The sequence below is a fragment of the Ranitomeya imitator genome, chromosome 1 (genome assembly GCF_032444005.1).
Source record: "Ranitomeya imitator isolate aRanImi1 chromosome 1, aRanImi1.pri, whole genome shotgun sequence".
NCBI lineage: Eukaryota > Metazoa > Chordata > Amphibia > Anura > Dendrobatidae > Ranitomeya > Ranitomeya imitator.
This window is the reverse complement of record NC_091282.1, coordinates 1,213,472,699-1,213,588,577: the sequence shown is the minus strand read 5'-3', so window position 1 is coordinate 1,213,588,577 and position 115,879 is coordinate 1,213,472,699. Positions and strand designations below refer to the sequence as shown.

Below are 115,879 nucleotides of genomic sequence, written 5' to 3'. Positions count from 1 at the left end.
GGAGCGCAGGAAACCACAAGCAGCGGTACGGGGAGCGCAGGAAACCACAAGCAGCGGTACGGGGAGCGCAGGAAACCACAAGCAGCGGTACAGGGAGCGCAGGAAACCACAAGCAGCAGTACGGGGAGCGCAGGAAACCACAAGCAGCGGTACGGGGAGCGCAGGAAACCACAAGCAGCGGTACGGGGAGCGCAGGAAACCACAAGCAGCTGTACGGGGAGCGCAGGAAACCACAAGCAGCGGTACAGGGAGCGCAGGAAACCACAAGCAGCGGTACGGGGAGCGCAGGATACCACAAGCAGCAGTACGGGGAGCGCAGGAAACCACAAGCAGCGGTACGGGGAGCGCAGGAAACCACAAGCAGCGGTACGGGGAGCGCAGGAAACCACAAGCAGCGGTACGGGGAGCGCAGGAAACCACAAACAGCGGTACGGGGAGCGCAGGAAACCACAAGCAGCGGTACGGGGAGGGCAGGAAACTACAAGCAGCGGTAGAGGGAGGGCAGGAAACACAAGCAGCGGAACGGGGAGCGCAGGATACCATAAGCAGCAGTACGGGGAGGGCAGGAAACTACAAGCAGCGGTAGAGGGACGGCAGGAAACACAAGCAGCAGTACGGGGAGCACAGGATACCACCAGCAGCGGTATGGGGAGCGCAGGAAACCACAAGCAGCGGTACGGGGAGCGCAGGAAACCACAAGCAGCGGTACGGGGAGCGCAAGAAACCACAAGCAGCGGTACGGGGAGTGCAGGAAACCAAAAGCAGCGGTACGGGGAGCGCAGGAAACCACAAGCAGCGGTACGGGGAGTGCAGGAAACCACAAGCAGCTGTACGGGGAGCGCAGGAAACCACAAGCAGCGGTACAGGGAGCGCAGGAAACCACAAGCAGCGGTACGGGGAGCGCAGGAAACCACAAGCAGCGGTACGGGGAGCGCAGGAAACCACAAGCAGCTGTACGGGGAGCGCAGGAAACCACAAGCAGCGGTACAGGGAGCGCAGGAAACCACAAGCAGCGGTACGGGGAGCGCAGGATACCACAAGCAGCAGTACGGGGAGCGCAGGAAACCACAAGCAGCAGTACGGGGAGCGCAGGAAACCACAAGCAGCGGTACGGGGAGCGCAGGAAACCACAAGCAGCGGTACGGGGAGCGCAGGAAACCACAAACAGCGGTACGGGGAGCGCAGGAAACCACAAGCAGCGGTACGGGGAGGGCAGGAAACTACAAGCAGCGGTAGAGGGAGGGCAGGAAACACAAGCAGCGGAACGGGGAGCGCAGGATACCATAAGCAGCAGTACGGGGAGGGCAGGAAACTACAAGCAGCGGTAGAGGGACGGCAGGAAACACAAGCAGCAGTACGGGGAGCACAGGATACCACCAGCAGCGGTATGGGGAGCGCAGGAAACCACAAGCAGCGGTACGGGGAGCGCAGGAAACCACAAGCAGCGGTACGGGGAGCGCAAGAAACCACAAGCAGCGGTACGGGGAGTGCAGGAAACCAAAAGCAGCGGTACGGGGAGCGCAGGAAACCACAAGCAGCGGTACGGGGAGTGCAGGAAACCACAAGCAGCAGTACGGGGAGCGCAGGAAACCACAAGCAGCGGTACGGGGAGCGCAGGAAACCACAAGCAGCGGTATGGGGAGGGCAGGAAACTACAAGCAGCGGTAGAGGGAGGGCAGGAAACACAAGCAGCGGTACGGGGAGCGAAGGATACCACAAGCAGCGGTACGGGGAGCGCAGGAAACCACAAGCAGCGGTACGGGGAGCGCAGGAAACCACAAGCAGCAGTACGGGGAGCGCAGGAAACCACAAGCAGCGGTACGGGGAGTGCCGGAAACCACAAGCAGCAGTACGGGGAGTGCAGGAAACCACAAGCAGCAGTACGGGGAGTGCAGGATACCACAAGCAGCGGTACGGGGAGCGCAGGAAACCACAAGCAGCGGTAGAGGGAGGGCAGGAAACAAGCAGCGGTACGGGGAGCGCAGGAAACCACAAGCAGCGGTACGGGGAGGGCAGGAAACTACAAGCAGCGGTAGAGGGAGGGCAGGAAACACAAGCAGCGGTACGGGGAGCGCAGGAAACCACAAGCAGAGGTAGAGGGAGGGGAGGAAACACAAGCAGCGGTAGAGGGAGGGCAGGAAACCACAAGCAGCGGTAGGGGGAGGGCAGGAAACCACAAGCAGCGGTACGGGGAGCGCAGGAAACCACAAGCAGAGGTAGAGGGAGGGGAGGAAACACAAGCAGCGGTACGGGGAGTGCAGGATACCACAAGCAGCGGTACGGGGAGAGCAGGAAACCACAAGCAGCGGTACGGGGAGCGCAGGAAACCACAAGCAGCGGTACGGTGAGCGCAGGAAACCATAAGCAGCGGTACGGGGAGCGCAGGAAACCACAAGCAGCGGTACGGGGAGCGCAGGAAACCACAAGTAGCGGTACGGGGAGCGCAGGAAACCACAAGCAGCTGTACGGGGAGCGCAGGAAACCACAAGCAGAGGTAGAAGGAGGGCAGGAAACACAAGCAGCCGTACGGAGAGTGCAGGAAACCACAAGCAGCTGTAGGGGGAGGGCAGGAAACACAAGCAGTGGTACGAGGAGCGCAGGAAACCACAAGCAGCGGTACCGGGAGGGCAGGAAACTACAAGCAGCGGTAGAGGGAGGGCAGGAAACACAAGCAGCGGTACGGGGAGCACAGGATACCACAAGCAGCGGTACGGGGAGCGCAGGATACCACAAGCAGCGGTAGGGGGAGGGCAGGAAACCACAAGCAGCGGTACGGGGAGCGCAGGAAACCACAAGCAGAGGTAGAGGGAGGGGAGGAAACACAAGCAGCGGTACGGGGAGTGCAGGATACCACAAGCAGCGGTACGGGGAGAGCAGGAAACCACAAGCAACGGTACGGGGAGCGCAGGAAACCACAAACAGCGGTACGGTGAGCGCAGGAAACAACAAGCAGCGGTAAGGGGGACCGCAGGAAACCACAAGCAGCGGTGCGGGGAGCGCAGGAAACCACAAGTAGCGGTACGGGGAGCGCAGGAAACCACAAGCAGCGGCACGGGGAGCACAGGAAACTACAAGCAGCGGTACGGGGAGCGCAGGAAACCACAAGCAGAGGTAGAAGGAGGGCAGGAAACACAAGCAGAGGTACGGTGAGCGCAGGAAACCACAAGCAGCGGTAGTGGGAGGGCAGGTAACCACAAGCAGCAGTACGGGGAGCGCAGGAAACCACAAGCAGAGGTAGGGGGAGCGCAGGAAACCACAAGCAATGGCAGGGGGAGGGCAGGAAACCACAAGCAGCGGTAGGGGGAGGGCAGGAAACCACAAGCAGCGGTAGGGGGAGGGCAGGAAACCACAAGCAGCGGTAGGGGGAGCGCAGGAAACCACAAGCAGTGGAACGGTGAACACAGGAAACCACAAGCAGCGGTAGGGGGAGGGCAGGAAACCACAAGCAGCGGTACAGGGAGCGCAGGAAACCACTAGCAGCGGTAGGGGGAGGGCAGGAAACCACAAGCAGCGGTACGGGGAGCGCAGGAAACCACAAGCAGAGGTAGAGGGAGGGGAGGAAACACAAGCAGCGGTACGGGGAGTGCAGGATACCACAAGCAGCGGTACGGGAGCGCAGGAAACCACAAGCAGCGGTACAGGGAGCGCAGGAAACCACAAGCAGCGGTACGGGGAGCGCAGGAAACCACAAGCAGTGGTACGGGGAGCGCAGGAAACCACAAGCAGAGGTACGGGGAGCGCAGGAAACCACAAGCAGCGGTACGGGGAGCGCAGGATACCACAAGCAGCGGTACGGGGAGCGCAGGAAACCACAAGCAGAGGTAGAGGGAGGGGAGGAAACACAAGCAGCGGTACGGGGAGGGCAGGAAACCACAAGCAGCGGTACGGGGAGGGCAGGAAACTACAAGCAGCGGTAGAGGTTGGGGAGGAAACACAAGCAGCGGTACGGGGAGCGCAGGATACCACAAGCAGTGGTACGGTTAGCGCAGGAAACCACAAGCAGCGGTACGGGGAGCGCAGGAAACCACAAGCAGCGGTACGGGGAGCGCAGGAAACCACAAGCAGCGGTACGGGGAGCGCAGGAAACCACAAGCAGCAGTACGGGGAGCGCAGGAAACAACAAGCAGCGGAACGGGGAGCTCAGAAAACCACAAGCAGCGGTACGGTGAGCGCAGGAAACCACAAGCAGCAGTAGGGGGAGGGCAGGTAACCACAAGCAGCGGTACGGGGAGCGCAGGAAACCACAAGCAGAGGTAGGAGGAGCGCAGAAAACCACAAGCAATGGTAGGGGGAGGGCAGGAAACCACAAGCAGCGGTAGGGGGAGGGCAGTAAACCACAAGCAGCGGTAGGGGGAGGGCAGGAAACCACAAGCAGAGGTAGGAGGAGCGCAGAAAACCACAAGCAATGGTAGGGGGAGGGCAGGAAACCACAAGCAGCGGTAGGGGGAGGGCAGTAAACCACAAGCAGCGGTAGGGGGAGGGCAGGAAACCACAAGCAGCGGTAGGGGGAGGGCAGGAAACCACAAGCAGCGGTAGGGGAAGGGCAGGAAACTGTTGTGAATTCTGTGGTCAAGCTCCCTCCTGTGGTCATGAGTGGTACTTCGGCTGGTTCTGTCTATGAGCTTCCTCTGGTGGATGTGAGTGGGGCTGCGGCTTCTGAGTTTCCTTCCTCAGGTGACGAGGTTAAGTCGTTAGGTGCTGCTCTATTTAACTCCACCTAGTTCTTTGTTCCTGGCCTCCAGTCAATGTTCCAGTATTGGTCTTGCTCTCTCCTGGATCGTTCTTGTGGCCTGTCTGCCCTGCATAAGCTAAGTTTTGCTTGTGTTACTTTTGTTTGCTATATTTTCTGTCCAGCTTGCTATATTGGTTTTTCTTGCTTGCTGGAAGCTCTGAGACGCAGAGGGAGCACCTCCGTACCGTTAGTCGGTGCGGAGGGTCTTTTTGCGCCCTCTGCGTGGTTTGTAGGTTTTTGTGCTGACCGCAAAGCTATCTTTCCTATCCTCGGTCTATTCAGTAAGTCGGGCCTCACTTTGCTAAAATCTATTTCATCTCTATGTTTGTATTTTCATCTTTACTCACAGTCATTACATGTGGGGGGCTGCCTTTTCCTTTGGGGAATTTCTCTGAGGCAAGGTAGGCTTATTTTCCTATCTTCAGGGCTAGCTAGTTTCTCAGGCTGTGCCCGAGGCGCCTAGGTCTGGTCAGGAGCGCTCCACGGCTACCTCTAGTGTGGCATGATAGGATTAGGGATTGCGGTCAGCAGAGTTCCCACGTCTCAGAGCTCGTCCTATGTTATAGTAACTATCAGGTCACTTTGTGTGCTCTTAACCACTAGGTCCATTGTGGTTCTGAATCACCAGTTCATAACAGGAAACCACAAGCAGCGGAACGGTGAGCACAAGAAACCACAAGCAGCGGTAGGGGGAGGGCAGGAAACCACAAGCAGCGGTATGGGGAGCGCAGGAAACCACAAGCAGCGGTACGGGGAGCGCAGGAAACCACAAGCAGAGGTAGAGGGAGGGGAGGAAACACAAGCAGCGGTACAGGGAGCGCAGGATACCACAAGCAGCAGTACGGGGAGGGCAGGAAACCACAAGCAGCGGTATGGGGAGCGCAGGAAACCACAATCAGCGGTACGGGGAGCGCAGAAAACCACAAGCAGCGGTATGGGGAGGGTAGGAAACCACAAGCAGCGGTATGGGGAGCGCAGGAAACCACAAGCAGCGGTACGGGGAGCGCAGGAAACCACAAGCAGAGGTAGAGGGAGGGGAGGAAACACAAGCAGCGGTACAGGGAGCGCAGGATACCACAAGCAGCGGTACGGGGAGCGCAGGAAACCACAAGCAGCGGTACGAGGAGCGCAGGAAACCACAAGCAGCGGTACGGGGAGAGCAGGAAACCACAAGCAGCAGTACGGGGAGCTCAGGAAACCACAAGCAGTGGTACGGTGAGCGCAGGAAACCACAAGCAGCGGTACGGGGAGCGCAGGAAACCACAAGCAGCGGTAGGGGGAGGGCAGGAAACCACAAGCAACGGAACGGTGAGCACAAGAAACCGCAAGCAGCGGTAGGGGGAGGGCAGGAAACCACAAGCAGCGGTACGGGGAGCGCAGGAAACCACAAGCAGCGGTAGGGGGAGGGCAGGAAACCACAAGCAGCGGTACCGGGAGCGCAGGAAACCACAAGCAGCGGTACGGGGAGCGCAGGAAACCACAAGCAGCGGTACGGGGAGCGCAGGATACCACAAGCAGAGGTAGAGGGAGCGCAGGAAACCACAAGCAGCGGTACGGTGAGCGCAGGAAACCACAAGCAGCGGTACGGGGAGCGCAGGAAACCACAAGCAGCGGTAGGGGGAGGGCAGGAAACCACAAGCAGCGGTACGGGGAGTGCAGGAAACCACAAGCAGAGGTAGGGGGAAGGTAGGAAACCACAAGCAGCGGTAGGGGAGGGCAGGAAACCACAAGCAGCGGTACGGGGAGCGCAGGAAACCACAAGCAGCGGTAGGGGGAGGGCAGGAAACCACAAGCACCGGTACGGGGAGCGCAGGAAACCACAAGCAGCGGTACGGGGAGGGCAGGAAACCACAAGCAGCGGTAGGGGGAGGGCAGGATACCCCAAGCAGAGGTAGGGGGAGGGGAGGAAACACAAGCAGCGGTACGGGGAGGGCCGGATACCACAAGCAGAGGTAGGGGGAGGGGAGGAAACACAAGCAGCGGTACGGGGAGCGCAGGATACCCCAAGCAGCAGTACGGGGAGCGCAGGAAACCACGAGCAGCGGTAGGGGGAGGGCAGGAAACCACAAGCAGTGGTACGGGGAGCGCAGGAAACCACAAGCAGAGGTAGGGGGAGCGCAGGAAACCACAAGCAACGGTAGGTGGAGGGCAGCAAACCACAAGCAGCGGTACGGGGAGCGCAGGAAACTACAAGCAGCGGTAGGGGGAGGGCAAGAAACCACAGGTAGCAGTAGGGGGAGGGCAGCAAACCACAAGCAGCGGTAGGGGGAGGGCAGGAAACCACAAGCAGTGGTACGGGGAGCGCAGGAAACCACAAGCAGCGGTACGGGGAGCACAGGAAACCACAAGCAGCGGTACGGGGAGCGCAGGAAACCACATGCAGAGGTAGGGGGAGCGCAGGAAACCACAAGCAGAGGTAGGGGGAGCACAGGAAACCACAAGCAGCGGTACGGGGAGTGCAGGAAACCACAAGCAGATGTAGAGGGAGGGCAAGAAACCACAAGCAGCGGTACGGGGAGCGCAGGATACCACAAGCAGTGGAACGGGGAGCGCAGGAAACCACAAGCAGCGGTACGGGGAGCGCGGGAAACCACAAGCAGAGGTAGGGGGAGCGCAGGATACCACAAGCAGTGGAACGGGGAGCTCAGGAAACCATAAGCAGCGGTACGGGGAGCGCAGGAAACTAGGCGGGCGGAGGAAGTTAATAAACCACATGCAGGCAGGTGGAGTGCAGGAATCTGCAGACAGGCGGAGGACGTCCAGAAACGGATACGAATACTGTACAGATAAGGAGATGGACAGCAGCCGCAGTCCAGTAGAGGTGACATGATGGCCAGTACGCAGGTGTCTGCAGTCCTTCACAGGCGGCAGCGCTGATCCACGCCCGAGTCATCCTGACAAGTGTTGGCTTTTCCACAGCTGTGGCGGATAACCTGGTCCTCTGTGCTGGGACAAATCTACGGGCCACACTGGACGCCCGCACCGATATTAACTGCTTAACAACCAGAGAGCCATCCCTTTTTATGTATCCGTCATTATGGCTGACCATGTCGTGTAACAGAAAACGGGAAAAAAAATCCAAGTGCGGTGAAATTGCAGCAAAAAAAGTGCACCTTGGGTCCACCAGAGAAGATCATTCTTGGGGCCCACTATGTAGCTACATAGAAATAAATACAAGACTATCAATTGTGTGGTAAAACACGCTAATATCAGGGTATAATATAAGGTAGTACATGTCATAATTATGTAGCAGGGGTTGGGGTAGCCCCCTCTTAGAATATAAAGTAGCCCCCTCAGGGCTGCCACTAGATATTTCGGGGACCCCATACTGGCAAAATTTCAGGGGGACCCCTTGAGACTCTGCCCAGGCTCCACCCCAGCCCCGCCTCCACACCTCGAACTGTCCACAGTCCCACCGCTCTCTCTTGGAAAAACTCCACTTCTCACCAATCACACATTAACAGTTCCCATCACCTGATCACATATAACCAGCAGCCTTTGTTTTGGCTAAAAGATTTTTTAAGCCACCACCACGACACGATAGACTCTTTTGGCTGGACCGGTAGAAGCGTCTTTGACGCAAAACGGCCATTGTCCTTCCCAGCATTCCTCCTGCACCTGCCTGTCCCATGAACTTTACCCACAGATCCAAAATGGTTTAATAAAGGACTTTGTTGAAACAGCTCATGGGTGAGTGCTGCATCTTTTCTGCTCTTGCCTACTCTACTTTAACCTATTAAACATTTGGTAAAATATGCAATACAATTTAGGTGTATTTTTATTTATTTTTAAATTTTTAAAATGACCAATAACATCACACACAAGGGACAAATACCACCGTACCTTGACCAGACACCATATTACCACCACATAGTGACCAATAATACCACATACAAAGAACAAATACCACCACACCATGTCCAGACCACATATTACCACCACATGGTGACCAATAATACCGCATACAAGGGACAAATACCACCACATCATGTCCAGGCCACACAATAAAACCACAGTGCCCGAGTAATATCACATACAAGGGACAAATACCACCACATCATGACCTGACCTCATATCACCGCTATATGGTGACCAATAATACCACATACAAGGAACAAATACCACCACACCATGGCCAGACAACATATTACCATCACATAGTAACTTAATACTACAATACTGATCATTAATAAAAAGAAACACAATACTAATATCATCATACTGTATGTGCCATTATACACAGGAGATCTGTACTTAGAATCCAGTGTCAGTGTAAAAGTAATACAGTGATCACTGGTGACTTTGTACACAGGACCGCTGTATATACTATACAGTATATAGTATCAGTGTATAGGTAACACACTGACTTACCAGTGATGCCTCTAGGTGAAGTCTTTCATCTTCATCCAGCACAGACCGCCATCACTTCTTCCAGCCAGGGCTCTTCTCTGCAGAAAATAACACAGTTATCTTGAGCTCCACTTCCAGAACACATTACTTAATTTTTTCCCAACTTCTACACTATATCAAATAAAGAAAAAAGGCGACATAGTGTCGCTCTGCACAGTAACAGGACTGCCCCCCCCATTTAAAACAGTATCCTCAAAAAATAAAATAAATACATCACTGCAGTAATAATAGCACTTAATTAGCCCCTATGGTAATAATATTCCCCATCCTGGCCCCTGTGTGTCTCATTCCTAGCTGCAGCCACATGTTCTTCCATCCTGCCCTCATGAGTATCCATTCAGCCCCCATGTGATGTCCCCATCCTGCCCCATCTGTCCCATGATCCTTCCACAACTGTCCCATTATCCTGCTTCATCTGTCTCCATCCTGCCCCATGATCCTGCCCCATCTGTCTCCTTCCTGCCCCATCTGTCTCCATCCCACACCAAGTCTCCAATCATGCCCTGTGTCTCTAATCCTGCCCCCATATCTTACATTCTGTCCCTTTGTCTCCAATCATGCCCCCTGTGTCTCCATTCTTGCCCCGTGCCTCCATTCTTGCCCCATGCCTCCATTCTTGCCGTGTCTCCATTCTTGCCCTGTGTCTCCATTCTTGCCCTGTGTCTCCATTCTGCCCCTGTGTCTCCATTCTTGCCCTGTGTCTCCATTCTGCCCCTGTGTCTCCATTCTTGCCCTGTGTCTCCATTCTGCCCCTGTGTCTCCATTCTTGCCACGTGTCTCCATTCTGCCCGCGATTCCATTCTTCCCCTGTGTCTCCATTCTGCCCCGTGTCTCCAATCCTGCCCTGTGTCTCACCTTGAAATCTTTCACCCTGCCCTTTGTCTCCATTCTGCCCCCAGCAGGATGGACACTTCCCTCCATCCTACCGGCTTGCTGCTTTCAATAAATAAAAAAAAACCTTTCCTCCTACCTTGCCGCGCTCCTGCAGCGAGCGATTTTCCTTCCAGGCTGAAAGCGCGCACTCGCCGGCGAATGACGATGAGGTCAGTGTTGTGAATTCTGCTCTTGGGCTCCCTCCGGTGGTTATGAGTGGTAGTGCTGCTGTCTTTGGATCGCAGCATATATCAGGTGTATCCATTTTTTGCAATTTGGGCTGGGCTATTTAGTCCTGCTTTACCCTTTAGTCAGTGCCAGTTGTCCATTGTTTTTGGAGGATTCACATCCATTCCTGGTCTCTCCTGTTTGCTGTTCATTTCAACAAAGATAAGTTCTGGCTTTGTTTTTGCTGTCCACAGGCTGTGGACCTTATAGTTCTGTGCATTTTCATGTTTTGTCTTGTCCAGCTTAGTCTGTGAAGGATTTTTTGCAGCCAAGCTGTGTCTCTGGAGATGCAGATATACCCCCCATGTCTTTAGTCAGATGTGGAGATTTGTATTTTCTGTGGTGGATATTTTCTAGTGTTTTAATACTGACCGCATAGTACTCTGTCCTATTCTTTCTTTTTAGCTAGAATGGCCTCCTATGCTAAATCCTGATTTCATGTCTGCGTATGTTATTTCCCTCTCCTCTCACAGTCAATATTTGTGGGGGGCTGTCTATCCTTTGGGGATTTTCTCTGAGGCAAGATAGTTTTCCCGTTTCTGTCTTTAGGGGAAGTTAGTTCTTAGGCTGTGTCGAGGGGTCTAGGGAGTGTTAGGTACCCCCCACGGCTACTTCTAGTTGCGCTGCTAAGTTCAGGGTTTGCGGTCAGTACAGGTACCACCTTCTCCAGAGTACGTCTCATGCTGCTCCTAGGCCACCACATCATAACAGTACAACTGGCCCACAATGAGTTAATTACATATCAGAAGAAAGGAGGAAAGGTTTTGAGCCATTTTTTTTTCCTTAGCCTGTTTTGTCTTTTCCTCCCTCTTAATCTCTGGGTGGCTACGGACCCTAGTAATAACATGAATGTTCAGGAGTTAGTTTCTCGGGTGGATCAGCTTGCTGCTAGGGTACAGGGTATTTCAGATTATATTATTCGGACTCCTGCCTTAGAACCTAAGATTCCCACTCCTGATTTATTTTTTGGTGACAGATCCAAATTTTTGAGTTTCAAAAATAATTGTAAACTGTTTTTTTTGCATTGAGACCCCGGTCCTCTGGTGATCCCATTCAGCAGGTTAAAATCATCATATCCCTGCTCCGTGGTGACCCACAGGATTGGGCATTTTCCCTGGAATCTGGCAATCCTGCTTTGCTTAATGTTGATTCGTTCTTTCAGGCATTGGGGTTGTTGTATGATGAGCCTAATTCTGTGGATCAAGCTGAGAAGATCTTGTTGGCCCTGTGTCAGGGTCAAGAAGCGGCAGAATCGTATTGCCAGAAATTTAGAAAATGGTCTGTACTGAATAAATGGAATGAGGATGCCTTGGCGGCAATTTTCAGAAAGGGTCTTTCTGAATCCGTTAAAGATGCTATGGTGGGGTTCCCCACGCCTGCTGGTCTGAGTGATTCTATGTCTCTGGCCATTCAGATTGATCGGCGCTTGCGCGAGCGCAGAGTTGTGCACACTGTGGCATTGTCTTCCGAGCGGAGCCCAGAGCCTATGCAGTGTGATAGGACTTGGTCTAGAGCTGAACGACAAGGATTTAGGCGTCAGAATAGGTTGTGTTTTTACTGCGGCGATTCTGCTCATGTTATTTCTGATTGCCCTAAGCGTACAAAGAGAATCGCTAGTTCTGTTACCATCAGTACTATACAACCTAAATTTCTGTTATCTGTGACCTTGATCTGCTCATTATCGTCATTTTCTGTCATGGCATTTGTGGATTCAGGCGCCGCTCTGAACTTAATGGACTTAGAATTTGCCAGACGTTGTGGTTTTCCCTTGCAGCCTTTGCAGAACCCTATTCCTTTAAGGGGCATTGATGCTACACCGTTGGCTAAAAATAAACCTCAGTTTTGGACACAGCTGACCATGCGCATGGCACCAGCCCATCAGGAGGATTGTCGTTTTCTGGCGTTGCATAATTTGCATGATGATATTGTACTGGGTTTTCCATGGTTACAGCTACATAATCCGGTGTTAGATTGGAAATCTATGTCTGTGACTAGTTGGGGTTGTCAGGGGGTTCATGGTCACGTTCCTTTGATGTCAATTTCCTCTTCCCCCTCTTCTGAAATTCCTGAGTTTTCGTCAGATTTCCAGGATGTATTCGATGAGCCCAAATTCAGTTCCCTTCCACCGCATAGGGACTGTGATTGTGCTATTGACTTGATTCCAGGTTGTAAGTTCCCTAAGGGCCGACTTTTCAACCTGTCTGTGCCAGAACATGCCGCCATGCGGAGCTATATTAAGGAGTCTTTGGAGAAGGGGCATATTCGGCCATCTTCTTCACCATTGGGTGGCTCCTTGAGACCGTGTATTGATTATTGCCTCTTGAATAAGATCACGGTCAAATTTCAATACCCTTTGCATTTGCTTACTGATTTGTTTGCTAGGATTAAGGGGGCTAGCTGGTTTACTAAGATTGACCTTCGAAGGGCATATAATCTTATTCGTATTAAGCAGGGTGACGAATGGAAAACTGCATTTAATACACCCGAAGGCCATTTTGAATACCTTGTGATGCCATTCGGACTCTCTAATGCCCCATCTGTGTTCCAATCCTTCATGCATGATATCTTTCGGACTTATCTTGATAAATTCATGGTTGTATATTTGGATGATATTTTGATTTTTTCCGATGATTGGGAGTCTCATGTGAAAAAGGTCAGGATGGTATTTCAGATCCTCCGTATTAATGCTTTATTTGTGAAGGGGTCGAAGTGCCTCTTTGGAGTGCAGAAGGTTTCTTTTTTGGGCTTCATTTTTTCTCCCTCATCTATAGAAATGGATCCGGTTAAGGTTCAGGCCATTCATGATTGGATTCAGCCCACATCTGTGAAGAGCCTTCAGAAATTCTTGGGCTTTGCTAATTTTTATCGTCGTTTCATTGCCAACTTCTCCAGTGTGGTTAAACCTCTGACCAATTTGACGAAGAAAGGCGCTGATGTGACGAATTGGTCCTCTGCGGCTGTTTCTGCCTTTCAGGAGCTTAAACGCTGTTTTACTTCTGCCCCTGTGTTGCGTCAGCCGGATGTTTCTCTTCCATTTCAGGTTGAGGTTGACGCATCTGAGATTGGGGCAGGGGCCGTTTTGTCTCAGAGGAATTCTGATGGTTCCTTGATGAAACCGTGTGCCTTCTTTTCTCCGAAGTTTTCGCCTGCGGAACGCAATTATGATGTCGGCAATCAGGAGTTGTTGGCTATGAAGTGGGCATTTGAGGAGTGGCGACATTGGCTTGAGGGGGCCAAGCACCGTATTGTGGTCCTGACCGATCATAAGAATCTGATTTACCTCGAGTCTGCCAAACAGCTGAATCCTAGACAGGCTCGATGGTCCCCGTTTTTCTCCCATTTTGATTTTGTGGTCTTGTACCTTCCTGGTACTAAGAATGTTAAGGCGGATGCCCTCTCTAGGAGTTTTTTTCCTGATTCCCCTGGGGTTCTTGAGCCGGTCGGCATTCTGAAGGAAGGGGTGATTCTTTCTGCCATCTCCCCTGATTTACGACGGGTTCTTCAGGAATTTCAGGTTAATAAACCTGACCGCTGTCCAGTGGGGAAACTGTTTGTTCCTGATAGATGGACTAGTAAAGTGATTTCTGAGGTTCATTGTTCTGTGTTGGCTGGCCATCCTGGGATTTTTGGTACCAGAGATTTGGTTGGTAGGTCCTTTTGGTGGCCTTCTTTGTCGCGGGATGTGCGTTCTTTTGTGCAGTCCTGTGGGATTTGTGCGCGGGCTAAGCCTTGCTGTTCCCGCGCTAGTGGGTTGCTTCTGCCTTTGCCGGTCCCTGAGAGACCTTTGACGCATATTTCTATGGATTTTATTTCAGATCTTCCGGTTTCCCAGAGGATGTCGGTTATCTGAGTGGTTTGTGACCGGTTTTCTAAGATGGTTCATTTGGTACCTTTGCCTAAATTGCCTTCCTCTTCTGATTTGGTTCCGTTGTTTTTTCAGCATGTGGTTCGTTTGCATGGTATTCCGGAGAATATTGTGTCCGATAGAGGTTCCCAGTTTGTTTCTAGGTTTTGGCGGGCCTTTTGTGCTAGGCTGGGCATTGATTTGTCTTTTTCTTCCGCATTTCATCCTCAGACAAATGGCCAAACCGAGCGAACTAATCAGACTTTCGAAACTTATTTTAGATGCTTTGTGTCTGCTGATCAGGATTATTGGGTGGCTTTCTTGCCATTGGCCGTTTTTGCCCTTAATAATCGGGCTAGTTCTGCTACCTTGGTTTCACCTTTTTTTTGTAATTTTGGTTTTCATCCTCGTTTTTCTTCAGGGCAGGTTGAGCCTTCTGATTGTCCTGGTGTGGATTCTGTGGTTGACAGGCTGCAGCAGATTTGGGCTCATGTGGTGGACAATTTGGTGTTGTCTCAGGACGTTTTGCTAACCGTTGTCGGTGTGTTGGTTCCCGGCTTCGGGTTGAGGATTTGGTCTGGTTGTCTTCCCATCATGTTCCTATGAAGGTTTCTTCCCCTAAGTTCAAGCCTCGGTTTATTGGTGCTTATAGGATTTCTGAGATTATCAATCCAGTGTCTTTTCGTTTGGCCCTTCCAGTCTCTTTTTCCATCCATAATGTCTTCCATAGATCTTTGTTGCGGAAGTATGTGGTGCCCGTTGTTCCCTCTGTTGATCCTTCGGCCCCGGTGTTGATTGATGGGGAGTTGGAGTATGTGGTTGAGAAGATTTTGGATTCTCGTTTTTTGAGGCGGAAGCTTCTGGTCAAATGGAAGGGTTATGGTCAGGAGGATAATTCTTGGGTTGTTGCCTCCGATGTTCATGCTGATGATTTGGTTCGTGCCTTTCATTTGGCTCGTCCTGATCGGCCTGGGAGCTCTGGTGAGGGTTCGGTGACCCCTCCTCAAGGGGGGGGGGTACTGTTGTTAATTCTGCTCTTGGGCTCCCTCCTATGTGGTAGTGCTGCTGTCTTTGGATCGCAGCATTTATCAGGTGTATCCATTTTTTGCAATTTGGGCTGGGCTATTTAGTCCTGCTTTACCCTTTAGTCAGTGCCAGTTGTCCATTGTTTTTGGAGGATTCACATCCATTCCTGGTCTCTCCTGTTTGCTGTTCATTTCAACAAAGATAAGTTCTGGCTTTGTTTTTGCTGTCCACCTGCTGTGGACCTTATAGTTCTGTGCATTTTCATGTTTTGTCCTGCCCAGCTTTGTCTGTGAAGGATTTTTTGCAGCCAAGCTGTGTCTCTGGAGATGCAGATATACCCTCCATGTCTTTAGTCAGATGTGGTGATTTGTATTTTTTGTGGTGGATATTTTTTAGTGTTTTAATACTGACCGCATAGTACTCTGTCCTATTCTTTCTTTTTAGCTAGAATGGCCTCCTATGCTAAATCCTGATTTCATGTCTGCGTATGTTATTTCCCTCTCCTCTCACAGTCAATATTTGTGAGGGGCTGTCTATCCTTTGGGGATTTTCTCTGAGGCAAGATAGTTTTCCCGTTTCTGTCTTTAGGGGAAGTTAGTTCTTAGGCTGTGTCGAGGGGTCTAGGGAGTGTTAGGTACCCCCCATGGCTACTTCTAGTTGCGCTGCTAAGTTCAGGGTTTGCGGTCAGTACAGGTACCACCTTCTCCAGAGTATGTCTCATACTGCTCCTAGGCCACCAGATCATAACAGGTCAGCTCCCAGCCTCCTATTGGCTGGCGGCATTAACTATTGCCATGCGGTAAATTCTCCCGCTGGGGCCCGATCAGAAGACACGGCCCCCTCTGCTGACCAGGCCCCATACACCAGTCAGGGCAGTAATGCCCTGATGGCAGCCCTGAGCCCCCTCATAGAATATAATCTACCCTCTGTTATGGAGTATAATGCAGCCCCTCTCATACGGTATAATGCAGCACCCCACAAAATCACTGCTTCTCCACGTATTTCCAGTCTGACACTTTACTCACAGGACACAGAATATATCACACAGATACACAGGGCAGGCCAATAGAAAAGCAGCAGGCCAGACATACATTACAATAGCCGCAGGTGGCCAGAGCCTGCCGATATTTACTGTGGGAATTACAAAGGTGGGGGCAGACAAAGGGGAATATCGTGTCCCCTCTGCCCAGGGGCGCAGCCTGTGGACTGATGCATTAGGGACATGCATCTCACATGGAATCTATTATACATACATATAACTGCACAACATATTCTGGGTGCTGAGTGGTTCCGTAACACGCTCCTCCTGTCCTGTATATATACACTGCACAGTACCACTCCTCCTGTCCTGTATATATACACTGCACAGTACCACTCCTTCTATATATATACACTGCACAGTACCACTCCTCCTGTCCTGTATATATACACTGCACAGTACCACTCCTCCTGTCCTGTATATATACACTGCACAGTACCACTCCTCCTGTCCTGTATATATACACTGCACAGTACCACTCCTTCTATATATATACACTGCACAGTACCACTCCTCCTGTCCTGTATATATTCACTGCACAGTACCACTCCTCCTGTCCTGTATATATACACTGCACAGTACCACTCCTCCTGTTTATATACACTGCACAGTACCACTCCTCCTGTCTTGTATATATACACTGCACTGTACCACTCCTCCTGCCCTGTATATATACACTGCACAGTACCACTCCTCCTGTATATATACACTGCACAGTACCACTCCTCCTGTATATATACACTGCACAGTACCACTCCTCCTGTATATATACACTGCACAGTACCACTCCTCCTGTATATATATACTGCACAGTACCACTCCTCCTGTATATATACACTGCACAGTACCACTCCTCCTGTATATATACACTGCACAGTACCACTCCTCCTGTATATATACACTGCACAGTACCATTCCTCCTGTCCTGTATATATACACTGCACAGTAACACTCTCCCTGTCCTGTATATATACACTGCACAGTACCACTCCTCCTGTATATATACACTGCACAGCACCACTCCTCCTGTATATCTACACTGCACAGTACCGCTCCTCCTGTCCTGTATATATACACTGCACAGTAACACTCTTCCTGTCCTGTATATATACACTGCACAGTACCGCTCCTCCTGTCCTGTATATATATATATACACTGCATAGTACCACTCTTCCTGTCCTGTATATATATACTGCACAGTACCACTCCTCCTGTATATATACACTGCACTGTACCACTCCTCCTGTCCTGTATATACACTGCACAGTACCACTCCTCCTGTATATATACACTGCACAGCACCGCTCCTCCTGTCCTGTATATATACACTGCACAGTACCACTCCTCCTGTATATATACACTGCACAGTACCACTCCTCCTGTATATATATACACTGCACAGTACCACTCCTCCTGTATATATACACTGCACAGTACCACTCCTCCTGTATATATACACTGCACAGTACCACTCCTCCTGTCCTGTATACTGTATATATATATACACTGCACAGCACCGCTCCTCCTGTCCTGTATATATACACTGCACAGTACCACTCCTCCTGTATATATACACTGCACAGTACCACTCCTCCTGTCCTGTATACTGTATATATATATACACTGCACAGCACCGCTCCTCCTGTCCTGTATATATACACTGCACAGCACCACTCCTCCTGTATATATACACTGCACAGTACCACTCCTCCTGTCCTGTATATATACACTGCACAATACCACTCCTCCTGTATATATCCACTGCACAGTATTCCTCCTGTATAGATACACACTGCACAGTACCATTTTTCCCACGCTGTAATATGTCATTGGTGTATATACCGTGTGTATACCAACGACATATTGTGGTGACTGCAGTTTCCTACACAGCAGGGCCATCTTCTCTGTATATAAGCTCTTTCGTTCCATTCTTTTCTTCTTCATGGCTCTTTTCCCGTTCATCCTTGCCCTCCTTCCTACTTTTCCCATCCTGTCTGTCATCCACCCTCCCTTTCCTTTCTTCTTCATGTGCAGTCTTTAGCATACTAGCTCCTCTTCCTCCATCTTCTCCAGTTTTTTAGTCGTTTACCTCAATCTCTTCATCTGAGAATTCATTGATGATGTGCTCCATGGAGGAACATTGTGACGACTGGAAGAACAATCCTTGTGATGTTGGGGAGCACAGACCTATGTCCTCCTCCTCCTCCTCTGGCTTGTCATCAGGCATGGACACCAGCTTCTCCAGTGCATGTGGTGGAAGTTTCTTCAAGGACTCCACATCGGCCTTCATCTCCTCCAGATCCCTCTTCAGCTTGGCTCTTCGGTTCTGGAACCAGGTGATGACTTGGGCATTGCTGAGTCCCAGCTGCAGGGCGATGTGGTCACGGTCAGCAGGGGATAAGTATTTCTGGTAGATGAAACGTTTCTCCAGCTCGTGGATTTGGTGATTGGTGAAAGCAGTTCGAGATTTGCGTCTCTTTTTAGAACTAGGTCGATGTCCAAATGACTCCAGGGGCTCACGACCTTTCAGTGTGAGAAGAGAAGACAATGAGAATGAATTCTGGAAGTAGACACAAAAGTCTAAAGCCATCCCAAATATATCTGCTCATGAACAATAGATATATCCACATGCATGCAATCATCTCCCCAGTCCTCTAACCACCACCTGTCTTTATTTCCATATATTCACCCTCCACATTGGACCAGGGGAGAAGACTCTTATTCATCCCATAATTCATAATCCTAGTACATGGTGATACCAAGACAGATGCACTCTCAGGCTGAGGTGGATAAGGTCTTGTGCAGTGCTGGAGTAGGATGCTTTGCAGTGTGTTGGTGTGTCACTATGGAGTAGATGTCTGGACCAGGTGGAACTACAGGGCTGGGCTGGAGTGAATTACTGAAATGGAGTTTGGTGTTGCAGGGTGTCACGACTCACAGGGAGGATATCTTTATCAGCCCCACCGCTCACGCTAATATGTCGACAATCAGGGTTGTTTGGTTGCCCCTAGTTCTTTTCTGAAGGGGATTTATCTATATCCCACTTCCCAGTTCCGGTTTGGAACTTGCAGCTCTCTGGCGCCCCCTTACCCTCAGGTCAGGCTGGGTACTGCACCTAGGATAATTTGTCGCTAGAAAAGCTGCCTTACTTTGTACTGGCTAATGGGCACACTGCAGCGAGAGCAATATAACTACTCCCACTCAAGCGGGAACAATAATTATCAACGCCGTCCGTCGCTACCAGGTTTCCAAAACTTGCAGGACAAACTCTGATTTCATAATTAATAACGGTTCCGGAGCCAACCCAAATTAGTAGCGTAATTCACTTCAGAGGACCTGACCGTACGTTATAGAGCAAGGAGAAACTAAGCTAGTAATTTCATATATTTTACTCCAAAAAGGTAGGCACTGTTTACAAAAGTATAGAAAGATCTTAGAAAAGTAGACAAATATCGCATGTACAAACAATTACAAATAAAAAGGGATTAACAGAAGAAAATCGACTTACGGTTCTTTCATATCATGGCTGACTATGCGGCTCGGGGGAAGGGCATATATCCCAGTGCATGACAGATGCGACTCTCAGCTAGACCCGGGACAAAAGACTAGTGAAGACTAATGTCTCACTCACTTATCTCTGTGCCCAAAACCAAGGCACTTCCCCTGTGGCGACTTCACTCAGAGGCGGAATACTCCCATTTTACACATATTTTGGCGTATGACAAAATTATCACTTTGCTCAGCAAGTCCTGAAGGTTAATTTAGGTGGAAACACATCTTGGCTAGGAGCCCCAGTTAAGCAGTAATGCATGTGTCACTTTCGGCTAAGCGCTGGGCTCCACATACCCACCAGTTAGGAGCCCTGTCCCTGCGATTTATGGAAATATGAACAGTCTATTTCTGTGACTATCCGGTTTGGATATATTTGGTCTTAAAGGACCACTGTAGCTACACAAAGGAATTGCCATTCGCTGCTACTCTTTACGTTCGGTTTCACAGTTGCAAACAAAAACATTCTTGAGGGAGAGGGAAAAGAGTGGCTTAGCATTTCAGCCTGTGCTGGCAGGCAGAGATTTGAGGGGGGGTCAGAGAGCCCACAGCATGTGTCTGGAACCATGGCACCCTCTGAAAAATTACTCCGAACATGGCATTTTTTACATTATAGTGACACAGGGAAATTGTGAGCTGGAGTAAATACTGTTGTGGCATACAGTATGTTGGCATTGGAGTGTGCTGACGTGGTGAATGGTGGTGGAGAGGTCCTAGAACTGAGCCTTGGGGAACACCGACAGACAGGGGGCCAGATGAGGAGGTGGTGTGTTGTGAGAGGCAATTCAGTATCACAATGGACATGGAGGTCAGAGCACATACAGTGATCTGACAATAACCCAAAATAATAGAACGAGCTCTGAGACGTGGGAACTCTGCAGACCGCAATCCCTGATCCTCTCCAAACACAACTAGAGGCAGCCGTGGATTGCGCCTAACGCTACCTATGCAACTCGGCACAGCCTGAGAAACTAACTAGCCTGAAGATAGAAAAAATAAGCCTACCTTGCCTCAGAGAAATACCCCAAAGGAAAAGGCAGCCCCCCACATATAATGACTGTGAGTAAGATGAAAAGACAAACGTAGGGATGAAATAGATTGAGCAAAGCGAGGCCCGATATTCTAGACAGAACGAGGATAGGAAAGATAACTTTGCGGTCTACACAAAACCCTAAAGAAAACCATGCAAAGGGGCAAAAAGACCCTCCGTACCGAACTAACGGCACGGAGGTACACCCTTTGCGTCCCAGAGCTTCCAGCAAAACAAATAGACATGCTGGACAGAAAAAATAGCAACAAATAGCAAAGAAGCACTTAGCTATGCAGAGCAGCAGGCCACAGGAATGATCCAGAGAAACACAAGTCCAACACTGGAACATTGACAAGAAGCATGAATCAAAGCATTAGGTGGGGTTAAGTAGAGAAGCACCTAACGACCTCACCAGATCACCTGAGGGAGGAAACTCAGAAGCAGCAGTACCAGTTTCCTCCACAAACGGAAGCTCCCAGAGAGAATCAGCCGAAGTACCACTTGTGACCACAGGAGGGAGCTCTGCCACAGAATTCACAACAGTGGTGTGGGAGAGGGAGACACTGAATGTCCGGTCTGTTAGATATGATAAGATCCAGGATAGGTTCATGTCTGTGATGCCAAGAGATGAGAGAATCTGTAACAGGAGGGAATGGTCCACAGTGTCAAAGGCATTAGGTGGTGCTGGGGAAGATTCAGCGATCGCTGATGGTTCTGCATACGGCTGGAGTGTACAGGCGACCAGCGGATGTGCAAGTCTTCGCACCTTCAGGAGCAGGGCTGATAACCCCGGATAATTTTTCAGGAAGCACTTCAAGGTGTGAGCCAGGCAAGGTATGTGTTTCAGTTCTGAAAGGGCTATGGCAGCCATAAAATTCCTTCCGTTATCACTGACTACCTTGCCTGCCTCAAGATATACACTGCCCAGCCATGACTGAGTTTGTTGCTGCAAGAACTCGGCCAGTACTTCCGCGGTGTGTCTGTTGTCGCCCAAACACTTCATTTCTAACACAGCCTGCTGACGCTTACCACTAGCTGTTCGATAATGGGACACCTCGTGTGCAACACTGGCAGCTGCGGATGGAGTGGTCATGCGACTGTGCTCTGTGGATGAGCTTTCACTTCTGGAGGAGGACGAGGAGGAGGAGGAGGGGTGGCAAATGCCTACACCCAACTGTTTCCTAGACCGTGGGCTAGGCAGAACTGTCCCCCTATGGCTGTCCCCTGTTGACCCTGCATCCACCACATTACCCAATGTGCCGTGATGGACACGTAACGTCCCTGGCCATGCCTACTGGTCCATGCATCTGTTGTGAGGTGCACCTTTCTACTGACTGATTGCCTCAGTGCATGGACAATGTGGTCTTTGACATGCTGGTGGAGGGCTGGGATGGCTTTTCTCACAAAGAAGTGCCGACTGGGTAGGTCATAGCGTGGTACTGCATAGGCCATCAGGTCTTTGAAAGCTTCGCTTTCAACCAACCGGTAGGGCATCATCTCTAACGAGATTAGTCTAGCAATGTGGGCGTTCAAACCCTGTGTACGCGGATGAGAGGATGTGTACTTTCTTTTCCTAACGAGAGTCTCTTGTAGGGTGAGCTGGACTGGAGAGCTGCATATGGTGGAACTAGCGGGGGTGGTGGTGGACATGGCGGATTGAGAGAGGGTTGGTGATGGTATTCTTGATGTTGGCCTACATACAATGTTTCCTACCAATAACCTTGTGATTCCCTGACTGCTTTGGCCTTGCGATGATACCTCCACATTTGCTGCTGGTGGTGTCCTAACCGGTGGGCTTACAGTGAGGGAAGCAATGTAGCGTTGCTGACTACCTTCATTCTGAGCAGGTGCACCAACGGTACGGGACGTTTGGTACTTAGGCCAGGCTTGCAAGTGCATGCTGGTTATATGTCTACGCATGCACGTTGTATTTAAATTTTGAAGATTCTTCCCTCTGCTAAAGGTCTTTGAGCATTTCTTACAGATAACTTTACGTGGATCATTCAGATCTTGGTTAACAAATTCCCACACTACACTCTTCCTACTATGGAATACCTTTTCAGGCATTGCACACTGTGCTACTTTCACCAGATGGCCACGCTGTCCTACAACTGTTTTTGTTTTTGACAAACGTTTTTGGGCTGATACGGGCCTGCCAGATGACAGCTTTTGCGATGTAGATGGCTGCTGCGGATCATCCTCCTGCGCTTCTGAGCTACTGGCAGAGGCAGCCTCTTCCCCCAATGGCTGCCAATCTGGGCCAACAACTGGGTCATCTATCACCTCCTCTTCAATGTCCTGTGCACCTTCCTCTGTGTCACCGTGTAAGGTGCTATAGCGTTCGGGACGGGGCTCCATAGCCTCAGCAGGGTCAGATTCTGGCTCAGTACACAGCGAGGGCAATGTAGTGATCTGAGTCAATGGAACAGCATAATAATCTAGCTGTGGCTGTGCATCTGTGCACTCCATGTCCGATTCATCTTGTAATGTGCTTTTAACAATTTCCCTTTCTAACCCAGGCACGGTGTGTGAAAAGAGCTCCATGGAGTAACCTGTTGTGTCGCCTGCCGCATCCTTCACTTTTGGTTTGGGTGAAGGACACAAGGAAACGTCTTGTTCCTGACCGGGAGCATCCACTGACGACTCGCTGCTTTTATATTTGGAACTTTCTGAAGAGGAGGCGAAAGAGCTAGAGGCAGAGTCACCAAGGAAAGCCAAAACTTTTTCCTGCTGCTCCGGCTTTAAAAGCTGTTTTCCTACTCCCAGATAAGGGAGCCTTCGAGGCCTTGTGTAGCCAGACGATGACGCTGGCTCAACACCTCCAGCCTCAGGTGCTATTGTGCTTTTGCCACTACCACCAGATGCTCCACCACCACCACCATCAGTACTAGCTGGCAACCACCGCCCACGGCCTCTTCCACCAGACTGCCTCATTTTTTGGAAAATCTAACAAAAATAACAACCGTTATATGGTACTGTAAAACAAGGTAGAAGGTGTATATAAACTTGCTGAGAATTTAAATCTCCCTTTTTTTTGGGAGACTGAACCAAAACTCAGGCCCTGTGCCTAAAACAACACAATGTAAGTGGCAGAAAGTGGCTGGCTGACATACGACAAACTAACAGGACTGCAGTATATACACTTTGTGAGAATTTGAATCTCACTTTTTTGGGGGGAGACTGAACCAAAACTCAGGCCCAGTGTATAAAACAACACAATGTAAGTGGTAGAAAGTGGCTGGAAGATATATGAAAAAATACAAGGACTGTAGTACAATTTCAATCTCCCTACAATGATCTCAGGACAAGTATGGCAGCAATAAAAAGGACTGCTGCACACAAAAGTGTGGACAAATAAACAAGATAACTGTGCAGAAAGCAGCAACAGGATTTTTGCTTTTAAAAAAGCAGTTGGTTTGCACAGCGGCGTACACACAGCAATGCAGCTATCAGGGAGCCTTCTAGGGCAGCCTAATAAGCTACAGAGCTGATGCACAAAAACATAAACTCCACTGTCCCTGCAAACAAAAGGTGGTGCTGGACAGTGGAAATCGCTACAGCACAAGCGGTTTGGGGGTTAATCTTCCCTCCATAACTATATCCCTTCTTCTGATGAAGCTGCAGCAACCTCTCCCTATGCTCAGATCGGCAGAAGTAAGATGGCGGTCGGCGTGCACGCCCCTTTATAGCCCCTGTGATGCCGCAGAAAGCAAGCCAATCACTGTCATGCCCTTCTCTAAGATGGTGGGGACCGAGACCTATGTCATCACACTGCCCACACTCTGCGTCCTCCTTCATTACATAGTTACATAGTTATTAAGGTTGAAGGAAGACTATATGTCCATCTAGTTCAACCCATAGCCTAACCTAACATGCCCTAACATGTTGATCCAGAGGAAGGCAAAAAAAACCCATGTGCAAAGAGTAAGCTCCACATTGGGGAAAAAAATTCCTTCCCGACTCCACATACGGCAATCAGACTAGTTCCCTGGATCAACGCCCTATCGAGGAATCTAGTGTATATACCCTGTAACATTATACTTTTCCAGAAAGGTATCCAGTCCCCTCTTAAATTTAAGTAATGAATCACTCATTACAACACCATACGGCAGAGAGTTCCATAGTCTCACTGCTCTTACAGTAAAGAATCCGCGTCTGTTATTATGCTTAAACCTTCTTTCCTCCAGACGTAGAGGATGCCCCCTTGTCCCTGTTTCAGGTCTATGATTAAAAAGATCATCAGAAAGGTCTTTGTACTGTCCCCTCATATATTTATATATTAACATAAGATCACCCCTTAGTCTTCGTTTTTCCAAACTAAATAGCCCCAAGTGTAATAACCTATCTTGGTATTGCAGACCCCCCAGTCCTCTAATAACCTTGGTCGCTCTTCTCTGCACCCGCTCCAGTTCAGCTATGTCTTTCTTATACACCGGAGACCAGAACTGTGCACAGTATTCTAAGTGTGGTCGAACTAGTGACTTGTATAGAGGTAAAATTATATTCTCCTCATGAGCATCTATGCCTCTTTTAATGCATCCCATTATTTTATTTGCCTTTGTAGCAGCTGCCTGACACTGGCCCCTGAATATGAGTTTGTCATCCACCCATACACCCAGGTCTTTTTCATTGACGGTTTTGCCCAGAGTTTTAGAATTAAGCACATAATTATACATCTTATTACTTCTACCCAAGTGCATGACCTTACATTTATCCCCATTAAAGCTCATTTGCCATTTGTCAGCCCAAGCTTCTAGTTTACATAAATCATCCTGTAATATAAAATTGTCCTCCCCTGTATTGATTACCCTGCAGAGTTTAGTGTCATCTGCAAATATTGAAATTCTACTCTGAATGCCCCCTACAAGGTCATTAATAAATATGTTAAAAAGAAGAGGGCCCAATACTGACCCCTGTGGTACCCCACTGCTAACCGCTACCCAGTCCGAGTGTGCTCCATTAATAACCACCCTTTGTTTCCTATCCCTGAGCCAGCTCTCAACCCACTTGCACATATTTTCCCCTATCCCCATTATTCTCATTTTATGTATCAACCTTTTGTGTGGCACCGTATCAAAAGCTTTTGAAAAGTCCATATACACTACATCCACTGGGTTCCCTTGGTCCAATCCGGAACTTACCTCTTCATAGAAACTGATCAGATTAGTCTGACATGAACGGTCCCTAGTAAACCCGTGCTGATCCTGGGTCATGAGGTTCTTCCTCTTCAGATACTCCAGTATAGCGTCCCTTAGAATGCCCTCCAGTATTTTACCCACAGTAGAGGTTAAGCTTACTGGCCTATAATTTCCGAGTTCAGTTTTTGTTCCCTTTTTGAATATTGGCACCACATTTGCTATACGCCAGTCCTGTGGCACAGACCCTGTTATTATGGAGTCTTTAAAGATTAAAAATAATGGTCTATCAATGACTTACTTACTTCCTGCAGTACTCGGGGGATGTATCCCATCCGGGCCCGGAGATTTGTCAATTTTAGTGATTTTTAGACGCCGCCGCACTTCCTGCTGGGTTAAGCAGGTGACATTTAATGGGGAATTTTTATCACTGATCATATTGTCGCCATGGGATTTTCTTGTGTAAATACTGATGAAAAAAAGTCATTTAGCATATTGGCTTTTTCCTCATCCTCATCCACCATTTCACCCAGACTATTTTTAAGGGGGCCAACACTATCATTTTTTAGTTTCTTACTATTTATGTAGTTAAAGAATATTTTAGGATTATTTTTACTCTCTCTGGCAATGAGTCTCTCTGTCTCAATCTTTGCTGCCTTGATTTGCTTTTTACAGAATTTATTTAATTTTCTGTATTTATTTAATGCCTCCTCACTACCTACTTCCTTTAATTCTCTAAATGCTTTCTTTTTGTCACTTATTGCGCCCCTTACAGCTCTATTTAGCCATATTGGTTTCATTGGCTGAAAAATGGCGCTGAAAGCGTCATACGAAATGCGACTTTGGTGCAAAGATCGCCGACCTCATGGCTGATCCCACACTGGGATCGGGTCAGGTTTCATGAAACCAGACTTTGCCGAAAGTCGGCGATTTTTGAATTTGTCTGATCCGTTTCGCTCAACCCTACTCCCAAGACCTCCTTCTCTCCTCCACACTTATTCGCTCCTCATCCAATTGCCTCCAAGACTTCTCCTGAATATCCCCCATCCTTTGGAATTCTTTGCCCCAACACGTCCGACTATCAACCACATTCGGATCCTTCAGACGGAACCTGAAAACCCACCTCTTCAGGAAAGCTACAGCCTGCACTGACACCGCTGCCTCCTCATCACTACCGGAGCTCCTGCAACCCCCGACCTACTGTCTCCTTCCCCACCATCCTGTAGAATGTAAGCCCGCGGGGGCCGGGTCCTCGCCCCTCTGTATCAGTCTGTAATTGTTAGTTTACTATAAGTGATATCTGTAACTTGTATGTAACCCCTTCTCATGTACAGCACCATGGAATCAATGGTGCTATATAAATAAATAATAAAAATAATAATAATAATATTGGTGGCAGCACGGCAGGATCCGTGACATATTGGTGGCAGCACGGTGGGATCCGTGACAGTCTGCCCTTTTCATCGATGTACCATCCTGAGACCAACGGTTAGACTGAAAGGAGCAATCAGTCTTTGGTGCAGATATTTCGGTGTCTTGCCAAGTCTAGACAGGATGATTGGTGCTCTGCGGTACCCATGGCAGAATTTGCTTCCAATCATCGTGTCAATCAATGTACTTTCTGTCCTTTTGCAACTATGGGTTTCACCCCCACTTTGGTCAGTTTTTATCAGCTGGATTCGGGGGGTCCAGGGGCGCATTTAGCCTTTCAGTGGTTGGGGAAGGTCTGGAGGGAGGTTCAGAGAAACATTGGGGAGGTTCAGGTCTAGTAAATCGTTGAAATCATTGAATTTCAAGATACTCATCTGAAAAGGTATGCCACCCGCCTTTGCCTTCGCGGCAATATTGCTATATATCTCCACCTTTGCTAGAATCACAGCTAAAAAGCTCAGTACTGATACTCATTCTAGTAACTGTTTTATCTCATCCACTGCTGGAATCACATCTATACTGCATTGTACAAGGTAACTAAGTTTTCTCGCTTCTAGTAACTCTTCTATCTCAGAACTAGGTTCACAGCTACAAAGCTCAGTACTGTTAAAGTTCTCCACGCTATTGGTTTTACTAGGAATTCTACTGACTCTCACCAGTGATGGATTGAGATCTACGCTACTCATTACTCGAATATAGCATCCTGAAATTATTCTAGGGTCTCCCCTGAGTGCTCAATTTATGATATCACTTGTAAACCCTGCAGTATAACACTCTCTATGCCTCTGCTGCATGTATGTTATGTGGTGTCACTACGGCACTGCTTATTTTTACTGCATAACGTTCTTCATACTACTGCTGCCTCTAGTACGTTTTTTATTGTAACACAAGGGGAATACCATACATAGTGGCAGCTGCTGGCCACTTTGGGACCCACGAGTCAGAGGTGGGGGGCAGGTGCAGCTTAGCACCGGGCCCCCTCTACCACTCGTCATCACATTTAAAGTGGTATCTGTAAATACCATTGACTAGAATGTTGGTTCAGTCTCAAAATGCCTGGAAGACTCTAAAACGATATTGTTGTGGCCTATGGATGAAAATTCGGCATATCCCTAAATCAGACGAGATCTTTTGGCCAATAACAATTTCTTCTGGACGTTTTTCATGAGTTCTGGTACAGTTGTACTGGGAGAAGACTGAGAAAAAACCCTGTAATGTGGGACACAAGGAGCAGGACAGGTGAATTACCGAAATAAATGATCCATCTCACCCCATAACTGGATTCACAGCTATACTGCATTGTACTTTAGTAAATTAAGCGCAATGCTGCTGAAGCTTCTAGTAATATTTTATACAGTGCTAGTTCAACGCCCAGATGAAGATCTTTCAGAAGCTTCATTCGACTGCTACTCCGCAAAATCCTCTTTCCTCTCCTGTCCCAAAGGAGTCAGGCACAGAAAGAATTAGAGGGGAGAGTTCCACAGATTGTTTGAATCCAGGGTATTGGTCTCACAGAGCAGTAGTTGAAAGGATCTACTAAAGGAGCTTGAAAGAGCATTGAACTGGAACTGCTGTATAGTGTTAGCGAGAGAAGGAAAAAGGTTAAAGTAATAATGATTCTTACCAAAATGCTGGACTCACAGCTTCACTTGTATATTCTTCCATGCTGCTGCTTTTGCTATGTGTTTTATTCAACTGCAAGTCCTGGATGTATTGCTACATTGTTCAGTTACTGCTGTGTGGTGTCCTCTGTTACACAGAAGTAATGCTGTGCAATGTAGTCCATGCTGCTTCTACTGTTTCATCTCACCACATTGCTGGATTCATGTGGTCCATGATGCCGCTGTTTCAAGAGGGTGTTTCATATCATCCCAGTGCAGGATTCCCAGATACACTACTCAGTACATCTGTACAGTATAATTTCCATCATGCTGCAGCTGCCTCTACTAATTGTTTAAAGGGAACCTGACAGCATCTCCAGGCCCTCTAAACTGCCACCATGTCTTTAATCTACTTTTAATACAATTTCAAACAACCCCCTTTTGGTGGCTCCACTTCCATATTGTAAATCTTGCACCTGTCAGTGCGCAATGAAGCCGGGTATACGCTTCACCATCACACTGCAAGTAGGCACCCGCGGTGTCAATATTTTCCAATCCACTGCAAAGTTAAATCAATGTAAGGTGTCACGATATGGTATGAAATATCATATAAGTAGTTTCTCTTGCTAGCAGGCTGTGGGCTAAAAAGCCCCCCTTCCCTTTCCCTCAGCCAAGAGCTTCCTTTCCAAGGGATGGGGGAAGAAGAGTTTATTACCTCTAGCTTGGAGAGCAAAGGTATTTACGACATCCCTGCAGTGGAAAGTGACAGGCTAGAACTGGATTCTAAGTCTCTAGAATTCATGGAAGTTCATTGTTTTGTTTTTGTAAGATATTACGCAAACCGTTTACGTTAAGAACACGAAAATATAGATTCTTAATCTCCTTCGGTGGATCTACCCATCCCTCGAAACACGGGCTTCTAACTCCATCTGGTAAAAAAGTAGGGATTTCTCTGTAAATATGTATCCCAGATAGGACATATTTGATCTCATTAGAATGCCCACGTTAATCCGAGATGAATGCTGGGTTTGTTATGACTATGACATGTTTTGCAGCGGAGTTATAGAAATCAGATATAGGTTAGGGTAAAATTAGTTAACTGAAGAGGTAGGAGGGACGAGGTGATCCAACCCCTTGCTGGGATGTTACAGGCTGAAGCTATAACTGTCTGCCCAGATCCCTAGCTCAGTCTTTTCTTGACTTTTCTCTTCTTGTCTTTTTTCCTGGAGAGCCCTGAGCACGTCCAATGAGCTGGGATATATGGAAATTCCACTAGCCGGGTTGCCTGCAATGCAATGAACTGAGTGTTATCTTTTCTCCTTTTATCCCCTTTATGTTATAATTACCTTGTACATATTTGCAATTGTCTCATTTGTAACATCTTTGTAAAATATTTTGATAAAGCACTGCCTAAATTTTGTGGGGTATATTACTTCATGCCAGTTCTTTCTCCATGCTCTAAAAACGTACCCTAAGTCTTCTGAAGGGAATTACGCTACTGTGTTGGGTTAGCTTCGGACCCGTTTAATCGAAGCTGGTGGCAGTGATACCGTGCAGAATTTTGGGTGATGCTGTAGCGACTGCGGCGTTGATAATTATTGTTCCTGCCTGAGTGGGAGTAGTTTATCGCGTCACTGCAGCGTGCCCAATAGCCAGTACATAGCAGGCAGCCTTTCTGGCGACTAATTACCCAGGGTGCAGTACCACATCTGACATGAGAGTAAGGGGGGCGCCAGAGAGCTGCAAGTTTTAAGTGGAACTGTAAGCGGGATATACATAAATCCCTGCAGTTCGTGGTATATTGCAGGGCAGTGGGATACCTAGAATAAGCCCCTGCTGTAAACTAAGAGGTCAATAGCCTTGTGTGTGTTTTTTCATCACATTGTGAAGTGGAGGGATAACTAAGATAAGCCCCCTGCACATGTGATAGCCGTCTGTTGGCCTAAAGTCACCCCGACCCGTGACGTAGGGGTGACGGTCACGGTGTGAATCGTGACAAATTGGTGGCAGCGGTCAGGGAATCCTGACATAAGGAAAACAACATAAGAATGGTGGTTCTTACAGTGCCCTGTACCACAACTGAAAATGAAAACCCTAATAATGTGAACACTATGCATTTTTAAAATAAAAAATTTCAATATTTTGCCTTTTTGCACTTATAAGGTATTTTTAATGTTATGTTTTACCTTTGACTACTGCTATTGAGTATGTTTCATAATTTACATATTTATTTCTGCTGCTTTGTATAAGAAGATGTGCATTGTTTATCACAGGGAAAGCGAAGTACCCTGTTTGGCCCACTAGATGGGGATATAGTGATGCTCAGAGTGCAAATAGTTAAAGTAGGAGGAACCAATGGCTATTAACTGGGGGAGCATCTGGGATTTGAATCAGTTGCGCGGGAGCCCTCTGACAGGGCTGATAGCTCCGTAATGTTAAAGATAAGAGCCCAGTCATACAGGATTCGGGGTCAGGGCCTCATAGGGGACTAACACCGGAGAAATGCTGACAGTGCAGCATAAGTGGGTTTACAGTTGCCAGAAGAAGACTAAGCAGTACGGGCAGGTCACTCAGAATGTGACGGCTTGTTATGTGGGTGGATGTTCTCCAAACAGGGGCGAAACGGTTTAGAGGTTCCCCTACTGGAGGACTGAGCAGAGATGATGCTGAGAGTCCGGTGAGCATGTTCTAACCCAGAAGTGAGCTTAGCGACAGAGAAGGAAAGACAGGGACAGAGGAGAAATTGTCCAATGTTAACCCTGATGATGATGAGAGTACGTATACGCTGTGTACCAGAAGCAATAAAGTTAATAGTTCAAGCGTTGAACTGGATTGTGACTGTTTATTCTTCCTCATCTGAGGAGTATGTGCAGCGTAGTGCAGGAAGTCCTGAGGGGCAGCTGGAGAACATGACAGCTAACGGAACGGAGACCTGTGATTTGTATGTGATGGGAGACTGGTGATAGGCGATTCCGCCCGATGTTTGGGATCAGCGGGTTATCCCAAGTTTTTTGTTAAGTTGAGTTCGGGCCGGACATGACACAAACTTGCTTCCGAACCCCAAACTCAGACTTTACATATATGGCATGGGAAGGGAGAGCTGTTAAAAAAAGCAGAAAATAATAAACATTATAATTATACTTACCTGTCCAGCTACACGTCCTCCTGTCCCGCTGTCTCCTGGTCGCATCTGCTTCCGGGGCCACTCATTAACTACTCCTTTGTCTTTGATGCCCATGTGAGGAAGCACCAGGGCGTAGTCGTGGCTGAGGTAAAGGTCTCTAGAAGGGATGGATGAACTGTAAAGTTCGGGACTGTACCGGACGTTCGGTCACAAGTCCCAAACATGGGTTTCCATGGGACCGCTCATTACCTTCTGCCGGCATTCAATTTACAGTTCGGGTTCGCCCATCCCTACTAGAGACTTTTACCTCAGCCACGAATACCACCATGGCGCTTCCTCACATGGGCATCAAAGACAAAGGAGCACATGTGGTGCTGGAAAAATTAGGTCCTGGGTGAAGGCAACCCCGGCGGTTAAAGCATGATCTGAAGTCATAGAGGAGCTGATCAAGCAGCTGGTGCAGGCCAACCAGCGCACAACCTATAGTAACCCTTGTTCCACCATACAGCTCTACTCTCGCCTACTGTATCCTCACCCATCCCTTGTAGATTGTGAGCCCTCGCGGGCAGGGTCCTCTCTCCTCCTGTATCCTCACCCATCCCTTGTAGATTGTGAACCCTCGCGGGCAGGGTCCTCTCTCCTCCTGTATCCTCACCCATCCCTTGTAGATTGTGAGCCTTCACGGGCAGGGTCCTCTCTCCTCCTGTATCCTCACCCATCCCTTGTAGATTGTGAGCCCTCGCGGGCAGGGTCCTCTCTCCTCCTGTATCCTCACCCATCCCTTGTAGATTGTGAGCCCTCGCGGGCAGGGTCCTCTCTCCTCCTGTATCCTCACCCATCCCTTGTAGAATGTGAGCCTTCGCGGGCAGGGTCCTCTCTCCTCCTGTATGCTCACCCATCCCTTGTAGATTGTGAGCCCTCGCGGGCAGGGTCCTCTCTCCTCCTGTATCCTCACCCATCCCTTGTAGATTGTGAGCCCTCGCGGGCAGGGTCCTCTCTCCTCCTGTATTCTCACCCATCCCTTGTAGATTGTGAGCCCTCGCGGGCAGGGTCCTCTCTCCTCCTGTATCCTCACCCATCCCTTGTAGAATGTGAGCCTTCGCGGGCAGGGTCCTCTCTCCTCCTGTATGCTCACCCATCCCTTGTAGATTGTGAGCCCTCGCGGGCAGGGTCCTCTCTCCTCCTGTATCCTCACCCATCCCTTGTAGATTGTGAGCCCTCGCGGGCAGGGTCCTCTCTCCTCCTGTATTCTCACCCATCCCTTGTAGAATGTGAGCCCTCGCGGGCAGGGTCCTCTCTCCTCCTGTATGCTCACCCATCCCTTGTAGATTGTGAGCCCTCGCGGGCAGGGTCCTCTCTCCTCCTGTATCCTCACCCATCCCTTGTAGATTGTGAGCCCTCGCGGGCAGGGTCCTCTCGCCTACTGTATCCTCACCCATCCCTTGTAGATTGTGAGCCCTTGCGGACAGGGTCCTCTCTCCTCCTGTATCCTCACCCATCCCTTGTAGAATGTGAGCCTTCGCGGGCAGGGTCCTCTCTCCTCCTGTATCCTCACCCATCCCTTGTAGATTGTGAGCCCTCGCGGGCAGGGTCCTCTCTCCTCCTGTATTCTCACCCATCCCTTGTAGAATGTGAGCCCTCGCGGGCAGGGTCCTCTCTCCTCCTGTATGCTCACCCATCCCTTGTAGATTGTGAGCCCTCGCGGGCAGGGTCCTCTCTCCTCCTGTATCCTCACCCATCCCTTGTAGATTGTGAGCCCTCGCGGGCAGGGTCCTCTCGCCTACTGTATCCTCACCCATCCCTTGTAGATTGTGAGCCCTCGCAGTCAGGATCCTCTCTCCTCCTGTACCAGTCGTGACTTGAGTTGTTCATGATTATTGTACTTTTTTATTATATATACACCCATCCTCACATGTAAAGCGCCATGGAATAAATGGCGCTATAATAATAATAAATAACAATAATAACATGCAGCAATAACAAGCCCAGCAGGAATCTAAAAAACTGTTGATAAAGCAGTTTCATCTACAGCAGCAATAAATACAGCAGCAGCAGATGACTCATTGGTCAGAAGATGTCATTGTTAGGGAAGCCACATCAACCTAATCGAAAGCAACGAAACCCAGATGAGGAAAACAGTAAGAGATGTGTTGCAAAAGAGGTCTCCGGGTGATGACGTAGAGGCATTCTTGACTATGTTTGAGAGGCCAGTAGACCTTGAGAGACTGCTTCCAGTACAGTGGGAAGAGAAGAGCGACCAAGGTTATTAGAGGACTGGGGGGTCTGTAATACCAAGATAGGTTATTACACTTGGGGCTATTTAGTTTGGAAAAACGAAGACTAAGGGGTGATCTTATTTTAATGTATAAATATATGAGGGGACAGTACAAAGACCTTTCTGATGATCTTTTTAATCATAGACCTGAAACAGGGACAAGGGGGCATCCTCTGCGGTTGGAGGAAAAAAGGTTTAAGCATAATAACAGACGCGGATTCTTTACTGTAAGAGCAGTGAGACTATGGAACTCTCTGCCGTATGATGTTGTAATGAGTGATTCATTACTTAAATTTAAGAGGGGACTGGATACCTTTCTGGAAAAGTATAATGTTACAGGGTATATACACTAGATTCCTTGATAGGGCGTTGATCCAGGGAACTAGTCTGATTGCCATATGTGGAGTCGGGAAGGAATTTTTTTCCCCAATGTGGAGCTTACTCTTTGCCACATGGGTTTTTTTTGCCTTCCTCTGGATCAACATGTTAGGGCATGTTAGGTTAGGCTATGGGTTGAACTAGATGGACATATAGTCTTCCTTCAACCTTAATAACTATGTAACTATGTAACTATGTAACAGTGCTAGGAGGTTCTGACACCATATCTGACTGGGAACCACAGAAGGCATACATTGATCTGACCTTTCAGGACACCAAGGAATATGAAAAACGTAAGGTGGCATAACCCTAGTAGAGGGCAACTGTGGGACTATCACAGGGACAAACCTCCCCAGTCACAGATGATTGACTTGCTGCGCTTGGTGCAGAACTGGCTGCAGCCACAGACATGATCCCTAGCCCAGATGGTGGAGAGATTGGTAATGGATTGGTTTTATGAAGCCAGTTCAGTCCTGTGTTACCCAGGGAGATCCCTAAAATGCAGACGACCTGGTGGGACTAGTGAAAAGGTACGAGGCTGTCACGATAATGTAAAAATACCATGGTCTAAGGGAATTTTGCACGTGACCATGGTCCTGGACATACCACGTGGAACCTTCCCTGGCTTGCCTGTAACCTTAGGCTAGGGTCACATTGCGTTAGGGCAGTCTGTTTAGCACATAGCGCTACGGACTGCACTAACACAATGTCCCAAAAGGGATCGCATTTGCCGATCCCACTAGCGCAGATGCCCGATCTGCGCTAGCGAGGAACGGACCGCGAACACTGCAAGCAGCGTTCGGGGTCTGTCACTCAAATGACGGCACAATGTGGGCGTGCGCTAGCGATGTGTTCGCCATTACAAGCAATGGCGGCGTTAACGGACTACGTTACACCACGGTGTAACGTAGTCCGTTTAACGGGTTCACATAACGCAATGTGACCCTAGCCTTACACCCTCTCCTCACTCCTTTCTTCCCCCCTCCTGTAGCAATGTTAATTAGCAAGGAGTGTGTACAAGTCTCTTTGTCTGAAATCCATGTGCTTACTGGATATTACAAAAGCTGTAATACGATGCCAGTGTGTGATAGAAATATGAGTTACATATTTGAAACGTGCTTCAATTGAGTTACACTACAGTGACTCTTGCTACATTCTAACTCCCAAGGAAACAGAGAAATGAATTTCTCCTGAACCAAGTGGAATAGCTAGTCCGAGTGTGGTATCATTAGAAAGCTAATTTCAATATAAGATGAATGATGTGTGTGCCGTTACTCTACTAGGTTCACCAGGCAAGTTAGGAAAAGTGTTGCTAGCAAATCTGTAACTTTGAGAAAAGGGGAGGGCGATGGTAACTCAATCCCCTTAAGTGATGTCATACCCTACAAGTATAAGTTACTGCCAGGCAGCCCAGCCTTGAGTTTTTATTGAGAATCTGTTGCACCAAGACCTTCTGATGCATTGGGATGTCTGGCTCCTCCCACCAGCATGGTTAGACTGAAACAATCTAAGCAACATGTGAGTGTTTATCTTCTTTAATCCCTTTTTTTGTAATTGATTGTGCATACCTTAATTGTCTCATATTGCAAAATCTTTATATACCTTTTGTAAACACTGCCTACCTTTTCGGAGTAAAATATAAAATTTATTAGTTCATCTTCTCCATGTTCTATAGGGAATTTTCATGTGCCTGAAGTTAATTACGCTACTAATTTGGGTTGGCTTTGGACCCCCCTATTGAGGAATCAGAGCTAGTGGTGGCGAAGTGTGTTCTGGGCTAGGTGGGTAAAGCTGGCAGCGACGGAATGGGTTTTATAAGCTTTTGTCTGGCTGCAGCCTGAGCATTTATAATTCCCTCGCTGCAGCGTGCCTGTTAGCCAGTCCACAGTGAAGTGGCCCATCCGGCGACTAATTATCCTAAGTGTAGTTCCCTGACTGACCTGAGGGTAAAGGGGCGCCGGAGAGCTGCAAGTTCCGAAGCGGAACTGGAAAGTCGGATATACATACATCCCTGTAGTTCGTGACATATTGTAGCAGCAGTGGGATAACTAAAATAAGCCCCTGTGGTAAATTGATAGGTCAATAGCCTTGTGTGTGTTTTCATCATATATTAGCAGTTGTGGAATAACTATATAAGCCCCCTGCACATGTGATAGCCGTGTGCTGGCCAAAGGTCACCCCCCTTTTCGTGACATATTGGTGGCAGTGGTGGGATCATAGAGCATTAATGATCTGGTTTGAGCAATCATTCCTCTCACTAAAACTTGCACGGTTCTTCCAAGGACCCTGCGCACTAGTTTGGAGAACGAACTCAGTGTTTATTAGTCCTGAGACAATTGTGTGTACTGCTAATTATCCCTTCCCTTCCTCTTTGTTTTTCTATCCTATCTTTTATGTCATATTTCTATCACACACTGGCGTCACATTACAGCTTCTGTAATATCTCCCCCCCATACAAGCACATGGATTTCAGACAAAGACTTGTACACACTCCTTGCTAATTAACATTCCTACAGGAGGGGGGAAGATTCCAGGTGGTGTGTCCAGGACCATGGTCACATGTGCAAAAATCCCTCAGACTATGGTATTTTTACATTATCGTGACACAGGCATTTGAGGGTTCCCCGAGAAGTCAATGGGGATAAAGTCACCTTTCTGGACCTGTCCTGTGCCATTACTTATTTATAAACAGACAAATCGGAGTTCCATACACATATATTAAGTAAAAAATATAAATTTTATTATTAATACCATCACATGATATATCACAAATTTAACGTAATCAAAGAAAACAAACAAGAGACCCTAGTAACAAGACAAATAACACCCGGGCATAAAAAATAATTATGAATGTCACCATGGTGCCATCAATGTATCACGGCTAATCATGCAAGCCATAGATGCATGCAATATCACATATAAATATACTTCACGTAACCAAAGTGTTACACCTGAAGCTGGATGTCCAGGATATACTCAGAAGCCCCTCAGGCTATTCCATAGACTAGTGCTATCATTGAGGAGAAACAACAGTGCATCTAATGGAAGCAAAACTTAGCCATGGTGAATGTAACACAATGCCCGGGGACCGGATCCACCCCTGACGCGCGTTTCGCGTAAGCTTTATCAAAAGGGAGTGTGCCATTACTTGTTGGAGGTGTCATGCTCGGGGCCATATAGCTGTCTATTAACCCAGTGTTGCTCGTACTTTGGTTACTGTGCCTGCAGTGCAGTTCCTCATCCTGGCGAGGGGCTTCAGGCTTGCCAACTAACTGTTAAAAGGGCACAAGTGACTGGACTTCTGGACTCTGGAAGTTTGGTGACCCTGATAAGTGCCACACTTCCACATATGCTGGTCCCAGGGAAGGCGGTACGTGAGTGGTGTATACATGGACATGCCAAAAACTATCCTATAGCCTGTGTCAACATAAGCACGGACTGTGGAAGCGGTCAAGGTCTTACTGCACCCAATAATTGAAGGAAGTGATTTTCCGTTGTTTTGAAACCTGTGGAGAAAGCTTTATCAACTGGTTGTTTGACTGACAACCAGATCACAACCAAAGAAACCTTGACGCATGTTGCACACGATAGGTTTCCATTTTGTGGGCTCGTTTGCGATGAAGATGATACAAAATCCCCTGAAGCCAACATTCCAGAGATGGAGGTTTCCGACGGAATCTTCGGAACAGCACAACTCTGGGACTTAACTGTGAAAGGTGCTGTCAGTTCTGGTTTGGAACTTGCAGCTCTATGACACCCCCTTACCCTCAGGTCAGACAGGGTACTGCACCTAGGATACTTGGTCGCCAGAAAGGCTGCCTTACTTTGTACTGGCTAATGGGGACACTGCAGCGAGGGTGATATAACTATTCCCACTCAGGCGTGAACAATAATTATCAATGCCACCAGTCGCTACAAAGCCTCACAAATGCACAGGACAAATCCACTGCCACCAGCTCCGATTTCTTAAGTAATAACGGGTCCGGAGCCCACCCATATTAGTAGCGTAATTCACTTCAGAGGACGTGGCAGTTCTTTATAGAGCAAGGAGAGACACGCTAGTAATTGTATATATTTTACTCCAAAAAAGGTAGGCAGTGTTTACATAAGTATAAAAAGATATTATAAAGAAGACAAGTATTGTATGTACAGTACAATTACAAATAAAAAGGGATTAATGTTGGAAAAACACTATTTCATTCAGTTGATTTCATTTCATGGCTGATCATGTGCTCAGGAGACACATCAAGATGCATTACACCCATCTCGCAGCTAGACCCTGGAAAAACACTGACTCACAACTCAGCAGGGTTAAGATATGCCCTCTGCTCATGACATCACTGAGTGGGCTGAGTTATGAAATGCACTCCTCTTTTCTCAGAGGGACTCAGAGTTATGGAACATTCATATCCACCATAGCTCCAGGATGCCACCTCATATAGCAACAAAGGAATTATCATTGATCTTGTTTTGCGACTAGAATTCTATTAAAACCACACATGCCCTGGCTAGGCACAGCGAATAAACAGTAATTTGTTTCTCAGATACAAAGGGTACAGGAAATTGGGAAACGCACTGGGTGATTGCTCGGCCAATGCTCATACCAAATATATAACTTCCATATCTCTGTCACTAATTGGGGTCAAGTTATGCCTTACTATTAAGGTTGTACATGAGCATGAGAGCACATAGTTTTCAAAGGATTTCTACACACTCCTGTCTTCGAGAGGCAAGCTGTATTCAGGGGGGAGGGAATTGCCTGCAGGCCAAGACAGAAAAGGGGAGCTTTCTAGGCAGAGTGAAGAGGGGGGGGGGGGGGGGGGGCAGAAAAACCCGAAAGTATGAAAGCCATGGACCTTTTAGGTATATACTCAAAACATGGCATATTCATATTATCGTGACACCTCCCATTTTGGATCGTGCTACGGTGGCAGAACCTCACGGTACTCTTCTATGTGCAGCTTGGCAGGTTCGCCCTGGTGGGACAACCCGTCTTCATTGCCATGGAAGCACATGACATACTCCACTACGGACACTGCAGAAGGGTTCGGCTCCTCTTCCCAGGATTCCCTTCCAACCCAAGGGGTCCCCGGGACTCGCCTGCCATACAGGAGCTCGAAGGGGAAAAACCCCATCGAGGCCTGCGGAACCTCTCAGTAAGCGAATAGTAGGTGTAGGAGGTACCGCTCCCAGTCACATCCTTGGGTCCCAACCAGCATGCGTAGCATCTGTTTGAGGGTACCGTTGAAGCGCTCACAAACCATTGGTCTGGGGGTGATACGCGATCGATACCAGGTGCTTCACCTGCATTCTCTTATAGAGAGTCTCCATTAGGCGAGACATAAATTGGGTCCCTTGATCGGTAAGCATCTCCTTGGGAAATCATACCCGAGAAAAGATGGCACACAGTACATTCATCACCTTATCCGCCCTAGTTGAGGACAGAGCCACTGCATCTGGGTACCGGGTAGCGTAGACTACCACAGTAAGAATATGTCGCTTTCCAGAGCTGCTGGAGACGGCCAGCGGGCCCACAATGTCCACCGCGATCCTCTGGAAAGGCTCCTCTATCACTGGCAAAGGGATCAGGGGAGCCTTAAGAGCAGGCCCCGACTTCCCCACTATTTGACAGGTGATGCAGGAGAGGCAGTAGTTTGTCACATCTGTCCCCATATTTGGCCAATAGAAGTGTTGAGACAGCCGGGCCTTAGTTTTGCTGATCCCCAAGTGTCCAGCGAGTGGGATCTCATGGGCAATCCGCAACTCCTGAATTGGTACAGGACGACCAGCTGTCTTTCCCTCAACCACTCCTTTTGGGATTGACAGGGAACTGTCTCCTGGTATAACCTTCCTCATTCCCAGAACACCCTCTCCTTATCAGTCACGGAGGTGGGCATCTCAGCAAGGCGTCTCAAGTTCTCCAGGCTTGCATATGAGCGCAGAGCGGCCTGGAACTCCTGGCTGGAGGCAGCCAGAAGCGACGTCGGGGTCCCTTCCCCACTGAAACCCTCTGGGACCTGCTCTGGGTCCATCTCTTGTTGTCACCCCTGTGACTGAGGAGGGTCCGGATGGCAGGGCGTTATTCCAGAGTGTCTATCAGCCATATCCGCCTTCTCCTCTCGCTTTCTCAAACTCAAAGTAGACAAAACCGAACTAATTATTTTTCCTCCATTTCGCACATCTTCCCTACCTGATCTATCTATCACAATAAATGAATTCACCCTTTGCCCCGTCCAGGTAATCTGCTGCCTGGGAGTAACCCTGGACTCTGTCCTATCCTTTAAACCAGGGGTGTCAAACTGCATTCCTCGAGGGCTGCAAACAGGTCATGTTTTCAGGATTTCCTTGTACTGCACAGGTGATAATTTAATCACCTACACAGATAATGAGTTCGTGATTAAATTATCACCTGTGCAGTACAAGGAAATCCTGAAAACATGACCTGTTTGCAGCCCTCGAGGAATGCAGTTTGACACCCCTGCTTTAAACTGCACATCCAAGCTCTCGCCACCTCCTGTCGCCTCCAGCTCAAAAATATTTTCAGAATCCGTCCTTTCCTCAACCCTCACTCTACCAAAATGCTTGTGCATGTCCTAATCATCTTTCGCCTCGACTACTGCAACATCCTCCTTTGTGGGCTACCCTCTAACACTCTCGCACTCCTCTAGTCCGTGCTTAACTCTGCTGCCCGACTAATCTCTCTCCTGGCTACACTCCTGCTTCCCCTCTTTCAAATCCCTCCACTGGCTCCCAATTCCCCAACGAATCCAGATCAAACTACTAACACTGATCTACAAAGCCATCCACAACCTGTCCCCTCCCTATATCTCTGAACTAATCTCCCAATATCTTCCCTCACGTAATCTCTGGTCCTCCCAAGACCTCCTACTCTCCTCCACACTTATTCGTTCCTCACACAATCGCCTCCAAGATTTCTCACGAATATCCCCCATCCTCTGGAATTCTTTGCCCCAACACATCCGACTATCAACCACATTCGGTTCCTTCAGACGGAACCTGAAAACTCACCTCTTCAAAGAAGCTTACAGCCTGTAATGATCCCGCTGCCTCCTCAACACCATCGGAGCTACTGCAACCCCCGACCCACTGTCTCCTTCCCCATAATCCTGTAGAATGTAAGCCCACAAGGACAGGGTCCTCTTCCCTCTGTATCAGTCTGTCAGTTAGCTTACTGTAAGCGATATTTATATTTTGACTAGATTGTGGCCTGATTCTAACGCATCGGGTATTCTAGAATATGCATGTCCCCGTAGTATATGGACAATGATGATTCCAGAATTCGCAGCAGACTGTGCCCGTCGCTGATTGGTCGAGGCAACCTTTATGACATCATCGTCGCCATGGCAACCATTATGACATTACGTCGATACTGTGCCTGTCGCTGAATCAGAAACGTGGGATTTCTACATCCTTTATGATATCATCGTCGCTGTGCCAGTTGCTGATTGGTCGAGGCCTGGCGGCCTTGACCAATCACAGACGCGGGATATCTACGTCCTTTATGACATCGTCGCTGTGCCGGTCGCTGATTGGTCGAGGCCTGGCGGCCTTGACCAATCAGAGTCGCGGGATTTCTACGTCGATACTGTGCTCGTCGCTGATTGGTCGAGGCCTAGCGGCCCCGACCAATCAGAGACGCGGGATTTCCAGGACAGAGAGAAAGACAGACAGACGGAAAAACCCTTAGACAATTATATATATAGATGTAACCCTGTCTCATGTACAGCACCATGGAATTAATGGTGCTATATAAATAAATATTAATAATATATGCGTTCCGGGCAATCTGACTGCGGGTGACAGCAGCTACGTAGGCTGTCTCCCCGGGGATTTCCACAGACCCATCAGCCGGCGCTGCTATGGGTACTACCTCCCCATCCACCACCAACACCTCAGGAGCATTGCTACCTATGGGGCCGTTACCTTCCTCTGTGGCACTGGCCAGTTGCACGGCATCACCTTTCTCACGGTTCTTATGCATCTACCCACTTCCAGACCTAATGGATGTAGCAGAGCTCAGTGTTCATGATAATATGGAATCAAATACATCCTATTCCTGACACGTCAATTCAGCTTTCCCTGTCTCTTTCTTTCCTCCTCACATGGCTCGATCTCGGGTCTTATCATCTCATACGGCATTTCAGTGTCATCCCTCACCAGATTCCTTGACTCATGTCAGATTCCTTGCCTCATGTGGGTGTTCCCTCAACAGCTGTTTTGCCCCAGCTCTGAGGGCATCAGCCCACGCAATCATCTGCCACATGGTGAGCAACCTCTCCGTTTTTGCAGCCATGTCCACTGTTAAATATAGCCTTCGTCCAGTAGCTGCTGACCCCAACATGTTTCTGACCAATCTGGTATTGAGGGTGCTGGATGGCTGGGCATTAAGCTTAAGCACCAACGTTGCGGGGTATTCAACTGGCTTCTGGGCATTTAAGTCCTTCTGCGCATTATGGGTGCCCAGGCCCTACTTACAAAAACCAGGAAGATCCCTTCCTCTAACCACAGTGACCCCACCTTCATTAACTATAAACAGGGTGACTAGACTAAGAACTGTACCCCATCTAGTGGCTTTAGCACTAACCGCACTGTCCCTAAAATATACATGTGCAGCAAAGACATGTAGCACAAATACAGTCATGGCCAAAAGTATTAACACCCCTGCAATTCTGTCAGATAATACTCAGTTTCTTCCTGAAAATGATTGCAATCACAAATTCTTTGGTATTATTATCTTCATTTAATTTGTATTAAATTAAAAAACACAAAAAGAATTGTCCTAAAGCCAAATTGGACATAATTCCACACCAAACATAAAAAGGGGGTGGACAAAAGTATTGGCACTGTTGGAAAAATCATGTGATGCTTCTGTAATTAGTGTAATTAACAGCACCTGCAACTTACCTGTGGCACCTAACAGGTGTTGGCAATAACTAAATCACACTTGCAGCCAGTTGACATGGATTAAAGTTGACTCAACCTCTGTCCTGTGTCCTTGTGTGACCACATTGAGCATGGAGAAAAGAAAGAAGACCAAAGAACTGTCTGAGGACTTGAGAAACCAAATTGTGAGGAAGCATGAGCAATCTCAAGGCTACAAGTCCATCTCCAAAGACCTGAATGTTCCTGTGTCTACCGTGCGCAGTGTCATCAAGAAGTGTAAAGCCCATGGCACTGTGGCTAACCTCCCTAGATGTGGACGGAAAAGAAAAATTGACAAGAGATTTCAACGCAAGATTGTGCGGTTGTTGGATAAAGAACCTCGACTAACATCCAAACAAGTTCAAGCTGCCCTGCAGTCCGAGGGTACAACAGTGTCAACCCGTACTATCCGTCGGCGTCTGAAAGAAAAGGGGCTGTATGGTAGGAGACTCAGGAAGACCCCACTTCTTACCCCGAGATATAAAAAAGCCAGGCTGCAGTTTGCCAAAACTTACCTGAAAAAGCCTAAAACGTTTTGGAAGAATGTTCTCTGGTCAGATGAGACAAAAGTAGAGCTTTTTGGGCAAAGGCATCAACATAGAGTTTACAGGAGAAAAAAAGAGGCATTCAAAGAAAAGAACACTGTCCCTACAGTCAAACATGGCGGAGGTTCCCTGCTGTTTTGGGGTTGCTTTGCTGCCTCTGGCACTGGACTGCTTGACCGTGTGCATGGCATTATGAAGTCTGAAGACTACCAACAAATTTTGCAGCATAATGTACGGCCCAGTGTGAGAAAGCTGGGTCTCCCTCATGGGTCATGGGTCTTCCAGCAGGACAATGACCCAAAACACACTTCAAAAAGCACTAGAAAATGGTTTGAGAGAAAGCACTGGAGACTTCTAAGGTGGCCAGCAATGAGTCCAGACCTGAATCCCATAGATCACCTGTGGAGAGATCTAAAAATGGCAGTTTGGAGAAGGCACCCTTCAAATATCAGGGACCTGGAGCAGTTTGCCAAAGAAGAATGGTCTAAAATTCCAGCAGAGCATTGTAAGAAACTCATTGATGGTTACCGGAAGCGGTTGGTCGCAGTTATTTTGGCTAAAGGTTGTGCAACCAAGTATTAGGCTGAGGGTGCCAATTTTTTTGTCTGGCCCATTTTTGGAGTTTTGTGTGAAATGATCAATGTTTTGCTTTTTGATTAATTCTCTTTTGTGTTTTTTCATTTAAGACAAATTAAATGAAGATAATAATACCAAAGAATTTGTGTTTGCAATCATTTTCAGGAAGAAACTGAGTATTATCTGACAGAATTGCAGGGGTGTCAATACTTTTGGCCATGACTGTACATATATACACAGCAGCATACATTATTATATTACAAAGAAGGACATGCTTTAAGGGGTTAGGGGTCTAGCTTAGTGACTGTAACCCCACACAAGCCTACTGGGCAGATCTAACGACACCCTATCTGCCCTATTGTCCCTATATAGGTTCTGCACCTATCGCCGAGCTGGATATCTAATACCTGCCTGACCCTGGTGATGAGGCCAGCACCGGGAAGGACAGGATGATGCGCTAATCAATCCGCACGAACACTAAAGACAGATGGCATACACAAACAAGCGGAACACTTAGCTTGAGCAGACTCAGAGGGAAACCCGGATGTCCTCCAAAAAGCAGAGAGGAAGAAAGCCGACTGCTATAGTTCCAACCCTCAATAATCAAAATGGAAACATCATCCACAACTTCCAGCAGTAACCTGGAAGTTATAAACACCCCGGTCCAGGTGTGTCAACTAGAGCCGTGGGAAGGTTGCCACTGGGTCCTAGAGTCAGAAGACCCAGGAAGAAGTCTGCAAAGCAAATTGCTGAGACATTCTGCAGTCAGATGCAGAGCGACAGTCTGACACACCTGTGACACTCCCTGACTCTGCTCCTGGTGCTGCTGGCCATCCTTGAATTCTTTGGTCATTGATGCAGAGTTGCAACCTCATGCACCCACACTCCTTACACTATTTGCACATGAAGTGTCTAGTGCTGATCTGATCTTAAGACCCCAAAGGCAAAAAGCTACTGCGGGTAACAAAGTAACATAGTTAGTAAGGCCGAAAAAAGCCATTTGTCCATCCAGATCAGCCTATATTCCGTCAGAACCTAATAACGGTAAGATACAATATTGTTACCCTCCAGGAAGACTTTAACATCTGGGAGTAGGGTCGCACACTATTATTTTGATCCCACAGCACTGCCACATGTGATGTACCCACACTTTGCCACTCTGCCTGATGTCAGCAGTGGGATCCACAGAGTGTAACCCAATGGAGAACCACCCACAGAATGAGTACAGAAATTGGACTGTATCCAGTTCACAGGAGAGAGCCAGAGGCCTGGGCCTGAACTACCAGGGACTGACTAAAGAGGCCTTAATTGACCTACTGGTGGGTGCTAGCCCAGCCACCTCCTCCAAGATATCTGAAGGACAAGCACTGGAGACAGGGTTCCCCACCCCAAAAAAGCCAGTGGTTGGTGTGGTACGAAGAAGAGATGGCGGTTCTGGGTCCAGGCATCTCTCAGGAGCATAAGGAGGAGGATGCCCACTGGGCACAGTGGAGAGAAGAAGCAATTGAGCTTAATAGAGGGAGTAATGCTATGTGGAGTATAAACCCAATGATCCGGGAGCCTGTACGGATCACCCAGACAGAGTTTAAGCCATTTGATGAGACTTCCGGAGATGTGGAGGGGTTCTTCAAGGACTTTGAGCAGCAGTGTGCTGTGATGGAGGTGCCCCACTCTGGTTGGATGCGTTTGTTAGAGGGACTCCTGAATGCTAGCATGGCAGAGGCATACCAAATCATTGACTCACAGCAGAATCGGGATTATAACATTGTAAAGCGGACTATCCTGGATTACCATGCTATCACCCCAGACTCATATAGGGCCAGGTTCCAAGACCTCCCATGCACAACGGGGGAGGGGGGATCATTTAGGATGTATGCACATAAGATGTCTGTTACGCAGCCTAATACGCCGCCTAATACTTATCTTTCCGGCCGGCGCGCTCCCGATGCTCCTCCTCGCTCCTCTCCATCTGGATTCTCTAGTGCTTGTCCCTTCGGCGGTCTGCGCATGTGCATACGCGCTCCTCTCACTGCTGGGGCTTCTGGGAGGTCGTAACCCAGTGGCTCCACCCCCAATATGGTGGTGCCTGTTGGCTATTGCGCCTTCCCAGGTAAGATGCCTTAGTGTCTATGGTCGTTGCTAGTTTTTGCTGGAGCTTCTTTAGGTTCCTTGGCTCCCTGTCTGTTCTCTCCGCTGTGACTCTGCTTAGGATTCAGGTCATCCCTGCCAGTCCTGTGTCTCTGCCGTCCCTGCCAGTCATGTGTCTCTGCCATACCAGCCAGTCCTGTGTCTCTGCCATCCCTGTCTCTGCCGTCCCTGCCGGTCCTGTGTCTCTGCCGAAACTGCCAGTCCTGTGTCTCGGCCGTCCCTGCCAGTCCTGTGTCTCTGCCGTCCCTGCAAGTCCTGTGTCTCTGCTGACCCAGCCAGTCCTGTGTCTCTGCCGACCCAGCCAGTCCTGGGTCTCTGCTGCCCTGCCACTCCAGTGTCTCTGTCATCCTAGTCACTCCTGTGTCTCTGCTGTTTCTGTCCCCTCTGAGGTCCTGATTTCATCTCGTCTTCTCCTCTTTCTTAGTCCAGTCCTTGGTCACCCCTTTGGCTCTGGCAGTTGCGACTTCATCCTCCTTGGGCCTGTTCCAAACACTCCCTTTATTGGGGGGTGGCTCTATCTAGTCTACTCATCCTAGGAGGCTCTGTAGCCATGACCCAGAGGGTCCACTTCTTGGGTTTCTCTCACCAAATCCTAATAGTACACTAAGGCCATGGATCCCGCTGGTGCTTCGGCTGCCCAGAAAGAACTTGTTTTATTGCGAGAATCAGACTCGAATGATGTCGTTTCTGAAATCTATGTACTCTAGTCCCTCCACTCTTAAGTCCTCTGATCGGGGAATGCCTCCCAGCTGGCCAGTTTACAACAAGAACTGGCACAGCAGCGGGATACCCAGTCCCATATCTTGGGTTATATGGCTTCTGTCGACAGCCGACTTCTTTCTTTACAGTCAGCTGCCTCTGGTCCTCCTCCTGTCTCTGCTCCTCATCCTCCCGTTTGGCTAAGCCTCCTCGATTTAATGGAGATCCCAAACTTTGTTGGGGTTTCCTTAATCAATGCCATCTTCATTTCGAGCTCCTTCCTCTGCAATACCCTACTGATCGGCCAAAGTGGCCTTTATTATTTCGTACCTAGAGGGTGATGCCTTAGCATGGGTTAATCCTCTTTGGGAGTGGGATGACCCTGTGGTTACTCAGTTGACCCCATTTTTGGAGACGTTTCGTCGCGTTTTCGATGATCCGGGTCGCTTGGCCTCTACTACTGAGGCTTTGTTTATTTTACAGCAAGGATCCTTAACTGTTGGGCAATACGCTATTCAGTTTTGGACCTTATCCTCTGACTTAGGTTGGAATAATGAAGCATTAGTAGGGGCTTTCTGGCGGGGGCTATCCGTACGTATCAAAGACGAATTAGCTGGTCAAGATACTTCAACCACCTTGGCCACTCGTATTGACCTTTGCTTTCTGGAGCGAGCTCGGGAGAGATTTCCTCGTTCTTCTGCATCTTCTCGTAGACCTCCCAGTCCACATCTCAGAGCTTCTGCTTTTATATCAGTGCCAGAGCTGATGCAAGTTGATCGTCTAAAGCTTTCTGAATAACCTTGCAAGGAGAGACACTCCCAGGGTTTTTGCTTTTACTGTGGAAGCTCCTCTCATCTCCTCCGAGCCTGTCCTAAGTGTTCGGAAAAATCCTCCACCTAGGACAGGTAAGAGAGGCCTCCCTGGATGCATGTGAAACCTCTCTACCCCTCACTTTGTCTGTTTTGTTGCATGTTCTTGATAAGCGTTTTTCTCTGGAGGCCTATGTAGACCCGGGGGCTGCGGGAAATTTTACTAGGCTAGAGGAGGTTATTAAATTTTCTGTCACTGTTAGGACCATAGAGAACCCTCTCTTTCTCGCTTCCGTCGACGGAAAGCCTCTGCAAGAGACCGTAACTCAAGTTACGCAGTTGGCTGAGCTTCAAGTAGGGGCTCTTCATAGGGAAATAATTTTTTTTTTGTCTTGTCTAATATCTCTCATCCTATTCTTCTTGGTCTTCCATGGCTGCGGGTTCATGAACCCTTCTTAGATTGGCATAAAGGCAATATTCTACGTTGGGGAAATTTCTGTCGGACTCGTTGTCTGCTGCCGGTGCGTCCTGTTGGTGTCCCCTGTTCTCCTTCCGTTCCTTCCGGGTTGCCCTCTGTTTATTCCTCCTACGCGGATGTTTTTGACAAGAAAGAGGCTGAGAGTCTTCCACCACATCGTCCCATACGACTGTCTTATAGACCTCATTCCTGGTACCACTCCTTCATGAGGAAGAATCTATCCTCTCTCCTGCAGAGACTCAAGCTATGTCGGAGTATGTTCAGGAGAACCTCACCAGAGGTTTCATCCGTAAATCTTAATCTTCTCTTGGGGCGGGTTTCTTTTTCGTTAAGAAGAAGGATGGTACTCTTCATCCATGCATTGACTACAGAGGGTTAAACAGTATCACTGTCAAGAATAAATACCCATTGCCTCTCATTCCAGAACTTTTTGACCGCCTGAGGGGAGCATTAATTTTTACCAAGCTTGATCTTCGAGGGGCCTATAACTTGGTCCGAATCCGCACAGGAGACGAGTGGAAGACCGCATTCAACACCCGGGTCACTACCAGGGCTGTGGAGTCGGTAAGCCACAGTTGCGACTCCGACTCCTGGATTTTATCAGGTTCCGACTCCGACTCCGGCTCCGACTCCTTCATAAATGGCCAATTCGTAACAATAAATTTACTGTCCTCAGAAAAAGTATTGCCTCTGTCAGATCCTCTCTACACTAACTTGGGTTGGTGGCAAAGCAGTAACCACTCGGGCAACATCTCTGACAATGTCAGGATACAGAGGAATCGCTTGTTGCACTGTTATTTTTGATGAACGGTCAAATTTCTCAATTTCTTTTAGTGCACATGAACAATCCTGCTGAAATGTCCTGGCCGTGTTCTTTGATGGGGATGACTCTTCTATGCGGGAACGCTTTGCACGGTCCTTGTGATCCAAATATTTTTCGAAATTAAATTCTTCATCAGTTGATGAGGGTGAAGATGTGGCAGGACGACCAAATTCTTCTTGTTCCTCCGGACTGTTCTGCAACCCTTTCATCCTTACTGCTATTTCAAACAGAGCTTCTTTTCCTTTAGTTAGCTGTTGATCATCTAGAAGACTCCGATGCATTGGGTCTACATAAACAGCTGCCAAAAGAATGTTATTTTGTAATAGTGGCTCCTCTCTCCGTTTCATTGATGTAGCAATGCCACTTGCAATTAACCCTCCTCTTTGGGACAGGCGAAACATCAGGTTCTTCCGCTCCTGTAAGAAAATACCTGGAGTTAAGTCCTCTGCTTGTCATTTTTTAGTCACTGTAAATGGGGCCTCTAGCAATTTTTCCAGCTCAGTCACCTGATTCCACTGACTTTCATTTAGCATCAGTTGAGGGTTGGCCATGTCTACAAGAAAGGTTTTCAGTTCAACCAAGCGCTGAATCATTAAGTACTGCCCCATCGTGTGGCTTGATCAATAATTGCCCCTTTTCCAGCACGTCTCTTCAAAATTGAGTCAACTTTAGGGGTTCTGGCAACAGCAGCCAATGTTCTCACCTTGCCAATCAGTGCAGCAGCATGTCCTTGCTGACTGTCTCCTATAGCCGGCTGTAGCGTATGCACAACACAGCGCATTTGATGAATGAAAGAACGTATTGACAGTTTCAACAAGATCATCTAAACTATCATGCTGCTGTTCATCTGAAGCAACTTCAGTTTGCTCCTCAGTTACAATACTGTGTTTCTCTATGTCAAACATTTCTGTGTCTGTGGACCCAGAATGTTCTTCTAGCTGCTGGTCACCATCATTACCCTCATTCATTAGCTTAATAGTACTTATCATATTTGCAGCATTGTCAGTTACGATAGAAAGAACTTGCTCTTTTTTAAGTTCATAGTCTTGCAGAACCTTTTCCACCAAGACCTGGAGAAACTCACTGGTGTGATGAGTAGGCTTGAGCGACTTTTACTTTTTTAGGATCGAGTCGGGTTTCGCGAAATCCGACTATCTCAAAAGTCGAGTCGAGTGAAATCGGCGAAAAGTCGGAGATCGACCGAAACACGAAACCCAATGCAAGTCAATGGGGAAGCATAGTCGGCAGTGAGTGGGGGCCAGGAAAACACCTACAGTGCCCATTTTAATGCCAAAACATCCATTCTTGGTACTGAAGCTTGTCAATCTTAATTTACCTTATAATAATAGTAAGGCATTGGAAATTGAGGGTCATTTGGCTAAAGTTGTGGGGGGTAGGGCTGGTTCAAGTATTTAGTGAGCCCAGGAAATCTGGAACACGTCACAGCAGTGGAGCAGGGAGAGGTAAGTATTTCAACTTTGCAAGTGCTGTGATCCTGAGCAAGCAGGGGGGGCCCACTCGTTCGCATTGGCACTGGCACAGGGCCCCTCAAAGTACGGCGGTGTGTTTGCACGGCGGGGGCGCCTCCCACCGGCAGCGACACTTTTGCGTACTATGAGGGGCCCTGTGCCAGTGACGTCGCCAACGAGTATTCCTCCCCCCACCTCATGAAGGAACCTGCACCTTCATCTGCACCTTCCTCTTTGTCCCCGTGTAAGGTGGTATGGTATGCGGGAAGAGGAACCTGACTTTCAGCAGGGTCAGATTCTGGCTGTGTAGAGTGCAAGGGGAATGTAGTGGTCTGGGTCAATGTACCAGCAGACTCATCTATCACTGGCTGGGCAATGGGCAGGATGAGGAGAAAACACAGATATAGGCCCAAATAATAAAGTGGGCTAAATGCATTTCAAAATTGGTAACACAGGACTAACCAGGGGGCATTGCTTTGTTCAGTGGAGTACAACTGGAATGAGAGGCTGACACAGAGAGTAGGCCCAAATCAGTAAGTATTCTAAATGCAGTTCAAAATTGGCAACAGTAGTAAACAGGCGGCACAGCTTTGTTCACTGGAGGAGAACAGCAAGGAGCGACAGACACAGATAGAAGGCCCCAACCTAACTAGTAGGCCAAATGCAGTGTTATATTAACAACTACTTAATGAGAGCCTGAAGATTGAAGCTCAGGAAAGGAAACCAGGAGAAAACCTTGGAGCGGCAGACACCATTAGTAGGCCCCAACCAAACTAGTAGGCCAAATGCCGTTTTCAAATTCCGATAGGCTGAAAACCTGACAATTGAAGCTCAGCTTTTTTAAGAGGAGGACAGCTGTATTGAGTGGCACAGACAGACACAGGTAGTAGGCCTTACACCACAAAGTTGGCTCAAAGCAGTTTAAAATAGGTTCCAGGGGTACACAGGCAGCATTGGTGTGGTCAGCGGAGGACAATTGGAAGGAGGGACCGCAGACTTATTAGGCCTAAAATAAAAAAGTAGGCTCAATGCACTTTTAAATAGGTTCCAGGGGTACACGGGCAGCATTGGTGTGGTCAGCGGAGGACAATTGGAAGGAGTGTCTGACACAGTTAGTAGGACAAAATAATAAATTGAGGTTAATGTCTGGAAATAAAAAATTTAACAAATAAACAGGTGGCATACCTAGGTACAGGGGTGGGCTCCTCTGCTGACTTGCAGTGGTATTTGGCGCAAAGTATTAGCTGCTGTAAATGTAGGACAGGGCCCCTGAATATTTTTACTAGCATCATATACGTCAACACATTGGTATTGTCAGTGCCAGGCATTGAAGGATTTAACCGCATAGACTAAACGGTGGTGGAGCAGTGAGCAATAATTTTGCAAGTGGTAGAGCACTGTTTGAGCTTGGGGGGGGAACACTCTCTCGTGGCCGGCGGTACAACGGTGTGTCTGACGTTGGGTGTGCACCACCACCACCAGAGACACTTCATTGCACTATGAGGGACCCAGTGCCAGTGCCGTCGCCCAAAAGCGGGCACACCCACCTCTTCAGACAAACGGCACTCTCACGGGTGCTTGCACCAAGTGGTGACCAGGGCCCTATGGGGGGAGTCAGCCTATTTAGGGAGGTGTAAACATGTCGTATGCTGGACAAACAGCAGCTGCAAATGGAGAAATTGGAGAAGTCAGTCAGAGCAGTCCACAAGCAAGACCTTTTTACAGGAAAGCTAGGTGTAAGCCGGGAAAGGTGGGGCAAAATAATAAGAAATCCATGAGTGGTTCATTTTAATGAAGGTTAGATCATCAACATTCTGGGTAGCCAGACGTGTCCTTTTTTCGGTCAGTATTGAACCAGCAGCGCTGAAGACTCTGATAGGACACTAGCTGCAGGGCAAGCAAGCTCCTGTAATGCATATTCAGCCAATTCGGGCCAGGTGTCTATTTTGGATGCCCAGTAATCAAATGGGAATGATGGGTGAGGGAGAACATCGATAAGGGAGGAAAAATAGTAACCATACTGGACAAATGTTGTCTCCTGTCACTTTGAATCGATGCAGCAGTACCTGTCGTGTCTGCGGTCATTGCAAAATCATTCCACAACCTGGTCAGAAAACCCCTCTGTCCAACGCCACTTCTGATTTGTGCACCTCTAACACCTCTGCCATGTTGCCCCCTGCAGCTCGTGTGAGAACCATCACCGCTGCTGTGTGCTGGGAATGCCTGAACCAAATGGTCTACAAGATTTGCTTGTTTGGTTGCTAATATTTGCTCAAGGTTCTCATGTGGCATGATATTTTGCAATTTCCCTTTATAGCGTGGATCCAGGAAGCAGGCCAACCAGTAATCGTCATCGGTCATCATTTTGATAATGCAGGGGTCCCTTTTTAGGATACGCAATGCATAATCCGCCATGTGGGCCAAAGTTCCAGGTGTCAATTCACTGCTTGTGCTGGGTTGAGGAGCACTTTCTGGCAAATCAACATCCCTCAAAAACCCTGTACCTGACCTTGCAACGCCACCAGTTTCTATTGCCCCCTGAGAAGCTTCCTCCTCCCATAAATATTCATCCCCATCATCCTCCTCCTCTTCGCCCGCCACCTCGTCCAGTAGACTTCCCTGACCAGACAATGGCTGACTGTCATCAAGGCTTTCCTCTTCCTCTGCTGCAGACGCCTGCTCCTTTATGTGCGTCAAACTTTGCATCAGGAGACGCATTAGGGGGATGCTCATGCTTATTATGGCGTTGTCTGCACTAACCAGCCGTGTGCATTCCTCAAAACACTGAAGGACTTGACACATGTCTTGTATCTTCGACCACTGCACACCCGACAACTCCATGTCTGCCATCCTACTGCCTGCCCGTGTATGTGTATCCTCCCACAAATACATAACAGCACGCCTCTGTTCGCACAGTCTCTGAAGCATGTGCAGTGTGGAGTTCCACCTTGTTGCAACGTCGATTATTAGGCGGTGCTGGGGAAGCTTCAAAGACCGCTGATGGTTCTGCATACGGCTGGAGTGTGCGGGCGAACGGCGGATATGCGAGCAAAGTCTTCGCACCTTCAGGAGCAGGTCGGGTAACCCAGGATAACTTTTCAGGAAGCACTGCACCACCAGGTTCAAGGTGTGAGCCAGGCAAGGAATGTGTTTCAGTTCTGAAATGGCTATGGCAGCCATAAAATTCCTTTCGTTATCACTGACTACCTTGCCTGCCTCAATATGTACACTGCCCAGCCATGACTGAGTTTCTTGCTGCAAGAACTCGGCCAGTACTTCCGCGGTGTGTCTGTTGTCGCCCAAACACTTCATAGCCAATACAGCCTGCTGACGCTTGCCAGTAGCTGGCCCATAATGGGACAACTGGTGTGCAACAGTGGCAGCTGCGGATGGAGTGGTTGTGCGACTGCAGTCTGTGGACGAGCTCTCGCTTCTGCAGGAGGACGAGGAGGAGGAGGAGGGGGGGCGAACGGCTACAGCCAACTGTTTCCTAGAACGTGGGCTAGGCAGAACTGTCCCAATATTGCTGTCCCCTGTGGACCCAGCATCCACCACATTAACCCAGTGTGCCGTGATGGACACGTAACGTCCCTGGCCATGCCTACTGGTCCATGCATCTGTTGTGAGGTGCACCTTTCTACTAACAGATTGCCTGAGTGCATGGACGATGCGGTCTTTTACATGCTGGGATGGCTTTTCTCACAAAGAAATGTCGACTGTGTAGGTCTGTTGTGAGTTCCACTCTTGGGCTCCCTCCGGTGGTTGTAAGTGGCACTTTGGGAGTTCTGCTCTTGGGCTCCCTCTTGTGGTTTCTAGTGGTATGGCTGCTCCTTGGAGTTAGCTGTCTTCAGCTGCCTCCACTTATTGTCCGCTATTTAAGTCTGGCTCTTTCTTCAGCCTGTGCCACTTGTCAATGTTCCTGGCTGGAACATCTCTGCTTGGATTCTCCTGGTTTCCTGACCAGTTCTGCAAAGATAAGTTCTGGCTTTGCTCATTTCAGTCCACATGTTGTGGACTCATTATTCTGTGCATTCTATATTTGTCCAGCTTGACAGTATGGATTTTTTCTGTTAGCTGGAAGCTCTGGGAAGCAGATTTACCCTCCACACCTTTAGTCAGGTGTGGAGATTTTGTAAACTCTGTGTGGATTGTTTTGTAGTTTTTATACTGACCGCACAGTATCCTGTCCTGTCCTATCGATCTAGATAGTATGGCCTCCTATGCTAAAATCTGATTTCATCTCTGCGTATGTTATTTTCCCCTCCTCTCACCGTCAATATTTGTGGGGGCTATCTTTCCTTTGGGGATTTTCTCTGAGGCAAGATAGGTTTCCTGTTTCCATCTTTAGGGGAAGTTAGATCTTAGGCTGTGCCGAGGGGTCTAGGGAGCGTCAGGTACCCCCCACGGCTATTTCTAGTTGCGCTGCTAGGTTCAGGGTCTGCGGTCAGTACAGATACCACCTGCTTCAGAGCTTGTCTCATGTTGTTCCTAAACCACCAGATCATAACAAGGTCGTAGCGTGGTACTGCGTAGTCCATCAGGGCTTTGAAAGCTTCGCTTTCAACTAACCGGTAGGGCATCATCTCTAACGAGATTAGTCTAGCAATGTGGGCGTTCAAACCCTGTGTACACGGATGAGAGGATGAGTACTTCCTTTTCCTAACGAGAGTCTCTTGTAGGGTGAGCTGGACTGGAGATCTGCATATGGTGGTACTAGCGGGGGTGCCGGTGGACATGGCAGACTGAGTGAGGGTTGGAGATGGTATTCTTGCAGTTGGCCTACATACAGTGTTTCCTACCATGAACCTGGTGATTCCCTGACCCTGACTGCTTTGGCCTTGCGACAAAACCTCCACATTTACTGCAGGTGGTGTGGTAAACGTTGGGCTTACAGTGAGGCAAGGGATGTAGTGTTGCTGACTAGCTTCATTGTGAGAGGGTGCAACAACGTTACGGGACGTTTGGTAGTTAGTCCAGGCTTGCAAGTGCATGGGGGTTAAATGTCTACGCATACAACTTGTATTTAGATTTTTCACATTCTGACCTCTGCTGAAGGTCCTTGAGCATTTCTTACAGATGACTTTGCACTGATCATTTGGATCTTGGTTAAAAAATTGCCAGACTGCACTCTTCCTACTATCGGATACCTTTTCAGGCATTGCACACTGAGCTACTGTAACCGGATGGCCACGTTGTCTTACAACTGTTTTAGGTTTTGACACACGTTTTTGGCCAGATACCCTGTTCCCCCAATGGCTGCCAATCAGGGTCAACAACTGGGTCATCTATCACCTCCTCTTCTATTTCCTGTGCACCTTCCTCTGTGTCACCATGTAAGTTGGTGCTATAGCGTTCGGGATGGGGCACCATAGTCTCATCAGGGTCAGATTCTGGATCAGTACACTGCGAGGGCAATGTAGTGATCTGAGTCAATGGAACAGCATAATAATCTGGCTGTGGCTGTGCATCTGTGCACTCCATGTCCGATTCATCTTGTAATGGGCAGTTAACAATTTCCCTTTCTAACCCACGAACGGTATGTGTAAAGAACTCCATGGAGTAACCCGTTGTGTCGCCTGACGCATCCTTCTCTGTTGTTCTGGGTGAAGAACACAAGGAAGCGACTTGTCCCTGACCGGGAACATCCACTGACGACTCGCTGCTTTTAAATTTTGCACTTTCCGAAGATGAGGCGAAAGAGCTAGAGGCAGAGTCAGCAAGGTAAGCCAAAACTTGTTCCTGCTGCTCCGGCTTTAAAAGCGGTTTTCCTACTCCCAGAAAAGGGAGCATTCGAGGCCTTGTGTAGCCAGACGATGACGGTGGCTGAACAACTCGAGACTTAGGTGCTATATTGCTTTTCCCACGACCACCTGATGCTCCACCACCAGTACCATCATTACCAGCTGGCAATGACCGCCCACGGCCACGACCTCTTCCACCAGACTTCCTCATTCGTGGAAAAATGTAGAAGGTTAGAAGGTGTACGCAAACTTGTTGTGGGTTTAAGGCCATGTTCACACAGTGCGTTTTTTTCTGCGGAACTGCAGCGTTTTTGCCGCTGCGGTTCCGCAGCTGTTTTCCATGCAGGGTACAGTGTACTGTACCCTATGGAAAACAGGAACCACTGTGCACATGATGCGGGAATCGGGAAAAAAAGCCGCGCTGAATAGCCGCGGTAAAAAAGAAGTACCATGTCACTTCTTTTTTCGGAGCCGCAGCGGTTCTGCACCCATTGACTTCCATTGTGCGGTCTAACCCGCAGTAAACCCCGCAGATGAATAAAATATCTGCGGGTTTTACTGCGGTTTGTGGTGCCGAACCGCTGCAGCAGGAAGTGCGGGGAAGCGGGCGGAAGTGCGTGGGCGGAGTGTGGCTGCCCCCCCGTGCTCTGATCCCGCCCCCCGTGCTCCAATCCCACCGCCCCGTGCTCCGATGCCCCCCCCCAGTGCTCCGATCCCCCCCCCCCGTGCCCTAATCTCCCCCCCTTATACTTACCCGGCGTCCCGCTGTCCGTCCGGCCGTCTTCTCCCTGGGCGCCGCCATCTTGCAAAATGGCGGGCGCATGCGCAGTGCGCCCGCCGAATCTGCCGGCCGGCAGATTCGTTCCAAAGTGCATTTTGATCACTGAGATATAACCTATCTCAGTGATCAAAATAAAAAAAAATAGTAAATGACACCCCCCCCCCCTTTGTCACCCCCATAGGTAGGGACAATAAAAAAAAATTAAGAATTTTTTTTTTTTTCCACTAAGGTTAGAATAGGGTTAGGGGTAGGGTTAGGGGTAGGGTTAGGGTTAGGGTTAGGGTTAGGGGTAGGGTTAGGGGTAGGGTTAGGGTTAGGGGTAGGGGTAGGGGTAGGGTTAGGGTTAGGGTTAGGGGTAGGGGTAGGGTTAGGGGTAGGGGTAGGGTTAGGGGTACGGTTAGGGGTAGGGTTAGGGTATTTTCAGCCATTTTAACTGCATAGAAAACTGCATAAAAAAAGGATCAAAAAAAGGATGAAAAAAAGGATCAAAAAAAGGATCAAAAAAGGACAAAAAAAGGACCAAAAAAAGGACCTGCGTTTTCTGCCAAGAGCTGCAGTTTTTTAAAAAACAGTCCTGAAAAAAATAGGATGGAAATCAGGAACGTGTGAACATACCCTAAATCTCCGTTTATAGGTGTGGGAGACTGCAGTGAAAATCAGGCCCACTGTATAACAGTACACAGCTTCAGTGGCAGACAGATATGCCACTAACAGGACTGACGCAGATGCACTCAGTGGCAATAGAAATCTCCCTTTTTTATGTGTGGGAGACAGCAGGAAAAAATCAGGCCCACTGTATTACACTACACAGTTTGAGTTGCAGAACGTGGCTGGCAGATTTATCAAAAAATACAAGGACTATATCACAATTTCAATCTCCCTACAATGATCTCAGGACAAGTATGGCAGCAATAAAAAGGACTGCTGCACACAAAAGTGTGGACAAATAAACAAGATAACTGCAGAAAGGAGCAACAGGATTTTTGCTTTTAAAAAAGCAGTTGGTTTGCACAGCGGCGTACACACAGCAATGCAGCTATCAGGGAGCCTTCTAGGGCAGCCTAATAAGCTACAGCGCTGAGGCACAAAAATATAAACTCCACTGTCCCTCCAAAAAAAAGGTGGTGTTGGGCAGTGGAAATCGCTACAGCACAAGCGGTTTGGTGGTTAATGGACCCTGCCTAACGCTATCCCTGCTTCTGACGAAGCGGCAGCAACCTCTCCCTAAGCTCAGATCAGCAGCAGTAAGATGGCGGTCGGCGTGCACGCCCCTTTATAGCCCCTGTGACGCCGCAGACAGCAAGCCAATCACTGTCATGCCCTTCTCTAAGATGGTGGGGACCAGGACCTATGTCATCACGCTGCCCACACTCTGCATCCTCCTTCATTGGCTGAAAAGTGGCGCTGAACGCGTCATATGAAATGCGACTTTTGCTCGCAGATCGGCGACCTCATGGCCGATCCCACACTAGGATCGGCCCTGGTTTCATGAAAACCGACTTTGCCGAAAGTCGGCGACTTATGAAATTGACCGATCCGTTTCGCTCAACCCTAATAACCACATAATAATAGCTGTATAATCAGTATCTATATATATAATTGTCTAAGGGTCACTTCCGTCTGTCTGTCTGTCCTTCTGTCACGGTTATTCGTTCGCTGATTGGTCTCGGCAGCTGCCTGTCATGGCTGCCGCGACCAATCAGAGATGGCCACAGTCCGATTAGTCCGTCCCCTACTCCCTGCAGTCACTGCCCGGCGCCCGCTCCGTAATCCCCTCCGCTGACACAGGGTTAATGGAAGCGGTAATGGCCCGCGGTGTAACGCACTCCTGCACAACGCTGCTATTAACCCTGTGTGTCCCCAACTATTTACTATTGATGCTGCCTATGCAGCATCAATAGTAAAAATATGTCATGTTAAAAATAATAAAATAAACAAAAAACAAAAAAACCTGCTATACTCACCCTCCGCCGCCTTTCTCGCTCCTCGCCACACTCCCGGGAAAGCTCCATTGCAATAGGCAGCTTCAGGTCCAGTCACAGGGCTGGTGTGCGACAAGGACCTGCCGTGACGTCATCATAGGTCCTGCTCACACTAGCCCTGGGACCGGAAGCTGCCGCTTGCAATGGAGCGATCCCGGGAGCGTGGCGAGGAGCGGGAAAGGCGGCGGAGGGTGAGTATAGCAGGACTTCAACGGGCTATAGGTGAGTATATGTTTATTTATTTTTTTAAGTCTCTATGCTACGTGGCTCTGAGCTGGGCAATATACTACGTGACTGGGCAATATACTACGTGGCTGGGCAATATACTACGTGGCTGGGCAATATACCCAGGAAAACATACTCTGAAGGGAGGTAAGAACATTTCTAAAACAATCCACAGTGAGGAGATTGGAACAAAACAAAATCCTCTAAACTGCATGCTCGCAAACGCCAGAAGCCTGACAAACAAGATGGAAGAACTAGAAGCAGAAATATCTACAGGTAACTTTGACATAGTGGGAATAACCGAGACATGGTTAGATGAAAGCTATGACTGGGCAGTTAACTTACAGGGTTACAGTCTGTTTAGAAAGGATCGTAAAAATCGGAGAGGAGGAGGGGTTTGTCTCTATGTAAAGTCTTGTCTAAAGTCCACTTTAAGGGAGGATATTAGCGAAGGGAATGAGGATGTCGAGTCCATATGGGTTGAAATTCATGGAGGGAAAAATGGTAACAAAATTCTCATTGGGGTCTGTTACAAACCCCCAAATATAACAGAAAGCATGGAAAGTCTACTTCTAAAGCAGATAGATGAAGCTGCAACCCATAATGAGGTCCTGGTTATGGGGGACTTTAACTACCCGGATATTAACTGGGAAAGTGAAACCTGTGAAACCCATAAAGGCAACAGGTTTCTGCTAATAACCAAGAAAAATTATCTTTCACAATTGGTGCAGAATCCAACCAGAGGAGCAGCACTTTTAGACCTAATACTATCTAATAGACCTGACAGAATAACAAATCTGCAGGTGGTTGGGCATTTAGGAAATAGCGACCACAATATTGTGCAGTTTCACCTGTCTTTCACTAGGGGGACTTGTCAGGGAGTCACAAAAACATTGAACTTTAGGAAGGCAAAGTTTGAACAGCTTAGAGATGCCCTTAATCTGGTAGACTGGGACAATATCCTCAGAAATGAGAATACAGATAATAAATGGGAAATGTTTAAGAACATCCTAAATAGGCAGTGTAAGCGGTTTATACCTTGTGGGAATAAAAGGACTAGAAATAGGAAAAACCCAATGTGGCTAAACAAAGAAGTAAGACAGGCAATTAACAGTAAAAAGAAAGCATTTGCACTACTAAAGCAGGATGGCACCATTGAAGCTCTAAAAAACTATAGGGAGAAAAATACTTTATCTAAAAAACTAATTAAAGCTGCCAAAAAGGAAACAGAGAAGCACATTGCTAAGGAGAGTAAAACTAATCCCAAACTGTTCTTCAACTATATCAATAGTAAAAGAATAAAAACTGAAAATGTAGGCCCCTTAAAAAATAGTGAGGAAAGAATGGTTGTAGATGACGAGGAAAAAGCTAACATATTAAACACCTTCTTCTCCACGGTATTCACGGTGGAAAATGAAATGCTAGGTGAAATCCCAAGAAACAATGAAAACCCTATATTAAGGGTCACCAATCTAACCCAAGAAGAGGTGCGAAACCGGCTAAATAAGATTAAAATAGATAAATCTCCGGGTCCGGATGGCATACACCCACGAGTACTAAGAGAACTAAGTAATGTAATAGATAAACCATTATTTCTTATTTTTAGTGACTCTATAGCGACAGGGTCTGTTCCGCAGGACTGGCGCATAGCAAATGTGGTGCCAATATTCAAAAAGGGCTCTAAAAGTGAACCTGGAAATTATAGGCCAGTAAGTCTAACCTCTATTGTTGGTAAACAGGGCTGCCACTAGAAATTTCGGGGCCCCATACTGGCAAAATTTTCGGGGCCCCCTTGAGACTCCGCCCAGGCTCCACCCCAGCCCCGCCTCCACGCTCCACCCCTCGAACTGTCCACAGACCCACCGCTCTCTCTTGGAAAAACTCCACTTCTCACCTATCACACATCAACAGTTCCCATCACCAGATCATAAATATAGCCAGCAGCTTTTGTTTTGGCCAAAAGATTTTTTAAGCCGCCACCATAACATGGTAGACACTTTTGGCCGGGCCCTACTCTACTGTAACCTATTAAATATTTGTTAAAATATGCAATACAATTTAGGTATATTTTTATTTATTTTTCAATTTTTAAAATGACCAATAATATCACATACAAGGAACAAATACCGCTACACCATGACCAGATGACATATTACCACCACAGTGATCGGATAATATCACATACAAGGAACAAATACCGCTACACCATGACCAGATGACATATTACCACCACAGTGATCGAATAATATCACATACAAGGAACAAATACCGCAACACCATGTCCAGACCACATATTACCACCACATAGTGACTGAATACTACAATTCTGATCAGTAATTAAAAAAAAGCACCATACTATCACCATAAATGCCATTATACACAGGAGATCTGTACTTAGTATGCAGTGTCTGTGTACAAATAATACAGTGATCACTAGTGAAATTATACACAGGAGCTCTGTATACAGTATACAGTGTATAGTGTCAGTGTATAGGTAACACACTGACTCACCAGTGACGTCTCTAGGTGAAGTCCTTCATCTTTCATCCAGCACAGACCGCCATCATTTAATCCAGCCAGGACTTCTCTCTGCAGGAAATAACACGGTTATCTCGAGCTCCGCTTGTAGAATACATTACTTAATTTTTCCCACCTTCTACATTACACCACATGAAGAAAAAGAGGCGACATAGTGTCACTCTACACAGTAACAGGACCGCCCCCCCATTTAAAACCGTGTCCTCAAAAAATAAAATAAATACATCACTGCAGTAATAATATCCCTAAATTAGCCCCTATGGTAATAATATCCCCCAGCCTGGCCACCGTGTGTCTCATTCCTGGCGTCAGCCACATGTTCTCCCATCCTGCCCTCGTGAGTATCCATTCTGCCCCATATGATCTCCCCATCCTGCCCCATATGATCGCCCCATGTGATCTCTCCATCCTGCCCTATCTTTCTGCATCATATCCATCCTGCCCCATGATCCTGCACGATCTGTCTCCAATCATGCCCCATGTCTCCATTCTGCCCCCTATGTCTCCAACCATGCCCCTGTGTCTGCAATCCTGCCACTTGTCTCCAATCATGCCCCCTGTGTCTCCATTCTGCCCCATCTGTCTCCAATCCTCCCCCATCTGTCTCCAGTCATGCCCCCATGTCTTTCATCCTGCCCCGTGTCTCCAATCATGCCCTGTATCTCCATTCTGCCCCGTGTCTCACATTCTGCCCCAATTTCCAGCATTCTGCCCCAATGTCCAGCATTCTGCCCCCGAGTCTCACAGTCTGCCCCTGTGTCCAGCATTCTGCCCCTGTCACTGTGTCCAGCATTCTGCCCCTGTCACTGTGTCCAGCATTTCTGCCCCACTGTGTCCAGCATTTCTGCCCCACTGTGTCCAGCATTTCTGCCCCACTGTGTCCAGCATTTCTGCCCCACTGTGTCCAGCATTTCTGCCCCACTGTGTCCAGCATTTCTGCCCCACTGTGTCCAGCATTTCTGCCCCACTGTGTCCAGCATTTCTGCCCCACTGTGTCCAGCATTTCCGCCCCACTGTGTCCAGCATTTCCGCCCCAGTGTCTATAGCATTCTGCCCCTGTCACTGTGTCCAGCATTCTGCCCCTGTCACTGTGTCCAGCATTTCTGCCCCACTGTGTCCAGCATTTCTGCCCCACTGTGTCAAGCATTTCTGCCCCACTGTGTCCAGCATTTCTGCCCCACTGTGTCCAGCATTTCTGCCCCACTGTCCACTGAGTCCAGCATTTCTGCCCCACTGTGTCCAGCATTTTTGCCCCACTGTGTCCAGCATTTCTGCCCCACTGTGTCCAGCATTTCTGCCCCACTGTGTCCAGCATTTCTGCCCCACTGTGTCCAGCATTTCTGCCCCACTGTGTCCAGCATTTCTGCCCCACTGTGTCCAGCATTTCTGCCCCACTGTGTCCAGCATTTCTGCCCCACTGTGTCCAGCATTTCTGCCCCACTGTGTCCAGCATTTCTGCCCCACTGTGTCCAGCATTTCTGCCCCACTGAGTCCAGCATTTCTGCCCCACTGTGTCCAGCATTTCTGCCCCACTGTGTCCAGCATTTCTGCCCCACTGTGTCCAGCATTTCTGCCCCACTGTGTCCAGCATTCTGCCCCACTGTGTCCAGCATTTCTGCCCCACTGTGTCCAGCATTTCTGCCCCACTGTGTCCAGCATTTCTGCCCCACTGTGTCCAGCATTTCTGCCCTACTGTGTCCAGCATTTCTGCCCCACTGAGTCCAGCATTTCTGCCCCACTGTGTCCAGCATTTCTGCCCCACTGTGTCCAGCATTTCTGCCCCACTGTGTCCAGCATTTCTGCCCCACTGTGTCCAGCATTTCTGCCCCACTGTGTCCAGCATTTCTGCCCCACTGTCCACTGAGTCCAGCATTTCTGCCCCACTGTGTCCAGCCTTTCTGCCCCACTGTGTCCAGCATTTCTGCCCCACTGAGTCCAGCATTTCTGCCCCACTGTGTCCAGCATTTCTGCCCCACTGTGTCCAGCATTTCTGCCCCACTGTGTCCAGCATTTCTGCCCCACTGTGTCCAGCATTTCTGCCCCACTGTGTCCAGCATTTCTGCCCCACTGTGTCCAGCATTTCTGCCCCACTGTGTCCAGCATTTCTGCCCCACTGAGTCCAGCATTTCTGCCCCACTGTGTCCAGCATTTCTGCCCCACTGTGTCCAGCATTTCTGCCCCACTGTGTCCAGCATTTCTGCCCCACTGTGTCCAGCATTTCTGCCCCACTGTGTCCAGCATTTCTGCCCCACTGTGTCCAGCATTTCTGCCCCACTGAGTCCAGCATTTCTGCCCCACTGTGTCCAGCATTTCTGCCCCACTGTGTCCAGCATTTCTGCCCCACTGTGTCCAGCATTTCTGCCCCACTGTGTCCAGCATTCTGCCCCACTGTGTCCAGCATTTCTGCCCCACTGTGTCCAGCATTTCTGCCCCACTGTGTCCAGCATTTCTGCCCCACTGTGTCCAGCATTTCTGCCCTACTGTGTCCAGCATTTCTGCCCCACTGAGTCCAGCATTTCTGCCCCACTGTGTCCAGCATTTCTGCCCCACTGTGTCCAGCATTTCTGCCCCACTGTGTCCAGCATTTCTGCCCCACTGTGTCCAGCATTTCTGCCCCACTGTGTCCAGCATTTCTGCCCCACTGTCCACTGAGTCCAGCATTTCTGCCCCACTGTGTCCAGCCTTTCTGCCCCACTGTGTCCAGCATTTCTGCCCCACTGAGTCCAGCATTTCTGCCCCACTGTGTCCAGCATTTCTGCCCCACTGTGTCCAGCATTTCTGCCCCACTGTGTCCAGCATTTCTGCCCCACTGTGTCCAGCATTTCTGCCCCACTGTGTCCAGCATTTCTGCCCCACTGTGTCCAGCATTTCTGCCCCACTGTGTCCAGCATTTCTGCCCCACTGAGTCCAGCATTTCTGCCCCACTGTGTCCAGCATTTCTGCCCCACTGTGTCCAGCATTTCTGCCCCACTGTGTCCAGCATTTCTGCCCCACTGTGTCCAGCATTTCCGCCCCACTGTGTCCAGCATTTCCACCCCAGTGTCTATAGCATTCTGCCCCTGTCACTGTGTCCAGCATTCTGCCCGTCACTGTGTCCAGCATTTCTGCCCCACTGTGTCCAGCATTTCTGCCCCACTGTGTCAAGCATTTCTGCCCCACTGTGTCCAGCATTTCTGCCCCACTGTGTCCAGCATTTCTGCCCCACTGTCCACTGAGTCCAGCATTTCTGCCCCACTGTGTCCAGCATTTTTGCCCCACTGTGTCCAGCATTTCTGCCCCACTGTGTCCAGCATTTCTGCCCCACTGTGTCCAGCATTTCTGCCCCACTGTGTCCAGCATTTCTGCCCCACTGTGTCCAGCATTTCCGCCCCACTGTGTCCAGCATTTCCGCCCCAGTGTCTATAGCATTCTGCCCCTGTCACTGTGTCCAGCATTCTGCCCCTGTCACTGTGTCCAGCATTTCTGCCCCACTGTGTCCATCATTTCTGCCCCACTGTGTCAAGCATTTCTGCCCCACTGTGTCCAGCATTTCTGTCCCACTGTGTCCAGCATTTCTGCCCCACTGTCCACTGAGTCCAGCATTTCTGCCCCACTGTGTCCAGCATTTTTGCCCCACTGTGTCCAGCATTTCTGCCCCACTGTGTCCAGCATTTCTGCCCCACTGTGTCCAGCATTTCTGCCCCACTGTGTCCAGCATTTCTGCCCCACTGTGTCCAGCATTTCTGCCCCACTGTGTCCAGCATTTCTGCCCCACTGTGTCCAGCATTTCTGCCCCACTGTGTCCAGCATTTCTGCCCCACTGAGTCCAGCATTTCTGCCCCACTGTGTCCAGCATTTCTGCCCCACTGTGTCCAGCATTTCTGCCCCACTGTGTCCAGCATTTCTGCCCCACTGTGTCCAGCATTTCTGCCCCACTGTGTCCAGCATTTCTGCCCCACTGTGTCCAGCATTTCTGCCCCACTGAGTCCAGCATTTCTGCCCAACTGTGTCCAGCATTTCTGCCCCACTGTGTCCAGCATTTCTGCCCCACTGTGTCCAGCATTTCTGCCCCACTGTGTCCAGCATTCTGCCCCACTGTGTCCAGCATTTCTGCCCCACTGTGTCCAGCATTTCTGCCCCACTGTGTCCAGCATTTCTGCCCCACTGTGTCCAGCATTTCTGCCCTACTGTGTCCAGCATTTCTGCCCCACTGAGTCCAGCATTTCTGCCCCACTGTGTCCAGCATTTCTGCCCCACTGTGTCCAGCATTTCTGCCCCACTGTGTCCAGCATTTCTGCCCCACTGTGTCCAGCATTTCTGCCCCACTGTGTCCAGCATTTCTGCCCCACTGTGTCCAGCATTTCTGCCCCACTGTCCACTGAGTCCAGCATTTCTGCCCCACTGTGTCCAGCCTTTCTGCCCCACTGTGTCCAGCATTTCTGCCCCACTGAGTCCAGCATTTCTGCCCCACTGTGTCCAGCATTTCTGCCCCACTGTGTCCAGCATTTCTGCCCCACTGTGTCCAGCATTTCTGCCCCACTGTGTCCAGCATTTCTGCCCCACTGTGTCCAGCATTTCTGCCCTACTGTGTCCAGCATTTCTGCCCCACTGAGTCCAGCATTTCTGCCCCACTGTGTCCAGCATTTCTGCCCCACTGTGTCCAGCATTTCTGCCCCACTGTGTCCAGCATTTCTGCCCCACTGTGTCCAGCATTTCCGCCCCACTGTGTCCAGCATTTCCGCCCCAGTGTCTATAGCATTCTGCCCCTGTCACTGTGTCCAGCATTCTGCCCCTGTCACTGTGTCCAGCATTTCTGCCCCACTGTGTCCAGCATTTCTGCCCCACTGTGTCAAGCATTTCTGCCCCACTGTGTCCAGCATTTCTGCCCCACTGTGTCCAGCATTTCTGCCCCACTGTCCACTGAGTCCAGCATTTCTGCCCCACTGTGTCCAGCATTTTTGCCCCACTGTGTCCAGCATTTCTGCCCCACTGTGTCCAGCATTTCTGCCCCACTGTGTCCAGCATTTCTGCCCCACTGTGTCCAGCATTTCTGCCCCACTGTGTCCAGCATTTCTGCCCCACTGTGTTCAGCATTCTGCCCCACTGTGTCCAGCATTTCTGCCCCACTGTGTCCAGCATTTCTGCCCCACTGTGTCCAGCATTTCTGCCCCACTGTGTCCAGCATTTCTGCCCCACTGAGTCCAGCATTTCTGCCCCACTGTGTCCAGCATTTCTGCCCCACTGTGTCCAGCATTTCTGCCCCACTGTGTCCAGCATTTCTGCCCCACTGTGTCCAGCATTTCTGCCCCACTGTGTCCAGCATTTCTGCCCCACTGTGTCCAGCATTTCTGCCCCACTGAGTCCAGCATTTCTGCCCCACTGTGTCCAGCATTTCTGCCCCACTGTGTCCAGCATTTCTGCCCCACTGTGTCCAGCATTTCTGCCCCACTGTGTCCAGCATTTCTGCCCCACTGAGTCCAGCATTTCTGCCCCACTGTGTCCAGCATTTCTGCCCCACTGTGTCCAGCATTTCTGCCCCACTGTGTCCAGCATTCCTGCCCCACTGTGTCCAGCATTTCTGCCCCACTGTGTCCAGCATTTCTGCCCCACTTTGTCCAGCATTTCTGCCCCACTGTGTCCAGCATTTCTGCCCCACTGTGTCCAGCATTTCTGCCCCACTGTGTCCAGCATTTCTGCCCCACTGTGTCCAGCATTTCTGCCCCACTGTCCACTGTGTCCAGCATTTCTGCCCCACTGAGTCCAGCATTTCTGCCCCACTGTGTCCAGCATTTCTGCCCCACTGTGTCCAGCATTTCTGCCCAACTGAGTCCAGCATTTCTGCCCAACTGAGTCCAGCATTTCTGCCCAACTGTGTTCAGCATTTCTGCCCCACTGTGTCCAGCATTTCTGCCCCACTGACAGGTCCCCCGGGCCCCGCTGCCGCCGGCGCTTGCCTCTTCTCCTCTACTCTGCCGGTCCCCCGGGCCCCGCTGCTGCCGGTGCTTGCCTCTTCTCCTCTGCTCTGCTGGTCCCCCGGGCCCCGCTGCCGCCGGCGCTTGCCTCTGCCCTCTTCTCCTCTGCCGGTGACCGGTCCCCCGCTTCCGCCTGCCTCTTCTCCTCCGCCGGGTCCCTCGTCGTCCGGTGGTCCCCCGCTGCCTCTTCTCTGCTCCCTCGGCCTCCGCCGTCCACGTGGTGTCACACCGCCGCACGCTGCTCTGCTCTGGTCCCGGAATGAGGAAGTGGAGCAGGGCAGCGTGTGACGTCACTAACTTGCGGCGGGCGGGCCCATGAATCACCGCGGGCCCGGCCGCCTTAAAGGTACAAGGCTCATTTAGAGACAGCAGGCACAGCACAGTGGCACTGCAGCCGCAGCCTGAATAAAAATGTCAGGGGGGGCCCGAGCAGAGCGCGGACCGGACCGGCTGCCAGCGTGCTCGCTCGGGCCCCCCTTTTTGCTCCTCATCACCGGGCCCCATACGGCAGTGATGCCTGTAATGCCCTGATGGCGGCCCTGTTGGTAAAATATTTGAAGGGTTTCTGAGGGATGTTATTCTGGATTATCTCAATGAGAATAACTGTTTAACTCCATATCAGCATGGGTTTATGAGAAATCGCTCCTGTCAAACCAATCTAATCAGTTTTTATGAAGAGGTAAGCTATAGACTGGACCACGGTGAGTCATTGGACGTGGTATATCTCGATTTTTCCAAAGCGTTTGATACCGTGCCGCACAAGAGGTTGGTACACAAAATGAGAATGCTTGGTCTGGGGGAAAATGTGTGTAAATGGGTTAGTAACTGGCTTAGTGATAGAAAGCAGAGGGTGGTTATAAATGGTATAGTCTCTAACTGGGTCGCTGTGACCAGTGGGGTACCGCAGGGGTCAGTATTGGGACCTGTTCTCTTCAACATATTCATTAATGATCTGGTAGAAGGTTTACACAGTAAAATATCGATATTTGCAGATGATACAAAACTATGTAAAGCAGTTAATACAAGAGAAGATAGTATTCTGCTACAGATGGATCTGGATAAGTTGGAAACTTGGGCTGAAAGGTGGCAGATGAGGTTTAACAATGATAAATGTAAGGTTATACACATGGGAAGAAGGAATCAATGTCACCATTACACACTGAATGGGAAACCACTGGGTAAATCTGACAGGGAGAAGGACTTGGGGATCCTAGTTAATGATAAACTTACCTGGAGCAGCCAGTGCCAGGCAGCAGCTGCCAAGGCAAACAGGATCATGGGGTGCATTAAAAGAGGTCTGGATACACATGATGAGAGCATTATACTGCCTCTGTACAAATCCCTAGTTAGACCGCACATGGAGTACTGTGTCCAGTTTTGGGCACCGGTGCTCAGGAAGGATATAATGGAACTAGAGAGAGTACAAAGGAGGGCAACAAAATTAATAAAGGGGATGGGAGAACTACAATACCCAGATAGATTAGCGAAATTAGGATTATTTAGTCTAGAAAAAAGACGACTGAGGGGCGATCTAATAACCATGTATAAGTATATAAGGGGACAATACAAATATCTCGCTGAGGATCTGTTTATACCAAGGAAGGTGACGGGCACAAGGGGGCATTCTTTGCGTCTGGAGGAGAGAAGGTTTTTCCACCAACATAGAAGAGGATTCTTTACTGTTAGGGCAGTGAGAATCTGGAATTGCTTGCCTGAGGAGGTGGTGAAGGCGAACTCAGTCGAGGGGTTCAAGAGAGGCCTGGATGTCTTCCTGGAGCAGAACAATATTGTATCATACAATTATTAGGTTCTGTAGAAGGACGTAGATCTGGGGATTTATTATGATGGAATATAGGCTGAACTGGATGGACAAATGTCTTTTTTCGGCCTTACTATGTTACTATGTTACTACATGGCTGGGCAATATACTATGTGGCTCTGAGCTGGGCAATATACTACGTGGCTCTGCTATATACTATGTGGCTGGGCAATATACTACGTGGCTGGGCAATATACTACGTGGCTGGGCAATATACTATGTGGCTCTGAGCTGGGCAATATACTACGTGGCTCTGCTATATACTACGTGGCTGGGCAATATACTACGTGGCTGGGCAATATACTACGTGGCTGGGCAATATACTACATGGCTGGGCAATATACTACATGGCTGGGCAATATACTATGTGGCTCTGAGCTGGGCAATATACTACGTGGCTCTGCTATATACTACGTGGCTGGGCAATATACTACGTGGCTGGGCAATATACTACATGGCTGGGCAATATACTATGTGGCTCTGAGCTGGGCAATATACTACGTGGCTCTGCTATATACTACGTGGCTGGGCAATATACTACGTGGCTGGGCAATATACTACGTGGCTGGGCAATATACTACATGGCTGGGCAATATACTATGTGGCTCTGAGCTGGGCAATATACTACGTGGCTCTGAGCTGGGCAATATACTACATAGCTGGGCAATATACTACGTGACTGGGCAATATACTACGTGACTAGGCAATATACTATGTGGCTGGGCAATATACTACGTGGCTGGGCAATATACTACGTGGCTGGGCAATATACTACATGACTGGGCAATATACTACGTGGCTGGGCAATATACTACGTAGCTGGGCAATATACTACGTGGCTGGGCAATATACGTGACTGGGCAATATACTACGTGACTCGGCAATATACTATGTGACTGTGCAATATACTACGTGGTTGGGCAATATACTACGTGACTGGGCAATATACTACGTGACTGGGCAATATACTACGTGACTGGGCAATATACTACGTGACTGGGCAATATACTACGTGGCTCTGAGCTGGGCAATAAACTACGTGACTGGGCAATATACTACGTCACTGTGCTATATACTACGTGGTTGGGCAATATACTACGTGGCTGGGTGTGAAGGATTACCCCTTCCTACCACGTCACCAATCCGTGACGTCACTACACAGGCCCAGCTCTCCGGCGCCCCCTTTGTCTCTCAGGTCAGTAAAGGAACTGCACCTAGAGCAAATGGCCGCCGGGGAGACTGCCCTGTTACCCACCCTGGGTATTCTAAGATTCGCAATCAGAGTAAAAGGATCAGCCCAAAATTAATTTATGATTTAATTGCCTTAAGGGCGCACTAGATAATTACAGAAATATACAATCACAATATATCAAGAGTTACAGTCAGAGTACAATATAACAACAATATTACAAGGCTTAAAGGTATAAAGCTGGAGGTCAATTTACCAGGTTGAAGGTAGCTTGTGGAAGCCGGGGGGCATAGCCTTCCGCAGGTCCAAAACTTAGTTGCCGGGCAGCCCCCAGAAAGCATGTGCTTGCCCCCCTCTGGCTGGCATACCCTGTTCCTTAAGATGTCATCATCATCATCTTCTTCTGTGGAGTGAGCCCCTCCCAGTGACCTCAGCTTCTTGTACCTGGCTGAGCCCCCCTGCCTGCAGCTGGGTGGGCTTAGCAATCTCCACCCCCTCTGTCTCCCTGCAAGATTTATTCCAATATCTAATAAATGGGATAACTTCTCTCAGGGTGATCGGATCAGCACACGGGCAGTACCAGCGCCTGTGGTTTGTTCTGCCGGTCGTACTGGGATCAAACCTGGACCCATTCGGTCCCTGTGGGAGGCTGATCCCTATATCTCGGGTTTCAGACCTTCCACCATCACGGGAGTCACACTGTTGGATGCACAATTTCTTTAGGGTAAGGAGAATATTTTTTATGAGCCTGTACCTCGGACGATGCGTCCATAATTCACAATTCCATGTTGGAGACGGTTTGGCTGGGCTGCCATAATAGATGTGTATCCAGTGGCCACTTGGCATGCGTGTTTTAATTAAGCCCCCAAGCATTTCCAAGCCCCCTGGTGGCATGGTTTCCTCATGGGGCTTTGAACTACCGTCTACAGTTTACACTGAGCTCAGCTCGTTAGCATACTAATAGGAACTCTATTCATTAGCAAAGGTGGGGGCCAGGAGCACTCCTGTGTCCAGGAGACAAAATGGAGTCACGCCAATCTGATAGCATGCCTGTTCCAAGATGGCGGCTGTTCCCTCATCACACCTCCCTGCTGTAGAGGGCGCTAGGGGGCATCACATTCCTGTGTTCCCCCATGCGCCCTTCCACACCTTCTCCTTGCCGGGACACCCCATCAGCATTACCATGGTCTCTGCCACTTTCTCCCTGAGCCTGTCCCTGCCTCCTCCTCTCTGAGGCTGACTCTGTCCCTCCTCTCTCTCTCTGAGGCTGTCTCTGCCCCCTCCTCTCTCTGAGGCTGACTCTGCCTCCCCCCCTGTCTCTCTCTGAGGCTGTCTCGGCCTCCTCTCTCTCTCTGAGGCTGTCCCTGCCTCCCCCTCTGTCTCTCTCCGAGGCTGTCTCCGCCCCCTCCTCTCTCTCTCTGAGGCTGTCTCTGCCCCCTCCTCCTTCTTTCTCTGAGGCTGTCTCTGCCCCCTCCTCTCTCTCTCTGAGGCTCTCTGCCCCCTCCTCCTTCTCTCTCTGAGGCTGTCCCTGCCTCCTCCTTTCTCTCTCTGAGGCTGTCTCTGCCCCCTCCTCCGTCTTTCTCTGAGGCTGTCTCTGCCCCCTCCTCTCTCTCTCTCTGAGGCTGCCTCCGCCTCCTCCGCTGTCTCTCTCTGAGGCTGTCTCGGCCTCCTCCTCTCTCTCTCTGAGGCTGTCTCTGCCCCCTCCTCCTTCTTTCTCTGAGGCTGTCTCTGCCCCCTCCTCTCTCTCTCTGAGGCTGCCTCCGCCTCCTCCGCTGTCTCTCTCTGAGGCTGTCTCGGCCTCCTCCTCTCTCTCTCTGAGGCTGTCCCTGCCTCCCCCTCTGTCTCTCTCCAAGGCTGTCTCCGCCCCCTCCTCTCTCTCTCTGAGGCTGTCTCTGCCCCCTCCTCCTTCTTTCTCTGAGGCTGTCTCTGCCCCCTCCTCTCTCTCTCTGAGGCTGTGTCTGCCCCCTCCTCCTTCTCTCTCTGAGGCTGTCCCTGCCTCCTCCTTTCTCTCTCTGAGGCTGTCTCCTCCCCTGTCTCTCTCTGAGGCTGGCTCTGCCTCCTCCCCTCTCTTCCTGAGGCTGTCTCCGCCTCCTCCTCTGTCTCTCTCTGAGGCTGTCTCTGCCTCATCCTTTCTCTCTCTGAGGCTGTCTCTGCCCCCTCCTCCTTCTCTCTCTGAGGCTGTCCCTGCCTCCTCCTTTCTCTCTCTGAGGTTGTCTCCTCCCCTGTCTCTCTCTGAGGCTGTCTCTGCCTCATCCTTTCTCTCTCTGAGGCTGTCTCTGCCCCCTCCTCCTCTCTCTGAGGCTGTCTCTGCCTCCTCCTCTCTCTCTCTGAGGCTGTCTCTGCCCCCTCCTCCTCTTCCTGAGGCTGTCTCTGCCTCCTCCCCTCTCTTCCTGAGGCTGTCTCCGCCTCCTCCTCTGTCTCTCTCTGAGGCTGTCTCCGCCCCCTCCTCTCTCTCTCTGAGGCTGTCTCTGCCCCCTCCTCCCTCTCTCTCTGAGGCTGTCTCTGCCCCCTCCCCTCTCTCTCTGAGGCTGCCTCTGCCCCCTCCTCCTTCTCCCTCTCTCTCAGAGGCTGCCTCTAACTGTCGGTCCCTGGGCCACGCCTCCGGTGAACCCTGCTGGACCGTTACCCGGTACAGCCGTCCCTGGTCCCAGACCACCTGCTCGCGGTCTGACTCCCCGGGAGGCTGTGCCGCCTGCTCCTTAAGAGCTTTCAGGCTAGCGTCAGCTTCCAGCGCTTCCTGACATCCCTGACTCGATGTGGCGAGAATGGACAACACCGCCACATCCACCGTCAGCTCCCCGGGATCTGTCTCCTGGCCGCTGTCTGACTCGGCAGCCACTTGGTCAGAGAGGGGGAAGCCGTCGGACCTCTGCAAGGCTCCTTGGGCTCCGGCGCTCCCATTCCTGGTGACAGCGGCCACGACCACTGTGTCCATGGGTAGCGCCTGCTTTCCCCCGGCTCCTGACCAAGTCGCCGGGTCAGGCAGACTTCCCGGCCCTCCTGACATCCCGGGTGTGGGGAACTCCCGCCCTGGGGTCTTACCTGGTGGCTCCTCTCCCGGGACGCCTCCTCCCCCCATGGCCTGTTCCTCTTCCTGCAGGGGCCCTAGACTCAGCAGGCTGGATTCACTTAGGGGCCCTACACTGCCCATAGCAGCCCCTCCCTCCACCTCTGAGCTCTCCCCTACAGTCTCCTCACCTGTCCTCACTGTGAGCCCTGCGTGTGTGGTGTCAGTGTATGGAGTACCCTCAGGTTTCACTCCCTCCCCCACTGTTGGAGGCACATTCAACACATCAACATTCACAGTAGAGTCATGACATTCTTGGGGAGCCGAACTTGGGGGTTCAGTGGCCACATACTGAGACACTAGCCGCCCCAAATCGGTCCCAAGTAATACATTAGCAGGAATATTCGACGTTACTCCCACCTCCCGCATTCCCCTCCCGGCACCCCAGTCCAAAAACACCTTTGCGACAGGCAGCGCCGGTTCCACGCCTCCAATTCCGGAGACGGACAGGGTTCTCCCTGGCACCAAGTCTTGAGGGGACACCACCTCAGGACGTACTAGGGTTCGTTCAGCGCCTGTGTCCCGCAGTCCCACGACCGCTGAGCGGCCGATAGTGACGGGTTGGTAATTGTCCAGGGACCTCCCACCACCCCCTCCCACACATAAAACAGTGGACGGTTCCGGGGACAGGGATGGGGCCTTAAGACGCTGGGGACATGCAGCTTTGAAGTGTCCCAGCTGGTTGCAGTGATGACAACGTCTGGGTTCTGCGCCTGGCCTGGAGAGGGCAGCAGGGGGGTACACCCCTTGCACTCTGGGGGCTGGGGAAACAGGGGCAGGATTGGGCTTACCCCCTCTCCAGGTGCTGCTGGCAGGCTTCTTCGGCTCAGGCGCCCTGTTATTGGCATACTCATCTGCCAGGGCGGCTGTAGCAGAAGCCCCCTTCGGTTTCCGGTCACGGAGGAACTGCTGGAGGTCCTCTGGGCAGTTCCACAAGAACTGCTCCATGACGAACAGTTCCTGGACCTCCTGGCGGGTGGTGAGCGCTAGACCCGAGGTCCAGTGCTCTGCAGCTCTCAGCAACGCCCGCATGTGGTCGGTCCAGGTGTCCTTTGGGCCCCGCTGCAGGCTCCGGAACTTCTTGCGGTAAGAATCTGGGGTGAGGTTGTAGTGCTGGATCAGGGCCCGCTTGATGCTGCTGTAGTCCTGCTCCGCCCCGGCAGGTAAGTCCCCCAAAACTTCCAGGGACTTACCCCTCAAACGGGGGGTCAGGTATCTTGCCCACTGATCCGGGGCCAGATGGTGTTGAAGGCAGGTCCTTTCAAAGGCCAGCAAGAAGGAATCCAGGTCTCCATCCTTCTCAAGCAGAGGGAAGTCCTCGGCCCGGACTTTGGAAACCCTGGACTCTGGCGGTGCTGGGGCGTCCAGCGGGAGCCCGCGTTGAGCCATCTCCAGTCGGTGCTGGCGCTCCGCTGCTCTCTCTGCCGCTGCCCGCTCAGCAGCTCTCTCTGCCCGCTCCGCTGCCTCACGGCGTTCTGCACGCTCAGCCTCCGCTGCTTTCTCTGCAGCTGCCATGAGTCTCACATAGGCGTCTTCATTACCCGCCTCGAGACGTGCTACTGCCGCTGCAACAAGGGCCGCTGATGTGGACAGGCTGGGGCGGGTAGGTGGTGGGTAGTCCCTTGCCGGACTAAGCACGGGTGGCTGGCTCCTTGGGGAGTCTGGGCTGAGCTCCCCCTCGCCTGGAACAGTACCGTCCACCACCACCTCCTCATAGGCCATAGCACTGGCCTGCGCCCTCACTGCACTCCTGGTGCCCTCCGCCATCTTTGGAACCTCTGGTTACTGACACAGCTGTACCCCTGACCTTGCACACAACTTATTATATCTACACTCTGACCGTCTAGTGCTGGGCTGACCTTAAGACCCCAGCAGTGAAAGTTACCACTGGTAGTCTTTAGTGTCTGGGAGTAGGGGTCCCACGCACACTATTACTCTGATCCCACGTACGCTGCCACCACTGTGAAGGATTACCCCTTCCTACCACGTCACCAATCCGTGACGTCACTACACAGGCCCAGCTCTCCGGCGCCCCCTTTGTCTCTCAGGTCAGTAAAGGAACTGCACCTAGAGCAAATGGCCGCCGGGGAGACTGCCCTGTTACCCACCCTGGGTATTCTAAGATTCGCAATCAGAGTAAAAGGATCAGCCCAAAATTAATTTATGATTTAATTGCCTTAAGGGCGCACTAGATAATTACAGAAATATACAATCACAATATATCAAGAGTTACAGTCAGAGTACAATATAACAACAATATTACAAGGCTTAAAGGTATAAAGCTGGAGGTCAATTTACCAGGTTGAAGGTAGCTTGTGGAAGCCGGGGGGCATAGCCTTCCGCAGGTCCAAAACTTAGTTGCCGGGCAGCCCCCAGAAAGCATGTGCTTGCCCCCCTCTGGCTGGCATACCCTGTTCCTTAAGATGTCATCATCATCATCTTCTTCTGTGGAGTGAGCCCCTCCCAGTGACCTCAGCTTCTTGTACCTGGCTGAGCCCCCCTGCCTGCAGCTGGGTGGGCTTAGCAATCTCCACCCCCTCTGTCTCCCTGCAAGATTTATTCCAATATCTAATAAATGGGATAACTTCTCTCAGGGTGATCGGATCAGCACACGGGCAGTACCAGCGCCTGTGGTTTGTTCTGCCGGTCGTACTGGGATCAAACCTGGACCCATTCGGTCCCTGTGGGAGGCTGATCCCTATATCTCGGGTTTCAGACCTTCCACCATCACGGGAGTCACACTGTTGGATGCACAATTTCTTTAGGGTAAGGAGAATATTTTTTATGAGCCTGTACCTCGGACGATGCGTCCATAATTCACAATTCCATGTTGGAGACGGTTTGGCTGGGCTGCCATAATAGATGTGTATCCAGTGGCCACTTGGCATGCGTGTTTTAATTAAGCCCCCAAGCATTTCCAAGCCCCCTGGTGGCATGGTTTCCTCATGGGGCTTTGAACTACCGTCTACAGTTTACACTGAGCTCAGCTCGTTAGCATACTAATAGGAACTCTATTCATTAGCAAAGGTGGGGGCCAGGAGCACTCCTGTGTCCAGGAGACAAAATGGAGTCACGCCAATCTGATAGCATGCCTGTTCCAAGATGGCGGCTGTTCCCTCATCACACTGGGCAATATACTACGTGACTGTGCAATATACTACGTGGCTGGGCAATATACTACGTAGTTGGGCAATATACTACGTGGCTGGGCAATATACGTGACTGGGCAATATACTACGTGGCTGGGCAATATACTATGTGGCTCTGAGCTGGGCAATACACTACGTGGCTGGGCAATATACTACGTGGCTCTGAGCTGGGCAATAAACTACGTGACTGGGCAATATACTAAGTCACTGTGCTATATACTACGTGGCTGGGCAATATACTACGTGGCTGGGCAATATACTACGTGGGCTGGGCAATATACTACGTGACTGGGCAATATACTACGTCACTGGGCAATATACTACGTGACTGGGCAATATACTATGTGACTGTGCAATATACTACGTGACTGGGCAACATACTATGTGACTGGGCAATATACTACGTGGCTGGGCAATATACTACGTGACTGTATACTACGTGGCTGGGCAATATACTACGTGGCTGGGCAATATACTACGTGACTGTATACTACGTGGCTCTGAGCTGGGCAATATACTACGTGGCTCTGCTATATACTACGTGGCTGGACAATATACTACGTGACTGGGCAATATACTACGTGGCTGGGGAATATACTACGTGACTGTATACTACGTGGCTCTGAGCTGGGCAATATACTACGTGGCTCTGCTATATACTACGTGGCTGGACAATATACTACGTGACTGGGCAATATACTACGTGGCTGGGGAATATACTACGTGGCTGGGCAATATACTACGTGGCTGGGCAATATACTACGTGACTGGGCAATATACTACGTGGCTGGGCAATATACTACGTGACTGTATACTACGTGGCTCTGAGCTGGGCAATATACTACGTGGCTCTGCTATATACTACGTGGCTGGACAATATACTACGTGACTGGGCAATATACTACGTGGCTGGGGAATATACTACGTGGCTGGGCAATATACTACGTGACTGTGCAATATACTACGTGGCTGGGCAATATACTACGTGACTGGGCAATATACTACGTGGCTGGGCAATATACTACATGACTGTATACTACGTGGCTCTGAGCTGGGCAATATACTACGTGGCTCTGCTATATACTACGTGACTGGGCAATATACTACGTGACTGCGCAATATACTACGTGGCTGGGCAATATACTACATGACTGTATACTACGTGGCTCTGAGCTGGGCAATATACTACGTGGCTCTGCTATATACTACGTGACTGGGCAATATACTACGTGACTGCGCAATATACTACGTTGCTGGGCAATATACTACGTTGCTGGGCAATATACTACGTGGCTGGGCAATATACTACGTGGGCATGCATATTCTAGAATACCCGATGCGTTAGAATCGGGCCACCATCTAGTATAATAATAACCACATAATAATAGCTGTATAATCACTATATAATAATAATAATAATAATAATAATCTTTATTTATATAGCGCCAACATATTCCGCAGCGCTTTACAGTTTAACAGTTCCAAACACAACAGTCATAAGTAACAACGTTAACAATACAATAATGAAAGCACAATAAGCCGCCCCTGCTCGTGAGAGCTTACAATCTACAATGAGGAGGGGGAGATACAAAGTACAGGTGTGTATTTACAATGATGTATTTACAATGAGGGTCCGGCCATCTTCAGGGGGTGGGGGATAGATGGAGAGAGTGAATGGGCTACACACACACACACAAACATAACACGACTTTGATTAGGGAACGTGATAGGCCGCTCTGAACAAATGTGTTTTGAGCGAGCGCATAAAACTATGCAAATTGTGGATGGTCCTAATATCTTGGGGTAGAGCATTCCAGAGGATTGGCGCAGCACGGGAGAAGTCTTGGAGTCAGGAGTGGGAGGTACGGATTACTGCAGAGGTTAGTCGAAAGTCATTTGCAGAGCGCAGCGGTCGGTTAGGCTGATAGACAGAAATGAGGGAGGAGATGTAAGGGGGCCGCACTGTGGAGAGCTTTGTGGGGGAGAACAAGTACTTTGAATTGTATCCTGTAATGAATGGGCAGCAAGTGTAATGACTGGCGAAGAGCGGACACGTCCGAGTAACGATTAGCCAGATGGACAACCCTGGCTGCTGCATTAAGGATGGACTGGAGAGGGGAAAGTCGAGTGAGGGGGAGGCCAATTAATAGAGAGTTACAGTAGTCCAGGCGGGAGTGGATCAGGGCGACAGTGAGGGGTTTTGTTGTCTCCATGGTGAGAAAAGGGCGGATTCTAGAGATGTTCTTTAGGTGTAAGCGGCACGAGCGGGCAAGAGATTGTATATGGGAGGTGAAGGAGAGATCGGAGTCAAACATAACACCCAGACAGCGCGCCTGCTGCCGAGGTGTTATTATGGTGCCACCCATGGAGAGGGAAATGTCAGATTTAGGGAGGTTAGTAGATGGTGGGAGCAGAAGAAGTTCAGTTTTGGAGAGGTTGAGTTTCAGATAGAGAGCGGACATGATGTTAGAGACTGCGGACAGACAGTCAGTGACGTTCTGTAGTACAGCGGGGGTAAGGTCAGGGGATGACGTGTATAGTTGTGTGTCATCAGCATAAAGATGGTACTGAAAGCCAAATCTGCTGATGGTCTATCCAATTGGGGCCGTGTAGAGGGAGAACAGAAGGGGGCCAAGGACTGAGCCCTGAGGTACCCCGACAGTGAGAGGAAGAGGAGATGAAGTGGAGCCAGAGAACAGAACACTGAAGGAGCGGTCAGAAAGATTGGAGGAGAACCAGGAGAGAGCAGTGTCCTTAATGCCAAGTGACTGGAGCCTAGAGAGTAGGAGAGGGTGGTCAATAGTGTCGAAAGCTGCAGAAAGGTCGAGAAGAATGAGCAGAGAGTGGTCACAGTTACGTTTTGCTGTCAGAAGGTCATTGGTCACTTTGAGTGCAGTTTCTGTCGAATGTAGGGGGCGGAAACCGGACTGTGAAGGGTCTAGGAGGGAGTGAGTGGAGAGGTAACGGGTAAGGCGGGAGTATATCAGGCGCTCCAAGAGTTTAGAGATGAAGGGGAGGTTGGAGACCGGTCTGTAGTTGTTTCTGCAGGATGGGTCGAGGGTGGGTTTCTTTAGTAATGGAGTAATGATAGAGTGTTTGAAGGAGGAGGGGAAAATGCCAGAGGAGAGGGAGAGAATAAAGATTGTGGTTAGGTGAGTTGTGACAACTGGAGAGAGAGACTGGAGGAGATGTGAGGGAATGGGGTCAGTAGTGCATGTAGTCGGACGAGAAGAGGAGAGGAGCTTGGAGACTTCTTCTTCTGTGAAGGGATCGAATGTGGAGAGTGAGCCAGGGGCAATGAGGGGAGGGATGGGAGTCACTGAACTTAGTTGTTGGGAGCGGATTATAATAACCACATAATAATAGCTGTATAATCACTATATAATAACCACATAATAATAGCTGTATAATCACTATATAATAATAACGACATAATAATAGCTGTATAATCACTATATAATAATAACGACATAATAATAGCTGTATAATCACTATATAATAATAACCACATAATAATAGCTGTATAATCACTATATAATAATAACCGCATAATAATAGCTGTATAATCACTATATAATAATAACCACTATAATAGCTGTATAATCACTATATAATAATAACCACATAATAATAGCTGTATAATCACTATATAATAATAACCACTATAATAGCTGTATAATCACTATATAATAATAACCACTATAATAGCTGTATAATCACTATATAATAATAACGACATAATAATAGCTGTCTAATCACTATATAATAATAACCACATAATAATAGCTGTATAATCACTATATAATAATAACCACATAATAATAGCTGTATAATCACTATATAATAATAACCGCATAATAATAGCTGTATAATCACTATATAATAATAACCACTATAATAGCTGTATAATCACTATATAATAATAACCACATAATAATAGCTGTATAATCACTATATAATAATAACCACTATAATAGCTGTATAATCACTATATAATAATAACCACTATAATAGCTGTATAATCACTATATAATAATAACGACATAATAATAGCTGTATAATCACTATATAATAATAACCACATAATAATAGCTGTATAATCACTATATAATAATAACCACATAATAATAGCTGTATAATCACTATATAATAATAACCGCATAATAATAGCTGTATAATCACTATATAATAATAACCACTATAATAGCTGTATAATCACTATATAATAATAACCACATAATAATAGCTGTATAATCACTATATAATAATAACCACTATAATAGCTGTATAATCACTATATAATAATAACGACATAATAATAGCTGTATAATCACTATATAATAATAACCACATAATAATAGCTGTAAAATCACTATATAATAATAACCACATAATAATAGCTGTATAATCACTATATAATAATAACCGCATAATAATAGCTGTATAATCACTATATAATAATAACCACTATAATAGCTGTATAATCACTATATAATAATAACCACTATAATAGCTGTATAATCACTATATAATAATAACCACTATAATAGCTGTATAATCACTATATAATAATAACCACATAATAATAGCTGTATAATCACTATATAATAATAACCACTATAATAGCTGTATAATCACTATATAAGAATAACCACTATAATAGCTGTATAATCACTATATAATAATAACCACATAATAATAGCTGTATAATCACTATATAATAATAACCACTATAATAGCTGTATAATCACTATATAATAATAACCACATAATAATAGCTGTATAATCACTATATAATAATAACCACTATAATAGCTGTATAATCACTATATAATAATAACGACATAATAATAGCTGTATAATCACTATATAATAATAACCACATAATAATAGCTGTATAATCACTATATAATAATAACCACATAATAATAGCTGTATAATCACTATATAATAATAACCGCATAATAATAGCTGTATAATCACTATATAATAATAACCACTATAATAGCTGTATAATCACTATATAATAATAACCACATAATAATAGCTGTATAATCACTATATAATAATAACCACTATAATAGCTGTATAATCACTATATAATAATAACCACTATAATAGCTGTATAATCACTATATAATAATAACGACATAATAATAGCTGTATAATCACTATATAATAATAACCACATAATAATAGCTGTATAATCACTATATAATAATAACCACTATAATAGCTGTATAATCACTATATAATAATAACCACATAATAATAGCTGTATAATCACTATATAATAATAACGACATAATAATAGCTGTATAATCACTATATAATAATAACCACATAATAATAGCTGTATAATCACTATATAATAATAACCACATAATAATAGCTGTATAATCACTATATAATAATAATAACCACATAATAATAGCTGTATAATCACTATATAATAATAACCACATAATAATAGCTGTATAATCACTATATAATAATAACGACATAATAATAGCTGTATAATCACTATATAATAATAACCACATAATAATAGCTGTATAATCACTATAATCTTTATTTTTTTATATAGCGCTAACATATTCCGCAGCGCTTTACAGTTTTGCACACATTATCATCACTGTCCCCGATGGGGCTCACAATCTAGAATCCCTATCAGTATGTCTTTGGAATGTGGGAGGAAACCGGAGTGCCCGGAGGAAACCCACGCAAACACGGAGAGAACATACAAACTCTTTGCAGATGTTGTCCTGGGTGGGATTAGAACCCAGGACCCCAGCGCTGCAAGGCTGCTGTGCTAACCACTGCGCCACCGTGCCGCCCTATATAATAATAACGACATAATAATAGCTGTATAATCACTATATAATAATAACCACATAATAATAGCTGTATAATCACTATATAATAATAATAACCACATAATAATAGCTGTATAATCACTATATAATGATAACCACATAATAATAGCTGTATAATCACTATATAATAATAACCACATAATAATAGCTGTATAATCACTATATAATAATAACCACATAATAATAGCTGTATAATCACTATATAATAATAACCACATAATAATAGCTGTATAATCACTATATAATAACCACATAATAATAGCTGTATAATCACTATATAATAATAACCACATAATAATAGCTGTATAATCACTATATAATAATAATAACCACATAATAATAGCTGTATAATCACTATATAATAATAATAACAACCACATAATAATAGCTGTATAATCACTGTACAATAATAACCACATAACAATAGCTGTATAATCACTATATAGTAATAACCACATAATAATAGCTGTATAATCGTTATATAATAATAATAACCACATAATAATAGCAGTATAATCACTATATAATAATAACCACATAATAATAGCTGTATAATCACTATATAATAATAACCACATAATAATAGCTGTATAATCACTATATAATAATAACGACATAATAATAGCTGTATAATCACTATATAATAATAACCACATAATAATAGCTGTATAATCACTATATAATAATAACCACATAATAATAGCAGTATAATCACTATATAATAATAACGACATAATAATAGCTGTATAATCACTATATAATAATAACCACATAATAATAGCTGTATAATCACTATATAATAATAATAACCACATAATAATAGCTGTATAATCACTATATAATAATAATAACCACATAATAATAGCTGTATAATCACTACATAATAACCACATAATAATATCTGTATAATCACTATATAATAATAACCACATAATAATAGCTGTATAATCACTATATAATAATAATAACCACATAATAATAGCTGTATAATCACTATATAATAATAATAACCACATAATAATATCTGTATAATCACTATATAATAATAACCACATAATAATAGCTGTATAATCACTATATAATAATAATAATAGCTGTATAATCACTATATAATAATAACCACATAATAATAGCTGTATAATCACTATATAATAATAACCACATAATAATAGCTGTATAATCACTATATAATAATAACCGCATAATAATAGCTGTATAATCACTATATAATAATAACCACTATAATAGCTGTATAATCACTATATAATAATAACCACATAATAATAGCTGTATAATCACTATATAATAATAACCACATAATAATAGCTGTATAATCACTATATAATAATAACCGCATAATAATAGCTGTATAATCACTATATAATAATAACCACTATAATAGCTGTATAATCACTATATAATAATTAACGACATAATAATAGCTGTATAATCACTATATAATAATAACCACATAATAATAGCTGTATAATCACTATATAATAATAACCGCATAATAATAGCTGTATAATCACTATATAATAATAACCACTATAATAGCTGTATAATCACTATATAATAATAACCACTATAATAGCTGTATAATCACTATATAATAATAACCACTATAATAGCTGTATAATCACTATATAATAATAACCACATAATAATAGCTGTATAATCACTATATAATAATAATAACAACCACATAATAATAGCTGTATAATCACTGTATAATAATAACCACATAATAATAGCTGTATAATCACTATATAATAATAACCACATAATAATAGCTGTATAATCACTATATAATAATAACCACATAATAATAACTGTATAATCACTATATAATAATAACGACATAATAATAGCTGTATAATCACTATATAATAATAACCACATAATAATAGCTGTATAATCACTATATAATAATAATAACCACATAATAATAGCTGTATAATCACTATATAATAATAACCACATAATAATAGCTGTATAATCACTGTATAATAATAACCACATAATAATAGCTGTATAATCACTATATAATAATAACCACATAATAATAGCTGTATAATCACTATATAATAATAATAATAATAATAGCTGTATAATCACTATATAATAATAACCACATAATAATAGCTGTATAATCACTATATAATAATAACCACATAATAATAGCTGTATAATCACTATATAATAATAACCGCATAATAATAGCTGTATAATCACTGTATAATAATAATAACCACATAATAATAGCTGTATAATCACTGTATAATAATAACCACATAATAATAGCTGTATAATCACTATATAATAATAACCACATAATAATAGCTGTATAATCACTGTATAATAATAATAACCACATAATAATAGCTGTATATTCACTATATAATAACCACAATAATAGCTGTATAATCACTATATAATAATAACCACATAATAATAGCTGTATAATCACTGTATAATAATAATAACCACATAATAATAGCTGTATAATCACTATATAATAATATCCACATAATAATAGCTGTATAATCACTGTATAATAACCACATAATAATAGCTGTATAATCACTACATAATAACCACATAATAATAGCTGTATAATCACTATATAATAATAACGACATAATAATAGCTGTATAATCACTATATAATAATAACCACATAATAATAGCCGTATAATCACTATATAATAATAACCACATAATAATGGTTGTATAATCTCTATATAATAACCACATAATAATAGCTGTATAATCACTATATAATAATAACCACATAATAATGGTTGTATAATCACTATATAATAATAACCGCATAATAATAGCTGTATAATCACTATATAATAATAACCACATAATAATAGCTGTATAATCACTATATAATAATAACCACATAATAATGGTTGTATAATCACTATATAATAATAACCACATAATAATAGCTGTATAATCACTATATAATAATAACCACATAATAATAGCTGTATAATCACTATATAATAATAACCACATAATAATGGTTGTATAATCACTATATAATAACCACATAATAATAGCTGTATAATCACTGTATAATAATAACCACATAATATTAGCTGTATAATCACTATATAATAACCACATAATAATAGCTGTATATACACTATATAATAATAACCACATAATAATAGCTGTATATACACTATATAATAATAACCACATAATAATAGCTGTATAATCACTATATAATAATAACCACATAATAATGGTTGTATAATCACTATATAATAACCACATAATAATAGCTGTATAATCACTATATAATAATAACCGCATAATAATAGCTGTATAATCACTATATAATAATAACCACATAATAATAGCTGTATAATCACTATATAATAATAATAACCACATAATAATAGCTGTATAATCACTATATAATAATAACCACATAATAATAGCTGTATAATCACTATATAATAATAACCACATAATAATAGCTGTATAATCACTATATAATAATAACCACATAATAATAGCTGTATAATCACTATATAATAATAACCACACAATAATAGCTGTATAATCACTATATAATAATAACCACATAATAATAGCTGTATAATCACTATATAATAATAACCACATAATAATAGCTGTATAATCACTATATAATAACCACATAATAATAGCTGTATAATCACTGTATAATAATAACCACATAATAATAGCTGTATAATCACTATATAATAATAACCACATAATAATAGCTGTATAATCACTATATAATAACCACATAATAATAGCTGTATAATCACTGTATAATAATAACCGCATAATAATAGCTGTATAATCACTATATAATAATAACCACATAATAATAGCTGTATAATCACTATATAATAATAACCACATAATAATGGTTGTATAATCACTATATAATAATAACCACATAATAATAGCTGTATAATCACTATATAATAATAACCACATAATAATAGCTGTATAATCACTATATAATAATAACCACATAATAATGGTTGTATAATCACTATATAATAACCACATAATAATAGCTGTATAATCACTGTATAATAATAACCACATAATATTAGCTGTATAATCACTATATAATAACCACATAATAATAGCTGTATATACACTATATAATAATAACCACATAATAATAGCTGTATATACACTATATAATAATAACCACATAATAATGGTTGTATAATCACTATATAATAACCACATAATAATAGCTGTATAATCACTATATAATAATAACCGCATAATAATAGCTGTATAATCACTATATAATAATAACCACATAATAATAGCTGTATAATCACTATATAATAATAACCACATAATAATAGCTGTATAATCACTATATAATAATAACCACATAATAATAGCTGTATAATCACTATATAATAATAACCACATAATAATAGCTGTATAATCACTATATAATAATAACCACACAATAATAGCTGTATAATCACTATATAATAATAACCACATAATAATAGCTGTATAATCACTATATAATAACCACATAATAATAGCTGTATAATCACTATATAATAATAACAACCACATAATAGCTGTATAATCACTATATAATAATAGCCACATAATAATAGCTGTATAATCACTATATAATAATAACCACATAATAATAGCTGTATAATCACTATATAATAATAACCACATAATAATAGCTGTATAATCACTATATAATAATAACCACATAATAATAGCTGTATAATCACTATATAATAATAACCACATAATAATAGCTGTATAATCACTATATAATAACCACATAATAATAGCTGTATAATCACTGTATAATAATAACCACATAATAATAGCTGTATAATCACTATATAATAATAACCGCATAATAATAGCTGTATAATCACTATATAATAATAACCACATAATAATAGCTGTATAATCACTATATAATAATAACCGCATAATAATAGCTGTATAATCACTATATAATAATAACCACATAATAATTGTTGTATAATCACTATATAATAATAACCACATAATAATAGCTGTATAATCACTATATAATAATAACCACATAATAATAGCTGTATAATCACTATATAATAATAACCGCATAATAATAGCTGTATAATCACTATATAATAATAACCACACAATAATAGCTGTATAATCACTATATAATAATAACCACATAATAATAGATGTATAATCACTATATAATAACCACATAATAATAGCTGTATATACACTATATAATAATAACCACATAATAATAGCTGTATAATCACTGTATAATAATAACCACATAATAATAGCTGTATAATCACTATATAATAATAGCCACATAATAATAGCTGTATAATCACTATATAATAACCACATAATAATAGCTGTATAATCACTATATAATAATAACCACATAATAATAGCTGTATAATTACTGTATAATAATAACCACATAATAATAGCTGTATAATCACTATATAATAATAACCACATAATAATAGCTGTATAATAACTATATAATAATAACCACATAATAATAGCTGTATAATCACTATATAATAACCACATAATAATAGCTGTATAATCACTGTATAATAATAACCACATAATAATAGCTGTATAATCACTATATAATAATAACCGCATAATAATAGCTGTATAATCACTATATAATAATAACCACATAATAATAGCTGTATAATCACTATATAATAACCACATAATAATAGCTGTATAATCACTGTATAATAATAACCACATAATAATAGCTGTATAATCACTGTATAATAATAACCACATAATAATAGCTGTATAATCACTATATAATAATAGCCACATAATAATAGCTGTATAATCACTATATAATAACCACATAATAATAGCTGTATAATCACTATATAATAATAACCACATAATAATAGCTGTATAATCACTATATAATAATAATAATAACCACATAATAATAGCTGTATAATCACTGTATAATAATAATAACCACATAATAGCTGTATAATCACTATATAATAATAATAACCACATAATAATAGCTGTATAATCACTGTATAATAATAACCACATAATAGTAGCTGTATAATCACTGTATAATAATAATAACCACATAATAATAGCTGTATAATCACTATATAATAATAATAACCACATAATAATAGCTGTATAATCACTGTATAATAATAATAACCACATAATAATAGCTGTATAATCACTGTATAATAATAATAACAACCACATAATAATAGCTGTATAATCACTGTATAATAATAACCACATAATAGTAGCTGTTTAATCACTGTATAATAATAATAACCACATAATAATAGCTGTATAATCACTGTATAATAATAACCACATAATAGTAGCTGTTTAATCACTGTATAATAATAATAACCTCATAATAATAGCTGTATAATCACTGTATAATAATAATAACCACATAATAATAGCTGTATAATCACTGTATAATAATAATAACCACATAATAATAGCTGTATAATCACTATATAATAATAATAACCACATAATAATAGCTGTATAATCACTGTATAATAATAACCATATAATAATAGCTGTATAATCACTATATAATAATAACCACATAATAATAGCTGTATAATCACTATATAATAATAACCACATAATAATAGCTGTATAATCACTATATAATAATAACCACATAATAATAGCTGTATAATCACTATATAATAATAACCACATAATAATAGCTGTATAATCACTATATAATAATAACCACACAATAATAGCTGTATAATCACTATATAATAATAACCACATAATAATAGCTGTATAATCACTATATAATAATAACCACATAATAATAGCTGTATAATCACTATATAATAATAACCACATAATAATGGTTGTATAATCACTATATAATAATAATAACCACATAATAATAGCTGTATAATCACTATATAATAATAACCACATAATAATAGCTGTATAATCACTATATAATAATAATAACCACATAATAATGGTTGTATAATCACTATATAATAATAACCACATAATAATAGCTGTATAATCACTATATAATAATAATAACAACCACATAATAATAGCTGTATAATCACTATATAATAATAATAACAACCTCATAATAATAGCTGTATAATCACTGTATAATAATAATAACCACATCTCAGGGTCCGGATGGCATACACCCACGAGTACTAAGAGAACTAAGTAATGTAATAGATAAACCATTATTTCTTATTTTTAGTGACTCTATAGCGACAGGGTCTGTTCCGCAGGACTGGCGCATAGCAAATGTGGTGCCAATATTCAAAAAGGGCTCTAAAAGTGAACCTGGAAATTATAGGCCAGTAAGTCTAACCTCTATTGTTGGTAAAATATTTGAAGGGTTTCTGAGGGATGTTATTCTGGATTATCTCAATGAGAATAACTGTTTAACTCCATATCAGCATGGGTTTATGAGAAATCGCTCCTGTCAAACCAATCTAATCAGTTTTTATGAAGAGGTAAGCTATAGACTGGACCACGGTGAGTCATTGGACGTGGTATATCTCGATTTTTCCAAAGCGTTTGATACCGTGCCGCACAAGAGGTTGGTACACAAAATGAGAATGCTTGGTCTGGGGGAAAATGTGTGTAAATGGGTTAGTAACTGGCTTAGTGATAGAAAGCAGAGGGTGGTTATAAATGGTATAGTCTCTAACTGGGTCGCTGTGACCAGTGGGGTACCGCAGGGGTCAGTATTGGGACCTGTTCTCTTCAACATATTCATTAATGATCTGGTAGAAGGTTTACACAGTAAAATATCGATATTTGCAGATGATATAAAACTATGTAAAGCAGTTAATACAAGAGAAGATAGTATTCTGCTACAGATGGATCTGGATAAGTTGGAAACTTGGGCTGAAAGGTGGCAGATGAGGTTTAACAATGATAAATGTAAGGTTATACACATGGGAAGAGGGAATCAATATCACCATTACACACTGAACGGGAAACCACTGGGTAAATCTGACAGGGAGAAGGACTTGGGGATCCTAGTTAATGATAAACTTACCTGGAGCAGCCAGTGCCAGGCAGCAGCTGCCAAGGCAAACAGGATCATGGGGTGCATTAAAAGAGGTCTGGATACACATGATGAGAGCATTATACTGCCTCTGTACAAATCCCTAGTTAGACCGCACATGGAGTACTGTGTCCAGTTTTGGGCACCGGTGCTCAGGAAGGATATAATGGAACTAGAGAGAGTACAAAGGAGGGCAACAAAATTAATAAAGGGGATGGGAGAACTACAATACCCAGATAGATTAGCGAAGTTAGGATTATTTAGTCTAGAAAAAAGACGACTGAGGGGCGATCTAATAACCATGTATAAGTATATAAGGGGACAATACAAATATCTCGCTGAGGATCTGTTTATACCAAGGAAGGTGACGGGCACAAGGGGGCATTCTTTGCGTCTGGAGGAGAGAAGGTTTTTCCACCAACATAGAAGAGGATTCTTTACTGTTAGGGCAGTGAGAATCTGGAATTGCTTGCCTGAGGAGGTGGTGATGGCGAACTCAGTCGAGGGGTTCAAGAGAGGCCTGGATGTCTTCCTGGAGCAGAACAATATTGTATCATACAATTATTAGGTTCTGTAGAAGGATGTAGATCTGGGGATTTATTATGATGAAATATAGGCTGAACTGGATGGACAAATGTCTTTTTTTCGGCCTTACTAACTATGTTACTATGTTACTATGTTACATAATAATAGCTGTATAATCACCATATAATAATAATAACCACATAATAATAGCTGTATAATCACTATATAATAATAATAACCACATAATAATAGCTGTATAATCACTGTATAATAATAATAACCACATAATAATAGCTGTATAATCACTGTATAATAATAACCACATAATAATAGCTGTATAATCACTATATAATAATAATAACCTCATAATAATAGCTGTATAATCACTGTATAATAATAATAACCACATAATAATAGCTGTATAATCACTATATAATAATAATAACCACATAATAATAGCTGTATAATCACTATATAATAATAATAACCTCATAATAATAGCTGTATAATCACTGTATAATAATAATAACCACATAATAATAGCTGTATAATCACTGTATAATAATAATAACCACATAATAATAGCTGTATAATCACTGTATAATAATAATAACCACATAATAATAGCTGTATAATCACTGTATAATAATAACAACCACATTATAATAGCTGTATAATCACTATATAATAATAATAACCACATAATAATAGCTGTATAATCACTGTATAATAATAACCACATAATAATAGCTGTATAATCACTATATAATAATAATAACCACATAATAATAGCTGTATAATCACTGTATAATAATAACCACATAATAATAGCTGTATAATCACTATATAATAACCACATAATAATAGCTGTATAATCACTATATAATAATAATAACCTCATAATAATAGCTGTATAATCACTGTATAATAATAATAACCACATAATAATAGCTGTATAATCACTATATAATAATAATAACCACATAATAATAGCTGTATAATCACTATATAATAATAATAACCTCATAATAATAGCTGTATAATCACTGTATAATAATAATAACCACATAATAATAGCTGTATAATCACTGTATAATAATAATAACCACATAATAATAGCTGTATAATCACTGTATAATAATAATAACCACATAATAATAGCTGTATAATCACTGTATAATAATAACCACATAATAATAGCTGTATAATCACTATATAATAATAATAACCACATAATAATAGCTGTATAATCACTGTATAATAATAATAACCACATAATAATAGCTGTATAATCACTGTATAATAATAACAACCACATTATAATAGCTGTATAATCACTATATAATAATAATAACCACATAATAATAGCTGTATAATCACTGTATAATAATAACCACATAATAATAGCTGTATAATCACTATATAATAATAATAACCACATAATAATAGCTGTATAATCACTGTATAATAATAACCACATAATAATAGCTGTATAATCACTATATAATAACCACATAATAATAGCTGTATAATCACTGTATAATAATAATAACCACATAATAATAGCTGTATAATCACTATATAATAATAATAACCACATAATAATAGCTGTATAATCACTATATAATAATAATAACCACATAATAATAGCTGTATAATCACTGTATAATAATAATAACCACATAATAATAGCTGTATAATCACTATATAATAATAATAACCACATAATAATAGCTGTATAATCACTATATAATAATAATAACCACATAATAATAGCTGTATAATCACTATATAATAATAATAACCACATAATAATAGCTGTATAATCACTGTATAATAATAACCACATAATAATAATATATATATATGTGCAGCTGCTGGTCTCTGTATATATATTGTGAGGCTGCGGCCTCTCTTACAGCTAGGGGGCGCCGTTCGTGCTCCCCAGAATGTGAATGCAGACGGATGAAGTCCGTAGGTGTACATGGGAGTCACGGATTTCCTGTCTGGGTTTTGCCGGTGGCGGTCGGGTCCGCAGCAGTTTTCCATGAGGTTACAGTACAATGTAAACCTATGGAAAACAGAAACCGCTGTGCCCATGCTGCGGAAAAAAACGGGCGGAAACGCTGCGGGTAACATTCCACAGCATGTCAATTCTTTGTGCGGATTCCACAGTGGCTTACATCTGCTCCATAATAGGAATCTGCAGGTGTAAAACCGCAGGTGAAATCCGCACAAAAACAGCATAAAATCAGCGGTAAAACCGCAGGTAAAACGCAGTGCCAAATCCACTGCGGAAATATCCTCAGACCTAAAAAATACGTGTGCACATAGCCTTAAAAGCCCTGCACTAAGAAGTATTGGTGTGTCTGGTGTGCAGAGCAGAGTCCTGCAGAGCGCTGGCTGAGTGCATGGAGGCACAGGCCAGCGGAGCCCGCACCCAGGGCAGCTGCATAGCCTGAGCCCGAAGGAGTCGGATGTGGACAGTCCTGTGCCCGGAGGTGGATGTCCTGTGCCCGAAAGAGGACTGGCATGTGTAACAATTGCAAACAGATGGATATGGTGCCCGGCTGCTATCCGGAGGATATCCTGGGCTGTGTACGGCTGTACGAGTAAAGAGTCTGTGATACAGCGACGCAGGACACCCACAGGAACTAGTCAGAGGAGGACTGGCGTGTGTAGTGTCTTCAACATGTGAGGCTGTGTATAAGGAGACTGTAATATGGCGTGCGGTCGCCCAGGGAAACTGGACAAGGGAAGACCGGCCTGTTTAGGGACCGCAATCTAAAGCCATGAGATGTCTAGTGCTACGAACTGGTGTGAAGTGATAACTGATAATAGACACTGAAGTTCTGTGCATTTGTGTATTGGACTTTAATGCTGTGAGGAAACACATTAACGAGACTTTCGTGTGGGAACTTTGTGGGTCACTGCCTCTTCACTGCGTACGATGCTACCGCAATCTTACACTAATATATATATATACGTGTGTAGTCGCTGGTGTGTGCACACCTCAGTCTCTGTGGAGCAGCCGCTGGTACAGCACACCGGACTCGGCAGCACACCGGACTCGGCAGCACACCGGACTCGGCAGCATCTCTGCCGTCTGCTGAGCTCAGGGCACAATGTATGGGCGGGAGTCCCCTCAGTCCTCACCACCATCCTCCTCTGCGGTTCCCCTGCTCTCCTTTCATTGTTTGCTGATGATGATGATGATGACGGCGGTGCCGCTGTCCTGAGGTGTTTGTTGCCCCCGGTCTCCGATGAGGAGCGATATCTGGGGGCTGCCGCGTCCAGTGTGCACTGCTCCCACTGAGGGCCCCGCCCGGTCTGTATATATGTGCAGCCCCCGGTATACAGAGCTGTGCCCCCCAGTAACCCACACACCGGACATCTCCTGCAGAACCCTCTACATGTAGCCCCCTCAGCAAGCACACAGCCCTCCCCTGTACAGAGACCCCCTTACCCTCCGCCGCCTGCAGGACCCCCATCTCCAGCCCTCGGAAGGGTCTGCTCGCCAGCTCCTCCAGGGCGCAGAGCGGGGACGCGGACTGCGGGGGGCTTCCTCGGGTGCGGAGCAGTTGCGGGGGGCTTCCTCTGGTGCGGAGCAGTCGCGGGGGGCTTCCTCTGGTGCGGAGCAGTCGCGGGGGGCTTCCTCTGGTGCGGAGCAGTCGCGGGGGGCTTCCTCTGGTGCGGAGCAGTCGCGGGGGGCTTCCTCGGGTGCGGAGCAGTTGCGGGGGGCTTCCTCGGGTGCGGAGCAGTTGCGGGGGGCTTCCTCGGGTGCGGAGCAGTTGCGGGGGGCTTCCTCGGGTGCGGAGCAGTTGCGGGGGGCTTCCTCTGGTGCGGAGCAGTCGCGGGGGGCTTCCTCTGCTATCGCGGGGCCGGCTGAGGATATCTTCTATGCCGAAGGCGGTGAAAGGTTTGGCGGGGGGCTCCATGCCCCCTCGGGGTCCCCTCTCCTTCATGTCCCCTCCACAGCTCACAGCTGATCCCTTCTGTCTGGAGCCTGATCACTATCCCACCCGAGCACAGGGCGACCCCCAAACCCCGATGCTGAGCCCACACCCGCCCCGGAATCTGGGGGTCTCCATTCCCTCCAATCACTGCCGTCACTTCTCTTCACCCTGTCTAGGGCTCAATCCACACCCGTCCACGGAGAACTCACCCGCAGCCTCCAGGGGGACAAAGCAGGCAATAAAAGAAACATCTGGAGCCACCTGCAGGACTACTACTCCTATCATACCCTCCATATCCACACCTCCACCTGCAGGACTACTACTCCTATCATACCCTCCATATCCACACCTCCACCTGCAGGACTACTACTCCTATCATACCCTTCATATCCACACCTCCACCTGCAGGACTACTACTCCTATCATACCCTCCATATCCACACCTCCACCTGCAGGACTACTACTCCTATCATACCCTCCATATCCACACCTCCTCCTGCAGGACTACTACTCCTATCATACACTCCATATCCACACCTCCTCCTGAGGGACTACTACTCCTATCATACCCTCCATATCCACACCTCCTCCTGCAGGACTACTACTCCTATCATACACTCCATATCCACACCTCCTCCTGAGGGACTACTACTCCTATCATACCCTCCATATCCACACCTCCTCCTGCAGGACTACTACTCCTATCATACCCTCCATATCCACACCTCCTCCTGCAGGACTACTACTCCTATCATACACTCCATATCCACACCTCCTCCTGAGGGACTACTACTCCTATCATACACTCCATATCCACACCTCCTCCTGCAGGACTACTACTCCTATCATACACCATATCCACACCTCCTCCTGCAGGACTACTACTCCTATCATACCCTCCATATCCACACCTCCACCTGCAGGACTACTACTCCTATCATACCCTCCATATCCACACCTCCACCTGCAGGACTACTACTCCTATCATACCCTCCATATCCACACCTCCACCTGCAGGACTACTACTCCTATCATACCCTCCATATCCACACCTCCTCCTGCAGGACTACTACTCCTATCATACACTCCATATCCACACCTCCACCTGCAGGACTACTACTCCTATCATACCCTCCATATCCACACCTCCACCTGCAGGACTACTACTCCTATCATACACTCCATATCCACACCTCCACCTGCAGGACTACTACTCCTATCATACACTCCATATCCACACCTCCACCTGCAGGACTACTACTCCTATCATACCCTCCATATCCACACCTCCTCCTGAGGGACTACTACTCCTATCATACACTCCATATCCACACCTCCTCCTGCAGGACTACTACTCCTATCATACCCTCCATATCCACACCTCCTCCTGAGGGACTACTACTCCTATCATACACTCCATATCCACACCTCCACCTGCAGGACTACTACTCCTATCATACCCTCCATATCCACACCTCCTCCTGAGGGACTACTACTCCTATCATACACTCCATATCCACACCTCCTCCTGCAGGACTACTACTCCTATCATACCCTCCATATCCACACCTCCTCCTGAGGGACTACTACTCCTATCATACACTCCATATCCACACCTCCTCCTGCAGGACTACTACTCCTATCATACCCTCCATATCCACACCTCCTCCTGAGGGACTACTACTCCTATCATACACTCCATATCCACACCTCCTCCTGCAGGACTACTACTCCTATCATCCCCTCCATATCCACACCTCCTCCTGAGGGACTACTACTCCTATCATACACTCCATATCCACACCTCCACCTGCAGGACTACTCCTCCTATCATACCCTCCATATCCACACCTCCTCCTGCAGGACTACTACTCCTATCATACACTCCATATCCACACCTCCTCCTGCAGGATTACTACTCCTATCATACCCTCCATATCCACACCTCCACCTGCAGGACTACTACTCCTATCATACCCTCCATATCCACACCTCCTCCTGCAGGACTACTACTCCTATCATACCCTCCATATCCACACCTCCACCTGCAGGACTACTACTCCTATCATACCCTCCATATCCACACCTCCTCCTGCAGGACTACTACTCCTATCATACCCTCCATATCCACACCGCCACCTGCAGGACTACTACTCCTATCATACCCTCCATATCCACACCTCCACCTGCAGGACTACTACTCCTATCATACACTCCATATCCACACCTCCACCTGCAGGACTACTACTCCTATCATACACTCCATATCCACACCTCCTCCTGCAGGACTACTACTCCTATCATACCCTCCATATCCACACCTCCACCTGCAGGACTACTACTCCTATCATACCCTCCATATCCACACCTCCTCCTGCAGGATTACTACTCCTATCATACACTCCATATCCACACCTCCACCTGCAGGACTACTACTCCTATCATACACTCCATATCCACACCTCCTCCTGCAGGACTACTACTCCTATCATACCCTCCATATCCACACCTCCACCTGCAGGATTACTACTCCTATCATACCCTCCATATCCACACCTCCACCTGCAGGACTACTACTCCTATCATACCCTCCATATCCACACCTCCTCCTGCAGGACTACTACTCCTATCATACCCTCCATATCCACACCTCCACCTGCAGGACTACTACTCCTATCATACCCTCCATATCCACACCTCCTCCTGCAGGACTACTACTCCTATCATACCCTCCATATCCACACCTCCTCCTGCAGGACTACTACTCCTATCATACCCTCCATATCCACACCGCCACCTGCAGGACTACTACTCCTATCATACCCTCCATATCCACACCTCCACCTGCAGGACTACTACTCCTATCATACACTCCATATCCACACCTCCTCCTGCAGGACTACTACTCCTATCATACCCTCCATATCCACACCTCCTCCTGCAGGACTACTACTCCTATCATACCCTCCATATCCACACCTCCACCTGCAGGACTACTACTCCTATCATACCCTCCATATCCACACCTCCTCCTGCAGGATTACTACTCCTATCATACACTCCATATCCACACCTCCACCTGCAGGACTACTACTCCTATCATACACTCCATATCCACACCTCCTCCTGCAGGACTACTACTCCTATCATACCCTCCATATCCACACCTCCACCTGCAGGATTACTACTCCTATCATACCCTCCATATCCACACCTCCACCTGCAGGACTACTACTCCTATCATACCCTCCATATCCACACCTCCTCCTGCAGGACTACTACTCCTATCATACCCTCCATATCCACACCTCCACCTGCAGGACTACTACTCCTATCATACCCTCCATATCCACACCTCCTCCTGCAGGACTACTACTCCTATCATACCCTCCATATCCACACCGCCACCTGCAGGACTACTACTCCTATCATACCCTCCATATCCACACCTCCTCCTGCAGGATTACTACTCCTATCATACACTCCATATCCACACCTCCACCTGCAGGACTACTACTCCTATCATACACTCCATATCCACACCTCCTCCTGCAGGATTACTACTCCTATCACACACTCCATATCCACACCTCCTCATGCAGGACTACTACTCCTATCATACCCTCCATATCCACACCTCCACCTGCAGGACTACTACTCCTATCATACCCTCCATAGCCACACCTCCACCTGCAGGACTACTACTCCTATCATACACTCCATATCCACACCTCCTCCTGCAGGATTACTACTCCTATCATACACTCCATATCCACACCTCCTCCTGCAGGATTACTACTCCTATCATACACTCCATATCCACACCTCCTCCTGCAGGACTACTACTCCTATCATCCCCTCCATATCCACACCTCCACCTGCAGGACTACTACTCCTATCATACACTCCATATCCACACCTCCTCCTGCAGGACTACTACTCCTATCATACCCTCCATATCCACACCTCCTCCTGCAGGACTACTACTCCTATCATACCCTCCATATCCACACCTCCTCCTGCAGGACTACTACTCCTATCATACCCTCCATATCCACACCTCCTCATGCAGGACTACTACTCCTATCATACCCTCCATATCCACACCTCCACCTGCAGGACTACTACTCCTATCATACCCTCCATAGCCACACCTCCACCTGCAGGACTACTCCTCCTATCATACACTCCATATCCACACCTCCACCTGCAGGACTACTACTCCTATCATACCCTCCATAGCCACACCTCCACCTGCAGGACTACTACTCCTATCATACCCTCCATATCCACACCTCCACCTGCAGGACTACTACTCCTATCATACCCTCCATAGCCACACCTCCACCTGCAGGACTACTACTCCTATCATACACTCCATATCCACACCTCCACCTGCAGGACTACTACTCCTATCATACCCTCCATATCCACACCTCCTCCTGCAGGACTACTACTCCTATCATACCCTCCATATCCACACCTCCTCCTGCAGGATTACTACTCCTATCATACACCATATCCACACCTCCTCCTGCAGGACTACTACTCCTATCATACCCTCCATATCCACACCTCCTCCTGCAGGACTACTACTCCTATCATACCCTCCATATCCACACCTCCACCTGCAGGACCACTACTCCTATCATACACTCCATATCCACACCTCTTCCTGCAGGACTACTACTCCTATCATCCCCTCCATATCCACACCTCCTCCTGCAGGACCACTACTCCTATCATACACTCCATATCCACACCTCTTCCTGCAGGACTACTACTCCTATCATCCCCTCCATATCCACACCTCCTCCTGCAGGACTACTACTCCTATCATACCCTCCATAGCCACACCTCCACCTGCAGGATTACTACTCCTATCATACACTCCATATCCACACCTCTTCCTGCAGGACTACTACTCCTATCATACACCATATCCACACCTCCACCTGCAGGATTACTACTCCTATCATACCCTCCATATCCACACCTCCTCCTGCAGGACTACTACTCCAATTATACACTCCATATCCACACCTCCACCTGCAGGACTACTACTCCTATCATACACTCCATATCCACACCTCCTCCTGCAGGACTACTACTCCTATCATACCCTCCATATCCACACCTCCTCCTGCAGGACCACTACTCCTATCATACACTCCATATCCACACCTCTTCCTGCAGGACTACTACTCCTATCATACACCATATCCACACCTCCACCTGCAGGACTACTACTCCTATCATACCCTCCATATCCACACCTCCTCCTGCAGGACTACTACTCCAATTATACACTCCATATCCACACCTCCTCCTGCAGGACTACTACTCCTATCATACACTCCATATCCACACCTCCTCCTGCAGGACTACTACTCCTATCATACCCTCCATATCCACACCTCCACCTGCAGGATTACTACTCCTATCATACACTCCATATCCACACCTCCTCCTGCAGGACTACTACTCCTATCATACACTCCATATCCACACCTCCTCCTGCAGGATTACTATTCCTATCATACCCTCCATATCCACACCTCCTCCTGCAGGACTACTACTCCTATCATCCCCTCCATATCCACACCTCCTCCTGCAGGACTACTACTCCTATCATACCCTCCATATCCACACCTCCTCCTGCAGGACTACTACTCCTATCATACACTCCATATCCACACCTCCTCCTGCAGGACTACTACTCCTATCATACCCTCCATATCCACACCTCCTCCTGCAGGACTACTACTCCTATCATACCCTCCATATCCACACCTCCTCCTGCAGGACTACTACTCCTATCATACACTCCATATCCACACCTCCTCCTGCAGGACTACTACTCCTATCATACACTCCATATCCACACCTCCTCCTGCAGGACTACTACTCCTATCATACACTCCATAGCCACACCTCCTCCTGCAGGACTACTACTCCTATCATACACTCCATATCCACACCTCCTCCTGCAGGACTACTACTCCTATCATACACTCCATAGCCACACCTCCTCCTGCAGGACTACTACTCCTATCATGCACTCCATATCCACACCTCCACCTGCAGGACTACTACTCCTATCATACACTCCATATCCACACCTCCTCCTGCAGGATTACTACTCCTATCATACACTCAATATCCACACCTCCTCCTGCAGGACTACTACTCCTATCATACCCTCCATATCCACACCTCCTCCTGCAGGACTACTACTCCTATCATACACTCCATATCCACACCTCCTCCTGCAGGACTACTACTCCTATCATCCCCTCCATATCCACATCTCCTCCTGCAGGACTACTACTCCTATCATACACTCCATATCCACACCTCCACCTGCAGGACTACTACTCCTATCATACCCTCCATATCCACACCTCCACCTGCAGGACTACTACTCCTATCATACCCTCCATATCCACACCTCCACCTGCAGGACTACTACTCCTATCATACCCTCCATATCCACACCTCCTCCTGCAGGACTACTACTCCTATCATACACCATATCCACATCTCCACCTGCACGACTACTACTCCTATCATACACTCCATATCCACACCTCCTCCTGCAGGACTACTACTCCTATCATACCCTCCATATCCACACCTCCTCCTGCAGGACTACTACTCCTATCATACACCATATCCACATCTCCACCTGCACGACTACTACTCCTATCATACACTCCATATCCACACCTCCTCCTGCAGGACTACTACTCCTATCATACCCTCCATATCCACACCTCCTCCTGCAGGACTACTACTCCTATCATACCCTCCATATCCACACCTCCTCCTGCAGGACTACTACTCCTATCATACACTCCATATCCACACCTCCACCTGCAGGACTACTACTCCTATCATACCCTCCATATCCACACCTCCACCTGCAGGACTACTACTCCTATCATACCCTCCATATCCACACCTCCTCCTGCAGGACTACTACTCCTATCATACACCATATCCACATCTCCACCTGCAGGACTACTAATCCTATCATACACTCCATATCCACACCTCCACCTGCAGGACTACTACTCCTATCATACCCTCCATATCCACACCTCCACCTGCAGGACTACTACTCCTATCATACACTCCATATCCACACCTCCTCCTGCAGGACTACTACTCCTATCATACACTCAATATCCACACCTCCACCTGCAGGACTACTCCTCCTATCATACCCTCCATATCCACACCTCCTCCTGCAGGATTACTACTCCTATCATACACTCCATATCCACAACACCACCTGCAGGACTACTACTCCTATCATACACTCCATAGCCACACCTCCACCGGAGGACTACTACTCCTATCATACACTCCATATCCACACCTCCACCTGCAGGACTACTACTCCTATCATACCCTCCATATCCACACCTCCTCCTGCAGGACTACTACTCCTATCATACCCTCCATATCCACACCTCCACCTGCAGGACTACTACTCCTATCATACACTCCATATCCACACCTCCACCTGCAGGACTACTACTCCTATCATACCCTCCATATCCACACCTCCACCTGCAGGACTACTACTCCTATCATACACTCCATATCCACACCTCCACCTGCAGGACTACTACTCCTATCATACCCTCCATATCCACACCTCCTCCTGCAGGACTACTACTCCTATCATACCCTCCATATCCACACCTCCACCTGCAGGACTACTACTCCTATCATACCCTCCATATCCACACCTCCTCCTGCAGGACTACTACTCCTATCATACCCTCCATATCCACACCTCCACCTGCAGGACTACTACTCCTATCATACCCTCCATATCCACACCTCCTCCTGCAGGACTACTACTCCTATCATACACTCCATATCCACACCTCCTCCTGCAGGACTACTACTCCTATCATACCCTCCATATCCACACCTCCTCCTGCAGGACTACTACTCCTATCATACCCTCCATATCCACACCTCCTCCTGCAGGACTACTACTCCTATCATACCCTCCATATCCACACCTCCTCCTGCAGGACTACTACTCCTATCATACACTCCATATCCACACCTCCACCTGCAGGACTACTACTCCTATCATACCCCTCCATATCCACACCTCCTCCTGCAGGACTACTACTCCTATCATACCCTCCATATCCACACCTCCTCCTGCAGGACTACTACTCCTATCATACACTCCATATCCACACCTCCTCCTGCAGGACTACTACTCCTATCATACACTCCATATCCACACCTCCTCCTGCAGGACTACTACTCCTATCATACACTCCATATCCACACCTCCTCCTGCAGGACTACTACTCCTATCATACACTCCATATCCACACCTCCTCCTGCAGGACTACTACTCCTATCATACACTCCATATCCACACCTCCTCCTGCAGGACTACTACTCCTATCATACACTCCATATCCACGCCTCCACCTGCAGGACTACTACTCCTATCATACACTCCATATCCACACCTCCACCTGCAGGACTACTACTCCTATCATACACTCCATATCCACACCTCCTCCTGCAGGATTACTACTCCTATCATACCCTCCATATCCACACCTCCTCCTGCAGGACTACTACTCCTATCATACACTCCATATCCACACCTCCTCCTGCAGGACTACTACTCCTATCATACCCTCCATATCCACACCTCCTCCTGCAGGACTACTACTCCTATCATACACTCCATAGCCATACCTCCTCCTGCAGGACTACTACTCCTATCATACCCTCCATATCCACACCTCCTCCTGCAGGACTACTACTCCTATCATACCCTCCATATCCACACCTCCTCCTGCAGGACTACTACTCCTATCATACACTCCATATCCACACCTCCACCTGCAGGACTACTACTCCTATCATACACTCCATATCCACACCTCCACCTGCAGGACTACTACTCCTATCATACACTCCATATCCACACCTCCACCTGCAGGACTACTACTCCTATCATACCCTCCATATCCACACCTCCTCCTGCAGGACTACTACTCCTATCATACACTCCATATCCACACCTCCACCTGCAGGATTACTACTCCTATCATACCCTCCATATCCACACCGCCACCTGCAGGACTACTACTCCTATCATACCCTCCATATCCACACCTCCTCCTGCAGGACTACTACTCCTATCATACACTCCATATCCACACCTCCACCTGCAGGATTACTACTCCTATCATACCCTCCATATCCACAACACCACCTGCAGGACTACTACTCCTATCATACACTCCATATCCACACCTCCTCCTGCAGGACTACTACTCCTATCATACCCTCCATATCCACACCTCCTCCTGCAGGACCACTACTCCTATCATACCCTCCATATCCACACCTCCACCTGCAGGACTACTACTCCTATCATACACTCCATATCCACACCTCCACCTGCAGGACTACTACTCCTATCATACCCTCCATATCCACACCTCCACCTGCAGGATTACTACTCCTATCATACACTCCATATCCACAACACCACCTGCAGGACTACTACTCCTATCATACACTCCATGGCCACACCTCCACCGGAGGACTACTACTCCTATCATACACTCCATATCCACACCTCCACCTGCAGGACTACTACTCCTATCATACCCTCCATATCCACACCTCCACCTGCAGGACTACTACTCCTATCATACACTCCATATCCACACCTCCTCCTGCAGGACTACTACTCCTATCATACCCTCCATATCCACACCTCCACCTGCAGGACTACTACTCCTATCATACACTCCATATCCACACCTCCTCCTGCAGGACTACTACTCCTATCATACCCTCCATATCCACACCTCCACCTGCAGGACTACTACTCCTATCATACACTCCATATCCACACCTCCACCTGCAGGACTACTACTCCTATCATACACTCCATATCCACACCTCCACCTGCAGGACTACTACTCCTATCATACACTCCATATCCACACCTCCTCCTGCAGGATTACTACTCCTATCATACCCTCCATATCCACACCTCCTCCTGCAGGACTACTACTCCTATCATACACTCCATATCCACACCTCCTCCTGCAGGACTACTACTCCTATCATACACTCCATAGCCACACCTCCTCCTGCAGGACTACTACTCCTATCATACCCTCCATATCCACACCTCCTCCTGCAGGACTACTACTCCTATCATACACTCCATAGCCATACCTCCTCCTGCAGGACTACTACTCCTATCATACCCTCCATATCCACACCTCCTCCTGCAGGACTACTACTCCTATCATACCCTCCATATCCACACCTCCACCTGCAGGACTACTACTCCTATCATACACTCCATATCCACACCTCCTCCTGCAGGACTACTACTCCTATCATAAACTCCATATCCACACCTCCTCCTGCAGGACTACTACTCCTATCATACCCTCCATATCCACACCTCCACCTGCAGGACTACTACTCCTATCATACACTCCATATCCACACCTCCTCCTGCAGGACTACTACTCCTATCATACCCTCCATATCCACACCTCCTCCTGCAGGACTACTACTCCTATCATACCCTCCATATCCACACCTCCTCCTGCAGGACTACTACTCCTATCATACCCTCCATATCCACACCTCCTCCTGCAGGACTACTACTCCTATCATACCCTCCATATCCACACCTCCTCCTGCAGGACTACTACTCCTATCATACCCTCCATATCCACACCTCCACCTGCACGACTACTACTCCTATCATACACTCCATATCCACACCTCCACCTGCAGGACTACTACTCCTATCATACACTCCATATCCACACCTCCTCCTGCAGGACTACTACTCCTATCATACCCTCCATATCCACACCTCCTCCTGCAGGATTAGTACTCCTATCATACACTCCATATCCACACCTCCTCCTGCAGGACTACTACTCCTATCATACACTCCATATCCACACCTCCACCTGCACGACTACTACTCCTATCATACACTCCATATCCACACCGCCACCTGCAGGACTACTACTCCTATCATACCCTCCATAGCCACAACACCACCTGCAGGACTACTACTCCTATCATACACTCCATAGCCACACCTCCACCGGAGGACTACTACTCCTATCATACACTCCATATCCACACCTCCTCCTGCAGGACTACTACTCCAATCATACCCTCCATATCCACACCTCCACCTGCAGGACTACTACTCCTATCATACACTCCATATCCACACCTCCACCTGCAGGACTACTACTCCTATCATACCCTCCATATCCACACCTCCTCCTGCAGGACTACTACTCCTATCATACACTCCATATCCACACCTCCTCCTGCAGGACTACTACTCCTATCATACCCTCCATATCCACACCTCCTCCTGCAGGACTACTACTCCTATCATACACTCCATAGCCATACCTCCTCCTGCAGGACTACTACTCCTATCATACCCTCCATATCCACACCTCCTCCTGCAGGACTACTACTCCTATCATACCCTCCATATCCACACCTCCTCCTGCAGGACTACTACTCCTATCATACCCTCCATAGCCACACCTCCTCCTGCAGGATTACTACTCCTATCATACACTCCATATCCACACCTCCACCTGCAGGACTACTACTCCTATCATACCCTCCATATCCACACCTCCACCTGCAGGACTACTACTCCTATCATACCCTCCATATCCACACCTCCTCCTGCAGGATTACTACTCCTATCATACACTCCATATCCACACCTCCTCCTGCAGGACTACTACTCCTATCATACCCTCCATATCCACACCTCCACCTGCAGGACTACTACTCCTATCATACCCTCCATATCCACACCTCCTCCTGCAGGATTACTACTCCTATCATACCCTCCATATCCACACCTCCACCTGCAGAACTACTACTCCTATCATACCCTCCATATCCACACCTCCTCCTGCAGGACTACTTCTCCTATCATACCCTCAATATCCACACCTCCACCTGCAGGACTACTACTCCTATCATAAACTCCATATCCACACCTCCACCTGCACGACTACTACTCCTATCATACACTCCATATCCACACCTCCACCTGCAGGACTACTACTCCTATCATACCCTCCATATCCACACCTCCTCCTGCAGGACTACTACTCCTATCATAAACTCCATATCCACACCTCCACCTGCAGGACTACTACTCCTATCATCCCCTCCATATCCACACCTCCTCCTGCAGGACTACTACTCCTATCATACCCTCCATATCCACACCTCCTCCTGCAGGATTACTACTCCTATCATAAACTCCATATCCACACCTCCACCTGCACGACTACTACTCCTATCATACCCTCCATATCCACACCTCCACCTGCAGGACTACTACTCCTATCATACACTCCATATCCACACCTCCTCCTGCAGGACTACTACTCCTATCATACCCTCCATATCCACACCTCCTCCTGCAGGACTACTACTCCTATCATACCCTCCATATCCACACCTCCACCTGCAGGACTACTACTCCTATCATACACTCCATATCCACACCTCCTCCTGCAGGATTACTACTCCTATCATAAACTCCATATCCACACCTCCACCTGCACGACTACTACTCCTATCATACCCTCCATATCCACACCTCCACCTGCAGAACTACTACTCCTATCATACCCTCCATATCCACACCTCCTCCTGCAGGACTACTTCTCCTATCATACCCTCAATATCCACACCTCCACCTGCAGGACTACTACTCCTATCATAAACTCCATATCCACACCTCCACCTGCACGACTACTACTCCTATCATACCCTCCATATCCACACCTCCACCTGCAGGACTACTACTCCTATCATACACTCCATATCCACACCTCCTCCTGCAGGATTACTACTCCTATCATAAACTCCATATCCACACCTCCACCTGCACGACTACTACTCCTATCATACCCTCCATATCCACACCTCCACCTGCAGAACTACTACTCCTATCATACCCTCCATATCCACACCTCCTCCTGCAGGACTACTTCTCCTATCATACCCTCAATATCCACACCTCCACCTGCAGGACTACTACTCCTATCATACACTCCATATCCACACCTCCACCTGCACGACTACTACTCCTATCATACCCTCCATATCCACACCTCCACCTGCAGGACTACTACTCCTATCATACACTCCATATCCACACCTCCACCTGCAGGACTACTACTCCTATCATACACTCCATATCCACACCTCCTCCTGCAGAACTACTACTCCTATCATACCCTCCATATCCACACCTCCTCCTGCAGGATTACTACTCCTATCATAAACTCCATATCCACACCTCCACCTGCACGACTACTACTCCTATCATACCCTCCATATCCACACCTCCACCTGCAGGACTACTACTCCTATCATACACTCCATATCCACACCTCCACCTGCAGGACTACTACTCCTATCATACCCTCCATATCCACACCTCCTCCTGCAGGACTACTACTCCTATCATACACCATATCCACACCTCCACCTGCAGGACTACTACTCCTATCATACCCTCCATATCCACACCTCCTCCTGCAGGACTACTACTCCTATCATACACCATATCCACACCTCCTCCTACAGGACTACTACTCCTATCATACCCTCCATATCCACACCTCCTCCTGCAGGACTACTACTCCTATCATACACTCCATATCCACACCTCCTCCTGCAGGACTACTACTCCTATCATACCCTCCATATCCACACCTCCACCTGCAGGACTACTACTCCTATCATACACCATATCCACACCTCCACCTGCAGGACTACTACTCCTATCATACCCTCCATATCCACACCTCCTCCTGCAGGACTACTACTCCTATCATACACCATATCCACACCTCCTCCTACAGGACTACTACTCCTATCATACCCTCCATATCCACACCTCCTCCTGCAGGACTACTACTCCTATCATACACTCCATATCCACACCTCCACCTGCAGGACTACTACTCCTATCATACCCTCCATATCCACACCTCCACCTGCAGGACTACTACTCCTATCATACACCATATCCACACCTCCACCTGCAGGACTACTACTCCTATCATACCCTCCATATCCACACCTCCTCCTGCAGGACTACTACTCCTATCATACACCATATCCACACCTCCTCCTACAGGACTACTACTCCTATCATACCCTCCATATCCACACCTCCTCCTGCAGGACTACTACTCCTATCATACACTCCATATCCACACCTCCTCCTGCAGGACTACTACTCCTATCATACCCTCCATATCCACACCTCCTCCTGCAGGACTACTACTCCTATCATACCCTCCATATCCACACCTCCACCTGCAGGACTACTACTCCTATCATACACTCCATATCCACACCTCCACCTGCAGGACTACTACTCCTATCATACACTCCATATCCACACCTCCTCCTGCAGGACTACTACTCCTATCATACACTCCATATCCACACCTCCACCTGCAGGACTACTACTCCTATCATACCCTCCATATCCACACCTCCTCCTGCAGGACTACTACTCCTATCATACACTCCATATCCACACCTCCTCCTGCAGGACTACTACTCCTATCATACCCTCCATATCCACACCTCCTCCTGCAGGACTACTACTCCTATCATACACTCCATAGCCATACCTCCTCCTGCAGGACTACTACTCCTATCATACCCTCCATATCCACACCTCCTCCTGCAGGACTACTACTCCTATCATACACTCCATATCCACACCTCCTCCTGCAGGACTACTACTCCTATCATACCCTCCATATCCACACCTCCTCCTGCAGGACTACTACTCCTATCATACACTCCATATCCACACCTCCTCCTGCAGGACTACTACTCCTATCATACCCTCCATATCCACACCTCCTCCTGCAGGACTACTACTCCTATCATACCCTCCATATCCACACCTCCACCTGCAGGACTACTACTCCTATCATACACTCCATATCCACACCTCCACCTGCAGGACTACTACTCCTATCATACACTCCATATCCACACCTCCTCCTGCAGGATTACTACTCCTATCATACCCTCCATATCCACACCTCCTCCTGCAGGACTACTACTCCTATCATACACTCCATATCCACACCTCCTCCTGCAGGACTACTACTCCTATCATACCCTCCATATCCACACCTCCTCCTGCAGGACTACTACTCCTATCATACACTCCATAGCCATACCTCCTCCTGCAGGACTACTACTCCTATCATACCCTCCATAGCCACACCTCCTCCTGCAGGACTACTACTCCTATCATACCCTCCATATCCACACCTCCTCCTGCAGGACTACTACTCCTATCATACCCTCCATATCCACACCTCCACCTGCAGGACTACTACTCCTATCATACACTCCATATCCACACCTCCTCCTGCAGGACTACTACTCCTATCATAAACTCCATATCCACACCTCCTCCTGCAGGACTACTACTCCTATCATACCCTCCATATCCACACCTCCACCTGCAGGACTACTACTCCTATCATACACTCCATATCCACACCTCCTCCTGCAGGACTACTACTCCTATCATAAACTCCATATCCACACCTCCTCCTGCAGGACTACTACTCCTATCATACCCTCCATATCCACACCTCCTCCTGCAGGACTACTACTCCTATCATACCCTCCATATCCACACCTCCACCTGCAGGACTACTACTCCTATCATACACTCCATATCCACACCTCCTCCTGCAGGACTACTACTCCTATCATAAACTCCATATCCACACCTCCTCCTGCAGGACTACTACTCCTATCATACCCTCCATATCCACACCTCCTCCTGCAGGACTACTACTCCTATCATACCCTCCATATCCACACCTCCACCTGCACGACTACTACTCCTATCATACACTCCATATCCACACCTCCACCTGCAGGACTACTACTCCTATCATACCCTCCATATCCACACCTCCTCCTGCAGGATTAGTACTCCTATCATACACTCCATATCCACACCTCCTCCTGCAGGACTACTACTCCTATCATACCCTCCATATCCACACCTCCACCTGCAGGACTACTACTCCTATCATACCCTCCATATCCACACCTCCACCTGCACGACTACTACTCCTATCATACACTCCATATCCACACCTCCACCTGCAGGACTACTACTCCTATCATACACTCCATATCCACACCTCCACCTGCAGGACTACTACTCCTATCATACCCTCCATATCCACACCTCCACCTGCACGACTACTACTCCTATCATACACTCCATATCCACACCTCCACCTGCAGGACTACTACTCCTATCATACACTCCATATCCACACCTCCTCCTGCAGGACTACTACTCCTATCATACCCTCCATATCCACACCTCCTCCTGCAGGATTAGTACTCCTATCATACACTCCATATCCACACCTCCTCCTGCAGGACTACTACTCCTATCATAAACTCCATATCCACACCTCCACCTGCACGACTACTACTCCTATCATACACTCCATATCCACACCTCCACCTGCAGGACTACTACTCCTATCATACACTCCATATCCACACCTCCACCTGCAGGACTACTACTCCTATCATACACTCCATATCCACACCGCCACCTGCAGGACTACTACTCCTATCATACCCTCCATAGCCACAACACCACCTGCAGGACTACTACACCTATCATACACTCCATAGCCACACCTCCACCGGAGGACTACTACTCCTATCATACACTCCATATCCACACCTCCACCTGCAGAACTACTACTCCTATCATACCCTCCATATCCACACCTCCTCCTGCAGGACTACTACTCCAATCATACCCTCCATATCCACACCTCCACCTGCAGGACTACTACTCCTATCATACCCTCCATATCCACACCTCCTCCTGCAGGACTACTACTCCTATCATACCCTCCATATCCACACCTCCTCCTGCAGGACTACTACTCCTATCATACCCTCCATATCCACACCTCCACCTGCAGGACTACTACTCCTATCATACACTCCATATCCACACCTCCTCCTGCAGGACTACTACTCCTATCATACCCTCCATATCCACACCTCCTCCTGCAGGACTACTACTCCTATCATACACTCCATAGCCATACCTCCTCCTGCAGGACTACTACTCCTATCATACCCTCCATATCCACACCTCCTCCTGCAGGACTACTACTCCTATCATACCCTCCATATCCACACCTCCTCCTGCAGGACTACTACTCCTATCATACCCTCCATAGCCACACCTCCTCCTGCAGGACTACTACTCCTATCATACCCTCCATATCCACACCTCCTCCTGCAGGATTACTACTCCTATCATACACTCCATATCCACACCTCCTCCTGCAGGACTACTACTCCTATCATACCCTCAATATCCACACCTCCACCTGCAGGACTACTACTCCTATCATAAACTCCATATCCACACCTCCACCTGCAGGACTACTACTCCTATCATACACTCCATATCCACACCTCCACCTGCAGGACTACTACTCCTATCATACACTCCATATCCACACCTCCTCCTGCAGGACTACTACTCCTATCATACCCTCCATATCCACACCTCCACCTGCAGGACTACTACTCCTATCATACCCTCCATATCCACACCTCCTCCTGCAGGACTACTACTCCTATCATACACTCCATATCCACACCTCCACCTGCAGGACTACTACTCCTATCATACCCTCCATATCAACACCTCCTCCTGCAGGATTACTACTCCTATCATACACTCCATATCCACACCTCCACCTGCAGGATTACTACTCCTATCATACCCTCCATATCCACACCTCCTCCTGCAGGATTACTACTCCTATCATACACTCCATATCCACACCTCCACCTGCAGGACTACTACTCCTATCATACCCTCCATATCAACACCTCCTCCTGCAGGATTACTACTCCTATCATACACTCCATATCCACACCTCCTCCTGCAGGACTACTACTCCTATCATACCCTCCATATCCACACCTCCTCCTGCAGGACTACTACTCCTATCATACCCTCCATATCCACACCTCCACCTGCAGGATTACTACTCCTATCATACCCTCCATATCCACACCTCCTACTGCAGGATTACTACTCCTATCATACCCTCCATATCCACACCTCCTACTGCAGGACTACTACTCCTATCATACACTCCATATCCACACCTCCACCTGCAGGACTACTACTCCTATCATACACTCCATATCCACACCTCCACCTGCAGGACTACTACTCCTATCATACCCTCCATATCCACACCTCCTCCTGCAGGATTACTACTCCTATCATAAACTCCATATCCACACCTCCACCTGCACGACTACTACTCCTATCATACACTCCATATCCACACCTCCACCTGCAGGACTACTACTCCTATCATAAACTCCATATCCACACCTCCACCTGCAGGACTACTACTCCTATCATAAACTCCATATCCACACCTCCACCTGCACGACTACTACTCCTATCATACCCTCCATATCCACACCTCCACCTGCAGGACTACTACTCCTATCATACACTCCATATCCACACCTCCTCCTGCAGGACTACTACTCCTATCATACACTCCATATCCACACCTCCACCTGCAGGACTACTACTCCTATCATAAACTCCATATCCACACCTCCACCTGCAGGACTACTACTCCTATCATAAACTCCATATCCACACCTCCTCCTGCAGGACTACTACTCCTATCATACCCTCCATATCCACACCTCCTCCTGCAGGATTACTACTCCTATCATAAACTCCATATCCACACCTCCTCCTGCAGGACTACTACTCCTATCATACCCTCCATATCCACACCTCCACCTGCAGGACTACTACTCCTATCATACACTCCATATCCACACCTCCACCTGCAGGACTACTACTCCTATCATACCCTCCATATCCACACCTCCTCCTGCAGGACTACTACTCCTATCATACCCTCCATATCCACACCTCCTCCTGCAGGACTACTACTCCTATCATCCCCTCCATATCCACACCTCCACCTGCAGGACTACTACTCCTATCATACACTCCATATCCACACCTCCTCCTGCAGGACTACTACTCCTATCATACACTCCATATCCACACCTCCACCTGCAGGACTACTACTCCTATCATACCCTCCATATCCACACCTCCTCCTGCAGGACTACTACTCCTATCATACACCATATCCACACCTCCACCTGCAGGACTACTACTCCTATCATACCCTCCATATCCACACCTCCTCCTGCAGGACTACTACTCCTATCATACACCATATCCACACCTCCTCCTACAGGACTACTACTCCTATCATACCCTCCATATCCACACCTCCTCCTGCAGGACTACTACTCCTATCATACACTCCATATCCACACCTCCTCCTGCAGGACTACTACTCCTATCATACCCTCCATATCCACACCTCCTCCTGCAGGACTACTACTCCTATCATACCCTCCATATCCACACCTCCACCTGCAGGACTACTACTCCTATCATACACTCCATATCCACACCTCCACCTGCAGGACTACTACTCCTATCATACACCATATCCACACCTCCACCTGCAGGACTACTACTCCTATCATACACTCCATAGCCACACCTCCTCCTGCAGGACTACTAC

The 115,879-nt window shown here is 46.9% G+C and overlaps 1 protein-coding gene across 1 annotated transcript; it reads right to left on the bottom strand.

Annotated features, from left to right (window-relative positions):
- Nucleotides 1-18,230: 18,230 nt before the first annotated feature.
- On the bottom strand, nt 18,231-96,095 carry LBX2 (ladybird homeobox 2). Its single transcript, XM_069744724.1, has 2 exons — nt 95,597-96,095; nt 18,231-18,676 (listed from the first exon to the last, which is right to left on the bottom strand). The coding sequence occupies exons 1-2, from the start codon at nt 96,093-96,095 to the stop codon at nt 18,231-18,233; spliced, it is 945 nt and encodes a 314-aa protein (XP_069600825.1).
- Between the last annotated feature and the right edge of the window lie 19,784 nt (nt 96,096-115,879).

What these genes read in the sequence shown, in the direction of transcription:
- LBX2 (XM_069744724.1), bottom strand. Translation starts at nt 96,095, where the DNA reads ATGAAGGAGAGGGGACCCCGAGGGGGCATGGAGCCCCCCGCCAAACCT. An exon ending in GGTCCTGCAGGCGGCGGAGG is followed by an intron (nt 18,677 to 95,596) that starts GTAAGGGGGTCT and finishes TCACACTGAAAG; the next exon opens with GTCGTGAGCCCCTGGAGTCA.